Source organism: Lates calcarifer, linkage group LG17 (genome assembly GCF_001640805.2).
Source record: "Lates calcarifer isolate ASB-BC8 linkage group LG17, TLL_Latcal_v3, whole genome shotgun sequence".
Lineage (NCBI taxonomy): Eukaryota > Metazoa > Chordata > Actinopteri > Centropomidae > Lates > Lates calcarifer.
Window position 1 is genome coordinate 10094363 of NC_066849.1, and position 107458 is coordinate 10201820.

At 41.6% G+C, this 107458-nt stretch overlaps 7 protein-coding genes across 8 annotated transcripts; 2 read left to right on the forward strand and 5 right to left on the reverse strand.

Moving 5' to 3' along the window:
* Positions 1-350: 350 nt before the first annotated feature.
* On the reverse strand, positions 351-12963 carry tmem59l (transmembrane protein 59-like). Its single transcript, XM_018667341.2, has 8 exons — positions 12609-12963; positions 11154-11259; positions 10256-10350; positions 9907-10059; positions 3709-3814; positions 3467-3581; positions 2723-2840; positions 351-2165 (listed from the first exon to the last, which is right to left on the reverse strand). The coding sequence occupies exons 1-8, from the start codon at positions 12771-12773 to the stop codon at positions 2007-2009; spliced, it is 1017 nt and encodes a 338-aa protein (XP_018522857.1). The 5' UTR covers positions 12774-12963; the 3' UTR covers positions 351-2006.
* A 779-nt stretch (positions 12964-13742) lies between these two features.
* On the forward strand, positions 13743-25055 carry crlf1b (cytokine receptor-like factor 1b). Of its 2 annotated transcripts, none has more exons than XM_018667339.2 (8): positions 13743-14154; positions 16665-16943; positions 18267-18396; positions 18640-18812; positions 20433-20590; positions 20913-21081; positions 23041-23226; positions 24088-25055. In XM_018667339.2, the coding sequence occupies exons 1-8, from the start codon at positions 14097-14099 to the stop codon at positions 24102-24104; spliced, it is 1170 nt and encodes a 389-aa protein (XP_018522855.1). In that variant the 5' UTR covers positions 13743-14096; the 3' UTR covers positions 24105-25055. The 2 variants fall into 2 exon arrangements, with proteins under 2 accessions (XP_018522855.1, XP_018522854.1); XM_018667338.2 differs by having other exon boundaries at positions 23041-23222.
* rex1bd (required for excision 1-B domain containing) lies at positions 25053-28164 on the reverse strand. The gene is made up of 5 exons (XM_018667344.2): positions 28018-28164; positions 27406-27488; positions 26992-27196; positions 25791-25879; positions 25053-25552 (listed from the first exon to the last, which is right to left on the reverse strand). Exons 1-5 carry the CDS (start codon positions 28018-28020, stop codon positions 25480-25482), a joined length of 453 nt encoding a protein of 150 aa, XP_018522860.1. The 5' UTR covers positions 28021-28164; the 3' UTR covers positions 25053-25479.
* A 1008-nt stretch (positions 28165-29172) lies between these two features.
* fam78bb (family with sequence similarity 78 member Bb) lies at positions 29173-36165 on the forward strand. Its single transcript, XM_018667343.2, has 2 exons — positions 29173-30769; positions 32298-36165. The coding sequence occupies exons 1-2, from the start codon at positions 30399-30401 to the stop codon at positions 32818-32820; spliced, it is 894 nt and encodes a 297-aa protein (XP_018522859.1). The 5' UTR covers positions 29173-30398; the 3' UTR covers positions 32821-36165.
* A 194-nt stretch (positions 36166-36359) lies between these two features.
* slc35a3a (solute carrier family 35 member A3a) lies at positions 36360-44344 on the reverse strand. The gene is made up of 8 exons (XM_018667342.2): positions 43911-44344; positions 43546-43755; positions 42799-42953; positions 42521-42643; positions 39295-39469; positions 38400-38518; positions 38095-38228; positions 36360-37982 (listed from the first exon to the last, which is right to left on the reverse strand). Exons 2-8 carry the CDS (start codon positions 43733-43735, stop codon positions 37892-37894), a joined length of 987 nt encoding a protein of 328 aa, XP_018522858.1. The 5' UTR covers positions 43736-43755; positions 43911-44344; the 3' UTR covers positions 36360-37891.
* An 829-nt stretch (positions 44345-45173) lies between these two features.
* notch2 (notch receptor 2) lies at positions 45174-88532 on the reverse strand. Its single transcript, XM_018667345.2, has 35 exons — positions 88192-88532; positions 75970-76051; positions 64256-64530; positions 63348-63555; positions 63098-63231; positions 62453-62575; positions 61466-61699; positions 60948-61103; positions 60666-60851; positions 59844-59957; positions 59639-59752; positions 59235-59468; positions 57998-58108; positions 57649-57841; positions 57023-57168; positions 56780-56893; positions 56513-56632; positions 56194-56346; positions 55576-55804; positions 55019-55220; positions 54528-54681; positions 54188-54372; positions 53887-54019; positions 53506-53757; positions 53244-53356; positions 51807-52342; positions 51362-51703; positions 51081-51223; positions 50757-50961; positions 50407-50494; positions 50110-50263; positions 49710-50029; positions 49444-49591; positions 48929-49026; positions 45174-48610 (listed from the first exon to the last, which is right to left on the reverse strand). Exons 1-35 carry the CDS (start codon positions 88262-88264, stop codon positions 47171-47173), a joined length of 7512 nt encoding a protein of 2503 aa, XP_018522861.1. The 5' UTR covers positions 88265-88532; the 3' UTR covers positions 45174-47170.
* A 10854-nt stretch (positions 88533-99386) lies between these two features.
* Positions 99387-104160, reverse strand: sec22bb (SEC22 homolog B, vesicle trafficking protein b). The gene is made up of 5 exons (XM_018667399.2): positions 103946-104160; positions 101996-102105; positions 101697-101857; positions 101096-101242; positions 99387-100916 (listed from the first exon to the last, which is right to left on the reverse strand). The coding sequence occupies exons 1-5, from the start codon at positions 104018-104020 to the stop codon at positions 100762-100764; spliced, it is 648 nt and encodes a 215-aa protein (XP_018522915.1). The 5' UTR covers positions 104021-104160; the 3' UTR covers positions 99387-100761.
* Positions 104161-107458: the final 3298 nt, after the last annotated feature.

Here is a 107458-nt window from a genome sequence, read left to right on the forward strand (position 1 = left end):
GAACTAACAAATGTTCTTGTGGCAGAGTGAGAGCAAATCCCTGGAGTCAGATCCCTCATTCTTTCAGTCGGCTTCCCTACAGGAGCAGAGGCTGTTACAGTGGCACACAAATGCCCATAGTTTTGTAAGGTAAATGTGTGTAACATTCACATATGGGAGAAAAGATCAGTCAGGCTCCATACTGTTATTACACTCAACGCTATTCTTTTGCTTTTTTCTTTATTCTTCTGCTTTATTTTTATTCACAGAAGAAACAAAATTGCAAAATCTCACACACAAACATACACACTCTGGCTACAGTGTATAATGTGAGGCATCTATTCTAAGTCTTCTAAAAAAACACACACGTACACACTTATGTTTCTTATTTATTTACAATGAAAACACTTTATTCATCATGTCTTGAGTATCATTTAAATGAAAATAAACAGACCAGTAAAAAGGAAACAATACAGTTTGAAATTCATATCATACTCCTAGAGATATACCTTCAATTTGAACCAGCACAGATATTGATTGAATGGCTTTTTAATTGATTGAGTCCTTCCTTTAAATCACAAGGACACTGTCATTCATCATTACACATTCTATTCAGTGATTACAGTAAATATGAACACAAAAAATCACAAGTCTATAGTAGAGTTGTGCCGTACTGGCATGGCGGGCGGTTAAGATAAACTATCAAAGCGTCACTGGCATGCACGGTTTTATTGTCTACGTAGCCTGGATTAAAAGAGAGCGTTACAGGACATCAAAAGCACAGAGAGGAAAACAGAAAAATCTTCTCTAAGACTGTGCATTTCACTCTGTTCAATAACAAAGGTCTATGTTAAAAGCTTTGCATTACACATTGTTACAGAGGTTATCCTTCAGTATGTGCTCCTAGGACATACAAAATAGTCAGCTATTAGAAAGCACATGGTACATATAACAGCTAAGAACTCTTTAAGTGATAGAAGAGCATTAATATGATAATAATAATAATGATAATAATAATAATAATAATACAGTAATAGGTGCAGTCTTCCTTCTCTATGTGTCTCTTTCCAGTTACAGTATATTTTACATACAGAGCAATTACATTTGTATGATGACTTAACTGTACATGGCACTTCAATAACACTATTTAACAGATAACTCATGTTGATGATTCTGAATAAATAGAGAAGAAAATAAATAAAGGTGTTGTTTTTGCTCATTCTCCGACAGAGCGTCCAGTTTGAATCCAGTTCCAGTTCTGAATAAATGAACGTGTGCTGTTTGTAGATGCACATGTACCCAAACACACACACACATAAACACACACACACACAGCAATAAGGTGACATAAGATGCTGATTTTGTTTTTCTCGTTGAGAATGGGTTGATCGCCAGACAATTGTTTCCCCTTGTGTGAGGGGAAAAACACCATTTTCTTATTTTTTGACCCATTTTTTAAAGACAGTGTTGCTAAACAGCTCACAATGCTGATTATGTAAACTGACCATCAACTGTGAGCTACAGGGATGTTCACCCACTCCATCTTCCCTTCCTCCCTCTCACATGTTTTTTTTCACTGTTAATTCATCCAAACTCCCTGTGAGATTGAGGGGAATTAAATCAAAAATGAATCTCAGCGTTTGTCTTCTCTTGTCCACACAAGACATGAAAAATGATATGAAAGCTCTCAGCTGTAAATCATCCTCTCTGCTTGTGTCAAGACAAAAGTGCCGTCTTATCAATAAGCAATGAGCAGGATGATCACCAAGGATAGTTTGAGGATGGACTCTGAACGTATCTGGGCTGTACAAGGAGATGAAATGACAGGCGTGGCTAACTGAAAAAAACCTGTCTGATCAACACGAGCTAGATGTTTTTCGATAAGATAATTTCAAAAGACGAGGAGGGTGCCATGCTCTTAAAAATATGTTTTTAAAAATTCTGCTGACAGGCCACTGATTTTTTTTTTTTTCGACATGGTTACCCCACCCTGGGAGACGAGACAGCAGCTCCCCCATTGGTCCTTACTAAACGCACGTTTTGTTGAGGTCAACTTTCACAGGCAGTGGGCCCGCCTCCTGGCTCTCCTCTGACTGTTTCACAGCGACAGCGATCACAGGACTCAGGTGGTACGGGTTGACTTTGTGGGCATTGTCTAGAAACTCTTTATCTCCATTGATACTCAGCTGGAAAGACAGGAAGACAGGACAAGTGGTAACAGAGAGAAAACCTGTAGTGCTTTACGCAACCTTATCTGGACTTTTGTGCTCAGTTAAATTTGGCTGCATGAATCAATGAAGCCAGTAACGCCAAACTGGAAATGAGAAAATAGTTTGTTTTTCATGTTGTACAGGTTGCTTAAGCTGACAATTCAGGATTTTATGAGGATGCAGACAATTGTTGCCCTGATAACCCAGATTCAGAGAGGACTGATGGGAACAGACTGTACGGAGATAAAGGAAATAGAAGTTTTATCTGTCTGATGATTTTTCATGGGTCTGTGTGAACTGCTGCTTCTCTGCCATCACTGCCAAACTCCTAATAACAGTGGAAAAGAGATTTTTACTGTGCATTCAGTTGTCTGCTGTTTGAAGAATAATGAAAGCCAGAAAAACATAAATGAAAGGACTGTGTAGGTAAAGGCAGATGATCGCCGCAGTTGAACCTTGAGTTGATTAAGCCACTGCCTCTGTTGCAACGTGCATGTGTTTTCATTGGTGAGTGAGCTCATCTGTGTGCGTACCTGTGTCTTGATGTGCTGCTCTGGCGCAGTGACGAGGCTGGCACAGCTGAGCCACAGCATGACCATGATGGACAGGAAGAGACAGGCTGCTAAAATCCACCGCGGAAGACCTGAGCGTCTGGAGAACAGAAGAAAAGGGGAACCAGGAAAAAGGAAAGCAAGTTAGGGAATAAGAATAATTACTGCATCAAGTAGAGCCAGTGTAAATGTAAATAAATGTGTTGCAACCTTACTTTTTACACTTTATTCCAGTGATTCTAAGCATCAGACCAGTGTTTTGCATATGCAGATTACTTTAAATGTGGTTTTTAGATCCCTTTTTTTCTATAATTCATACTCATGTACAGGTATTAAAATCAGCCTTTAGATAAGTGAAACTTCCATCTTCATGAATATCATGTCTAACCTTGTTTCTGTCAGTTACAACATTACCTCAAGGTAAGGCAGATGAAAGTGGGGATTGATTTGAAGAGCGTGCTGCCAAATAACACAATGATATTGTAGCTCTGACAGTAACATAGGCAGACATGGTGTTGACTGTGATGGATCAGCTATCTCTCTCAAGTTTCAGGTCTCTACAAGTTCATTTTCAGACTGACATTAAACTGCCTGGGAGGAAGGCAATGAAACTTGTGGTTTGCTTTAGAAAATGATTGGCAGTGATGCTAGTTTTTTTTTTTTTTTTTACACAGTCTCTCATTTGACGCTTTAATTCTCAGCAGGGCGACTCGAGCTTCAGCTCACCTCGACATGCAGCCAAGGAAGTCGTGCTCGGCTGTGGGGTCGTCTGCGTGCTGGACGGGGTGCTTCCCTTTGCCTCCTGCTTTGGATGCTCCCTTCTCTCCATGTCCCCTCACACCTGCAACATGACGCATTGAGATCTCAGTTGGATACTAATCAGTTTGAGTCACCTGACACATAGATGTGCTGCTATACATACCCCGATACATGTGTGTATATGTAGCGTGTGTGTGTTGTGTTCTCACCATGAGGTCTCTGGGTGTGAGAGTGGATCTGAGGCCAGGGTTTGTCCGCCACATTGGATCGAGGAGCCTGCAGCTCAGGCAGAGAGTACTCCATCTCCGGCTGGCTCTGAGGAGAAAATAAAAATAACGGCAATTCAGCCGTCATGGCAGCAATTACACCACAGTAATTCACCAGCAGAACTGACAGGAAAGAGTCTATTTAACACTGTGAGGCCACTCCACAGAGGAGCTCTAACTAAGAATAGTTGGCTGGAAAGCTAAAAGGAAAAGAGAGAAACACCACAAGAGATGAGTCAAATGTGAGAAACGTGAGGAAAGGCAACCTGAGGATTTAAACATTACAGGCAAAGGAAGACATTTTGGGAAGCACATCTATTTAGCTGGAATGGATGGATGCCATTCTCTTGTCTGGTGGTGCCTAAGGCGATTAGCCTAGCTTAGCATAAAGACTGGAAAAGAGGGGTGGAGGGTTGGGGGGGGGTTAGAACTAGCCAAATCTAAATGTAAACATGACAAGCTGTGGTTTTGGTTGTTCATTAGTAAGTGGGTTTTGCTACCTTTTGTTACCTTTGGACAAAGCCAGGCTGGCTGTTTCCAGTCTTTATGCTAAGCTAAGGCTAAGGCTAACCAGCTGCTGGCTCTGACTTCATATTAACATACAGATATGGTGGTATCGGTCTTCTCAACTCTCAAGGAGAAAGTGAAAACCCTTATTTCCCCCAAAAAACTATTCCTTTAACACCACATTAATGGTTAAAACTGGCAGACTTTTACTAATTAAAATGAAAATAGTGTGATTGAGTCACTGAGTTTTAATATAAAGTAAATTTAAATGCAAAACCATCTGATTGTCACCTGTTACATTAAGGTCAGTATTAAAAGAGGGCAAGACAACTCTAAGGAAAGCATCAACACTCAGCTGATACTAGGTTGCGTGTAACTTTTTTTTTGGATTCTCCAAATATGGTCAAACCAAAGATTCTCATTTTGTTTTCTCTATTTGATAAACAGACCAGGATCAGCCAAACATGTACAACCTCTGAGCTGGTAGAGATTCTGATTTTTCCTCAGGGACACCTTAGCCTTATGATGCATTTGACTTGTCCCGTTGATGAATAGACTGCCCACTGACAACACCATTCTGCCGCCTGCAGCACGACAGGGGAGGAGGCCAAATTGAATGTTTGAATATTTGAATATTGAAATTTTGCGCTGATAAAATATAAAAATAAATGTCCCCACTCTCATAGTGTGAACACTAGCACAATGATAATTGTGTTTTCATCTGATTTGGAGCCTTTAATATGTAAATTAATGATTTCCATCCTTTCTGCCAGCCTGTTTAACATGTCTGGGTGTCTCTCACAATCTTTCTCACTCACCCGAATCCGTTTAGTAAAACCCCTTGTACTGGGACAGCACCTCTGAAAAAATGGCTTTTAAAGCTACTGCTACACACACACATATACACAGAGAGAGAGAGAGAGCCTGCTGTCAGTATTTGCACTGTTGTGCGTTTCATTATGTGCGCAGTGTTTCTGGTTCCCCTGGAGAACTCATTAAAAGAGGATTTTGGTTCCCCACTGCTGACCCTCCATCCACCACAAGAGCAGCTGTAGTCAGTTGTAACAATACTATTGCTGGCCTCAGCAACACACACACACACACACACACACACACACACACACACACACACGCACACCTATTTAGAACAGTACAGTATATCTCACTGCAGTAGTGTCAGCCTCCCAGTATTTATCGATTCTGACACTTAACCAGATTAATGAACTTTGAAACCTTTTGCTGTGTCTCACATTATAATGTGGAATGAGCAAAATTCATTTTCATTCATTCTCATTACTTGAGGTAGGAAATGATTGATCTGTTTTCTACTAAATGATTTAAATCACTTGTCCAGAGTCACAAAACACTGGAACATACTGAACGACACAGCTGGTTAGTTTTCTCGCCTAAAACACTTAAAATCTTCCAAACCTTTGTTGTTGAAAAAGCCATTTCACGACCAGGTTTAATACCCCTGGTGAGCAATGTTTTCTGACAATGTGCATTGAAACCAGATGCAGCACCAGTGTAAAGTTTGGGGAGAGGCGAGGGTAGATGTGAGGGGGATGATTCTCATTGGCTGCAGACTTAAGAGATCTAACCATCAGAATGAGCGGAGCCTGATCTGCATCTGTCATGCATTATGAGAGGGAGTGCAAAAGGTGCTCTGGCTTACAGAGAGAGAGAGAGGAGAGAGAGAAAAAAGGGAGTTTGAGAGTTCAGAAACATCTCAGCCATAAAGACACAAAGGGTTTCAGGCAGAGGAGTGGTGGATATAATTAGACACAATCTCACATATCTCACTTAGGTGGTTTTAGGACTGGACACAGTCTTTGCTGTTTCTGAAAAGAGCACCATGGCTTTACAAATTAATATAAATATGTAATGGAAAAGAACTTAAACTGATTCTTCACCACAATTACAAACAGGGCCATGTTGGGTTCCTCTTACAAATTTGTGCCTTTACACTGAGAGAGAAAAATGCTTACAAAGTGGCTGTGCATTAAGTTTGATGTGAATCAATTTTGAAACAAAAAACCCCTATTTGAAAAACATCAATAAGATCAAATGAACAAAACAAGAAAAAAGGTCTATTTTTCAAACACGTTGAGTAAATCTGACTGATGGAGTTAGACTTAAGATGTTAAAAATACCTGAAATCTCTCTGGCCAATGAGGACAAATTACATGTAGACATTTATTGTATATTTTTCTTTACTTTTTATTTTTCCATTATGTGTGAAATGTCACAGGAGAGGGAAACATGTATGTAAATGATAAGGGTTTGGTACTTCAGTTTTAAGAAATAATTCTGGTGATGGTCCAGATATCTCTGATAGTTAACAGCTACTAAGAAACTCTATATCTTATTCCTCTGTGCCGCAGAGCTCCACTGTTGTCCAAGAGTTGCACTGTTGAAGTAGGTGACATGTTCCTTCATTAAGATGAACATGCTGCTAATTTGGAGCCAGTCCCACATACAGCATCCTGCTGCCACAAATACTCACTGGACCACCAAATGTGTATTAATCCTCTGCTGAAAATAGACCCCAACAAAAATCTGTACTTATTCCTGTTTGAACATCTGTTTTAGCAGCTGTTTTAGAAAATTACTGAGCTTTGTTTAAACATGAAAAAATATATTTGTGAACTGCTTTTAAATGGGCTTCACACAGATATGATGAGGAGGTCAGAAAATACTAAGAGATGAACTTACACAATGGTTTTGGTCTTTTCATGAGATTTGATGATGATGAAAAGTATAGAATACAGCAAGTCTAATCCTTAAAACCAAACATAAGCTGCAATTAAAAGACTGTGACGCCATAAAACTGTGTTTCTGAACACAAATACGTGAACTGTCATGAATGTGCTTCACATATACTGTACATACTGTGCGTAATGGTCCTGTTTAAGTCAAGTAGGTCTGTTGTTACTAGATGAATAAACTGAGCTGAGAAAATACACTTCTTCTATTTCAGTGTAGCATCATAAGTCAAAGTCACGCCTCCTTCAAACACTGTTATATCACCGATTCTCTCTGTTCCACTCAGGGTTTTTGTTTCTTTAAAATTAATTTGGGCAGAATGACTAATGCAATTGTCAAGAAGAAATGGGGTAGGGACTTCTCACTTTGTATTCAGCCTTACAACGAGTTCAGTTTGTTCTGCAGGCCACCTCGCTAACACACCACAGCTCGGTTAGAGGAAGTCTTTAATCAACTCACTTTTGTTCCAAGCACCCTCACTCTGTTGCACTCATCACTTGCTGATCTGTCAAGCTCACAAACAGGTGGTGAGAGGGGAACGACCGAGGTAAAGGGTTGTGTTTTCCCAGTATTTCTTCAAAATTACATGTTTTCTTTATTTTTTCTTTCAATGGGGACAAGCCCCAGTCATGTTCTAAAACTGACTCACTCCACCCTTATAATCTGAACACACTGCTGCCACTGATTGGTTACTGGTATTTTCCTGATTGTTTTTTTATGATGCTTGAGGCTACACACAACTAGTTATTCTCACCGCTTGAGGTCACACAAATACACACGTGAGCACAAAGATGGATGTATCCAGACAGTCAGCTCTTTATGGATATCCACATAATTTGTATTGCAGGCAACGCCAGCTTGTTTTTCCCCCTGCTGCTGTCCCTCAAACTTAGTTGGACTTTTTCTGTTGTTTCAACACTCGGAGAGTCAATCTGTCAAGTCGGTGGCGGCTTGCCAGCTGCCCGCTAAACACAGGCCTGATAGTCTTCTCGCAGCCCCGTGGAGCCTGGCTTCCCCTCGCTGCTTCAGCCTGCATGTCACCGCCATAAAGAGCAAACATCCATCACCAAGTCCGAAAGAAATATGGGTAATTTCATGTTCTGTGGCTGCTGCATCTCTATATACAAGGTGGAGCCTCACAACCCAGCCCAAACACAGCTTTCTTATACCTAATAGAAACAGAGATTTCAGCACATAAAATGGTCCTCTGTTATACAGGAGCCCTTCTGTATGGGTTAGGGTGCATAAATACTATCATTTCCCTTTGAGCCCTTTAATTATGGAGCTAAAATTGCCATCAAAGTCACATTATCCAAATGGGAAACCCTGTGACAAAGATGCAGATTTCTGACCAGCTTTTGAAATTTGTAGGATATGGTTGGGTAGTGTGGTGGTTTGAGAGACCAAATCTTATTATAGCTTTAATGTATAGGTGGTTGCTGCATTGATTTTAGCAACACATTCAGAAGTTCAGCTGGAAAGCACTCCGCAAGCAGCTTCTCAGTCCTACGGCTTTTTCCTGCTAACTAACAAACAAACAGCACGTCCACATGGTAGGGTTAATTATGTGTTAGTCTGTCAAGACCATTGAGTTTGTATTTTTCAAATCTTGGGTCTAACTTCTGAATATTTATTTGTCACTGCCAGAACTTTATTCTGTAGCTCAGTCCACTCTCTGTTAAATTTTGCAGTGAGATTCTGTCCTGAGGCGAGTTCAACGCAGCTAGCCCTGCCGGTTATCAAATATGCATGGTGCTGAGGGCAGGGACATAATTTAAAAGGACATTTATTAACAATTAAAGTGCTGGGAAAAAAAAAAAAACATTTGCAGTGCTCTGAATTTCAGCCACCTTGTCCCCCACCCTGCTGCGCGCCTTTGCTCACTCAACCGTCACAGATGCACTGACACTGAAATGGGCTGTGAGGATGTTCTGGCAGCGAACCAAGCTCTACGGCACCATATAGCACAGGATATATTTTACACTCAGGAAGCAGAGGTCAGCTCAACCAATAATCTATAAAGGTCTACTGGCTTGCTTTTAACCTCCAATTAAAAACATATGATGTGTAATAGCTTTGCAGATATTAATTCTATAATTCAGTGCCATCATGCCTCAGTGGGACATTTATACTGTATGAGGATAGTGACTTTAGAAATTCCAGTGATCGCTAGTGTGTGTTTTGCGGAAAAGTACTTTTACACTCAGCAAATTCTGACTCAGTTGTCAGTGCAGATATTCATAAGTATGAAGTGAAATTCTGCAGCTTAGCAGCCAAAATAAAAAGGCCTCCGCATGTACTTGCCACAACATATGATTTTTAAAAGAATTCTCATTTATGCAACATAATCTAAGGACTGTTGAAAAGTAGATATGTCCAAATCATTGTACTGTAAACTGATGTAATGTGTGTTTCTAGTTGCATTTGTCCACTGAAAAGATTTGGTGTTATATGTGTAGATACAACCAAAGCAGGAAGAAGAGTCACTTTGAAACTCTCTATTTCTGTTTCTGTATTTCCCAGAGACAACCAGGAAGGTTTTTTTTTGTTTTGGAGTTCAGCCACAGGAACCATTGCTGCTCACCTCAGCCACATAGCTTTTGTCTATTAATTATTATGAACAAACTTCTATTATTACTACTAGAAACACAAAACTATAGTACATCCATCAATCATCAAAAGCTTTAGGAACCAGCTAAAACAGAGTGTAGCAAAACATTTAGCAGAACATAACTTTGACCATATATCTTCAAACATTAAAGCTTGAATAAACAGGTTAAAGATGAAGACTTTTTGCCAAAAAACAAAAAGCTACTACTCAAAATTCAATGCCTGCTTGTCCAGGATGTACACTTAGTTTGGCCTTACCTGGAAAACCACAACCTTGCCATCGTCTGCCTGCAGGTAGAAGGTCCAGGTAGAGGAGATGAAGCTCTGAGCAGAGCTGACGATATCGTTGCACCAACTGGACACGGCCTCCATCACGGAGGGGGGCTTCGGGCGGAGAGTCATGGCCTTCAGCTGCAGAAGAGAGGGCAGGAGGTAAAGTATTGTGCGTACGTGCATGTCCTTGCATGTCCTTATGTTCGTATGTGCTCAGACTTGTGTTCCTTTGTAGTGATATTAGTATTCAGACACCTTAAGTCATGTTGGCCCTTTCAGCTGCATTTACTGTCTGTGTGTGTGCCGTCATTGACTGCAGAGTAGCCTTTCTCACCTTCCTCCTCTTGATCTCAGGTTCAGAGGGTTGGCTGGCACAGCCGGTGCTGCAGGCCTCCTGCTCCAGCAGCTTAATATATGCCTCCTGGCAGGCTGGAGAGATGAAAGAAGACACATGATGGTAAGAAAAAAAAAGAAGAGGAAGGAGTTGAGAGTGCAGAGAAAGTGCAGGAAGAAGAGAAAGAGGAGGCACAAAATGAGAGTGGGCACGGAGCACTATAGTCAGTTGGGCTGTAGAGAGGAAGAAATAAAAAGGTACAGGCTGTTTATCAGGGAGGAAAGATAAAGATGTGAGCGAGATGTATCTGCCGGCCCCCGTGGAGACGATTCACTCCACACTGCCGTTATTGAAACAGGGGGCGACGGGGCATCTGCTGTCTGGGCGGCAAATCAAATCATTGATTTCCAATACAACAGTTCAAACAGGGCGAACAGCCTCAAAGACCCACAAAAAAAAATCCACTGGTCCTGCCAGTTTTCAGGAAACAGAGAAATGTTTAACAGAGCTGTGGAGCCCAACATTTTGATGTTGACCTGAGGCACCAGTAATGGAAAACCCTGTGAATATAATGTAGCTCTTAAATATTTCTGCCTTCAGAACCTGGAATCTAAATATCAATTTGATTTCACCTCACAATCAACGACATTTAGCAAGATATACTCAGTCCAACTTCTACCTTAATGTGCCTTGTTGAAAGGATGATTCAAACCTTTTTCACCACCCAAACACTGAGTGGAATCCAAATTTATAACACTAACAGGTTAGATTTTTATGAGGATTCAGTCTTGTTATTCATTTTGAGATGATGTATTAAGGACTGAGGCCACAGCAGCTTCAGCCAAGACCACCAAACTCATTCACTCAAAGAGTCCAACACAGAGATCGACTGACTCACCTCCCTGACACTCCTCCCTGCTGGTATTGAAGCCGGCGTTGCCATTGACGAACTGGCAGATGGAGTAGAGGCGACAACCACGGTGACAGGCATTCATTATGGAGTCCTGCAAGCCAGAAAGAGAGAAGAGAGGGGGTGTGGGGGATACAAAATTAGAGATGTCTCCTGTACTCTTGGATCAAGATAACCTCGTTAGGAAATATGACAAAGATGGGTTGTGGCACCTCTTAATGACACAGTGCAGCTGTTGTATTACAGCCTGTCACAACCAGTTGTTAAGATGCTTTCAATCACTGTTAAGGAAAACCAATGATAATAAGCCAGTTGTGTGAAACAGGAGAATGAGGCGTTGAGGGAGGAAGACGCACATTACTGTACTTCCTCGTGTCATAATGCCTTCAGTCTCACTGCAAAGTGAAGAAACAGCGCCACCTGATGACCTCTCTGGGAACAGGAAAGACAAAGAGATTCCCTGACCGCGACCATGAGCGGTTTATTACAGCCTCGCGCCTGTCATCATCTTTACTGCGTTTCCCTGTTTGTTCACAGACAGCAGAGAGGGGGTGTTTATCCCAAAACCGCGAGACGGTGCCTTTTAGTTTTGAAGGCGATTGCTTTTTCGACATCTCTGCAGTCACTGCCCAGTAAAATAACACTAACCCCAAACTCGATATGAACACGCCGCTTGATTTCAGTCACAGTCTTCAAACCAGGTGACTGTGTGATCCGCCTTGCAGCTCTGCTCCTGCTGCCCTGCAGGATGTCAGAACCACACCTGAAGGCAGCAGAGGAGGAGGATGAGGAGGAGAGGGAGGAGGAGGATGAAGTGCTGGTAGGAGGAAAAACATCCGACTCTGGAAATCTAAAAGCAAAGCTCTAAGACACAGAAACTCACTGAAATTCAAAGCCATCTTCCTCCACCGTCCTCCAGTGTGGCCTCGTCTGAGCAGGAGGGGGATGCTGTGCAAACTGTCAATAAAGGCTTGTTGTTTCATGGTTCACACTGGTCTCACTGATCCTCCACAGTCTGCATTACGTCTGGCCTGGTAGATCTTAATTGCGGGTAAAAGACTGATACCTAATTGGCGCGGTTCAATGCACGTACACGTCAAGATGAGCTCGAATGCAGTCCACCTCTTGGACGAGTCTTTAAGGTGCTGAAGAAAATGAGCTGCATCCATTTTTCGGCCTAATTGTGCGCTATAGCATCCAGGAGGATGCAGCGAAAAATCGGAGCCACTGTGGCTACGCACAAATATAAATACGTTTATTTTCCGTCTTTCTATAATAATAATAATAAGCGGGTTTTCGATGCTGACTGTGTTGTATTAGTGACTGTGTTATGTCGTTGCAGGCGCTGAAATGTCGGACAGCAGGATGTAGCTGTCAGCTCGCTGCTGATAATGCGCTCTCTGCAGAGGCAGCCTACGCTACAGCATTAAATGAATAACTTACTTTAGCAGGGCTTTTGTTTTTGATGGTGAGTTGGCATTGTTTTTTGCAGTAATTGATGTCGCCCAGTTGGTTGTCGAACAGATCCGAAGACGCCGCCGCGAGCCCAGCGAGGAGCACCGAGAGCAGGGCCGAGAAACCACACATCCTGCCGCCGAGCCGGAGCATCTCAAACCCTGAAGAGAGGAGGAGCGGAGAGTCCCTTTGTGGCGGCGCTGCTGGTGTGGATGCTGCTGCTGCTGCTGCCTCAGCCCGGGTCCTGTCTGCTCCGCTGGTCTGCTCCTGCTCATGGCGTCACGCGGATCATCATCATCATCACGCACACGCTGCCCTCCCCGAACACACACATATACAAACCTGCAGAGCAGCCTTCACTGCAGTGCATAATATGGCAGTGATGACATTCCTAAAAAAAATGTAGCAGATAGTAGAGAAAGGCCGAGCTGTGGACGGCAGATGTCGTGCACAGAGCAGATTGGCCTTTTGTTGAAGTATTGACAGCTGATCTACAATCAGTGTCACAATTATCAGTTGAATGAGATCTGGAGTCGACAACTGATAAAAACTACACTCAGAACCACTTTCATAGGAAAAAAGACTGAGTATATTTTTGTCAGAGTGTCAAAATATAGAGTGCAATGTATAACTCAAAGTAAAAAAAAACACAAAAAAAAAACAAACCCAAAACCGCCCCTCCATTATTGGTAAATATATATATATATTGTAAATATTACAGGTGTGATATTTGTTTATGCTATAAACCACTTCTACATCTAATATGAGTAGCTTAAGATACAGGCTACTCACAACTGTAAATTACAAGTACCTCAAAATTGCACTTAAATGCATCATCGGAGTAAAAAACTTGGCTCCATTTCACCAGTGTATAATATTATATCATTTCAAAGAAAGTGTGTGGCTTTCATAATGTAATGTTTCACTGCTTATTTGATGAGGCATATAACTTTCATCATTTTTACTCAGCTGCCTAAACTTTTGACTTAAATATAACATGATGTTTCGTGTATTACACACATACCTGGGCGTTTTATTAAAGGCGTCACCACCTCACCTGAAGCAGTCCACCACTGGCTGTAAATGATGAACATATGAAAGTACAGGAAGTGTGTAATGTGTTGTGTGTGTGTGTGTGTGTGTGTGTGTGTGTGTGTGTGTGTGTGTGTGTGTGTGTGTGTGTGTGTGTGTGTGTTTCGGAGGGGACAACCTGAGGAGCACCAACGACATGTGACTGTGTTGGAGAAAACAAGGGAGGAGCAAACCTGAGGGAGCAGCGGCGGTAGAGAAGCCACTCTGGAGTTAAAAGGAAGCAAACCCTCGTGTTTCCCCTCCTCCGTTTGGTCTTTTCACTGACTTTTACTGAGAGTCACATTTGATCTGGAGAGTGAAGCCGTGCGGTTCCTCCTCCTCCTAAACTTTGCGTCTTTGGAAAGTCGACAGGGACGGAGAAGGAGGGAAACAGCAGAGAGAACCATGCTTTCCTTCATGTTGCTGCTGCTCCTTGTTCCACATGCGTTGTTCTCCTCGACACGTAAGTACCAAACTTTAACTGACAGACAGGCACAACCTGCTGTAATTTACCTCGTCTCTGTCGGTTCAGACCGCAGGAGGTGGGAGGTGCAGAGTTTTTCTAAAGATTAGATTAGTGTTTCCCACTGTGAGCTATTGTATGGAGGCTCCAAACCGACAAAACGAGTTCATGTTATTTAACATCATTAAAACTTCATTAACAAGGAATGGCTCTTTGGTGATCAAGTTTCACCTCCCCAGGTGTTACTACCACCCCACCTGTAATAACTATAATAGAGCCTATGAGCTGTACACTAAATTATAAGCAACCACAAAAATCTGCTTGGCTTTTTGACATGAATTTCTCCAGGACAAGTCAAGTACATGTTCAATCCAGTGCTTTAATAGGGGAAGGCAATACGGACAATCCTATGTCATAGTAATTTTACATTGCAACACTGGATTATATCCTGATAATGTGATATAGGTAAATGTATATAGATAAAGTAACTGGATGGAAATATCTCTTTTTTTGTCTAATCCAGAAAATTAAATACCTGACATATCACAAAATGTCACAATATTGATGCAAAAATATAAATCAGGTGTTACTCACAATGAACTGATACATCCAGAAATTTTAAAAGGGATATATATGGTAAAAAGTGTATGGTAAAATCTATGATGGTTGATGAGTTAATATAATGTCACCATATCACTCAATCATAATGCTAATAAAATTTGGAAAAACTTGTTGAATGTTGTGAAAAAAGTTGGGGGAAACTTTTAATTTCATTTAACTGTAACCAACTAATGCTTAAGTGTCAACAAAAATGATGAAAAATGATCAAATTCAAGCTTAATTGCAGCAATTCCTAATGAAATAAATCCAGATGCAGCGACAACACATTAATATGAGAGTAATCATCGAATGTGATTGTGTGCCTAATGGCGAATTAGACTGAGAATAACGCCCGTCAGACGTGACGATGAAGAAGCTGATGAGACAAATTGAAATAAACGGTGTTGATCAGCGTTGTTGCATGAAGGAAATGCAAGAAAGATAATGATATTCCAAGTCATCAGCATGCAGAGATTTGTTATCGCTGCAAGTAGCCTCCTCATGTGGTGAGGAACCATGTAAAACATGTACGTATCAGTCTCATGTATATTTCATGCTCATGATCATAGTAAAGTGAATCATGCTCACAGAGTTCCAAAGGTCAGTCCTCGCTCTTCTTCCATGTAGATACAGTTCTCATCTCTGTACATTTTTCCTCACATAAGACGCTACTAAAACCAGTGAGACTACAGAAACAGTGTGGTGGCACATATGTTAGAAAGCTTGTCTGCCGCCCACCTGCAGCACCTGCAATAAAACTCTACACATTGACCCTCATATCTCTGTGAAGAAGGAGCCCAGTGGTAACATTCAAACCCGTAGCATAGAGTTTCTCATGGGCATCAATCATAAAGGTAAACTTTAAGTCTAAGAGGGGTCGTAGTATGGAAAAGCATTCAAGGATTTTACCGACAAACCAGGGTGACCTTTCTGAGGCTCCATAAATTCACTTCATTACAGGGTCATAAATATGTGCTGAGCCCCTGCTCTGCTGTGGTGCAGTGCTGCTGCTGCACTCACAAAGTTTGCTTATGTTTGGCAAGAGATTCAGACTATAATGATTTCTTGGTGTTGCAGTTTCACCTCAAGCTTCACTGGCAATGTGTTCAACTCTTAAATCAGAGTGCACAGACAAACAGCCACCCAGGACTTAATACATGATGTTACTGAGGAGAGTCTAATCAATGAAAGTTAAAGGATGACAGGGAAATGCCTAAAATTTAAATTTAATTGCATTGTGGTCTTTGGAAGAAAAAGAATGTTGGCAAGTTCAGTGTATTTTTCAGACTCTGGTGAATATCACATTTAAGAGATTTTGTATATTCTAATGTACAGCTGGTTTACGGGGACCTTGGAGAAACAAATGGTGCAAAAAAATGTGGACTTTAATTGGAATTTTTTTTTTAAAGAAAGTAAGTTTTGGTCATTGATTTTTATCAGGCATGAAACACATAATACAACAGTGGCTACAGAGTGCAGAAGACACTGAACAAAGGGTGAAATCACAAGAACAGCTAAAAAAGGTTCATTCAACAATTAGTCAAATTAGTGCTGAAACAGCTGAATAATCAGTCAGTTGATCACAGCAAATTAATCTAAAAGGTTTTTGGTAACTGTAATGATTTTTAATGAAACGTGTGCTTTTCTTTGTTTTATATCCTTTTAAGTTGAATATGTTTTACTGTTGATTGGACAAATCAAGTCAATATGAAGGCATCACATTGAGGCCTGGGAACCTATGATGGGCAATAATTGATTATTTGAAAAAATAAAAAAGAGATCAATGAATACATCTGATAAAGTTAAGAAACAGGATAAGAGAGATTTAGATTGTGTGTGTGTGTGTATGTACTTGTATGTGTGTGTGTGTGGGTGTGGGTGTGGTGTGGTGTGTTGCGTCCATCACCCAGATGTAGCAGTGATCTCCCCTCAGGATCCGGTGCTGCGTATCGGCTCCAGTTTGACAGCCATGTGCACGCTGAGCCCTGAGCTCGGCCTCCACGCCAGCACATTGTACTGGACGCTGAACGGGATGCGTCTGTCCAGCAGCACCTATAACCTGGTGTCGTCCGACATCCTGAGCATCACCCTTCACGGCCTGAACGGCTCCCAGCAGCAATCTGGCGATAACCTGGTGTGTCACGGAGCAGATGGACATGTCCTGGGTGGTTCTTGTCTCTATGTGGGCAGTAAGTAGAGTCAGCGCAGAGTTATAAAGGGCTGAGGAGACTGGTTGTCGGGCTGACACAGAGCTTTTAGGAGGTGATGGTGTGTTTACAATACTGAGACTAAATGGGTTTTTAAAAACAATAAGTAATTAGCAAACACAATGTAATGAAGTTCAATAAAGGGGAGAGATTGTACTGAAACACTCCTAATTGGAAAAATATAATGGATTTTGTAAACTAGAAGTTGCATCAATATATCATTACCCTGTCAGAGATCATTTTATTGATCAGCTCTTAAAAGCTGAGAAGATAGTCCAACATTATTTTTACAGGCTGTCAATGGTTTTTTGAGATCTCTTTTTAGGGAGTAATATTTATCCCTTAACACAGCTGGCTGCAGTATCATATACTTATTTAAAATCTCTTTGTAAAATCATCATTGTTACATCAAATCAAAACCAGTTAAACCCCTCGAGGGACTTAAAATGCCACACAAGCAAAAATAATGATCAGAAATAATGAATATGTATGTATTCCAATTTTGATGACAAACGGGCGATTTAAACCACTTCCCAAATTAAGATATTGTGAAGCCAACAGTCATACCTTTTGTAGATATGTATTGTCTAAAAATGTAAAACTTGTAGTTTCATACTTAAACACACACAGTATGATTTTAGCTTAGATAATACCAAACCCAAATGATAACTGACTCTTGACTGTTGAAAAGTTTAATAATTCAACATGTGAATTAAGAACATATTCTCTCTTTGGAGTATTTTCAATATGGATTAAAAATAAGAAAATGTAAGAGATAACTATTAGTGTGTTTAAAGGTTCCAACTATGATTGTCGCCCTCTCCTTATAACAACAGTTATGAAATTCTGTACAGAATCATAGCTAAAAACATAACACCTGAGCTTCTCTTGAATAAAATCTATTCTTCTATTGTTTATCTATTCAAGGAGAGATGAAAAAAGTGTGTGAAACCTTGCAGAACCACAGAGACAGCGTGTGGTACAAACTGTCTTTTCATCTTTGGTTCTGCGTGAATATTTTTATTATCTCTCCATAATGTTTTAAAGCCTGTTGTATAACTAATCTGCTTTTTAATGCATTGGCTTGATGGAGTGAGTGCTTCACATGAATAACTAAAACATTGGCCCCATGCTGTTTTCTCTCCCTTTGTCTTTAAATTTCAGAATCAAGGTCAAACTCTGTCTCTCTCGAAATGAAATTAAAATGAAATAGTCATAGTCATAATACTTTCTTTACTTCTGACTTCATTTGATTTCAGTCTCTGCTTCTCAAATGAGGCTTTTCCTTGTTTGTTTTTCCACCAGTGCCTCCAGAAAAACCGGTCAATTTAACGTGTTGGTCCCGCAACACGAAGGACTTGAGCTGCAAGTGGAGTCCAGGGGGGCCGGGTGAAACCCACATCCGAACCAAATACACCCTCAAGTACAAATTGAGGTGAGCGCCCCAGACCTGCTGCAGCTCACAGGTGATCACCTCGTCCAACACCACTCAGGTAGACTAGCAACAACTGTATATAGAGCACGTGGCACATAGAGTTTATCATCTGTAACACATAAGACACTCAGAAGGCTGCAGTGTGTTGTTATGCTCGTGTACTGAAATAGTTGGCATGCCTTTTCAGAGGCTCGCGTCAGAGTTTATTTCAGTCCTCATGGTGTTTATTGTGTTTCTGTCCAGGTGGTACGGGAGAGAGAAGGAGTGTGAAAATTACAGCTTGGGGAAGCAGCGTTACTCCTGCTACATCCCCCGCAACCTTGCCCTCTTCACTCCGTATGAGATCTGGGTGGAGGCGACCAATCAGTTGGGCTCTGCCACCTCTGACATCACCACCCTGGACATCCTGGATGTAGGTGAGTAAGTGGAGATGGAAGGAATGTCCTTATTTTAGGAGGTTAATTCACATGTCTCTCTCCTTTCCCTTCCTTTCCTTCTCTCTCCTCTCCTCTCCTCTGCTATATTTATTTGTCTGCAGATCTCCTGCATATGGCTAACACACTTCTCTAGGGAAGAGGGGATTTATTTTTATGGTTCGCTCCCCTCCAGCCTGCCGCTCTAACAGCATTTTGGGGTTAAGGCTGCAAATCTCTAAGACGAACTGCTTCTGTTTCAAAAGTTAAAAACACAGCAGAGGGCTCTCAGGTAATGGCTTCACAGGTTTCTCAATGAGAAATTTAGTTTGCGATGTATGAGCAGTGTAGTCTCGTGACCTCGTGCAAATGCCACATCTTGAACGCAGTGTTTATTGCCCGTGATTGAGCATCCTCTCCCTCCATTCACCCTCACTGTACACTGAGGAACAGATAACTTTGGAGGCTGAGAGTGGGTCGCAGGAGAAAGAGGAGTGATGCCCCCCACCCACCCCACCCCAAAAAAAGCTGAATGCTGCAGAACAAATCAAGTACGTCAGCTGACAAATAGCATCGCACACACTGGCACTGAGGGATGTCTGAAGCTAAAGGTTACAAACAGGAAACACTTTTACAAGACATTTAATAAGCTCATTCCTCTGTCTCCTTCCTTTTATCTCTCTCTCTGTCTTTCTCTTCTTCAAAGTGCTTGATTTGTTTGCACGCTTTATTGCAGTAGGTAAAATGTTTTATTTACTACTGACTGTGAGAGCACAGCATGCTCTCTACAGGAAGCACAGACTGACCTGAATCAAAGCCTGCCAGTCAGTCTGCAGGGTAGGGAGGGACCCTCCAAAATCAAGTGAATTTTTATATAGTCAAATAAAAACACTTCTATCATCTTCCACTTTATCATTATTCTAATGGAACGTTAGGAGCCTGTATACATATGGTATGAGAAAGTGTCCAAAGTTGACAGACTTCTGGAAAGTAATTTTTGGGATTGCTTTTTTTTCTATCATGGTTGGGAAATTCATTCCTGTGCTTCAATGAATGCTGTTCCAAAGTGATAGCACCAATTTGGAACTGTCCTAATTGTGGTTTTGGGGTTCAAGCCCTGGTTTGCCCTGGGGCCTTGCATGTTCTCCCTGTGCCTGTGTGGGTACTCTGGCTTCCTCCCACAGTCCAAAGACATGCAAGCTAGCTTAGGTTACTCTAAGGTTACTTAGGATACTCTAAATTGCCCAAGTGTGACTGGTTGTTTGTCTGTATGTGGTCTGTATGATTTAGGACTGTTGCCCTGCACATGGTTTGAGAAAGATGTTATGTAGGGATGTAATGTGTTTTAATGGACATCAGCTGTTGCTTTGATTATGTGGTAAAACTAAGTATTTTACTGACCCAAGGTGTACTGGTCAAAATAAAGGCAGTGGTGCCAAAGATATCCTGACTTTTAGTCTGGATACTGGATCCTACAATTCCCCTAATGCAACTCAGTAATGTTTCAGTAGACCCTCCATGTCTGATAAATGCTCCCAGGTGCCCTCTGTCTTTCATCTCTGCTCCACATACAGTTCATCTGCTTGAAATTAAACTTTGTAACTCTTGTCCTTGTTTGTCCAGTGACCACAGACGCCCCTGCCAACGTGCAGGTGAGTCGCGTCGGCGACCTCGACGACCAGCTGACAGTCCGCTGGGCCAGCCCCCCTGAGCTCAAGGACATCCTGTTTCAGGCCAAATATCAAATCCGCTACAGACTGGAGGACAGCACTGAATGGAAGGTGGTCCACACACTGAGACACTTAAACACACACACACACAGACCTGCAGACTTACTCACACACACTCTCCTACTGTGATGACACCAGATAAATAAAAGAATGAGCATAAAAGTTGCTCCTGCTGTGTCTTCATATTCTTGTTTGTGCTGTCATCATAAGGCAAATCTCACATTAGTGTAAAAACACTTAGAAAAAGTTATTCTAAAATATCCTAAATCATGTCTGTGCTTCAGTTTGTCTTGAGTATGTTGAGTGGATTTCGACTCTCTCCATCTCCTACAGACACGATAGTCATTGTTTTTCATCCTCTGTCCTCTTTCAGGTGGTGGATGATGTCGGTAACCAGACATCATGTAGGTTGGCAGGCCTCCGACCTGGGACCGTCTATTTTGTCCAGGTGAGGTGCAACCCAGTGGGCATCTACGGTTCCAGGAAGGCCGGCATCTGGAGTGACTGGAGTCACCCGACTGCCGCCTCCACTCCCAGCAGTGGTATGTACTTTACAGAGAAAAATGACCAAAGGAGAAAAAAAAAATCTAAATTTTTGTTATAACTCTACCCTTTAATATAAGATTGTGTAAACAGTGTTTGTGCTTTGTGTTGTACACAGCACAGACTCACTCCACCAAATGTTTAATAGTATAATCATGGTCTTTCTTTCCTGTGGCAGTCTCATGGCTTAAATGGCTTTTAAATGCTTCCCAAACGTCTGTGATGCCCACAAATCTTGACCATTCTTTCCTTTCTAATAATCAACCTTTCATTGCCAATTAAAGCCAGAAAAACAATGTCCTTATCCCTGATTCAACATCCTGAACAAGCAGATCTAAACCGCATGTGACCCAGGAGAAACCAAACATCAATAAGCTAGATACCTTGATAGAGATCTCCCAGCAGAGGATTAGAAGGAACTGCAAAGAGCCAGGGGGACATTTGATAGATTTTTGTCGTCTGCTTCAAAGATTGATCAAGTTTAAAAGCTGGTTGTCTGTTAGAGGCATACACAGGGCCTATAATGCTTGAGTGGAAGCAGGTTTGGCAGCAGGAGGAGCAGATAATGAGTTACATAGGTTATGTGGTATTTAGTCCCCAGAGGGAGGAAGTTGTTATTGGGCTCTGTAGTTTGCCATAAAGAATTGATTGTGGCAGACTTACGACTTTCAATAGCCTTTCCTCGCAGTTTGGTATATCACCTCCACAGTTTATGACATTAAACTGAGAGACATTTGTGCTCATATGAAATTGTAGTTCACTTTGCATCTTGTTTTGGGAAATGAAACAACATGGATCATTATAATGTTTGCTTGGGAACTCTGTGGTCCCTCGATGCTTTGGTAGTCAGAGACATGCAGAAATTTTCTTTATTAAATTACTTTTTAATCATGCACCAAAGCAATATGTTAGTGTTTGAAAACCAATTTTACATCTGATTAGATAACTGAAATTTCCATTTAAAAACACTGAACTCTGATATGACAGGCATTTCCCAATATTTTTGTCAAACAAAATACAAGAGTCTGCAGCCACGCTAGCTACTCTGTGAGGCTCTGCTTTGAGCTAAGTGCTAAGGTCAGCATGCTAACATGCTCACAAAGATAATGCTAACATGTTGATGTTAAGCATGTATGTTTTTGTGTCCCACATCCATACAAATTTTATAGATTACACTTTATTTTGTCCCATTTTCTAGTGTGACCACACTTCATACTCAAAACCTGCTTCAAATCATCAACCATATTAGTTTAGCATGTTAGCATGCTAACATTTGCTAATTAGCTCTAAATACAAAAGCAAAGATGAGGCTGATGGGAATGCCATTACTTTTGCAGGTAATTGGTCATAAATCAAAGTGTGGAAAGCTGGAAGTTTGGCACTAGATGAAGAGTCAGGAGATCACCAAAGTTAATACAGTTTATCCTCTGGGGAACATGAATATGTGAACAAACCATCCCGTAGTTGTAAAGATATTTCAGTTGGGAACAAAGTGGTGGATGAACTGACAGGCAGACCGGTATTTGCATCCGTAGACTGTTAGCATAACCAAAAAACAATTCAGCCACATTATTTCACCAGGATAATCCGCTCATTTGACTCATTTGATGCTTACGTAAATAAATCACCTAATAGAGAAAATGATAATTAAATTAAACTCGATAACATACATTTATTAAAAGAATGAAGATATCTGATGTTTTTCAGTTGTTTCTTCTAAATGTTGACTGGGTTCATAGCTATCAAAAAAGCGCCCAAAAAAGATAAAACATCACATCAGTGACAAATTACCTGGTGATCAGGCTGTGTGTAATCCATACATCATCTTCTACTAACACTTGTCCTAATTATAACCTTGACGCTGTTCTCTCTTCCTTCCTCCTCTCTCACCTCTTCACTCTCTCTCTCTTTCCTTTGTCTCTCCCCTCTCACTCTCCCTCCCTCCTCTCTTCTCCCAGAGCGTCTGCAGAGCGGCTCGTGTGATCCTAAGCCTGGCGAGCAGAACTCCACCCTGCGGCGGGAACTCAAGCAGTTCTTCGGCTGGGTCCGCAAGCACGCCTACGGCTGCAGCGGCATGTCGATCAAACTGTATGACCAGTGGCGGGTGTGGCTGCAGAAATCGCACAAAACGCGCAACCAGGTAGGTAAGCAGAATCTCTCTTATTTCATTGTCTCTGCTGAGCTGTTCTCACAAACACAAACACACAAACACACACACAAAAGCCACTACTGCACTGATGTCCTCAACTGAATTTCTGACCCAGCCTTTGTTATGCCATGTGGTCAGCATTTTTACAAACACAAACAGGACTGGCTGGCTCTGTGAAGTTTCAGTCCGTACTTTATGATCAGGTAAAATGTGCGGTTTTAACTTTACTGGCCCAGAAGTGGGAGCATAAAAGTAGATATGTTCTCAGGCATGCACTCTGGTTTTATTACATATTTTAACGATGTAGACTTCAGATCTTCAGCTGATGACCACAACAAAGAGAAATGAACATGTAAATGTAATTAACAGCCCACTGTAATGTGTTCCGTTTGTGTTTTGTTTTCTCTTGGCATGAGTAGCCCCTTTCACAAAAATAACTCAGGCCAAATGGCACGCAGAGCCCCGGCATCCTCTGCGTGTGTTTGTGTGACTTTGTGAAGAGTTCAGACCCTTCAGCCACATCCTCTGCCGCTCAGTCCTTGAACTTACAGAAACCTTCACTCTACCTGACTCAATTAGCTCAGCAGTCTCCGGGTTTTCTGTGCTTTACAGGGCACACGCTGTCGCCTGAATAATGTCTTTGTTCTCAAAGTGTGACAGGTTCCTATTGATTACCTTGAGAGAAAGGTAGCAGGGGGCTGGGAATGATGCACGGAGAATAAGAAAGAGATAATGCAAAGAAAGACGAGGGGAGAAAAAGTGGAAGCCAGGCAGAGCAATTATCCTGATGATTATAAATTACATGCTTTTCCCATTGAATTATCCCAGTATGAACCATCTGCTTTTGTCTTCTCAGATTCTACAGGACGATAATTCATAGCACTGCTGCTCAGCACCACCATGGTGTTTAATTCAAGGAAGAAACACTGACGGATAACTGGCCCTGAGCGTCCCAGCTGTGTGAGAGGTCCAACGCCCCGGCTCAGGGATACTGCAGTGTTTGGTCATCAGCCTTGAGTTTAAAGGGCCCGGGTGGAAGATAACTGAAGTGAGACAATGCAGCCTTCTTCTGCCATTTCCGCTGGCCAGATCTGTCTTTGCACAAACACCAACATTTAGGCCCTCAGTAACTGCACTTTTCTTCTATATATAACAAAAAGAAGTAATGGTTATCGTTCTTTTTTATTAACTTAATGTCAGATAAGCAAGTCTCTCTTTGAAGTCAAATGGTAACAAAGCATTACTCAAGCATGTAAAAAAAATATAATGTATTTCAGTTGCAGTAAGTATGAGGGAATGTGGAGTAAGTACTAAATATGGGTATCTGATGTTTACAGGTCAAGAAATGTTAAGTACTTTTGTAAAGCAGTGGATTCACAAATGATTTTATACTTTTTTTTTTTAATATGTCAATTTACATTGCTATGATGGCTTGTGGCTCAGTATCTCTCCATCTATTACTGTCTACTGGTAGCAAACAGGTCAATGAAGACTAAATGGATTTAGAGTCAAAAATGAGCCAGTAATGAAACATCAAAAATATTGATTCATACCATGACTTTAGTTAAATTTAGATATTTCTCAACTGCAGAATTGGTGATGAGTTATTACTAACCCCTACTAAGACCCCCACTATCTGTAAAGTGTATATACTCTTGTGTATCTGAGCAGACATTTTGATACTATATATTTTTGTAGCTGTATATTTAAGGAATGGATTTTGTCTAAGTTATATATTTTACTTGTGGTCATTAAGTCTGAAAAATTGTGTATTGTATAATTGTGTATGTGTGTAAAAGATCAGTAAAGAAGATAAAAATACTTGCCAAGACATTTTATTATTTAAAAAATATAATGTATCAAGTAAACAATGATGCTTTTTAGCATTATTTAACCTGCTCAGTATTTACACATATCATCAGTTTCATTACAACAATAAGCATGTTTTATCCTTTTTTTCCATCCTTTTTTTTTTTTTTTTTGCTTAGGCATGCATTAATGCAAACACGACTACTGATACAAGCGTGCTCACACACACACACTCACACACACACACAGCCAAATTGTGAAAAGCCCCTTGGGTGGAATAAGACTGCAGCAGCGAGCAGGGTGGAGTCCAGAGGGGGGATCGATAAGTGCAGCTGAGGAGTCCAAGATGCAAGTTGCGGCAGGGCCGAGTCGATCTATCAGCCCCGCTGTCTGGTGATGTGAGAGGGGCAGCTACAGAACCCCCCCGGGGAGTCACCTGTCAATCACACTCCTCTGAGTCATACTTAAAGTCCTGCATGATCTCACTCAGAGCCTCCTTATTCTTGATGATTCTGGACAAGGGAAGAAATCAGTGTTTAATTAGTTATTTGTGTACACCTATGACAGTTTATTTTCCATCAAAATGAAACTGCAGCAGTATCAAAGGACAGGCTGTTAAATTAGAGAGAAACAGGAAGCACATGAGCCCCTGCGCAGCTCTACAGCTGACAGCAGGTTGAAAGTTAGTGAGTGAATGGGTCAGTGGGGAGCTAACGCAGTAAACGCAGGGGTGGTAATAGCTGCTCTTACTCGTGCTTGATCTCCTGAATCTTTTCTTGACAGCCTTCGTCCTCCGGGTGATCCTGGGCCCGCTGCCTGGCCAGCTGCAGCTTGGCTGTCTGTTGAGAAGGCACATCAGATAAGATTTATGCAAACCATTCATCAGCGGAGGATGGAGCAGAGACAGAGGATGAACTCTGAGATAATAGAAGCTTTATAACATTACTGGCAGAAAGGGAGTTGAGTTAATATTATAGAGGAGTGTAAAACTGTATACAAAAGTGCTACACATCGCCGGTGAAGACCAGATGTATGAAATATGAACTGTTCAAGAATGTGGGGAACCACCGAAGCTGTGAAGACTTTAATACTGGTCTGACTCAAACTGTCTCCCTGGCCATGATGTATGTCATAGACAGACTAAAGGTTTAATTTCACAGACTTGAAACAGAACCACTTCAAAAACACTGACTGATTTTAACTGAACTGAAAATGGTGTTTAGTGTTAAGTCGACACGAAAAGAGGCAAACATTACCATCAGACACATCGTGCACAGTTTTCCTCCATTACTGGTGTATATGTATACTTCAAACATTTATGACTGAGCTGCCAGCGTTAACACAATATCTGATACCTTAACTGACAGTGGCAAAACCTGCTTAAGGATGGAGTTATGAAATGTTCTGCATAAGAATTCTGCCCCCTTGTGTTGAAACAGAGGAACTGTATCAAACCCTGCACAAATACTGTGAACTCCTAAATTACATTACATAACATTAGTGTAAAAGAAACCGAACACATCATTAGTTAGGACGGATAAAGAGGATGCTTGAAAAACATCAGTAAATGGAGGCCTTGGAGATTCTAGACGATGGTAATGAGGAAATATTAACATTTAATAAGACAGTAAAAGCACACTACAAGAATTCAGAAAGGAATTCACTAATGAAAAATGAATGCTTCAACACACTGTTCCTTATTTCTTATTTGTGTTGTATATGAGATTATATCACCTTCACCTCCTATATGTAAAATAAAACTGTCAGAGCAGGTGACATATTAAGTCCACCATACCACAATATGGGCAATGTAGTGGTTAAATCAAAGCAATATTGTATATATTATTCATCTTCCTTGTCTTGTATGCTGCTGTTTCTAGTTTTCCCATCTCTCAATTTGCTTCTGAACCTAGTATAAAAATGAAACCACACAAAAAGAAGAGTTTCCTACCAGTTCAAGTTTCTGCTTCTCTTTGCTCTGCAGCTTTTCAATGTGCTCAGAGAGGTCTGGCCTGTCAAACTCATGGTGCAGCCTCCCCTTAATCTCCAGCACTTCCTTAGAGATGCCACAGAAGGCCTGCGTTATCTCATGGACCAGCTGCCTGTAGTGGTCGAAGTCATATTGAGGCCCCGTCCTCAAGTAGGCCTCATGTCCTCTGGAAGCCAGTCATCAGTCAAAACAACAATAAAAACAAGAGAGGAAATCTGAGTCATACAATTCAGATTTTTCTGTTTCTGTGATTTTAAATTAAGGAACGCAAACCCTGTAGACAGAAGGAAATGTGATTGTGAAAGTATGTGTGTATCCGTGTACGCAGTAATTTAACAGCAGCGTTTAAGTTAATAACACTACATCCAAACTTACTCTTCAAAGAGCCGATAGGTCTCTACTCGCTCAGACTGAAGATGATAAAACCTCTGGATTAGGCCTTTAAAGTCTGTGGGGACCTATGCAGAGGAAATCACATTATAAAGAAAGTTAACACAAAACATGTGGAGAGCGCTCATTTATTTTTTATAAAAAATAAAACATTTTCTGGTTACATCTTAACAGGTATTTTTATATGTATTATTCTAAATTAGAAATTTGAATTATTTGGCTTTAACTGAGACAAACTAACGTTGAAGTTGAAGACATCTCCTTGAGCTCTCATGATGGTGTTATTTTAGGCAACTCATAGGTGAAACTCATCTGAAAATAACTTATATTTAACATTAATTTGACCTTGTACTAAGCATAACTGGTTCTAATTTTATCGAGGGGATATAAACTACTTTTTTAAATGCTTCTATTACTTTACAATAATGTTAAGGTTAGACGCAGTAGAGAGTAGCAAGTAGCCAACTATCCCTGATACCAACTGCAGCCAAGTTACCTTAGCTTAGCTTAGCTTAGCTTAGTTTACAACATGTAAAGAGTCAGTTCTCAGCTTCTGAGACGTTAAATTATCTACGGAATAAAGAGTCAAACACTTACCATGATAACCTATCGGAAAACACTGCGGCTGACTTTACAGGGTCTACCACAGTGACATGTTTATATTTTCTAGGTACAAAACGTTGTTTCTCTCCTGCATGTGAAACAGCAGCTCGCAAGCTCTCCCACTCGGAAGTGACGCGGTAGTACAGTGCACACAAGTGGATTTCAAAATAAATGTTATGACTAATGTAGCCTACGTTGACAAGAGAAAGACAGGTTTGTCTCATAGCAATATTTTAAACCCAGTTACTCTATCTTTGAACTTAGGGTTTATCAATAGTTTTAGTGCCGGCTTTGTGATAACACTTTCCTCCGTGTGATGACGCTGAAACTTAAACTTCTCTTGCAGCTGTGACAGTATTCTGTCCAGTCACACAGAGCAGAGCAGGGTATTTTACAGGTCTTTAAAGAGAGTATATTCATAGTCTAGACAAAGGGAATTTGTGGTCACACCATGGTCAAATCAACCTGTTGGGTCCCACTCTATGTGAAACTTGTTTATGCTGCAATATGACATGGCCCCAGGTTTGCTGTGTGGTAATTTGACTAAATACAGATCAGTTTAGAAATGTGCATCATGTAAGCACAGTATCAGCTCAAAACAACTAAATTTGGATACAGGGTGTCTCCTCAAGACACATTTTCAATACCAGGCAGTAAGGCAGGGCACATCTTAAGGCCCTTATGTCAGATGATACAGTGTATATAATCATAGATAGAAAAGAAAAAAACACTGTAACACTAAAAAAAAACAAAAAAAAAAACAACCACTACCAAACAGTAAACCTGGGACTTCTGGGGCTCCCAGTGGTTTCAGGTCCCAGGATAGTTGCCTCCATTGCCGAACCTTGCCAATAAACAGGACCATCTCTTGATCCACAGAGGACCTCACCAGTTCATACATTTTCATGTTTGTAAAGTTATTATAATGTGAATTTAATTCTTGTGAACAATCTTGGATCTGGGCTTGATCTATCTACAAATAATATTGAGTGACTATCTCCTCAACATGAAGTTGTTGCTACTTTTATTTTGAAAAGTGTCATAATGCTGCTGGCAGCCGACTGCCACTAACCAATCAAATATCCCCCTACACAATTATAGGCACTTTATCGCTTATATTTAATTACAGATTGTGTATTGTTAAAAGATAGTAATGATAGACTGTGAGGTTGTGTTGTATAAGCACAAATGTCCGACAAATTACCTCAAAAATAATTTCTGGGATGTGACAAAGATTACCTGTTGCGTCGAAAAGCCTAACACCCTACCAACTGAGGGCTTATCCGGTCCTTGTCTGCATTGTGTACACGGGATTAGAAAGCATTATTCCAATATGGAGGAAGGAGGTCGTAAAGCTACTACTGTGCAGACGCGGGCACTCCTACGTATTGAGTCTCCCGCTGCCGTTCATTGGTCCATTCAGCATCTTCAGCACCACGCAGACTGAACAGCGACACACAGCCATGCAGCTCTCATCAAATGAGGATGCCGCTCGGCGTACAATGCTCTACACGGTTACTATGAGACTATTTATCTGATTTATTTTTTTTTTTAATCTCTAATGACATTGTTTCATCAGTCTGTGTCAGATGAGTACAGTCGGTGTATTTACAGTTTGTTGTCTCCCTCGTTTTGACTGCCGAGAAGCCGTCCGTGTCGTCTAACTCCAGAAGAGGAAGCTACATGTTTTCACCATCACAGATGCACGGACTCGCAGGTTTTGTTTGTTTCACCGGGTTTCCCTCCCGTCGAGTCGACAGGCATGACGGACTGTAACACCGCCGCTCAGGTTATAGGCGGCAGCAGCAGGAGCAGCAGTATCTCATGTACAGTGCCGCATCAACAACAAGCCTCGCCGCCCGACCACCGGGTCCCCCTGCCGGCGCCCCGGTGTCCGCCGGTCCCCCGACGCCTCTTGTGACATGACAGCTCGGGGAAGGAAGAGGAGGATCAAAGGTTACGGGCAGGGGTTCAAGCAGGAGCGAAGACGGGTCGGATCATTGAGGAGAGAGCACGCGGAAACAGAGAGGATACAGTCATACCCCTGTCATAAAATTGATGTGATAGTTCGTTAAATCCCTGCAGGGCATTTCTCCCTTGGGCGTGCAGCCCCCTGGAGAGGTCAGAGCACGGGGGCAGCCGCAGAGCAGGGGGCTCCCTGGAGCTTGCTTGATGTGCCCATACATCAGCAGGGCGTGTGCCTGTGCTGACACAGAGGAACTGAACCTGGACCCCGGTCTGACTGGACCCAGCAGCTCACCACCATCACCACCACCACCTCTCCGTCCTGTGATCCCACTGAAAGCCTTATTGTGATTTTACTGATTCGGGCCTACAGCGTGGTAGCACCCACCTTTGCCTTACAGTCTCATCTGATGCACGGCCTCGTAGTGTTGATACTGGTCGAGACCCAGTCAGCTGTGCTGTTCCCCAGGCCCGTCACTTGGCTGCTCCTGACCATCACCTTCACCTGCACAGACATGGGCTGCATCCAGAGCATAGCCTGTAACAAGTCACGCATCAAACGGGAGAACATCGTGGTGTACGACCTGTCCGCCACCATAGACCACTGCCCCACTGTCATCGAGGAGAACTCGCCTATAGTGCTTCGGTACAAGACGCCCTATTTCAAAGCCTCGGCGCGGATTGTGATGCCCCCCATTCCGCGTAATGAGACATGGGTGGTGGGCTGGATCCAGGCGTGCACCCAGATGGAATTTTACAACACCTACGGAGACGTCGGCATGTGAGTTCACACCTCTGTCACCTGCGTCCTCGTTTTGACGCGCTTTCAATGCAGCCCCCCTGCGCGACGCTTCGGACGCATGTTTGTACACTCCAGTATGATAACGTTGTTCATGCCTGTGCATCACACTGAGCTGCACAGAGGAGCATTTGTGCACGCAGCAGGTTAACTGTGCTTGTCAGCCTCCTTCATTCAAACGCCCACCGACAGATTCTGTTCCTGTGACTTTGGCACCTAAATAGAAAAGCTGCTATTAGAGGAGCTAAACAACAGTTGCTGCTCTCACACTCAAATTGTGCCCACGGAGACATGTCCTCCCCCACAACCCCCCCCCCCCCAACAACACACACACACACACACACACACACACACTGTAGGGCACATATGAGGGGGTGTTTAATCCTGCTGGGTTTAGACAGTGGGTGGGTGGGCGTAGGGCTGAGAGGATGGGGTTTAGGGTGGGGTGTCATCAGATTGGTCATGAAAGCACAACAAATAGATGGAAGTGGGGGTGCTGAGATTAGCAGATGACAAAAACTGTTTGGTGCAACAAAGAGATGATGATAATCCGCTGACATACTGCACGACTAGATACCATTTACAGGCGGCTGCTGTGGTGTCACTGCAAGCTGCAAGCTTGTGTCTAAATGAGATTTTTAAAGCCTTTCTGAAATGATCTTATTTCCCTCAGAAACAGAAATTTTTAACTTTTTACACCTCAGACAGATGGAATACAGGAATCCCTTATCAAAATATGAAAAACAGAGTCACCACCATCATAACGTGGTATATAGTGGAGCTACTATCAACTAACTTCCAGTTTCATTCCTAAATGTTTCTTGATGCTGCGAGATGCTGAATTGTTTGATGATAGACAGTTTTTTTTTTTCAATAAATCATTTGTCAAATATTCATTGAAAAATACTTTTACAATTTAACAGCAGCAGCAGCCAAAACCAAAAAAAGTATTATATTTACAGTGAGATGAAAAGAGAAAATCCACACATTTGAGAAGCTGAAACTTCAGAATATTTGACATTTTTGCCTAATAAATGGTTTTTAAAAAATTCAATTAGTCATATAATCTGTTGATCAACAAATTCATAAATCCAGTTTTAGCACTATGTGAAAGTGTGTCAGTAATGATTAGGTGAGAAAATACTTATTTTTTGAAACATATAATTCATATGATTAATAATTCATAATTAGGTCTTCATAGAGCAATTTAACAGCAGCTGAAAATCTTGTTTCTGCTGACCTCCAGTTGTTTAAAGTCACACCTCCCTGCACAGTGATGTCACTGTGTACTACCAGTACACTGTGACATCGCTGTTGGGTGTGGTTACGCCTCTACAACTCACTTAAAACTTTCAGTGAAATAAGGCAGTAAAACACAACTTTACAGCCTGATAATAAGTCACACTTAAAAAGGATTTTTCTCATCTTAAAGGGTAAGGTGTAAGTGAATGGCACACAGTTACCCAGAGGAGTCTTTGTTTCTCGTCTCACACTTCCTGTCTCCCTCCAGGTCGAGCTGGGAGTTGCCTCAGCTGCGAGAAGGCCTGGTGAGGGCCATCAGCGACTCAGATGGCGTGAGCTACCCCTGGTATGGAAATACAACAGAGACTGTCACCATAGTGGGCCCCACCTCCAAGCCATCCCGCTTCATCGTCAGCATGAACGACAATTTCTACCCGAGCGTCACCTGGGCCGTGCCGGTGAGTGAATCCAACACGCCCTTACTGACGAACATCAAAAGGGACCAGAGCTTCACCACCTGGCTGGTGGCGCTCAACACCACTTCCAGGGAAAAGATCCTGCTCCACACCATCAAGTGGAGGATGAGGGTTGACATCGCGGTGGATCCGTCCCTGCCTCTGGGCTCCAGGGCCAGGTTAGTGGGCCGGGTGCACCAGGACCAGCCTCGGGTGCTGACCCGCATGGAGCCCATCCCCCCTAACGCCATGGGGAGACCCAATGCCAATGACGCCCAGGTTCTGATGTGGAGGCCGAGGAGAGGGCCTCCACTTGTTGTCATACCGCCCAAATAGAGCATTGGGAGAATCTGATTGGCCGTTTGTTATATCATATCATAGCGGGCCACTTAGGCAGTGAAACGGCTGATGAGATAATCAGATGAAAAGACAAAAACAGACAAATAAGGATCTATATGCAGGCTGTGTGAACTGTCGATGGCACAAAGAAGAGTTGTATTCTTTTCTGAGTAAAATCTTGAGGGGACAACTGCCTTAATTCCCCGCTGCTGCCTTTGACGATCCAGAAAGTATGTCGGCCTCTACTTCTGGTGCTCTTAAGCTGTTGGGTGTTCAGGCTTTTACTCCAGCCCAGCACAACTGAGCGAAGCACTGTATGACTTTGAAATATTCCACCACCAATGCTGGGATGTAACACAAACCTGTACTGTAGCTACTCAGGCCCAGAAAGAAGTGGTCAAGCCTGAACACAGACCCTGTTTAAAAAAAAAAAAGAAAGAAAAAAAAAAGGTTCTTCAGCCTTAATCACGTCATAATCCCTGGCCTGCTCTGGACTGTACAACAAAGTGTACTGTGTAAGAGTGTAACTGAAGGAAGGCATTGCTGTTTTACGTGTCACACACACACAGGTCCAGGGGGGACAGCACTGCTGTGGGGCTTATTCGTAACACACAGAGATAACTAAAGTATTAGCTGAAATGTTACTGGGTGATGTGCTTTCAGAGATGACGTGATTGTGGGTGGGTGTGCAGGCATGTGTGTATGTACTTGTGGTTGTGTGTTTTCTATAATGGAGCCCCAGGGTCAGGTCCAGGCTTGCTGCTTTGTCACACCAGACTGCCTCACATACACAGAGACACACACTAGGAAGTGATTATGTTATATTGTAGGATCTTTTAAAGATGATTTAAAAACAGAAAGATTGTCAACATGCACGCATCCTCAGAGCTACTTAGCTTTTTACATATCACAAAACGTGTAGAAATCACAGCTTGGATTTAGTCATACACACACACACACACACACACACACACACAGTCATAGATGAAGCCCTGCAGCAGGATTTTTTTTTTCATTGTTTGTTTTTTTCAATCACAAATGGCCAGTTCATCCAAGCTGCAGAGCTTCTCCCTCCCTGCCTTTTGAAAGCCAGTGATGCCTGTGTTGCTGACAGCCTCCTACGGTAGACACATGATTTCGCCTTTCCCTATGTCCCATCTAATCAGATTTGTGAGGTGAGGAAGCGAAGTTACTTTATTTTACGAGTCATAAAATGAGTCTGCCCACAGTGGCTGTGAGAGGAGAAAGAGAGCTCTAATATGTCTTCATTCAGTCAGTATATGTTGTTTAAAAACAGAGATTGTATTGAAAGAGAACTGTATTTATACTTAAAGAATTGGTTCCCCCAAACAAATATAGCTTCTCACTTACATCTAGCCTAAATCTACCCATGCAGATTTTGTTTTCGAATATCTGTCGGTGAGATTCTGCCTCTGAAATAATACACCGGAGGTCAAACAAATTTCTTTTGTGATCGCAGCTTTGAAAAACTACAGTTGAACAGACAGTAAGTAGGAGTCTACAGCCATGCTAGCAGTTGTATATTGTCACAGTAGCACTTTGAGCTAAATGCCAATGTCAGCATGCTAACATGCTCAAAAGAACAATGCTTTCATGCTGATATTCTGCTCATCATCTTAAGCGTCTTAGTTTAGTGTGTTACAAATCAAATTTATGACCCGGTGATGATGCTACATGGAAAGATACTGCACTTCATCTGGAGAGGGACAGGGACTATTTCTACCACATTTCATGACCATTCAGCCAAAACAAGACAGTTCACTAAAAGCCAAAAACCTCTCTCTGGTGCAAGAGGGAAAATCAGGGGTCATTAGGATTCATCATCTGGGATGACTGTTTGTACAAAACTCCATGGCCATCAAGTGCATTAGTTGTTGACATATTTCAGTCTGGACCAACGTGGTGGACCATTAAACCACGGTACAGACAGACATCACTAGAGCTGTGGCGCTAGAAAAAAACAAAAACAAACAAACAAAAAAATTGTAATGTATCTTTCCAGGGACAGTGACAAATATTTTGAAGAGACTTTGTTATTATTTGTTCTCATGAGGACTGTTTCCTCAATAGAATTACTATCTCTGGAAAGACACGTTGATTTTTTAAATGTAATTTGTCAATGCTCTGAGCATCACAAGTGGTTCTCCAGTCACCTTCAGTGTGTTGGAGTGGAAGCAGAAATGTGAGAGACAAATATCTCAAAACCTGCCAAACTAAAACCAAAACTATCTACATGCATTACACACACAGCTAGAGGTAAGTGAGAATTTGTGTTTGGTTGAATGGACCCTTTATAGGTCGGTGCAGTATTTGGTTTACACAACTTAGACTCTTGTGCCACTATGATCTTTTATAAAAATGTGTTTTTATGATGATTCTTGACTGAAAAAGAAAACAAGAGCGCGAACATGAACGTCTCGCGATCGAGCTGAATCTGACAGTAAATGTTGCTAACTGTTTTCCTGGCAGGTCTATGTGCTGTATTTCTGTTTCGTACACACTCAGCGCACAATGGGCCAGTAAAACAGGTCACGCTGAACTGCTGAGCTGGTCCAGATGAGACAGAGATGAAGAGAGACGGAGGATGTAACCACGTTATTTTACCCATGCTGCTCATTACTCTTGGTGCAAACCGAACAAGCCTTCACATACATACACACACACACAGAGTACACACCTCATCTAGAACGACACTAGAGCCACTGGAAAGGACTGTTCTGCCTGTGTATTGTGAGCCCTGGAACACACTCATTGCGGACGGTGGATATTTTAACCACTTGCCTATTGTAGCCATGACTCAGGAGCAGTTTGTGAGGCAAAGAACATCTGAGAGCCAACGCTGACAAGGGAAACATCTAGAGCAGCACTTTAAACTGGAGAAACTAAGGTGGTGATCTTTATTGGTCTGTGATTTTAATCAGAGAATTGTGGCTTTTATAGGGTGAAACAAAACAGAAACTTTTTTTTTCACACGTTGCCCCGACTAAAGTGTTAAAGAAAATACATTTATACTTGACCATGAGGTCACACAGTCACTGTCTGTGTGTGTCAGGGCCTCAAGTGTCTTTTACAGTAACAGATGTGCCTGAGGACTCGGGTAGAGCGGTACACGGCCCTTCATGAGGAGCTCGACTAATTCCTACTTGTTCCGCTGATTGACTGGAGTTTAATGCAGTGATAGTTCAAAAACGACTGGGTAATGGTGGTTTACAGTGTTATAATATGAAGAACATGAAACTCTGCCGTGTTACAGTCCTTTCTCTCAGACTGTCTGGCTTTTGCATGCAGTGTTTTTAAACCCATTAAAACAAATGCCAAATATATCAACGTGTGAATTTATTCATGTCTTGTAATTTGCAGTTCTAAGGCGACATGTGAAGTGAAAGACAGGCTACAAAGATTATACATTTTTACTATTGTGCACTCTATTCTGAGTGTAAAATGTAAATGTGTGGGTTGTACGAGAGGTAATACGGAGGAGACACAAAATAATACATTAAACACATTCAAAAATGTTAAAGGAAACATTTTTCTTTTATAAAAGATTCACATATCTGTAATTAAAATAATAAAGTTATTATTATACCCGCTTTATCCCAAGAAAAAAAAGTAGTTCCAGAGGAAAAACATCAGTAAAGGTGTACAGTCCAAGGTTACTTTCTATGTAAATAATGCCTCACAGATATCTGATGTAATCAGTATCAACAGTTCAGTCAGTTCAGACTTAGCTGGGCTACATTTAGTAATATTTTGATTTCTTTTACTTTGAATCAACAGAATATATTTTTTACACAAGCACAGGACATAAGGAGCTGGATGTTGATAATCAACGGCTTTGAAAAGTCATGTAAACCTCAGCCTAATCAATGAATGAATAAGTTAAACAGACAATTCATTTCGATTTATAGGTTACAATTGAAATGGTTTCGGTTTAAATTTACACCAAAGGCTAACATAATTTCAAGTTGTATAAAATTACCACATAATCAAACTGTCCTTTTCAATTCAAAAACCTAAATATTTAAATAATCCCCATTATTACAGCCTGAAGTGACAGTAATTTATTCCTGTAGCATTTTATTCATACACCCAGATTAGACAGACCAGAGTCATACAGTGATCTGTGTATGTTATCAAAGACATCCCAGTGACTATATGTTGCCTGGCAACAAAAACTGTTTCCAAAAATAGCTGAACAAAACGAAACATGAGAGCCATCATTTAGATTACAATACTAGTTCTGGTGACCAACTACTATAGTCTAAAGGCTCTTGTAACACTAATTAATTTTTGCCCCGAGTTCTGCCTCCCAAGTAGACAGGCATCTTAAGTGGTGTACAAACCCCTCCTTTGTAGCAGGCTCTAACCCCAACCATGACCCAAACGCCAACCATTAACCATTTGCAACCTAAACCATGCGACTGTCAGAGCTTGTTGCAGTATTGTACACAGCCCCAAAAAGGGACAACTTTAGACTGTCAGAGCCTTAAATACTGTGACTCTAAGGTGAACAAGCCAGTCACACTACATCTGCAAAATGTGGTATTGAAGAAGGTTCAGAAACTCCTGCTTGTCTGCCTCTTTGATCCTTTACTATACGGGTGTGACTGACGTGGCAGTAACAGCGACTGGCAGTCAAACAGGTTCTTAACAAACACAATCAGTCTGTCCTGTTGGGAGTATCTCTCTAGCTCTGGAGGTGTGCCAGGATTCTCTACAGCGGTCATTAAGGGAAAAATCATACAATCCTGTTTCACCACAGTTTTCTTTTCTCACTGGTTACTCCTCCAAGCTGAGGCACTTTTGGTGTTTGAGATCTATCACAGCGTTGTGCTTGCTTTTTTAATCTCTTTTCCTTTCCTCTGTTCCCAACCTGCTTACCTCCTCGCTTCCTACTCCTCTGCTCCTCCTTTTCCGCGATCACAATATACGATAAAGACCTTTCCCCTCTTTTTTTTTTTGTTGTATGCCTGTCCTCCTTTCCCCTCCTTGTCTTGACGCTTCAACAGGACCTCCTACTGCTGCTGTAGTGTCAGCCATGAGTGTCCTACGCCCTGCTGGGGTTGGGGGACGGCTTGCTTTCGTAGCCGTACAGGAAAGTGGCCACGATGACCAAAATGGCCCCCAGGAAGAACACGCTGTGGACAGAGAGCAGATGACACTTTCAGCCTGAGAAACTGTGATTACAGGAAAGAAAAAGAGAACATACTGAGGAGAGACAGAGAGAAAGATAGTGAGCATTTCCTCTACCCGGTGGGGTCGAAGTCCTGCAGCCAGAAGTACGATATAAGAGTTGACAGGATGATGGAGAGCGATGTAGCAAAGCCCTTGAGGATGTTGTCTGCATACTTGATGACCGCTGCTATGACCAGACCACCCAGCGCCTGGAGAAACAACAAACAGACAGACACAGATGGACAAAGGCATGACCTGGGCCGACGGGGGAGTCCGATCCGCCAAATTAAAGAGTCTGTTAGCCCCGGAGACTTTAGAATATATCTGACGGTTTTGGTGGGGAACACACTTTGAATCACTGTCGGTGGAGAGAAAGTTACCTGCAACGCTACAACGGTCCAGGTGACTGAGTTGTAACCCTGGAACATTCCTGACTCCTTCACCCTTTCCCCATCGTAGGCCAGCATCCCGAAAAGACCAAATACCAGGCCAAACATGCCTGAAAACACACACATACAGTAAATACATGAGTGAGCTAAACACCAGTCTTTTTCTTTCTCTAACTAACAATATTTTCATTTTTCGTTAATGTGTCATTTATGTTTCCACTTATTCTAATTGTGAAAATTGCTTGTTTTGTTGGAGCAACAGCTCAGAACCCCAACATGTTCAAGTATCAATCCTGTAAAACAGAGAAATGTTTGGTATTTTTGCTCATCAAATGATTTTGACAACTAATCATTGAAGCACTAAATCTTAGTTTCCTTCTTTTTCTGTTCTGTTTTATCATTTTTACAACTACTAGCAAAAATAAATAAATAAATAAATAAAAATTGCACAGTGTTTTCTTCACCGCTCTTGTCTTGGCTCCAACATTTAATGCAGGTGAAAAAGCTCCAAGCTTGCACCAGGAATCGCAGGAGACTTAACACATGCCTCACACGTTCCAGGGTAAAAATAAACTAGACAGGAACATTTATCTTAACAGAAATGTATCGGAGGTACAAAGCCCAGCTGGCTCTCTGTGCAGGGAAGAAAGGAAACTGTAAACAAGAGCTCACTTCAGAAACATGGAGCTGGGGCCTTTTTCAGTCCACAGCATCTCATAACGGGATTCCTCTGTCGATGGACGTGCATTAATCAAATATCATAAGACAGTTGTGGAGAATTTTATAGCTCTGTCATCTGCATTTTAACAGTACTGTTCAATGTATTGAGTTTGGTTATTGAGCAGTCTCAACAGCTGATTGATTCGACTGACTGATGAATACTGACCTAGCTGGATGTTGCGGACCCAGACGCTCTGTTTGCTCTCCTTCAGGATCTTCTCAAAGTAGACGCCAGCGAACCCGCTGGAGCAGCACGCCACCAGAACAGCTGTCACACCAACAAACTGGGAGCCAGTGGACAGGGCCTCCTTCTCTGGAGCCGGAGCAGACTCAGAGGGCCACTGCAGGCACAAGAGAAAACACATGGATTATTTAAAAAAAAAAAAAACTGTTTGAAAGTTCATTCATGACCTTGGAAACAGATGGTTTAACAAAAAAACCTTCTCTCAAGGTTCGCTTATTAGTGTAGTAGATCCATTGTCATCACAACATAATTATACCATTTCATATTTGACAGCAAAAGCCAACTCCATCCACTGAGGAAGATCATGAGATGTAGTTGAAGTTCTGACTAGGCATGGGCCAGCTACCGTTTTGAAAGCTATACCGTGGTCTGAAAAAGTCATGGTTTCAAAACCATTGATATTTTTCATCGTACCATTCCTACGGTTTAAGTTTGTGTTTTTTTCTCTGAAAAGAATACAGTTCTTTATGTTCTGAGCTTGTTGAGCTGCAGGTTTAGGCTCACTTAGGGGATTTTATATTATTTTAACTTAATGTACACCTTTACTAATGTTCCAAATACTCAATGTTGTTTAAAAACAAAATAGATTATGCTCAGAAAAAAAAATTCTTACCAGGCATGTCAAAATAACTCATTTTAGAGCTTTAATTGCAATACTGCCAAACTGTGATATTTTTGTTTAAGCTTATCATACAATCAGAATCTCACACCGAGCCATGCCTCATTGTCATAGATATTTTGTACCTGACAGAATGCACTAACCTATTGTGAGCTTTAACATCTGAACAGAACAGAGTGATGTGAAAAAAGAACTGTAATGACAGACACACAACCTGCTGCAAAACAACAACTCGTTAAAGCACTTCAGTACAGATTAACCAAACAAGCTACAATGTGTTAATCAGTGAGCTTATAGGCAGAGCAGGCAGAGTTTGTTACCGTCTGGACAGAACTATGCTGTTTCCCCCTGTTTACCGTCTTTATATATTATAAGTGATTTCCCAGTGTGTCAATGGGCACTAACTGTCAAAAGACACAATTTCTTTCATAAAACTATGTGTGTAGTATGATTTGGATCAAATAAACATGACAACAAAATGTAATCTTAACAATCACACTCAAAGCTCTTTCTGAATCTATAATGCTGGGAACCTGAAATTCATACAAAGGGCATCTTCACAACTTTGCCGAGTTGTAAAAATGCTGCAGAGTGTGAGTTCCTGCGTTACTTGCCGCAGTAAGCAAAAAAATGGGTGTTAATGCAAAAAAAGAAAGATGATGATCTCTGGTTGTGCAGAGAAAGAAATGTATTGTAGCGATTGCATTTTTTTTTAAAATTGGATATACATGAGAACAATATGGAATTATTCTTTGGTTCATTATTGGAACAAGATACTGTTTGCCTTCCACCTTTTTTAACTCCTCCATTCTCCCCCAAAACAAACCCTGCTGAGTGAGAACTAACACCACAAACCCTGACAAAGAAAAGTGAAAATGAGATGCTGCATTAATATAACAGGCCAATTATGTCTTAGCAGACTCTTGCTGGCTTTTTCGCTCTTTGTTTGTAAGTGATACTGTTTGTAAACATTTGCTATGGCTGTGTGTTCATATCATATTTGATGATCTGTTGTTGGAGCCATCAGGAGGTGTCAAAGATAGACCATAGTCGACATTCCTGCACTCAGCCTGGTTACATCGAGAGCAGTCTGGGAGTTGGTGTTTCTACCTGGCTGATCTTGTGGATTTATGAGGGTGTAGCTTCATGTCCTCATCCTCCTCTTCCTCCTCCTCTATTGTGCAACTGTATGAGTGCTCAGGCAGCATTAAGATCACATTGGGTGTAATACTAAATGACTGACGTTTTCTTTGTTTTGCCAAGGAAGAGGAGGAGGTGATTTCACAACTGTCTTTCCTCTCCTGACACCTCATCATTCACCAGCACATCCCTCGCAACCACTGGCGGCCAATATTTACTCAGCTCTCTATTTTCTGGCCTCATTATTTGTGTTTTATTTATTTAACCTTTATGCAACTGAGTAAATAAAAGAAATTTAATATCACCCGATAATCAAAGCTAAAACAAAGTGACACCTACAGAACTGGCTACATCCTCTTTCTTCTTACGTTTAAAAGCACTAACAAGAAGTCTTTCAGTGTGATCCTGGGCAGACGCAGCCTGGGCACGTCTGACTCACTTTTAACTGATTCTGTACTAAAATAAAAAAAGGCAATTTGCGAGCTCAAAAGAGGAAGGATGGGAGCATGCTGAGAGCTTCCCTATTAATTCAAGTGATGATTCCCAACAAATGTGTCTTGGTTACACGATCCACAGTCACCAAACGTAGGAGAGAACTAAACCTGCAAAGAGTGCTGGGCTATATTACTGATTTATTGTTGAGCTTTCTACAGAAGCAACAGTTTTACGATATACTGCTACTGGCTACTAGAACTAGTAAACATTACCTACTCAAACATGGCTGCTCTGAAAAAGAAACACCACTCAGAAAAAGGTTGGTAAGAGAGCCAATAAAATGATAAACACTGGAGCAGAGAGTGAAACATCTTGTCCTCAACTCAAGTGGGCAAACATTCACAGAATAGAGTAAATATCCCCAAAATATAAAGTAATGTATTGTCAAAGCTAGATTGGAGTTGAAATCAGTTATTTTTTTCCAGATGGAAAGTTCTCAGTCTGATTAAAGATTTCTGAATCACCACAAAACGTTTCAGACTTTTTCAGCGATTCGAATGAACGATGAAGGGAAAATGAAATGACAAAAAAATGTCACAAGCACACATGTATTTTTCCCCCTTTTAGAAGATTTGTTAGCTTGCCTCTAGCATCATAGTCCTGTATCCTATCAACAGTAAAAACAGGAAACCATCCCAGAGGTCCGCCATTATTCTGCATAGTAACACCCTGAGGTGAAGTCTACTCATTCACTTGACATGGACTGTTGCTCTGATTACTAGTGGACCGGCAGGCTCCATTCAAAAGCACCTACTCATAAAATCACTCAAATGTTTTTATGTGTTTACTGTTTTCCCACACAGAGGATGCTCTCCGGCCTGTTTCTTGAGATGGTGAGAGCATTTTAGTTTCTACGAGCCATTAACATTAAAGAGACTTGAGACTGTACTGGACCTGCACAAGAGCCACTCCAGCCATAAGAATCAGCAGAGAGAGCCACTGGTAGACGCCCAGCCTGCGGCCCAGCATGGACACAGAGAACAGAGCCGTGGTCAGGATCTTCAGCTGGTATGTCACCTGATGGAGATAAAGTGGGAAAACTGTAAATAATCCATGAATGAGAGCAATGTGCTAATTGCTAAAAGGCTCGGGAAGACACATCATCTCTTGCGCATGTAAAACTGGGTCCCGCTGTGAGCCAATGAAGACGCACACATCTCAGCCTGCCGTACCTGGTAGGTGGCTGCGTCCAGGTTGGACAGGGCGACGTACAGCAGGTTGTTCTGCAGTGTGTAGATCCCAGAGGGGATTGCCAGCTTCAGTGTTTCTATGGGTTTGTGGGCAATTTCCTGACGCAGGATGCTGTTCAGGGCTCTCATGCTGTAACCTGAGGAATGAAAACAAACAAGTGTGACCACTCAACGAGTTCTATCTTTGTTTTTGATCACTTGTTTTTTTCTTTCTTTCTTTTTTTTAAAAAATGTAATATTGGTGTGCTGCTCTTGTGCAGAAGTTTTCATGTTTTTTAATATATATACTGTATATTTATTACAACATAACAAAATAAATAAAATGATTAATGTTGTCGTTGTTTAGCATGGTTTGATGAATATTAGCAGATATTAAAATAAAAATCATTTTTCATTGTTATGGCCAAACCAACAGATCAATCCGTTAATAAGTCGACTAACAGAAAATTAAAGGATTGATTAATCATTTCAGTCATTTATTGAGTGAAAAACCCAAACATCTGTTAATGTTAATGTATATTTCAGGGTATAGGAACATGAGCAGTTAAAGACATTAACATGGTCTCTTGGAAATGGTGATTTGTAACATTTTATAGACTCAAAATCAATTATTTAATCAAAAAAACTGCTACAATAGTAATAGTACTACTACAATATAATATATTGACAACAATAGGATATTTTCAGTCACATGATTAAGGTGATATTGACTGTGTGCTGTGCACTCACTGTGCTCCTTGAAGACGAGCAGCACACAGGTGAGTATCTTCATGACCTCGGCCACCACCACAGCTGAGGAGGCCAGATACCGCGGGCCCTCGGCCTGCAGGGTGCGGGAGTACCGCATGGTGAGCACCAGGGAGGTGGTCTGGAACACCAGCACGCCCAGAGAGAGGTACTTCAGCCGGGACGAAGCCATGGCCACAGGTCGGTGGGTAGCTGGCCACAGGAAAGGGGAGAAACGACAATAAAGATACAGTGCGAGTAGTAAGACATATAATTGATGTCGGGAGGTAAATACAGAACCAAAGCGAGGAGTGGAAGATTTCTAGACACAAAAAGAGGTGTTTACTCAAAGAGGGAGCAGCTCTCACCTTTCCCCCTTTTCTTCAATGGCGCCTTAACAGCAACTTGACAGACGTAGATAAATGTCTCTACATAAAAAACCCGCCCTAGATATTGAACCTCGGTTCTTCTCTGCTTTCGGCAGCTCTCTCGGTCTCTGTCGGACTCACAAACCAGGTACTGGAGGCTCAACCCAGCTGTCAAAACAGCTGCACTTCAACTCCTGGCGTCCATTGACCCCTCCGGTGATCTACCGTGCGCGGATACCTGCACATGATCTGCTCCGGCTCTCCACACACACTGTCGTAGCTTTCACCGCCATAACGGTTGATAACTAACCGCCAGAAAGAAAAGTAAATTATATACCGAGAGAGAGGCTATTGAAGGGGAAAAAAATCTCATGCATGTAAAGTCCTGAAGAACTTCCGTGTACAGATTTCTTCCTCTTCTCTTCGTCAAGGCTTCCTGTGAGACTCAGCGCCACCTGCTGGTCTGGAAACAAACTGTGAAGAGGTTATGTAATTTACTGAACTAATAGGGTTACACAAAAGACTGTTTTGGGATTTTAGTTTTTTTGGAATCTAAACACAAGTTGTGTGAGTTTCTATGATTAACATTCATGACTAGCAGAAGCTGTTCAATCAAAATATAAAAGTCCTGGTGGTCCAAATCACGCCAAAGGCAATACAACATCTTAACATTGCACTGTTGAGAGCTCTGCAATGGCCTAAATATATTGTGTTAATTTCAAATATCAGAATGTTATGGATTCATACAGTAAAAACTACCTTCTTTGTCTTTTGTGATTTGTTACTAATACTGTTTGTTGCCAAGATTATTCATATCTATGGTTGCTTTTATATAGGAACATGTCACACTGAAAAAGAAAGTTACATAAAAATAGTATTTTACATAAAAAGTTGAAAGTTGAATATTTCTGTTTATCTTTCATTAAAATACATCACATGACTTGCAGTTAGTCAATTGAATCTACTGTATATTTCTCTATGGTAAGTACAAAGTGTGGCCTGGAGAAGCAGATACTTCTCTGATACACACTGGTACAATAATATCTAGTGAAGGAATCAGGTTGCTGTCCAGACCTTACTATACCTTCAAAATAAAAGTCATTTTAAATGGACTTTAGATATGAGTTCAGCACCGTGTGACTGAATCAACAGCACCTGTTAAAGGTCTGATTGAAACTGATTGATTCAAAATTAACACCAGCACTGAATTAACACAATGAGAAAACACATTATATTTCAAGAAAAGACACAAGTGCAGCAATCTATGAAGATCTGGGCTTTATTTCAGAAAGCACATTTGGTTGATCATTTGGTTTCTTTTTTTATCGACAGACAACTTATTTTATCAGTTTTAGTCTTCTACCTTATACAAACATGGTGACAACTACTTCATATGACATGTATATTATAGGTTATTTGGTTAACACGGGAAAGTACAATTAAAAAAAACATTTTATATACAAAACATAGACACATAGCCTTGCATATGTATGGGAACTGACAATTCTTCTTGACTGAAATCTCAATGTACATGTGTTTGTGAAACTGCAGGGACATCCTAAGTACAGAGAACAAACGCCCTGAAAAATAAGGCATTGGGAATATTGAAGAAACGTGAATTATTTGGTTTGTTTTGCAGACATGTAACAGCAGTAATCAAAAACAAAGGCAATATTTTTTGCTTTCAGGTTGTGTGTGTCTCGCTTTTTTAGAGATTGCGCTACTTTTGCAACAAAGGATGACAACCAACAGAAATTTGGACAGGATGTACATTTTTGGCTGAATAAAACTAAATTTGGTCTTAGAGACACTGATGTAAAACAGTGAATGATTGTCTGTGTTTACAGAGCAGTCACACAAAGCTATGCTCAACATCAACTTTAAGAAGGACGATTAAAAAAAAAAAAAACAAACCTTTTATGAAACCTCGCTCACCTCCAGACTTGGTTTATGAATCATGACAATTTAAAAAAGTGCAGAAATACACTGATTGTAGTTAAGCAAAAGGTGAAACTGGTTAAATGATTTTGGAAGAGAAACTATTTAGAAAAAGAGGCAGTTTAAAGATAAAACCATGCACCTCTGTAACATTCATAATCATTCAAGAAGTGCGAACAGTATTCATATAAAAGAAAAAAACAGACATTTTAAAAAGTCAACAAGTCTTTGCCAAATTAAATTCAGTAATAACAAGCAGAATGTGTTATACGTCTATGTACATTTCATCATACAACAAACTAAACCCAGTGGCACAACAGTAACAATGAGTGTGACAAAACTAATGTATGTTTTTGCATAAAGTTTGGTAAGCTTCTGAATGAATCCCTCAACAACACAGGAAGTCTGTGACATAATATCACACCGACAGGATGTGAATGTGTCCATGCAAACTCTGATTTGGTTTTCAAATCAACTCTTTTGTATTTCTGTAACAGTAACTGCCTTCAAAATGTGGTAAATTCACTGTTAAGTAAGGAGATGCCTCTGCGTGCACGTCTTTCTACTCTGTCATTTTTTTGCGTTTGTCTTTCTTATCATGCGACAGCCTTTTATAAAATTTCCCCCTTTAGCACAGTAAAAACAAAACAATGCATGAATAATAAAAAGTAAGGCAACAACTAGGTAGTTTTGCTTTGAGAATAAAAGCAACAACTGAATGTGACCCATTGAATTAAAGAAAGTAGAGTGAATGGTTTCAATGAGGAGTTAGTATTGGCAGGCTTATCACATTAAACAACACATACAGATAGCATATAGCAGAAAAAAATAACAATGTCCTCCAAAACAGGCAGGATCAGTGTCCATCTCAACAGTCTGTTTTTCTGATGCAATACCAGCTGACCGCCATCTGGTCAGCAGTTCCTCCTTGATCCCTCAATAAACAGTTTGTGTTTGGGTGCCAGAGACCGAAGAGAGAAGTCCTGACTCCGCCAACAGAGAGCACACAATGCTCAGCTGGGACTGGAGGAACTACGTGAAAGAACTGATTTTAGCTTGTGACAGATGACTAAATCCATAATTTTTTGGTGTTGAGAACTTGTGATATCTAGCTGATAATACTCGATGTTTTAGAAACTATACACAGTTTTCTTAAGTGCAAAGAGGAGAGGAAAACATAAAAGGGGAGGTGACTGATAATAATAATGATACAGAGAGAATTAACAAAAGAGGTGAGAAAAGCACTGAACGAGTTATTATGTGTTGTTATTTAACTACACAGAACCCCAAAGTCAGTCTGTTTCTGCTTTCCTCTGGCCGGCCTATGCAAACACCTGCATGTTTCCAAGCTGAGGCTGTTGAGAGGCCTGCTGCATTTGTTGCGTCTGCGGCTGTGGCTGCACCTGCTCTGGAATGTGTGTGTGGTGCGACGATGGCAGTGCATGGTGGGGGTTCCCCAGAGGGGTGGGGCTGGTGGTGACGTCAGACCAGTCTGAGTTGGAGTGTGGCGAAGAGGACGACCAAGGGTCTGGGGATTCGGGTGATGGGGTGAGATATGGGTGCTCGCTGGGTGGGTGGGCAGAGTGGCCAGGGGTGGTGCCCTCTGAGCCGGCGGTGACGTAACTGTGCTGGGAGGGGGGCGTGGGGTATTTATCCACAGGGCTCTGCATGGGCGGATAGGAGGGCAGCTGTCGAGACTGGCCTTCGATCCCTCCGTGGCCAACGGTGTGGGGGTGCTGCAGGGTGTGGGAGAGCCCGTGCGGCATGCTCATCTGCTCCGGGATCTGGTACATCATGCTCTGGGGGCAGTGGAGGTGGCTTGGCGCCTGCTGGGAGTGACCTTGACTCTGGTTCTGTCCCTGGGACTGCGTGACTTGTACCTGCCCCGGCTGTGGCTGCTTCAGCATGGCCTGGCCTCCTCCAGGAGCCATCATCTGAAATGTGACAATAGGTGGCAGCTGCTCTCTGCTCATGGTGACGTTCATGGGGGTCAGCATTGGGCCCTGGCCGTGGTGCTGGCCCATGCCAGGGTGAGATCCCCCCATCTGGTGCGGTACGAGGCCAAACATGTGGCCGCTGTAGCCGTGCTTGGTCATGCCCACCCAGCCCTGCTGCTGTCCCAGCATGTGGCTAACGGGGGGCAGCATCGGTCTGGAGGTGGGGCTGCTTAGAAGGGGAGGAGAGTTCGCTGTTGTGGAGACGGCACCAGACACGTCACCCGTGTACGAGTGTGGTGATTCCAGGGAGTCGACGGGTGACATGGTGACAGAGCTTTCCGGAAGTCCTCCCGCTGCCTTGACGCCATTTGCACTCCCTCCTCCTGTACCTCCTCCACTTCCTCCTCCCACTCCAGCACCCACGCCAGTCCCCTCACCTCCAGCGGGCTTCTTTCTTCTCTTCGCCTTCATGTCTTTCAGCTCCTTCGCTCCCCCGCCAACACCTCCCACCTTAGCCCCACCTCCACCCCTCCTGCTCTTCTTCCCCTGTGGTCCAGGGCGCATGCCGATGAAGCCTGCTCCGTTGGCCCCACACATGACAGAGTTTCCTCCTCCGCCCATGTGGTTAGGCCCATTGTGTGGACTGTGAACCAGATTATACTGGTCCAGCAGGCGGACTATGTCATGATGCATGCGTTCTTGAGCTGTATCGCGGGGCAGCCGATCCAGGTGATCAGTGATGTCACGGTTGGAGTAGTGGTCAAGGAGAACCTGAGCTGCCTCAAAGCTGCCTTCTCTGGCTGCCAGAAAGAGTGGGGTCTCCTCCTGAGGGAAACACAGATAATGACAATATTCAAACTGACAAATGATGGATTTTATTTGGGGTATCACTTTAAACTTTACATTTAAGAAAAAGAAAATTAAACAATAAATTTAAGTCTTACTGGTAAATGATTCTAGATTAAATATCACTTTGTCCAAGCACTTATGCCAGACACACTACGACATATACTTTAGTGGTTTTTTAATGGGTGACTTTGCATTTACTTGAGTCCTTTTCCTCAAGTAAAAGAAAAGTCATATTTAGCACACAAACTGAGGAACAAGCTTTGAAACGGTATAAATGAAAACACAAGAACACACCTTGTTGTCTTGCATGTCACGGTTGGCTCCATTCTTCAAAAGCACAAGAGTAGCCTCCACATTATTAACTGCAGCTGCCCAGTGCAGAGCAGATTTACCTAAAATGGTGGGACAGTGAGACAAAGAAGCACATCCATGTTAATCACAATGAAGCTATTATAATTTAGTGCCCATTTTTTCATCCATTCATAAATACCGTATTTTTCTGCTACTAATGAGAGATTTTCAACAACTGCTAACTATATTTCTGAAAGGACTGAGGTAATATTACATGGTCACTAAGGTTAACCACCAAAACCATGTCAGATCTGAATGAATTGATCTAATCTGGATGCTTTTCATGCTTAACAAGAGGCAAGGTTCCTCATACAAATACTACAGGTACAATATAAGCAATGTTTTCACTGGAATCCAAATGGCTGCATACAGTGCAGGCTGTAATGCAGAGCAGACATCCAATACAAAAGGAAGATATTTGACAAAGGGAGTAAATAAAACCAATGTGGTTTCCTGACCATGGTCGTCTACTGCGTTGATGTCAGCGTGGCAGTGGATCAGCTCTTCCACCATGCCCTCCACAGCTAGCCTGGCTGCCAGGATCAGGGGAGTAGTGCCGTCATTCATCCGGGCGTCCAGCTCTGTTGCACGGTTACGGATCAGAATCTGGAAGACAGAAGACAAAGACAGAGACGTGAGAGAGATGATAAGTCATGATGAAAAGCCTCAGTGATGCAGATTTCGGAGTTTAATAGTCAAAATTAAGATCAGACAGTCAACTCACCTGGAAGACTCCCTGGGCATCGGCCGCCACAGCAGCATGCAGAGGAGTTCTGCCCATGTTGTCATGGGCGTTAGGATCAGCTCCAGCATCCAGCAGTCTCTTAGCAGCATCAGCTCTGGCATACCGGGCAGCCAGGTGGAGCGCCGTTTCTCCTGTGCGGTCAGTCTGGGCCATCAGTGAGGCACCTTGAGCGATCAGGTCTGAAATGACGCTTGGTCCTGGTTCATCTCCTCCGCTCTCTTCCTCCTCTTCTCCGTGCAGGCTGCAGTCCGGACCTCCACCATTACGTAGTGATGCCAACATCAGCGGGGTGAAGCCATCTGGGGGAGGAGAAATTCATTATTGGGGAAATGATTGAAAGTGAATTACACCTTGAAGTCTAGAAGTCAAGTTTTCTTACCAGGTCCCTTGACATTAACGTCCAGACAGTCAGCATCCAGGTCGGCCTGTGGGGGAGTAAGCGTGATGTCAGCAGCCTTTCGGTGCTGCAGGGTCCACTCCCTTCGGTCGATGCCTCCGTCCATAGCGATGGGCAGCAAGGGTTTGTCTTCAGTCTATGAAGAAGCAGCAGCCAACAGAAACAACATTCACAACCACCGAAAACCTTTACTTATATTTTAAACATTTGGTACCCAATATGATTTTAACTGCTCCAATCCACCAGATTTATTTGGACTGTTGTTCTCAGTTCACTTACTCTTGGTTTCTTGGATGGGACCTCTTCATCCAGCCATCTCTGATTCTGACCTCCATCAATCATGGCTCCATCCTGGGTCTTGAAATTCCTGACATGACAGAAAAAGCAGGCCTTTACATGACAGTAACATTTGTACTTAAATTTATTAGTCTTCCTTCCATTGAGCTGGACCAGCTATTTCCTGTACAGTATCTATACACATAAAGTTTCTTAACAGTAGGAATGGTACTTGTTCACTTCCTCTGCCCACATTTTACCTATTCTACTCTAGTGTGAGCTCTCACACAGTGGTTGTTAACATACTGTATATCCTGCTTTAAGTGCTCATTACCACAAGCTGCTCCACTCACTTCATGTCAAAGTCATCTTGTCCGACAGGCTCTCTCCTCTTGTCATTTTTATTGGCCAAGAAACCATCGGGCAGCCACAGGACACCATGTTTGTGTTTCCTCTTGGCTGCCAGCATCCCCAGCACCAGGATAAGCAGAACAATAACTACTGCCACTCCAATCAGGTACATCAGAGTTGGTGTCTCATCTATTGGTGTCAGGTCACCTGGAGGATACAAAAACAAGTCTCATTACCAGATGTTTTGTCTTCATTTGATTTAGGTTTTTTCACTTAGAAGGTGATGGGTTATATTTGATTAACTGCTATTTGACAGCCCTACTTACTGTCAACAGACACTAGAGGGTAAGGCAGATCAGCCTTGATATGTGCTGCTGCAATGAATGATGCAGCCTCATCTGTGTTGGAGAAACACTTGACTGAGCTGTGGGAACATTCACGGTTGTCGATTTGTAGGTGCACCTCAGAGCTGCACAGACAAATGTGGAAATACAAAGACAGTTAATGACACACAGTTAATCAATGATTAATTTCAAGCTACTGTGTATTATATGAGAGCTAGAAAGAGGAAAACTGATGTGACTATCCCATCATGGACTATCCTTACCCAATGACCTCCCTGTCCAGCTCCCGCCTGTTTCTGTTCCTCTGTCCATGTTGTCCCTTCTTATCCTCCACCCCATAGTAAGGGAACACCATCGGCTGATTGTTTTTATCTCGCTTCACCTGCAGGTTGGTGTGCAGCAGGGCACCCAGGGAGCGCAAGAAACCATTTAAGTCTCCAAGCAGCTCCTTAGGTTGCAGCCGGACCACGATAACCAGCGTGCCGACTGCCGCTTGGGCTGGACTGTCAGTAGAACAATCCAGGCCGTCCCAGCCACAAGCCTCCGTGTAGCAGCTCTGGTCACAGATGCCGTTTTGGTAGTGGTCTGCACAGTACTTGTCATACCTGTATACACAGTACAAAGAGGATGGGTGTGTTACTTGGCCTCAAAATGTTTTGGACTTTATATCAAACTGCAACAGCAAGGAAAAAGTTGAAGGACACTTACTTGCAGATGGCCGGTGGGGTCTCCTGGCACTCAAAGCTGTCGAAGAGGCACCCAGGGTTGTCACACTCCTTATCACAACGTCCATTTTTAAAGAGATCCCAGCAGGGAACAGAGGCAGTGCAGTTAATCCAAGGCTGTTGCCAGTTAAGTGAGCAGTCGCCTCCATCCCACTGGCATTCATTGTTGTTACACTGATCGTCACACACTTTATCCGCTGACTGCTGCTTGCACTGCGGATAGGGGCAGGTTGGAGGACTTGGCATGGGGAGTGTTTTCTCACAGTATCGTCCAGAGAAGTTCATGGGACAACGGCAGCTGTACTGGTTCGGGTTGGACGGGTCTTTGATGCAGGTTCCTCCATTCTGGCAGTTCCACAGACACCTCTGTTCGTTCTCGCAGTGTAGCCCAGTGAAGCCTGGCTGGCACTGGCAGTAAAGGTGGCCGGCTGGTGACTCCACACAGCGCCCACCATTCTGGCAGTGGAGTCTTGCACAGTGGCCTCCTATTTCTATGTCACAGCTGAACCCAGTGAAGCCCTATAAGACATTATTAAACATATTATTATAAATGAAATATTACTGAGGAGTGACATCGAGAGTCATTTTAAAAGTTAGGCTTGGCTACGCATTTGTAAAGAGCCTTTAATGAAACAAACGACTACACGTTCATCTAGATTCTCCTATTAATCTGCTGCTTGTCTACCATACCTGAGCTATGGTGTGGCCCTCTGAAGCAAGCATGAAAATAACAGAGGGAGCAAGAGGTTAGTGGAGAGAGAAACATGCATTTAGTGTGAAAAGATTGATGTTCTAGTGTAAGAACAAAAGAGAGGAAAACACTGAGGTAGTAATGTTAGCCTCCTGTCCTCTGTTCTAATCTTCTTAAGTCACTCAGTATTTTCACATATAATTAATAACTTCTTTACTGTGATTAATGAAGCAGATAAATTATCCTCTAAAACTTGAGTGACAATTAAACATCAGAAACACAAGATTTTGTATTCTTTTGAGAATTTTGTAGAATTTAAAAGATTGTAAAACTTTTTTAGTCAAACTTTTATATGGATAAAAGGTTAAATTATATATTTTACATAGTTCACATAGTTTTACATAGTGTGGAGGAATGTGTAGTAACCAATAGAGACTAACCGGTAGACTCAGAAGAATATAACTGGAAAAAGAAAGCTTGCAGAATAATGAGAATTTATCAAGAAAATAAAGGAATGTCACTGGTTTTGTGTTGATAAAACAATCTCTCAATAACCTGGTATAAAGGCATTTACATCAGAGATGTAATAATGAGAGTACAGCATTACACTTTGTGTGATCAAAATACTACATGAATCACAGTGACTTAAAAGGTTGTGTGTGACTGTGAAAAAGAAGAAACTGTATTATCCTATGATGCCAGTAAAGGGCTGACATTAAAGAAACTTACAGGGGCACAGGAGCAGATGTAGCCATGAACTGAGCTCATGTTCATAGAGCAGATGCCACCGTTGTGGCATGGCTTAGACAGACACAGATCCACCATAGACTCACAGTGACGACCTGCAGGAAAAAAACAACTGAAATACTTTGCAGGATTTATTACAAACACATTTAGATTACTGAAACATTGCGCATAAAACTGCTGATGCCTTGCTGATTTTCTAACTGATATGGTGATGTTATGCCCTGAGCAGCTAAAATGTATGTACCCGTGTATCCGAGTCGACAGCGACACTGGTAATTGTTGACGAGCTGCACGCAGTCGAGGCTGCCGGGAGCGTGGCAGGGCTTAGAATTGCATTCGTTGACATCTCCCTCACAGTGTTCGCCTTTGAATCCTTGAGGGCAGGAGCATTTGTAACGGCCCACCTCGTCCAGACACTGTCCTCCGTTCCGACAGCGAGGTTCAAAGGTGCCAGGCTTGGGCGCACAGTCATCCTCATTCACTTCACACTTTAGCCCTACAGAGCAGAGAACAGAGAGATATCAGTGGTTGTATCAAGTAAGGTAATGAACTTAGCGTTTTACGTTGCTCTTAATATTGTTAATAATTCTAGCATGTGCGTATTCATGTGGATCTGCAGTCTTACCATGTGTTCCTGGAGGGCAAATGCAGCTGAAGCGGTTTATGAGATTGATACAGGTTCCTCCATTGAGGCAGGGCTTAGAGTGGCATTCATCCACATCATACTCACAGTTCACCCCCTGGTAGCCTGGTTTGCACTGTAGCGATGAAACAGGAGACAGAGGTTAGCTCATTGTGTGCTTGATGATTATTATGATATTATTGCTAGTTTGGTATTAACATGAAATCTGAAGTAAAAAAAGCTTAAAAACTAAACATTCAGAAAAAAAAAAAAAAACACACGTGACAACTGAGAATTTACTTACAACACACTCGTAGGTGCCCTGATAGTCTTTGCATGTTGCTCCATTGCGACAAGGATTTGACTGACACTCATCAACCATCTCTTCACAGTAGCTGCCCATGTATCCCGGCTGGCACTGACACTGGTGGGTATTACCCACGTTTACACACCTCCCAGCATTCTTACACACATTCTCCACTTCCAGACCTACAGTAAATTAGAAGAGATTGACTATCATGCTATAAAGTGGGGTCCAAAAGAGACCATGTTCCCATTTACTTGAATGCATTACGTGTCTGACCAATCCTACTTTGGAAACAAGTGTTCTTTTTGGTTCACATAAACAAGAAGTGGTTCCTCACCTTGTCTAGCAGCAAAGTCCTGGCAGGACATGTTGGGGACGTCACAGTAAAGTCCCGTCCATCCCATTTTACAGTGGCAAATCCAGGAGGTTTTTGTCTGAGAACAGGAGCCGCCATTGTGACAGCGGACCTGGCTGCACACGTTTACAAAGTTCTGAGGGAAGAGAGGAAAGTTGCAAAGTGCAAAAGTTATAGAGATAAGAAAATACACAGCATCCAGCTACCTTCTTAAATGAGATACTTCCAGTTGAATACATCTAACCTACGGATCTAATTACAGCAAACCCCAAATAGGAATGAGGCTATTTTAAAAAGCAGCATAAATGCAAAAGGTAACGCCTGCACACAGACTCCAAACCACCCCATTAAGAAGTGTACAGACCATTTCTTCTACTTTGATCAATTCTATTCACGTAGGGACCTGAAACTGCAAATAAGCCTAAAAGGGCCTAACAATCTGTACAGCATACAAACCCGTCGAGACAAATTACCTGGCAATTCTGTCCACTGAATCCCATGGGGCAGGTGCAACGATAGGTGCCCAGGCTGTCAGTGCAGGTTCCTCCATTCTTACAGGGCTGAGAGTCGCACTCATTCTGCTCGTACTCACAGAACTTCCCGTAAAAACCAGGACGGCAATGGCAAGAGAAGGTGTTGATGTCATCAATGCAAGTCCCATTATTCAGGCAGGAGCTGGAAGCAATGAAAAAATGTTATATTTTAAAAGGTCTGACTGAGGGGACAGGGAAAGAACAGTATAAAATGAGCAAGAAAACAAAAAAAAACAGTTGTCATAGATCTTAATGAGGTACATAATCTGCAAGATTCCCACCAAAATCAGGATGGAAACAGTATATATACATTTTGTTTTTCTCAAGCCAGTCAGGAAGTTCACCTAAAAAAGTGTTACACATTATTTATTCTATCAGGTCACTATAGGAGATACAGTAGAAATAATCAAGGTAGAATAAACTGCTTAGGAACAGAACAATTAGGCATGATAATAAAATGCCGGTTTTACAGATCTTGCATTGAATGAATGGCTCACCTCTCAGTACATTCAAGGATGTTGTGATCACACAGGATTCCATCAAAGCCCGGTCGGCACGTGCACACAAAGCTGTTGACGTAGTCCTGGCAGATGGCACCGTTCTTGCAGGGCTGGCTGGCACACTCATCTACCTCAGTCTCACATCGCTCCCCTTTAAAACCCTTACGGCAGTCACAAGAGAAACTCCCAACATCGTCCACGCAAGAACCTCCATTCAGGCATGGGTCTACAGAGAGAAGGGGAGGGGAGAGTAGGAAGTGAGGCTTTCCAAGACCAAAAAGTAGCAGACACTGAATAAAAACTTTATCCAAATAAATCAGCTGTCTCGTTGAAATTATAAGTGTAAGAAATACAGATTCTGTGGAAGAACCTTCCCTTGTTTTAACATGACTGTTTGTCTGAAAAAATCTCACTCTGTATACAGACTTGTACCCATGAGTAACTCAATATATCAGGGGATTGCCTTTTACTAAGGTTATCTCCAGTCTCCAATGATAACATCAAAGAACATTACATAGGTGTCATAATGCATGGGCATCATAAATGTAGAGGTGCAGTTTCCATTAGGAGTGTACAGCAACTAACAAGGTAGCAGAGTTAGCTAGTGGCACTCACTGGGTGAGCAGTCGTCAATGTCTGTCTGACAGTTGTGTCCGCTGTATCCAGGTTGACATTTACACGTGTAGCTGCCTGGGCTGTTCATGCAATGACCACCATTTCTGCAAGGGTTGTTTTTGCATTCATTCACATCATCACTGCAGCGCTGACCTACATGATTGTGAGCAAACAAACATTTATTAGTACAGGGTCAATCTGGCAGTAATACAAAGCATTAGATATGACTGCTCTCAGGCACACTTTTTCATAGTTTCCCTCTATCTCACATCCACAAAAAACTCAATCAGCCAGACACATAAGAACCCAGTTCTCATACCTTGCCAACCACTGGGACACCGACAGGTGTAAGAGGTGTAGTCTGCAGATGGGTGACACACTCCTCCTCTCTCACATGGATGAGAGGCACAGGGAGCCTGCTCCACTTCACAGTGTTTACCTATTTTAACATTGCACACATTTTGATAATGATAAAAACAAGTGAATGAAAATCTTCACTAAAGTGATATTCAGGTGGCCACTATGAACACTGCTGCTGCAGGGTAAACAGAAGATGTTAATATGGTGAAAATGAGGTATCGCTAACCTGTGAATGGTGGACTACACTGGCACGTGTAACTATTGACTCCATCTATACAAAAGCCATGGTTTAGACAGGGCCCAGATGCACATTCATCTATGTTTTTCTCACAGCTCACACCTAGTGAGAGAGGAGGGGGTGATTCCAAGATTTTGTTTGTAAAAATTCAGTGCTGTTTCTGATTGCTTAGTAACAAGTGTTACTAAAAATGCAATGCTGAAATACAACAGTTATTATTTGTGTTATTACCTCTAAATCCAGGTTGGCACATGCAGGTGTAGCCATTATGTCGGTCCAAACAGGTGCCACCATTTTGGCAAGGATTGGGCTGGCACTCATCCTTTTCCTGGTCACAGTGCTGTCCCACCCAGCCAGCCTCACACTCACAGCGGTACCTTCATGCAAAGGAAAGGCAAACATGAGTTTAAAATGTAAAATTAGTCAAATTAGTCACACAGTAATAATAACAGCAGGCTGTCCTTGGGCTGTCTCCAAGTTCCAGCAGATGAAGAATGCCCAATACTTGAATTATTATGATGTATTGTATTGTATATAAGAAGATGTTCTTATACTGAAGTTTTAATATTGAGCAAAAAATTGGAAAAGCAAGGCAGGCTGGAAGACATTTTCCAACTGCAGGGACCATCAACATCTAAACAGAGTGAAGGGAAACACTTAAAATAAAACAACATGGGATAAATTACTTGATTGTTGGCCCAACTGTTGCTTTACCTTATGGATCTTTTCAATGCCCACATACTACGCCAATACTACATAACTAATGTAAATTAGCCCCCATTCAAGAGTTTGATGTGATAAGAACTAAAGGACCTCCAAAAATGTAACTTTAGAGCAGTGTTATAAGGTTAACGTACCCATGTTGCTGTTCAATACATTCTCCATGCACACAAGGCTGAGGAGCACAGTGGTCTGTCCCAGAGAGGCACAGAGGGCCATGGGTGCTGGGTGGGCACAGGCAGTGGAACCCGTTGACCTTGTCCACGCACGTTCCTCCGCTCATACATGGGTTTGAGTTACACTCATTGATCTCCACATCGCATTTAACTCCTATAACAGAGCAATTCAAAGGGAATTAGTTGTGTCAAAGGTATGTATTTGATTAGTGCTTTGACCTAAATATTTTGTTAATATAACCCTGCTTCACTTCTGAAACATTTATCTGCTGTTAACACATTGATTTTACTGCATTTTAGTAAAACATACCTGTGTATCCTGGGGCGCACACGCATTTGTACTCGTTAATGCCGTCGTGGCATTCTCCGTACTCACAGGGGTTGCTGGCACAGTCATCTTCATTGATCTCACAGTTTAGCCCTGAGGAGCAAAAATATATGTAGTTTGTCATATAGAGTCAGGTTATATTCTGTATCATTTTATCTGACTGTGTTTGCTAAGATTTAAAAGTAGCACAAAACAACTTTATTAAGTATTAGAGGTGAAGCAGATTTTATTATAAACTGAGTTTACAGTTTACTTATCTACCACAAGGGGGAGCAAGACTCCATAAAAATAAAAGGAAGCCAGAAGTGAGAAAGCTTAACAAAAATGGAGATGAATCTTAATACAGCAGCTGAACAAGTACGACATTAAAGCCTGACATCTGAGGCACAGTTATTTTCAATTGGTGAAAGCAAGACAGGGGGAAAAGAGGAGAAACAGAAAGAAGGAGATAGATTCAAAGAGAAAACTGGACAGAGTGAATGTGACACATTAGAGTAAGGGAAGTAAGGGCATGAAACTTGAAAGTGAGACCTGACAGGGTGACCTGACAATGGTTTTGGTAAAGTGAGTACAGCACAGACTCCAGTACCAGGCCTCAGGGTGATACAGTGAACCGAAATGAGCTTGCTAATCCACAGAGCAATGTGGGGTAGCACTGCTGACCCAGACTTGTGACTGCTAACACACTCAAAGAGTGTTCTACCCTTTACAGTACATTGAAATGCTATACAGGAAGCTCTACGTGTGGGGGATGGGGGTCTTTACATTCAATTGAAGCTGTTCTCTCAACACGAGACAACTCTCAAGGGCACATTAATGATCTAGCAAACTGATTATTTAGAGAGACTTAGATTCAGATTCTTTCAAAAAAGGAGCAATGTTTCTGTTGATAATTCAGTCTATATTGTTACTCAGCAGGCAGATGTCAAGTGGAATGCAGCTTTCTTTAAAACCATGCAAAAGACATGGCAGCACACACTATTCTTGGAGGATAAAGTGGTTTACACCAGACCATGGAAGACAAATGAAGGGTACTGGCTTGTAAGGCAGATGAAAGACTTATTGATTGATTTGATTGACTGATTTGCATGTCAATTACATCAGCACTCCCACCAGTCCCACCAGAGCTATTGTACAACTGCTATCCCACATGTCAAACAACATTTTTACTTTAAAGAATAAATTAGAATTCAGTTCTGTTAGCACATTAAGTATTTACCTGTAGTTCCTTGTGGACAGTTACATTGGTAAGCATTGACCAGGTCAATGCAGCGCCCTCGGTTCTGACAGGGGTTGCTGTGGCACTCCTGGACCTGGATATTACAGATGGAGCCGGTGTATCCAGGGTGGCACTCACAGGAGTAGGTGGCAATGCCATCTTTACACACACCATGGTGGCATGGCTCAGGTACGCAGTCATTGATGTTCTCCTCACAAAGGAGACCAGTGAAGCCTGGGGGGGAACATTTCAAATAACCAAAGCTATTGCATCATGGATCATTTGACTATTTCAGATTTCCCTGTTTTAATGGCACGATAGCAGCACTGGCTCAACAGTATTGTCAATCAGAATTAGGGTCATGTCACCTTTCATTTCAACTTAATGTGCTTATTTCCTTTTACCTTCAGCACATTCACAATCATATCCGTTGGGTCGGTCGATGCACTTGGCCCCATTTAAACAGGGTGTGCTGGAGCACTCATCAATGTCTATCTGGCACATTTCACCACTGAAACCTGGAAACAAAACGACATGATGAAAATGGGCAGGATGACATAAGTAAAATGAAGCAGAAAAATCCATAAGAACAGCTTAATTTATACCAACCTGCTGGGCACTCGCAGACAAAGCGGCTGACTTGGTCCAAACATTTACCCTGATTCAGACAGGGGGAGCTGAGACACTCATCCACCTCTATCTCACAATGAGTCCCCTCAAATCCTGCACAAGTGGAGAGAAACAGGTTTTTATAATTACTTCAGTTCTTAAAAGTCACTTTGGCTGAGAAGATTATATCATATTTCATATTCCTTTGCCTTTTCCTCAAAGGTCACTTAAACATAGAACTTAGCTGCCTAAATTATTATCTCTACCAGAGAAGGGATGCTTTTGGTCCTGTTTGTTTGTTAATTTGGTATTTAAATGTTAAAATGCCCAAAAAAAAATGTTCAGTGAGATCTGAGATATCTTGTTATGGGCTAACAAACAAATAACAATGTCTTGTGTGGATCAGGATAGAGAAATTGTAAACTACATATGTTACGTGAATTCATATTTAGAACACGGCAAGATTGCTTAAAAAACCAAACAAAATACATGTTCACTACTATAACATTCTCTCATGAACTTCTGCACTTCCTTCAATGAAAAAAAAATGTGGCACATGAATGGCATGATTGTGCACCTCGTGCACTTGGATCCGGATCTGGAACATCCGGATTTAAATGCAAATTAAATTTTTTCTACGATAATTAAAACAAATTTAAAGGATAGTGCAGCCTTAGTGGAGTTATGACTTATCTGATTGCTTTCTAGTTATTATTACTGGGTTGTTATCCTTGCTGCAAAACACTGGCACAAAGAGTAACAATTTGTCTGCTAAAATTTCCTTAAAATGAAAGGTAATGTATCATTTCCCAAAAAATGTACCAGGCATGCAGATGCAGGTGTAGTCCCCAATGCGATCCAGACAAGTGCCGTCATTCTGGCAGGGGTTTGAAGCACACTCGTTGACATCTTGTTCACACCGTGGCCCAGCGTAACCCCTAACACAGTTACAAGTGAAGGAGCCATCGGTGTTCACACACTGACCGCCATGCTCGCAAGGGTTGGTACCTGAGGGTGAAAAGGAAATTGGTTTGAAAACTGAACAAAACAAATGCATGTTGTATATATGTACAGAAGTTTCAGAAGGGTAGCATTCTTTCTCACCAATGCTGCATTCATCTCTATCGATGTTGCAGGTGCTGCCTACATATCCAGGTGGACAGTTGCAGTTGAACATGCCACTGATGGGATTGGTGTCACACTGAGAGCCCTCTCTGCAGGGGTTACTGATACAGGCGTCATCTCTATGGCACAGCAAACCTGAAAAGGATAATATGTTGGTAAGGAATGAGGATGAACATGTGAATAAAAGATCCTAATGTCCCCAGAGAATCTCCAATTCAGGATTATGCCCAATTCAGAGAAAAACTAATTTAATGTACCTATCAGTGTAGAGACCAATACTTACTTATTTTTCTTTATCTTTAACAACTGTTTTCATTGTTTGTTTCCCTTTTTTCAGCCGTAAACAATGACACAATATCTAAAGGGAAGTACTAATCTATGACAGAGACTCAAAGCATTTCAGTTTTGTCTTTTATCACATTATATCTTGTATACATTTCAGGGTTTCAGGGTTTAGTCTAAAAATTTCTGCATATGGTTTCCCACCACTGGCCCACCTGTCTTTCCATGAGGGCAGACGCAGATAAAAGAGGCAACACGGTCGATGCATGTGGAGCCTGGGCTGCATGAAGCTGTGGCACAGTCATCGATGTTTTCAGAGCAGTCAGGGCCACTCCAGCCATTAACACACACACAGACGTAGCTGCCAATCAGGTTGCTGCAGGTACCTCCATTCTGGCAAGTGTTTGGCTGCAGACGACACTCATCTACATCCTCTGTGCAGTGCTGACCTGTGGAGGGGCAGGGGCGAGGGCATGGGGTGGAGGGAGAGAAATGAAACACCCATAGTTAACACTCTGTGTAGCACAATGCTTTTCCATATTATTGCAGCATCACAGTGGCTTTGCTTCCCATGGTTGGATTAGTACTACATAAACTCAGACAGGCCCAAGGAAACTGATGTATGCATGTTTGTTTTGTACGCAGAAAGCTTGCATGTGTTAGCAGAGACACACCTTGTGTAGAGTGTGTGCCTCAGAAATAGTAAGAGAGACATCAGAGGAAAGTAGGAGGTATGACAGCAAAACAGACAATATGAAAGGATGCAAGCTGTTATCAGTGATCACAGCAGAAAGATTTATTACACCTCACAACAAACACACAGCTGCACAGAGAAATTAAAACAGAAATACAATTTCATGATGATATGGCAATAAAGTCTAGAAAATGAACATGCGCAGAAGCACAGCATATTCAACACAACTTTCAACAGCAGGCAAACAATAACCTTGTTAAAACTGGTACTAGCATAATACATATGACATACTACAGCATGTGTGAAATACACAACACTGCTTTTACAATGCTTCAGCATGTTTTAGGTTATCTTCAACTGCATATCCCATTCAGACACATGAGGATAACCCCTGATGTCTTGCATGGATTTGAGGCACTAGACCCCACGTACTGTAAAACACTGAAAACCACAGCAGCGGAACATAACAATGGTCATATTAACAATAGGCAAACAATCATTCCCTTACCAGTCCACTCTGGAGGGCACTGACAGTTGTAGGTGTTGACACCGTCCATACAGGTTCCTCCATTGGCACACTGATGACCGGGGCAGTCGTCAATGTTGTTCTCACAGTTAGTCCCATTGAAACCTTGCACAAATGAAAGAAACCGCCATTTAATTATTCAATGTTTTTATTAAGTGTCCACTGGGAGAGACATGCAATCAAATACAAAAGCTTCAGTATGATATCCTCTAGTTTACATAGGTATTATATCATGTCCTGGTGGTGTATAAACAGCAGCTGTGTGTTTGTTGTGTCTACTTGCTAACTGTAGCAAACTGAGTGCAGTGCAGTGTGTCAAGTCCAGCACAGCCAGAAGGATCAGATTGTTTGCACCTCAAACAACGTAATGTAACAACTCAAAGCTACATTCATTTATAGATAAATACCAGTTACAGTGTCACTCCTTTTTTCTTCCTACATTAAATTTTCTTCCCTTGAATTTCCATTCCTCATAGAGCCTCTGTTTTCCCTCTCTCTCTCTCTCTCAACAGGACAAAAAAAGAACAGTCGGTATCTCTGTCGGCGCGCAGTAGATGTTTTTTTCTGGGTCACATTTAGGTTGAGCATAAAAAAGATGAAAAAGAATCAGAATTTGAATCCTCCTACCTGGGAGGCAGTGGCATGAGTAGCTGGTTTCAGAGTTCTGGTGGCAGGTGCCTCCATTTAGGCAGGGTGAAGGAGAGCACGGGATGTATGAGCTTTCACAATGTCGGCCCGTAAAACCCGGGGCACAGTTGCACCTATAGAGCAAGAGTCAGTTTCATTTCATTTAATTTCATTCTGCCTTGACAGTAGACATCTGTTGCAAACTACTCTGACATGTTCCCAACTGGGTTACTACATGGTAGAAACTCACTTGTACGAGCCAAGGGTGTTGAGACATACTCCTTCATTCTGACATATTGAGGGTGTGGCAGCACATTCATTTGTGTCATTAAGGCAGCGAGGACCTGTGTAGCCAAGAGGACAGGAGCACGTGAAGCTACCAGCAGACAGAGAGCTGCACTTTCCACCGTTGGCACAAGGACTAGATAGACAGCTGTCTTCATGCTCACACCGTGGTCCTGAGAATGAAGAGGAAGCACAGGACAAAGCGCTGAGCATTAGTGCTTTAGCTATCCGTTGTGTCATTTGACAATGTGGCAAACTATGGAGAATTATGGGTTAGGTAATAGTGGTAGAGTACTACACATTGTGCATTTGCGCTCATTAACAACACTTCTTATCACAGTTTGAGTCTATATATTAAACCTGCACTTGCCTGGAGGACCTCTCTAAAAATCTATAAACATTTATCACACATCACCAAACCAAGGCTGCACAAACCCCTAAATGTGTTATTTTAATGACAGGAAAAGATTTCTAATCATGGTCTGGACTCAATATTGCATTAAAATATAATGATTGACAACTGTGGGATACATGTGACAGATTTCTTTTAATTTCATCAGTATGTGTGGTAATTTAAGAGTAACAGAGCTGGTCAATTAGGCAAGTTAAGGCACTGTTTAAAAATGTAAAAAATTCCTTAATTTGCACGTACTGTAGATCTGGACCTACATGTTTCTTGCTGCATGGCCTAACTTTTCAGAAAATGTCATTATCTTTGTAAAGTACTGAGATACCCTGCTAACAGACAAACAAAAGTTTAACATTATAACAGAATAAACTGTAGCACAAAAATACATCAGTGTTGCGGTGATACACAGAAGTCACACATCACTGTCCTTGTGGCAAACTCCTGAGAGAGAATCAGTGCCTCACCTGTCCATCCTCTGGCACACTCGCACTTGTATTTGTCAAGAGACAGCAGGGTGCAGACACCCTGGTTGGCACAGGGGTTGTTGGGGTAACACGTGGAGTTCTGGGGAGTTTTGCAGTGTTGTCCGGTGAAGCCAAGAGGGCAGGTGCAGGTGGCGCTGCCTGGTACAGGAACACCAGCTAACATGGACACTGAGCAGTTCCCTCCATTCAGGCAGTAGCCAGGTTGACAAGGGTCCATGTGTTGGCAGTACTCACCCAAGAAGCCAGGTGCACACCTGGATACACACACAAAAACACAGAAATCTATGATGGACACACAGGGATTTAAAGCTAATCAGCCCTCAATGCAGACGACAAAGTTGAAAGACGAGCTAAACAAATAGACAAACATGTATGTGTGTGTACTTGATAAAGAGGTAAACAAACAAAACAAAAGAGTGAGTTTCAGTCAGGTGGATGTGATGCACCACATCAGACAAGAGCTGCTGAGAGCATTGATAGCTAAGAATAACACATACACAAGAGTCCTGTAGTACACACACATCAAAGAAACAAAGGAACCAGCACAGGTAAACACTACAGTCTAAATACACAGCCTTGCCACTGCTGTATAGTGATCTAAACAACGTTATGTGGGGAACCACATCCCTAAGTAAGAGTATTAGCAAAATGTGTGGTTGTACATAAAGAGAAACTAGTTGTTCAGTTACTCCAAATATTAAAATCATATGGTTAATGGTTAGTGAATTGCATTCATTTAGTGCCTTTATCCTAAGAGCCACATGAAGCTATTTAAAGTCCAAGGCCTCATGCTCAATAATTTACAAACAAACACAATATTCCTAAGGCCATGAGCTGCTGGACAGAAGATGGGTTTTTTGGTGTCATGCTCAAAGACATTTTGACATGCTGTTAAGAAGAGACGGGAATAGAACCACTAACGCCACAATGACTATAAACTACTCTGAACCCTGAGCTGTTGCCCCATAAACCCTGCTAGGAGAAAAGGGGGAAGCTGAGCTTGGTGAAAGGGTTAAACTTGGGTCAGTGGTGGCAAAGAAGAAGTTCAAAAGCAGAAGGATGTGAGGTGGAGTCATCTGGAAGTTGTTGATTGAAGCCTGGTAGAAACTAAAAACAACCAGTGGAAAGCACCAGCAAGTATTTATTTGGGCAAAGTAATAATAATAATACTAATAATACTAATACTAATACTAATACTACTACTACTAATAATAATAATAATAATAATAATAACAACAACAATAATAATAATAATAAATAGTGGTTAATAAGAATTAATAATAATGCCAAAATTCTAAAATCTACACAAAAGTGTCCACAGTATAAGTGAGGAGCTTTTCTTGCCAACTAGTTGTTCTCAAGAACTGTCTGGTTTATGACCGAAAGAAAAGCAACACTTCACATTTACTGAGTTGTGACATTTGGTCTAAAAGCTTTGTGTGTTTTTCCCTCTGCTTATTCATCACCCGATTGTTTCGATTTCTCTTCTTTGTCTGTAAAGTGATTCAGCTGCATGCTGAACAGTGGGTAGGAAATTGCAATATTACACAACATGTCCACCAGGGATCTCATCAGAGACAATGTTCCCTTAGTCAACTTTCTATTCCTCTGTTTTTTCTCAGTCCCTCCCACTTTCACTCGCCACTTCTCTATGTGTGACAGTGTTTGGTCAGAGGTGTTATTTTGTTACTGAGCAAAAATGTTAATAGTCAGGTAATTTCCTGTATAAGCTATTTTGATCAGCCCTTTGACGCATTGTGACTGTGTGTATGGCACATGGCAGACATGCTGTCTGGGGACTGTGGGCGACAGAGCGACCTGCTGCCTCTTACACAGGCCTCTAAAACCACCTCCCTGGAGGGGCTCAGGTAACATAATAGGAGAGAAGAAATAGAGCACACATTCACATGCATAGGGAAACTAAAAGTCTCTTTCATTAAAAACAAAAAACAAATACAAATGAAAAAAAGGGATATTTCACAAATATGCAGACCTGTATCATGTGAAAGCTTAAAGAATGAGAGTACTCAGAATTAGAGATCCATGTTCTGAATCATATGAAATAAGACAAAACAGAGGGGATAGAAATTGTGTGAAACTCTCACCCTTCCTAACTTTTATTTATTGTTGGCCACTCCACCCCAAAGCAGCTTGAAGATATTAGGTTGTGAGCACATGGGAAAGCAGGAGAGTCATGAATCATGCCAAGCAGACGTTTCACAGATCAATCAACATCTGTGATACTTCTGCCCGGTATGATGTGTGAGTCACCCACTGTCTCGTCAAAAATGGCAAACAACATGTGACAACAAATCCCCTTTTCTGGCAAACATTCAGTATGTGGTTCACAAATTTACAGTCTATCAAATCTCCTCCAGTGTTTATTCATTTGATTTAATTCAATTAACAGTACAATATTGAGCCACAGCTTCTTTACTATCTTCAAGTAAAGGATAGGTCTGGCAGTATTTTACATGCTGGTAAACAGACAAACAAGATGGTGGATTAGTGATGTCAGATCTTCAAAGAAAAACTTCATCCCTCTTCACCTCAGCCCCGTCAAATTAGACACGGCCACCCTCCCCTCTTCTCTGTCTCCGTCTGTGTATCAGCATGTCTGCAATGTTAACCCCTAACACATGCCTATACACAAACACGCACACATAAATACACAAACACAAAGACGTCCCTCCCCACTCTAAACACAAACACAGCTTTGGTCAGGATATCACAACAAGGCGGCCATCCTGGGAATTAGGACTGCTCTTTTTTTTCTTCCCAGGACAACCTCTCCGTCCCCCTCTCCCAGAGTAATGACACAGCTCTCTGCCCTGTGACATACATCACATTAGCAGGCTGACACACAAAGAACACCGTGTCCAGGTTAATGCCAGGTTTACGTTTCACTGGGAACATTTCACACATTTTCACTGTTAAAACTGCAGGTAACATGAGATGCGTTTTCAAAGTCAAGCATAGCCACTTGTGGGAGAGAGGGGAAATTTGAAACGTGTGCTTTGTTGTAATGTTTTGCCTAATTTTCAAGTCTTTTGAGTTTGAAAAGAACATGACTTTGTTTACATATGACATTTCTTTAGCAAACATGGCATTAGTAAAACAAAAAAAAAAAAAATCACTTAAAGGCTTTATAACCTGTTGTTGAGTTGTCTTGCAACTCAACACCACCTTTCAAAACTTATTTGCTATTTCAAGGTTTTTGTAAAAATTCAAAAGTGCTGACAGGAGAAATGCATAGTAAGTTCTATTAAATTCAATCGCTGCTATCTAAGCAGTGTTGACAGAACCAAATGCCATGGCGTCAGGAAACGATACCACCCTGTCCTTCAGGTTTCACTGCCAGATAGAGAGCTCATTATTAGCCTCTAGCTGTATCACCAGAGCCTGAGGGTAATCAGACAAGGCTGTGCATGATTCACATTATTGTCAGGGAGTGGTGGCTCACTGAGGAAGCGATAACCCAACACGCTGACATACTAGTCTGTCGCTGAATACAACACAGGAAGTAGTGTGAATCTTCTGACAAATTTTCATACACACTACAAAACAAAAGCTAGAATTTGCACTCACATGAATGCGCTTTGACATCTATACACACACAGTAGGTCTCTGCTTTCATGAACAACACAGCAGAGAGGGTTTCTGCAGCCAAACTCATCTATGGGATTCTTTGTTTTGCGCCATGAGGACTTTTTTTTCCCTCCCATTTTCTCCATCCTTCTCTTACTCTCTGCAGTTTCCTGCAGCCCTTCTTTCCCTCTCTGTTTCTCACTCCTCCACCTCTCATTTCTGACCCACTCTCGAGGTGTCAGGTTTCTACAGCTGGTTCACATTAGCGCCCCCATCTCACAAACACCCTCCCCACCCCACCCCCCTCTCTCTCTGTGTACCCCTTCTCTCCTTCTTTCTCTCCCTCCTCCTCCTCCTCTACCTCATGCTGACCTCTGCTTTTCCTGGCCGGCGGTGGGGGCTTCAATGAGCAGAGAGGGGTGGGCTGATTCTCACTCACTCATGTAATATCTCCTCCACCTCCTCCATTCCTAATTCCTATGTCCTGAGCTCCCTGCCCCTCATTCTCCTTTTCTTTTGTGCAATTTCTCTCCTCCTACCTCTCCACCTTCCACTCCTCAAGTACAACCCCACCACCACCTCCTCCTCCAGCCACTATTCTAGTCTCAGAGACGCTTAATAACTCCATCATGCGCTACCCCTGCAGCCATCACAGAAAAAACAGTGTGAGAGAGAAGGAGGGAGAGCATATACCAGATCACATTTCAATCCCTGGATCATTCCTTGGCTTTGCTGGTGCATAGGTGGCCTGTTCACTCTACTGTAGTCTTGTGTGTGCATGCATGGACGTCACAAGTCTCTTTACTGTTGCTTCTATGAATGGGTAGGCTGCTAGCTTTGTGGTGGAGGTAAATCAGCAACTAAAAGATCCTCTCCTTACCAAACTGTGGCAAACAGCAGATCATTTTAAGGAAGTTGAGTTGCACAAAAACTCGTCCAGGATTCTAGAGTTAGATGGAGTAGTTCCTTTAATAAGATTTACTGTCATTTATACTATAAGTGCAACTTAATCAGTCTCAAAAGTCTGGAGAAAGTTGAATCCAAATCACATAACTACAGTCTAGGTCTGGGCAGGTTGGCTGAAAATCATAATCATAATTTTCCAAAACTGATACACATCACGATATGGTAGATGTATGCAAAAATGACTGATTTGAAACAATGACTTTTGTGAGTCATTACATGAAACCGACCTTTCCGTATGTGTAAGTCAAAAACTTTCATCAGACATTGCACCACATGGATGATAAGCTGACATGAACATGCACAGTCAGATCAGACCCAGAAGTGACAGAAACAGGGACGCAAAGGTGAACAGTGGAGCCCGCTTTAGGAGCTCCCAAGACTGGTTTGAGTGTGCTCATATATGCATATCAATGGTGGAGGTATACCAGTGTGTGACCTTATCTGTCCTACCTTGACCCCAAAAAAGTCCACACTTAGTGCTTTGACACCAGTTCTGTACAGGCAGTCCAGTCAACTGCTGCTACTACTGTACTGAACTATCAGACAAGCAATGAACTAAAGCAAAAAGGTGAAGACAGCAATCTACAGCTTTGCATGTGTGGGCAGCTGACGAGGCCTTTCTACTTCCTTCCAATCTCACTTGCAGTCTCCATTACCATTTTTTGATAACTAGCATAAGCAATCAATCTAAAAGAATGTAAACTAAATACAAACAGAAGTGCAAGAAGGTTTCTCAATAACACTTGTTACCTCAAGCCAGCAGCACTACATTACGGAAAAGCATCAGTGAGTTTATGGCAGTGTTGTGATCAAATTCAGACATCTGAAAAAGGCAACTGGCACTATCATAGAATGAGAATGAGTCCTGCCAGATCCTACGTAACGTTGTCACTCCTTAGGCCCACAGACCAGTGGATGCCACAGGGGAGAACAGGCGGGTACCATAGTCTACACTGGAAAAATAAAATGCACCTAGGCTTAGAAGTAGAGGTTCAACTACAGGTTTTTTTGGAGGTGACGGAAACTATGAATCTATTACTTAAATAATCGTTAGCAGCGACGTAGTTTTTGTGAGTTGGAGGTGTATTTTTTCACGTTTCCTCACTTCTGAGCATAGTTTTTTTTTCTTCTTCTCATTTTCATAGAGCAGAGACAGCAGAAATAACATCACAGAAGAGGCGGGCAGAGGGAGGTGTGAGAGTGGTGTCAAAGTTACACAGACATTAAAAAAAAAATACACAAGAGTGCAAAAAAAAGAGGAAGGTGGATGAAGTGAAGGGAGTGCAATGGAGGTAAAAGCCAGAAAAGTAATGAGAGAGCGAGATGTTTAGAGAGAGAAGGAAGCCAGGCAGCCAGACTGAAAAGCATCAGTGTAGACAGAATAAAGGAGTGCAGAGCAGGGTGGAGTCTGAACTGGGGCCATGCGGTAAAATCTCAGGCTGTGTTTAGAAACATGTTCATAAAGACTCATCTGAGGAAGCACAGGACCCATTTTCTCTCTGAAAGCTACTTGTGCCCGTCTCTGTATGTTCTGTCATTATCCTGCTGGTGTGGTTGTTAAAAGTGGAATCTCTAACAATAGCTCGGTCCGCCTATAAAAGTTCCACATCTAGGACGACACTATGATAGTCAACCACTGACTGATATGGAAATCCATCACAAAAAAGAATATTGTCTATATTCTCCTGTTTGGATCACCTGGCAACTGAATTGCTTTTGTTTACCAAATGCTGAATTTCTTGCTGCAGCCCACCCAAAGAGATTTGCTCCCAGCTAATTCCTGTTTTCTCTTTGATGTATATTATGTCTTTATTTCAAACCTCTGCGTGGGACTTTACTCTGACACACAACACAGGGGAGGAGTAAAGTTATTTCTGTGACTCTTTGATGTCTGTCTGTCTGTCTGATGATTTAATAATAACGAAAAGTTAATTCAAATTGAAGCTGTAAAACTCACACTGGTCACAGACTTTACATCACAGAGGAGGCTGTACAGAGAGATGTGTGATCTTATGACAAAACAGAGGTACTTTTAACCCCACAGTTTCATCATCAATGTGTGACAGAGAGCTGCTTATCACCTCACTGAGTGTGGGTTTATGGTCTAGTTGCTACATTCCCCACAGTTTTGTAAGGCTTCCTCTTTCTGACAGTGGGCTTTGAATCTCCAGGCGTCCACACACCATGTTGTTTGTTTATTTTGTCCTTTGTTTGTTTGTTTGCTTGTTTTTGTTTGAGTGTCTGTTTCTCTAATCATGGTAATCCTCAAAGAGATCAAATCCCAGAGACCACTTACAGGTCATGTCATGTTTACCACTCTCAATCTAGTCAGTTGGCACTGGAGTTGAAAGGATCAGCCAATTAATCATAAGTCAACTGACAGTAAATTAACTGACAACAACATTTCATTGTATTTTATTAATGTTTCAAGTTACTTATCAAACAACTATGTGAGACATTTGCTGACTTCAGTTTGTGGCTGGTGGTTAGACACAACCACCAATTTGAAGACCTCACCTTCGGCTCTGGGAAACTGTGACGTCAAGGTTTCAAAACTAGAAAATGATTTAATTAAACGATAACATTATTTAAAAATCTATGATCAAAATAATCCTAAATTGCAGCCCTGGTTGGCACTGACGAACAATGTATTTGTCTCATCTTTTAACCTTAAACAGACACTCATGAGACACGAAGAGCTACATCTCTACCATCCAAACATTGAATCTAATACCTTAACTGAACTTCAGACTTCTCTGTGCCAGCATGTGAACTTGCCCCAGGCTTAAGGTGCCCCTGACTATCCAGAGACGCACACGAAGACGGAGTGCATACACAAACACAAAGAAACTCTTATCATTGTGGTTCAAGTCTCAACCACATCTACATTGCTGTTAGCCGGGCTGTGGGAAAGAGATAAGTCTTTTGGAGCCTAAGAGCGGGAAATCACTGCCGTGGGTTCCAGTTTCCTACTCTTAGGTTTGTTGACTTTAGTTTGGATCATATGCCTAATCCACTTGAAGTCTGTGCAAGTGTATGTGTGTGTGTGCCTGATAGAGTGGGTGTCTGCTGTGGAGGTGTGACTCATCTCTCCTTTTCCTCTGTCTTCTCGGCCACCCCCTTTTTTGAGACTTTGAGAGGGGATGTGGATGTGAAATCATCACGCAACTTCCCGTGAGGTGACACAAAGTGGCTGAGATGGATAGACAACAACAGTGAGAGCAAAAGGTCTTTCCACAAAGCTCTACAAACATACAGATATGACTGAAAGAAGGAGCAAGTATGACTATAATAAAGGCGAAAGGTGAAGAAAAAATAATGCCAGAGGCAAATGAACTGATGGTTAAAAAGAAATAAAGAAAAAGCAGAGACTGTAGTGGAAAGAGACTGGGGTTATGGGAAATGGATTAAGAGGCCAGGTGAGTTGTGTCCAGGGGCATCTAAATCCCTGAAGCACTGGGAGGGACTGAGGCATGGATGGGTGAGTGACAGTTTGATGAAGGAGGCGTAGCAAGAGGGAAATTACACTCCTCTCTCTGCTCCGCTTCTCTGTCTCCCTTCCCCCCTCAGCGCCACTCTCTCATCATTAGTAAGGAGTTGTGCTCCGAGGTATTCCTCCTCAAATTACCTGAAAAGAGACATCCTCTTTTCTTTTGGCCCTTTCTCTTCCTCTGTCTGCCCAGCAGGCAAATTCTACCTGTCAGATCAAACAGACAGCAGGTCTACACAACACAGTAACTCTCTCCTCTCACTAGTAAGAAAAGCTTTTTTTTAAATAAACAAAAAGTCATGACAGTGACTACAAGAAAAAAAGAGAGAGAAAAAAAGAGGCATTGAGAGGGAGGGAGAATTAATCAGTTTGCACCGTGGCCTGACAGCAGACAAAGAGATCTTGTTCTAGAGGACATCAGGGTTTGAACAACATAATGTGTGTAGTCTCACTTTAGTTTGGACTGCTCAGGTATTAACTAAATGAGTCAGACTCCATCTAAGTGTCAGGAGTCCACTGTGGCCCACCATCAAAACCAATGTGTCTGTGTCCTTAGCCCGTCCCTCATCAGATAATGTTCATCTGTCCCTTCAGCAGTGATGTAAGATACAAATACCTTTCAAGCAAACTTATGACACGCACAAACCCAGGTAGAGAGACACAGATAACACACACCTTTTTCTCACACCCAAAGCTGATGGCTTGCAGTGTCACCGGTTAGACAGCTTCTCTGCAACCTGCCCTGCAAGGTCACACGTCAACCTCTCCCATGTACTTTAACTCTAACACACAGCATTCTTCGTTTCTTAAACAAGACACTTAAGCTTTCTATGCAAACAAAAATTTCCAGACATTTTCAAATAGTCATATTATCAGTCTATGCTACTGTGCTGTATGTAAGCACAAAGCTCAGGTACTTTGGATTCAAATTTTTTAAGTTTTCCTATTCTCCTTTCCCTTCGCATTTTCTGTATCTTTAAAACAAAAAAAAAGCAAAACCCAAGTTAGAAAAGTCCCTAAAAAGGAATTAAACAATGGAAAACAGACACATACTTATGACTAGAGCTGTTGTAGAGTTTCCAAAATATATGGGAAATCTGCAGAGGAGGCACTAGAGGGAAGCTGCAGAGTGACAACATGCACAGAAGCTCATCGCCAATCAAAACGGTCTCGTCTCCACTATTTTCTTTACTAATACCAAACAAAAATACCGCCCTTACCTGTATTAATATATTACTGATTTGTTCCTGTTACAACACAGTCTGAGAAAAGTGAATATCATGATCACACTTGTTCCTCCTCCCCACTCTGAGCATTAGAAACGAGCTGGCTAACTGTAAACTAGGAATACCTTGAATGTCTTGAAAAACAGATTAACTGTCTATCAGTTGACCACAGTGGTACCCCTTCTTAATCAAAACCTGTCATAGTAATTTTTGGTTTAATTAGAATTACTCCCAGTCTGACCCCAGGCGTGATCCATTTGACATCATTAGGCTGCTCTGAGCCAGAAGGCCACAGTGACTGTTTACTTACAAATGGCTGCCTTGAATATACCAAGGAGACTAATAAACACATAATTATATTTTTACACAATGAGCCTTTTGACCAGCAGCACAGTGTAGACGGGACGAGACAGGCCGGACAGAGGCAAGCGCGTGCATTTGTGTGCACATGTGCGTGTATGAGTGTGTTTGTGAGTGTGCGTTGTTCATGTTTGCCTGTGGATAGAAGAAAAAACTGTCTGACTAGTTAATCAGTCTAATAGTGGGCCTGCGCTCTGTCAGCTGACTCTTCTAAACTGGGAGACTCCTCTGTGTGTGTCTCCAGGGCAAGAGGCCTCGTCTTTTATCATAAATATCATCATTTAATTCAGAGAAAAACATACTGACTTACTGGGAATGGAGACAGTCTGACTGAGAGAGAGTGAGAGTAACTACAAGAAAAATCTAATAATACCAAGACACCTTAAAAATGAATAATAATTAGTAGTTCCCAAGTACAAAAAATAAAAATTTATTACATGTAATATGATTATTTATCATTTCAATTAAATAACAGTAAAAGTAATAAAAACAGCATCACAAAAGTAAAACCTAAGAGGATGTGGTCAAGCCTTAAACTGCTACAGATGATTTGAGTGTTGTTTCAGAGACATGTGCCAGTAGGTATTGGCAAAATTCACTGCTCTACTGGTACTGTGAGCCTGTCAGCCCATATTAAAAACACAGCTGTGAATTTGGGTGTGATTTTCGATCAGTGCCTGTTATTTGAACTCATCTAACCAAGACAATCTAACAGTATTTCCACCACCTAAGAAACATGTCCAAAATGTAAAAAAAATGCTTAACTTTAGATAACCTAAAAATGGTCATCCTAGCTTATGTTTAATCACATCTTTATTACTGGTCTAAACCACACAGCCATCACCCACATTACCCTAGCTCAAAACACAGCTCCTAATTAACTAGATGCAGCGAGACCACATCACACCACACCCGTCCTAAACTCACTTAACTGAGTTATGTTTAAGAGCTGACATTAAGATCCTCTGTCTATTTTTATGTCTATTTTAATATATTAATTATAGTTGACTCTCAGTAAAAGATCATTAACAGTCTACAGAACTCTCACAGATGTACATGCACACACACATACTTGCAGATACTACACATAATGAGCCTCTTTGCACCTGCAGTACAATGTCCATTTGACCTTCAATTAGACAGAGGGAATGTCAAACACTGATTATGTAGTGTTGCATTCTCTTGCCATTTTTACAGAAGTCACAGAGTGTTGAAATTCCAAAAGCTCTGGGAACAGACACACAGTGTGATTCACATCACATCTGATGAAATATGATCAGGTTCATGAACCAACTATGTGTGTATTTTTGTTGGGAATTTGGCTCGGGAGAGGCAACGCAATTATAAAGACAGTCTTAATTACAAACTAGGCTAAACTGTCAGAAAGTGGAAGGCATAAATCACAGCAGCCACTGCTCTCCTTTACACTAAAGCACTTTTCCCTAATGGTCTGACTGTACCACCGGTAGTAAAGGAGGATTACTTTCATGTTATTTCAAGTTTCCACAACAAGGCCTAGGAACAAAAGGGAACACTAGTATGTGGGGTAGCAATTGATATTGTACTGTTCAATTCAGTCAGCTACGTTTATGATTGTTTTTTCTTTTCAGTTGCACTGAATAGGTTACCTTCTCATGTAATAAAAATGTCTCGTCATTTTCTTTGACATTCCCCACCCACAACAAATCAGTGCACAGTAAAATGTTGGCAACATCCAGAACTATCACTTCTATTGCAACAAGGGAGTATATCACAAACCCCCTGAAATGTCCTAAATAAGATCCTGGAGGTGGAAGTGTGTATATTGGTATTGTTCCCAGTGCTGGTGTACTCTGTCAGACAGAGTAGTCTTTTATTCCCCCTTTCGTGCCTGAGCAAAACCTCATGGTCCCATGGACAGGCTGGGGATGATCTAAAAACCCTATTTCTGTGCTGGTTTTCTCATCCAGCAATCCCCTGATGAGGTGTTTCTACTGCTGCATTCACATATTTGTCACAGTGTTGGAATGATAGCATGGGTTTGACTGAATCAACCTGTGCCAGCCTTGGCCAGTCCATCTTACCTGCAGTACTCTGTGCCATTGGTAAAGGTCAGACACGTAGCGTTGTTAACACAGGGCGCGTTATCATCCATACATTGCAGAGCTGCAAGAGAAAAGAGACAAGTTAGAGAGTGGACACCCTGAGGGGCATTTCATCTGCTTGAAGTTCATTTACTTCAGTCATTTAACTACATACGTCAGTGGTGTTGTTGGCTTATTAAACCAGTCATTGACACAGATTCCAAAATATTTGTCTTTACACACTAGATCACACAGGGCGTTTGTAAAGACAGTCTTCACACCATTAAAACAATAAGGAGGTGTAGTAGTTTCAACACTGTTAGTTTCCTCATTAAAACGCACAGATTTATATATTATGACGCTAACTTCTCCCAAATCAGTTGGTTATTCGCCCTATAGGAGAACCAGGTTTAATGGTATGCAATATCCGTCATGTGTTACTCTTTCCTTGCTGTCTAGACATGGATATACAGACATCTTGATCATGTGCCTAAAAATAAAAATCTTTTTTTATGTACATCAAATAAAAATCTGCAAAAAGCTCACTTGGGGTTTCCTTCAAAAAAACTGGTTAGCGGAGGTAGCAAGATCCCCCCCACACACTGTCCCCGCTCCTCTAAGGGAAACCCTCTACATAGTCAAAAGTTTTCTCCTCCTTCCCCTCATCATTACAGAAAGATGATGCAGTGGGCTTGCCACCTATCCAGCCAACTATGCAAAGCCAACCTGAAATCAGCCAGTGGTCACAGGGTGACTGGATGGGCAGGCGGGCAGAAATGTGCCTTGATGAAGACAACAAAGCCCAACTATCTCCCTGCCAGTGAGACACTCACAGCCAGACACATCAGCCATTGTGTGGCCTTCAAGCCGCCAGAGACACATGGCTTAAGTGGTCTTCACGCAACACCATGCCGGCCCAACATGCCAAACAGAAGTGTGCTGTTCTTAGTCTTTATTTATCAATGTGATATAGTAGCCAAATGAAGGAAGCCAATGTTAAATGTGTGTGTGTGTTTAATTATGCAGAACTGCAATAGATCATTACCACTGGTTACACAAATGCTGGTATATTAATATTTTGTTTCATTTGTAGCCTCACATGTTAAAGTGGTTGTGACGTATCCCCACTCTGCAGAACAGCTCTCTTTTTACAGAACTGAGGGTAGGTCAGCTGATTTCGAAGAAACGCCAACAAAGTCTTCACAAAGCAGTCATTGCATTACAGGAAGTGTGCTCGGCAGTGGTGTTATTTCCTGCGCCTCGATTAATCACAGTGTCACTCAAATTTAAGAGTTCATAAGAAGACATGTTAACTATTCTTACCCCTACTTCACATGATTTTGTGGTGCTCAAAGTTTTGCAACATGTAGTTAATTTTCAAGTGCTAAATGTACAGGGTCCAGTCTCTGAACTGGTCTGATCAGAGAGTGAGAGCAGACTAATGCCTTAGAGCCAGGCTGACAGACATAGTCCATTAGACATGGGGATACCATACATAAACCACTGTGAAATTCCTAATCCCAACAAGCATGCACACACACACACACACATCTCTATGTGCATACTCAACAGACATCCACTGTAATAAAGTGGGAGTTGATCTCAGACTACTGCTGCATTACAAGAGACCACAGAAAATACTGTGCTATTTTGGGACTATTTCTGTACTGAGCTGACATACTGAATGCACACATGCTACAAGCAAGCACACAAAAATCATTCAAGTATAATAACACAGTGCACAAAATCTGCACATGTGTGGTTAGACCTATAACATAGTGGAACTTTCACTTTTGGTTTTGATCACAAGTCGAAATTTGATGCAAAATCATGTTGAATCTGCTTTTGAATAAATCATAAAAGGAACGTCAAACAGATATCTGTACAGTAAATCTGAGCCATGCCACAGAGTATGGCAGGATACCTAGCAGACAGCAGACAATTGCAAAATCAGCAAAAGAGAAAGGCTGAGAGGGAGGAAGTAGGGAGAGCTGAGAAGACCAATGCGTATGATAGGGGGAATGAAAGAATGGAAGCAAGAGAGCAGAGACCGGAAAAAGCTGCTGACATCCCCTGACTGGTTTGATGAGCTTCCCATACACACTGTTGTAATGCCAGACGCAATGATCTTACCAGATCTGGGACAGCCTGCCTCCTATTACGCCATTTTAACACACACACACACACACACACACACACACACACACACACACACACAAATTATTACCCTATGCTGTACAAGTCACCAATTCCCTGACTGAAAGTTTGGAAAAGGTTTCAGTTATCCGTCTCTCTAGAATAAAACAAACAAAATGTTCTCACACATCCAAATGACTGACCAGTGTATTGTAACCAAAGCTCAAAACACCAGCATTGCATCCTCTCTACCTAACTGTTCTCACACTTCACTATCAATGAACCATGGACAGAAAAATTCCCAGGAATGAGAGCCTTGATAAGACCTGATCGACAAAGTCAACAGTAAAACTACAGCCAGACGGTGTGAACTGAGAGGAAACACACAGAGGTTACATGACTGGATGATTACTATTATTTGGACACCTCCTGATCAAAAATCCTCAGTCCTCTAGTGCGTGTTTGTGTGAAGTTGATAGACAGAGAGCAAAAGCAAAGTGTCTACAATTCAGTTTGAGTGGGAGGAGATCTCTAACGATGGACACTGTATGTGTGAAAATGTCATTATGCAGAGTGTGAGAAGAGAGAATCCATGTAAGTGGACGTCAGAGCATGTTTCTCAAACTTTCCTCAATTACAATAACATTATAATATTAATAATTTCATTCATATAGCATTTTTCAAATATAGATGCAAAATGCCACTCAGACCAAGAACAAGGCACATAAAAATATATACAATGAATACTAAAATGTTAACGAAAGAAGGAGAAGCTTCTAATCTGCTGTGGGTTTCAGTAAGGTAGATTACTGAGTGGCAGGCAGGAAGGAAACCTATTCATTGTGTTGCTAAAAAGCTGAAAGAAAAAGGTGTCAAATCAAGAAAGAGCAGATGTAATATAGGCTAATGGAAACAAAAATTTTAGAAAACTTTGATGTCACGGTACCAGCTTTGACTTCTACTGTAGAAAGTGCATTAATGTCATGCACTCCACTCCACACGAAAGCCCCAAAATAAGGGTAAAAATAGCTGAGGTGTAACCACAAGGTTAGATTCCAGGCGGGGGCCCTTGTTGCGTGTCAGCCCACTCTGTATCAACACACTGGTAGATAAAAGCGCCACACATGAGATCAGAAGAGACTTGTTAAAATAAAAAATATATATATATCAAAAAATGAGAGAAAATGCAAGTGGGAAGCAGATAGAAAAAGGTACGGTAAGTCCTTGTATTGTAACAATCAATAAAAAACAGTGGATGGTTTGTCTTGGCACACTATATCAAAAATTAGCACCAGTTTCAAAGAACATCAAACTTGGCCCTGCCATCACTAAACAACGAGCTTATGTTCACCTGACATGACCTAACCCAGCACCAGGGTTCAACATTGCCATACATGTTCAAGTTTCCAGTGTACTGTAAAGTATTGAGAAAAGGCAGCAACACGTCATTGTGACAGAGCTATCTTTCATAATCATCACCAATGTAACTCAGAAACTAATTGTTCAATCTTATGTTTTAAAGCAAACTGCTTCATCCAAAAGCAGTGATTGGACACACAAGAGTATTCTGCAGAGTGGAAAACTGAAAGGCCCACAGGTTGTATCTGTGTTTGTTTTGAAAACAGATGAAAATATGATTTTATTACACACCATCTTATAGTCCTTCTCACAGTGAAATATGTTAACAACTAGGATTGTTAAGAAATTTGCTGATGAAATTCCTAGAGTATAAATTCTAAAGACTGGTGAAATACTTTAACATTTACTCATATTTAAATGTCTCTTCAATCACTGGATGAATAGCCATAGGAGAGTTCATCAATTCACCTGTTTTTGACAGATAATCCAAAATCCAAATCAATTTTTAAGACAGTTGCTGTTTATTTTTCTGTCAATTGACAAATCAATTAATCCACTTATCATTGCAGCTCTGTGCTGTTGCTACATTTGACACAGACACTGATGTTCCAAAGAGGATGAATAGTGAAAACTGACCTTTCAACTAGGGCCATCATCTGTGCTCAATTCACTGCTGTTCTGTAGTACAGCTTTACAGAGCTGCTAGGATGGCTGTAGACTCTTAGTCTTCTTGTTATTATTACTTTAAAAGAACTCTTGTGCGTAATCAGCAGCTCATTTGTTTTTCTATTCATTTAACTTGTCACTTTCTATTACTAGAATCATTTACAGAGCTGTCTCCACTGCAAGAGGAGTTTGGATTTTGTAAACTGCAGGGAAAAGCAGCAACCACAACTACTTTTGGATGCACAGTGACACACATTCCACGTGAAAATAAGTTTAAACCAATCAGCCCTTGGTTTGGATATTTTCCTGTGAAAAACTGAAAACGCTGATCCTTAAGTGTAAATAAAGTTTAAAGAGAAGACAGAAATCACAGCCCTTGATGGTGTAGACAGAAAAGAAAAAATGAAAGGGGCAGTCTGGTTGTTTGTGCTCAGCTGGCATTACGCTGGGTCCTCCCTCAACACTCGCCACTGCTTTGTCACCGACACCACAGCGGGTCCCTTGAGGGATCCAGCCATGTCATAACAAGGAAAAAAAAAGACTAGAGGCAGAAAAAGGAGGGGTGAAAAAGGGAGAGAGAGAGAGAGACGGGCTTTTGAGCTAATAGCTGTGGATTGAGATGGGGAAGTAATTCTGAAACTACAGACAAAGCCTGCACACGAATGGTTGTCCCTGAGCCCTGGCACAAATCCATACAGCGGAGGGCAGGAAGTTGTTCGCGCTGAGTGAGGAAGTAACCCCATTTCCTGGAATTGCTGTACAAGCCTCTATATCCAGCAGGCCAAAGAGTCGCCATGGTAACTTGCAATAAAACACCCTTAACACAGCATGGAAGGAGGGAGACGAGGCTCAAACTAAACACTGTTACCCTGAGGGAAGCTGGCCCACACAAACAGCACAGGAACCAAGCAGACAAACTAAGCTCAGACTTTAAGGCTTTAGCCTCACAGGTCGGCTTCAGTTTGAGGGTGGTGACTTACCGTAAGATACAGGTCAGTGCCAACAGAAACAACCAAAGTGTGTGATTACCAGGGATGTATCAGGCTGATCTCTTGGACCTTTATCAGGATAGATCTAATCATTTTTAAATGCAACAGTATCAGTATGAACCTGATCCTCTTACAATGCTTTGTATAATGTAACCCATTGCACTCTAGGTACACCTGCTGTCAAAAATACCCCACTGCCTGAAGTTAAAACATGCAACCTATTCATGAACCCATTCAACAGAAATGCACAAGTGAACCACAGACTTCCACGAGGGACATGAAGCAGACAGTAGTTTCAGTTGATAAAAATGAGATCAAGATGGAGGCAGGGCTCCTGACTGCAACCATTCGAGTTGGGCAGCTGGCCCAGGTAGCTTAAGAACCTGCCTGCATGTGAGGCGTCTAGGGAACACTGGTAAATTGTAACAGAAAATAATCTGGGTTACACTCCCACTCTAAACTGAATGAGTCTCTGCATGCAGGTCGGTCACGTGCCATGTCACCCACCACTATACACACATTCTCAAGCTGTGGGCAACACTGCAGTAATGCACTGACCGCATACTTCATGTTTACATTTGGTTGATTTTTCTGAGCTTTTGTGCCACGAGTAAAGGCATCATAATGACACAGGCTGTCAGAGGCTGCTCTGGGTCAAAGGATCCCGGTAGTTGGTCCCTTGCCTCCTCAAATGCGGCGGTTACGTCCCCAACAGAACCTCTAACTGTCCCACAAACATCCTAAAAAATGTGTCCACAACTGGCCATGGTGGGGCTTCAGCTTCTATATATTCATAGGCAAGTACCTTGCATTTTCACATTCTATATTCACGTCACGCTGTATGTGAAAAAACCTTAAGTCTAAAAAAGCACAACTTAACTTTTTTCCTCTTAAAGCACTATTGAACTTTGCAACTTTTACCTTGAAAGTAAAATGGTACATTGTTATTTCTTAAAGTTGTCTATTACTAAAGCCTTTATCAGTAATAATACAGTTAAGATGGGAAAAATATGAATTTGAGTCCAAAATACTGTGCTGTTGCTTCTAAGATTTTCAGTAGAAAACATCCGTGCTACAAGTGGAAAAAGTTAGTCTGGGGCCTTGGGAGGACAGAAACCTTGATTGTGACAGCCTCTGTAATTACCCTGCTGACCTCCCAACTGCGACAGCCGTCTTGCTGTTGTAGTTACTTGGAAAAGTTGGGTGAGTCTCATCTAGAGCTGAGCGTATCGGGCAGGGCTGAGCTGTTTTGGTACGGCAGGACACACTGCTGGCCTGCTGGCTCAGTGTGTGTCTGTGTGTGTGTGTGTGTTGAGGGGAGAAAGAGAAAGACAGACAGAAACATGGAAAGCAGACTGGACACAAATGTAGGGACTTTCCCTCGTTCATTCATATCCAAACTTTTTTTCTCTCTTTCAAAGCATTTTTTTTATACATTATTTCAGCTGTAGTCTACTTGAATTACTGAAACCAATTATTGTGCTGATAAAAATATTCATTTAAAATATATAACACACAAACTGGGTGATGCATTATGTTATTTGAAGCACAACCAGCAACTAACTGTAATACTCACAGCCTGACAGCCTGACTTACTTCACAAAATAAGAGGAATAATAATTGTCAATGTGTTATCACAATATCAAATGTTTTTGATATTATGAATTTAGTAGCACATGGTACAAAGTTCCCTTGCTTACAAAACTCCCTTTCGGTCAATTAAGTAAAATGTCAAATTTCTGTAATATTTAACCTGTTAGCATTCAACAATGACCATGACCAATGACAACAATCAAAACCCATATCTCAGTATGAATCTTTTTTTCTCATAGTGAGATACATGAGTGGTTAACCATTACAAACTATTTTTCGCTCACCTGATTTAACATTTAGACTGCTCAATCTCTTCTCTCCCCTAGTGCTTTTCTTCTCTAGACTCTCAGGAAAAATATACAAACTCCATCCATCCTGTAGCTATACCACATATCCTTGAGGGTCATGGGGAGGCTTAAGCCAGTCACAGCTCACACTGGTGAAGTACACCTTGGGCTGGTTACCATGTCTTTGGACCGTGGGAGGAAACTGGAGCACCCAGAGGAATAGGGAGAATATGCTAACTCTACACAGAGGGGTCCCAGCCAGTCGACAGGTTCAAACCCAGAACTTTCTTGCTGTGAGGTTACTGTGTTGTCCCAAAATATACAACCTTTCAATGTTAAGCAGAGAGGAGGTTTAAAGACAACTGGTTTATCAGTGGGTGACAAACGGAGGAAGCAAATGGACTGCTGCCTGACCACAGCCCATGGACAATCTTTATTGTTAAACTGCTTTAACCAGGTAATCCCATATCACACACAGTTAACTCAGTAATGTCTGCCAAAAAATGTAAAACATCTAGTTGAGACATTCATATCCACTGAAATGAGACTGATTATGAGCTACAAGCTACAACTGCTTCTTAAACATAAGACTAAATGAATACTTCAGCCCATTACTATTATTACAAAGCATTTCTTCTCTAATCTTTTCTGTGCAGTTTCCCTCATTCTCCTACCTGATGTGCCCTGCTTGGTTCATTACTCCATGCTCCCTGCCTGCTTGTCTCCAGGATTACGGGGCTGTGTTGGCCAAGGAATGCAGGCCACAGTAATTCCCTGTTAATTTGCTAACCTGTTCAACAGTGCAAACACAACGCTCTGTAATCCCCTCGACCTTCACAGCCACAATCACAACCTCCTTTAGTAATAGTGCATGCAATTCATGCAGGGCATGCACCTAGTTTGATTCACATTTTGACTGGTGTATATTTAATGTATGAGGATTAAATTCACTAGAAGCAAACTGGTCAAGCAGGTATGGGTGCTATTATGGCATGGTGAGTCAAAATGGTAACAGGCTCATAACTAAGACTTTTACCTTGTCTGCTGTGCATTTCAACTTTAAGACCTTAATCACAGTGGGTCTATAGGTTTACATCTGTTCTAAGCCAACATGGCCACAGTGCACATGAGCATTGTTTGTGTGTGCATGGACATAAAGGCACACACACATGCAGGGCACAGTTGCACCTTCACCCACTGACTCATACAGTTCCACACATTAGTTACTGCTCTCTGCCGCTACAACCAACAAGCATGGGACAGAAACACATGTGGAGGCTTGGCTTTTTAACTACACTACTAATCAAAAGGGTGGAGCAGGCTGAACTGAATATAACCTGAAACAGGATGAACACACTGAAGCAATGAACAGAGACTGCAGGGAGCAGACCAGAAAGAGATGAGAAAGAAACCAAAGACTGTTGCAGAGAAGATGTCTTAAGCCACATTAATAACACAGCCACAAGGCAGTGGGTAGAACTGGTGGTCAGTAAATAATGCAGTGTTGTGGGCAGTTCAATAAATATCTTTGTCTCCAGAGCACAGGGCGAAGCATGGCGCAGATAAATCACATTTCACACCAGGCTCCAGCTTGGGTCAGATGCAAGTAAAACCATGGGCGGCACAATTGCTGGCCTTTCAATAGATACACACACGCAAATAGATACACACACGCACGTCAGCTGTCTGCTGTTTGCACTGGGCAAATATATGCAACCATCCACATGCCCACACCTTGGGGATAACACTAAGTCGTGTGCCACAAAGATGGCACCTACACTTCCTCAAGAATCAGATTAACATTCAGCTACAACACTGGACTGTAGAACAGTATTCACAATGTTCCTGCAAAAACACAGATGACATTCATTGTCCTTTTCTGGCCTTAAAACTATGTTTAAACTATGTATAAGCATGTATTCTTTTTGGAGGACACCTACATTAGCATTACATGTCATCAATAAAATTTTCAGCTCAGTTAGCAAATCAAACCACAGGAACTTGTTGACAAACGCCTGTGTACTTTAAGTATGTGGTTATTAGTAGTTCATGAGTACGTCACCAACCACCTAATGAAGTCAAAGCTTAGTAACACAGAGAGAAAAACAAAATACAGACAGTCTCATCTATAGGCCACAAAAATGTGGCTGTATTCCTCAGGAATAACATACTGTAGCTACAATACTGTAGCAATGCTGTCGTATGTAACGTTGTGGTTAAGTTGGAGTAAGTTTAAACTGTTCGCCATAACCCCACCTGAGCTGATTCACTAAACTGGGCAACATGTGTGGTCGTACAGGTGATGAGAAAGCATCATTTTTTAGATTTTCATATTAAGCAGACAGCTATTATTTTCTGATCCACAATCATTTGCCATACTGGAGCTGTAATTGTTAGGGTACTGCTAATTAAAACCTGGTGTATCGTGTGGGCTTATATTGTGAAGAGACTGCAGGAGGTGCAATTGTATTTGTCACAGCAATTAGCAAAGGACTGCCAACTCATTATAGTATTTATTATGGTATTTATAGACATTTTCACACAGTTTTATTGATGAACCCTTTTCCAAATCTGCAAACAAGAATAGCCAAGATATTCGCTGCAGCATGGGTGAACCCCAAATCTCCCCAAAGTAAGTAACACCGCTGACCATCGCTATACTGCCATATAGAAAAACATGAGCTGTTGCTCATGGTGCAGAGGACTAAGGTGCAGTCTCCCAACCATTTGGACGTTCAGCTTTAGCATTTGGAACAAGGATAGGTGAGGATGAAAAGAGGAAGAAAAAGAAAATCAGGGTGGACAAAGCCTGTGTGCATGTGTGCATGTGTGCATGTGTGCGTGTGTGCATGCGTGTATGCATGCATGTGTGTAAGTGAGAGAGGGAAACAGAGATAGAGAGAGGTTGAGCAGAGAGGGAGGGAGGAGGAATGTCAAACACCAACAACATTCCAGTGCTTCTCCTTGCACTGCCTGCAGCACTTTTGTCTTTTCTTCTTTTGTGTAAGCCTCTCTGTTCACAAGTCACCTATAGTCCGTGAAAAAAACGTGAGAAAGAATAGCAGGGCTGCACGCAGTAGCTTTGAGCTAAAAAGCTAAAAAACATATTAAAAACCATGTGAGATTAAATCAATTTACTGGCACTCTTACATAAAGGACAAAAGTGTTACAGGTTGTTTCTTACTGCACATTTCTCAGAGAAGCCACTGAAACAAATATAGATTAAAATAAACAAAGTGTAACAACATCATCAGTAATGATTATGTATGCGTAGAAACACAGATTCATGAAAACAAGTAAAAGTAAGGAACAAACAACACAGGATTTCACAAATGAATAAAGGCCTGATCCTTTCAATAAACATCTTGGCCAAAAGTAATCAACAGTCTGACCCATCAGACCCACCAGACAGGTCTACAAATAGTTTCAGATGAGCCGAGAATCAAGGTAAATTCAACTTACCTCGGTCAATAAATAAGTGCAGGTAAAACATTACTAATCTCTGGGAAATAATGCATTTAAGGTTAATCTTATCTAACACTGAGGCATTTATAATGCTGTTTCTGCTCCTCTGTGTCTGTAGAACAGCTATTTTTGGACTGAAATGCAAATGATATCAAAACAAGTCAGAGAAACAAACCAATGTGCACTGTATGTGTTGTTTTGTAACATGCTTGAGATGTATTTGATTACATAGCATAACCTAAACCAGAAAACATAAACAAATTGGCATAGCCTGGATGAAACCAGTGTCTTCTGTTTTGCTGTTTTGAAATTACCTTGGTCTAATTAGGCCTCTATTAGGCAACACGCTGCACGATTGTGCAACAATTTAATGACAGCATTATCTGCTGGTCTTCAAGACCTTCATCAGCCAGCTCTCTTATTCGTTGTAGGTGCCATTCGGTGGTCGTGTGAGCCCATCTTTAAGCAATTTTTATGCACAGCAAGCTTTCACTCTTCAGATTAATTCCTGTGAGCTGACCCATGGCCTGAACATGTATTTTGGGGCCTGCTATTAAATCTAATTAGCGAGCACTAAATTGTGGTTAATTAAAAGCAGGTGCACTAGGAGATAAACCAGTTATCCCTATCTTTGCTATGTTAAACACACACGGATACTACTAGCAAATCTGTGACTAGAGTACAGCACAAATATCAAATTTCAGTGTTTACTACAATTTCCATTTACATCTAGGTCGTTTCAATCATTTCTCAATTCTTCCACCCACTCCTTCCTTATTATTTGACATATTACAGCATTTACAGAGAGTGCACTTGTTCTGACAACTGACCCAAAAATCAGAGATGCAGGTGTTCAAAAACACTGGTGGTGTTAAGTAATAGATGAGTGGTGCTTTGCTAGGAGGAAAAAAAAGTTAGCTAGTCCCTGACACTTTATTTAATGATCATGATACTAATGGATATCTGCCCTATAACCCTCCATTTTCTTCACTCACTTCACTTCATCGCTGTCAGCTCCCCTAATTCAGCAAGGCAGTCTAAACAAGTTTAAGTGTCCATTTTGAATTCTTTCTCTTGCTCTTGCTGTTCAACATCTGGGCAGTGGTGCGACTCAGCACAGTACTAGCAGGCCTCGGTATCCATATTAATCAGAGTTTAACCCTCTGACACTGACACAAGGCGACGTTAGGTTCAGTTTTAGAGGCCTTGTGGAGGTGAACAACTAACTATGGTCATTTAAATGATGTGAAAATGATCAGGGAGTGTTTTAGTGTTGATAGTTTAATAGTTGTGATGGATACAGACAGAAACCTACTGCAGAATAACCTTACTAAAGGTATGTTTTAGTGTGAGACACAGCCCTAATAAAGATTATAACAACAGCAAGGTAACCTAACCACAACTATCGTGAGTTTTTGGATAAAAGGCCATTTACGTATCTAAACGCAGCAGGAACCAAACAAATCACCAAAAAATACGGTTACAATTCTGCCTATAAGTTAGTCCTCTATTAAAAGTTACTTGCAGGAACAAGTAACTTTCAAAAGTGTGGCTAACTTTTTTTTCCCCACATAGCTAGTCTAGACACCAGTGTAAAAGCAGAGTGAGTAGAGATGCTATGTCTGCCCGTGTCCCGCAGATGCAGAAGCAACAAAACGTGACCATGACAAGTTATGAATTATTAAAAGACACACAATACAGCTATATCATAAGAAAAAAAAACTTACCCAAGGAGAGAGGGATGAAGCAGAAGACAAAGACTAGCGACTTGCCCGAGGAGAAACCGGGTATCTGCTCCATATTTTCTGTAAAATCCACATAAGGTCGCCAGCCCAAAGTTGAGCTGTCTCCCGGGACGGTTACTTCTCAAAAAAAGGTCGCGTTGAAAACGGCTCACACACAATTTAAGAGGAAAAAACTACTTGTAGTGCCAAATTACAACATGTCAGTATTTTTTTACGTGTGTTACTATTACGAGCCGCTGTGTTAAAACCGTATAAAACACACATAAATTAACTTCTCCTCAGTGACACACGGCGCTGAAAAGTCTTCCACCTCTGTTCACTAACCAGACACTAAAGTCACTGAGAGCGAAGACACCAACACACATATCCTTCCGCCGAAGTCAGCGGGGATCTATCATCGGGCTGAAAAGATGATAAAAACATTTGTCAGAAACTGATATCGAAATTATGATGTTTGTCATCGCTTTAGAAAATTCTCATCACAAGATATATTCGTTAGTTTTCGGCCTAGACACAACATAAAAAGACACTACAGGTTTTCTTTCTCTGTGTCGCCGCGGCGGAGGAATTTTTTTTCTCATTTTTCTACTTCTCGGAGCCTGGTATGACTCAAAATTAACCCGTTCAATGATTTTTTTTTTTTTCGTCTCTTTTCTCCTCCCCATGACCTGCACGTTTTTTCCCGATATGTCTTTCAACACCCACTCTTTGCTTACTTTTTTCATTACCATAACTATTAATGCCAGATAGTGTGCCAGGTTTCAGGTTCACAGCGGTACAGCTGCAGTTTCCAGGTAGTTTCAGCATGAGAATCTTGACTTTGAAAGACTTTGTTGAGGCAGACAAAAGGGTAGGCAAACAGTAACTTCCAACCACCTCAACATTCTCTTTTCCCTTTAACTATGCGTGTTTTATTTTCCTATTAAAGAGCTCTTCTACATGTTTTTGATACGAGTGTACCATGAAATAAAAGGAAAGACAGAGCACAGACGGGTGAGTAAATCTAGGTGAGTTTCCATTCCAGCAGCTTGTAATCAGTGCTGATGCAGTCTGTTTACCTGCATTTAGGTGAGCCATCACCTTCTCAGGTGCAGATAGCCTCAGTCCACAAGTTTAATGTTGTATTAGCCACTATTTTAGTGGGCAGACCTTCAAGAGTAATATTCAAATTTTAAATAATTATAATCTAAAGGAATGCAGAATAAACCCAGTTTAAAAGTTACAAATTATTGTGATCTAAAAAACAACTAGCCAAAGGATTACTGTAGATTTGAATGTGCTGAACATTTGGCCGTCATTAGAGTTGAAATAACTGGTTGATAATTCGACGAGTCAACCCACACACTATTATTCAACCACAACTTTGATGATTGAATGGGCATTTAAGTCATTTTTCAAGTGAAAATGCCAACATTCTCAGATTCTAGCTCCTCAAATGTGAAAAATTGCTGTTTTTCTTACTCTTTTCTCTGTGTCATTTCAAATTGAATATCTTTGGGTTTGGGAGTGTAAAAAGTGAGTAAGTTTAATAGCCTCATTTGTCAGTAACCAAATGACAAGACTTTTTTTTTGTTGGTTACCAGAAGGAAGGTATTACACAATAGTTCTTTTTTTTTTTTTTTCTTAAATCACATGATTGTTTTATTTTTTCTGGAAAGCAAGCTCAACTTTTGTGCCAGCGTCTAAACCACAAGAGAAACCCTTTCGTCATGCACTGACAGACACACTCACAGTGGCTGTATAAACCGTTACGGACCACAGTAATCCCAGGCTAATTATCCCTTATCACCCTGAATGATCCAGGTGTAAATCACAAGCTCATCACAATAACACGACCATGTCTCATCCCAGTGATTTGTTTGTCTTTACACCCCGCTAGAGAAACATTGCAGAGCCTCCTGCTGCTGCGACCGGCCCTCTGTCCTCTATTCAACCCTGCTGAAAGGCCCAGAACCAGGGGGGGAGCAAATTGATCTCCTCAGGGGTCTGCACTGACAATTCTTTTGTTGCTGTGGCCAATGTCAAGCTCTTGCTCTCCACGCGTGGTTGGGCGTCAGGTGCTGGCACGACAACAGACGCTGTTGAAGCATTTGGTCAGATGCTGTTTTTGTTGATAAACCCTGTCTTGTGTTTGCTTTTTTACAATCTATCACCAAAACATAAGAATACACTGTCACAGATGCATCGCTTCCTCAGAAACTCTTATTTTGTAATTTTTTGTTCTAAGATTTTAAGGCTGTAAATTCAGTTAAAATTGAAAATCTCTTCTGCTCCAATTTGATAAATCTCCTATTTCATAGTAGAGTCATCGGTCATGTGAGCCAATAGTAAATCATATCAGAGGATCCACTTTGTCTGCAGCACTGTTTTCCTAATGATGTCACTCCAGATGTGGGCCTCTATAGTTTGGGAAAGATGGGGTGAGGAAGGGTGTGGATCTGCCTTGTGAGCAGAAAATGCTGATTAGTTCCTCCTTGCCACTGCTCTGATGAAAGAGTTCTACCACAGAAGACAGTTTCAATGAGGGAAAATAAAGCATTTGAAGACAAAGTGTTGGGAAAGCCTAGTGTCACTGGTGCTTTAAATCCCTTTGAACCATCACTGTGTTAAATGCATCAACAACTTAACTTCAAATCTCATATTTGAGATACCAAAAACCCCCTTCAGCTTATCAGGTAGAGCGGAAGCAGATTAGATAATTACTGTTTTTGTTAGTACTGAATACATTTTCAAACCACATTAAAAACCAAAGACTGTCAGAAAAAAAGCAAAACAGTGGGTGGGCCATGAGAATTTTTGCATCCACCTTATGAGGGTTTTTTGGTAATTCCAGGTATACCACAGGGTCGTAATAAAACTTGGCCTGGACCATAGCCACCGGTCTCTGCCATGCTGGCAACAGAGCCGCTTTCATCAACACTGGGGCCCTTCACACTGATTTGGAGCTCATCAGTCAGGGTGACTCCAGCTGTCAGCTCAGAGATTTATACTGCAGAACATGGTGTTCAGGGTGCAGATAGTAATGACTGATTACACTAGGCCAGAGAGAGCATGAGTGTGAGTGTGCGTGCACACGCATGTTCTTGTGCACTCCCCTTAACCATAAACACGCCATCTTCCCCAAGCGTGATAGCCACTGGAAACCAAATCAGCACCTGTCATTCTAGAAGAACGTCACCCAACCTTTACATTCGTAGATGGCAGGAGAGTCAGTATGCAGCGAGTATATATGATTCCACTCTATAATTAGCAGGGACTGATTCACCTTTCATTGCCTGGCTGCAGCAGCTGATTTGCTAGCATAAACAGTTGTACATAACTGAGTTGTGTCTCTTTCATTGGTTCTGGACGCTTCCACAATATGTGCTTCAGGGACACTTTACACTTACAATTAGCCTTTTTTGCACCAAGCATTTTAACAGTGTTAAACTTTAATGCAGCAACATATGTTTCACTGAGATCAGGTTTAGTTAGCTTAAGTGTTGACTAGCATCATCGGGTGGGAAGTTTTTTTACCATCTGTGCCCCCATCAAGACTCTTGCACATGTTGTGGCGGAAACATAGTCTATCTAATGTCGTCTTTACCATGTAAGCAGATCTGGGGGACAGGAAGCTAAAGGCGGTATATTTAGGAGGTATCACCTCCTCCTCACTGACCTGTTTTGACTGCTGTGAGAGAAGCAGTCCGCAGACAGCTTTACATTTGTGTCAAATGTGCCCCCTTCCTGTAATAGGCTAAAGGACCTGTGGGTATTTTGAGTAAAGGTTTACATTAAATCAGGAGAGCCGGGGTGGAGGGTGGCGTTCTGCTAATCTGAGACTGATAACAAGAAGTATTTAAGACTTCAGAGCATATCAGATCAGTTCAGTTTCAGATCTTCTTTACACAAGCATCAACAAGGATGGTTTGACCTCCAGAGAGGGGTCATCAAGATGAGAAGGCACACAGTACCTACTTTATAGAGAGATGCAGAGCTGATACTGGGGTTTCCAGTCATCTAATCACAGTAAATCTTTTTCCTGTGTGAACGTGACGTTATGCGAGCCAAATGTCAACACTGGGGCTGATAATGCACGCATAATTTAAGACAGCACACAGATCAGCACTAAATCCGTATAATCATTTACTTGGTCAGACATGGGATCATTTCCACAGAAGGTAAACATACCTGCTCAAGTTTTTTAAGGGCCACTTGTAAAATATTGATATAAAAGCCGTGCCGAATAGCTGTAGATAAAAAGTGTAATTTCAAAGTGTAACCATTCAGAATTGATTAACTGTAACCACACATTCCACTAAGATTATGCTGTTGTCATCAGAGGTCATAATTATGTGATTAACCATCAGGCTCACAAATCCCTTTGTAAACCCCAACCACTTGGCCAGCACCGTCATGACAACAAGCAAAGCAAAAACTGTAACACAGTCTCCAGTAAATCTCCTTAGTTGTTATTGTCCCGTGGCTTTGGATATACAATATACAGTATGTTACACTAATGTAGCCTTCTGCAGCGGTCAGCTTACTTGGGGAAAGCGAGGATCTTGCGAGTATGTTTGTGTGAGAAACCAAGATAGTGTGTGAGTGAGTGAATGCGTGCGTCATGGCGTTCCACAGTGGTCAAAGGTGGAGAGTCAGCGAGCGCGAGGGCCTGGTGTGACCAGGCATGATGTGGGCAGAGACCTCTGCCAAGGGGTCCCCGATGAGGAGGAGAGGGGAGCTGGCAGAGAGAGGTGGGGGAGGAACAGGTGATGAGGGAAAGGTGTGAGGAGGAGGAGGAGAAGGAGGAGGTGGAAGAGGGATGTGTGTCTGTGAACACATCCTGTAAGGTGACCTAGGGCTCTGGCAGGGCCAGGTGGACAGGAATGTGCTGTTGTGTGTGGATGGGATCCTCCCTTGAGCGCCCCAGCCTGCCCACCGTCACCCCACACTAGCAGGCTATTTATATTGCGCTGTGGGAAAATAACGGCCCAAGCAGTGTCATCTGGGTTCTTCAAGGTTTATACTTCCCTACCCACACCCACACACACACATACACACACACACATAACACCAACACGCTTCCCAACTCCCTTAGTCACAAACAAGTTAAGGACAAATTAAAGTATGTAGCCCAAATGGTGTACAAGTCTTGTGCACTGGCATTATCGCTGCTGGTGAATCCAAAACAAGGTTCAGCCATATTCACCTCACAATGGCAGGTTTAGATTTAACCTAGATTTGAGGAGCAAGTTGCTAAACTAGAAACACAAGGCAAGACTGTAGCTTGTGATACCCTTAGGTAATACTACCTGGAGCAATGATGAGTTCATAGATTTTGGATACTTGATAGGATTTTACACAAACATACAGACACACACACACACACACACACATACACACACAATGGGTGTGCAGTCATGCATGCAGAATTCTCATTTGCGAAAAGCAAATGTTCCTCAGTCCTCTAAAACTGTGTTTCTGGGATGGATATACTTTTACTGTCTGCTTCAGGAGACAAATAGGGAGATAATAATTAAATAAAGGTGTAAATTTTGAAATACATAATCCTGCGAACACACAACAGCTGCATGGATTAGACACTACTCTCGGCCCGACTCTCCACAAAAGACTGATTGTCTCGACAGGTTTGTGTTTGTTTTGGTGCCTCCTACAGCCAATAATTCAGTGAGGAAGTCACAAATGGTTCAATGAATGTAATCTATCATGGAGAAAAACACTGACAAAATTAGGGTCACTACACTTGGGCGCTGGGTCAAAAATGGTCACGTGACTCTTGCAACCTAAACCCTAAACTGTGTATTTGATACCACTGCTCAATGGCACAACAAATATTTGACAAGGCACAAAACAGCCTTAACCAAAGTGACAGCCAAAACACTTGTGGTTGTTGTTAAGTGCTTTAAGGGTGGAGGTATGTTTAGATGGTGGGGCCAATTTAGTAATGGGAGTAATAGTAGAGGGTCTGAAGTTAACACCATGACCTCCGCATGTAATCCACTGCAATAAATACACACGTTATGTCGCTGATGATATTTGGAATTCGAGAAAGGTCTCAGTCAGGGCAGATCCAGCCCCGCCAGCTCGCACCAAATGTCGCCTAAAATTTTCTCCCATACATTAACACACACAGGGACGCACATTCAAGCACAGATGTATGCACACACACTTGTGCAAGCAGCAACGTCAAAACATAAACACGCAAAAAATACTGACATGCATATTTAGATCCTCTTCCATCATGGCCCGGTCCCTGAGGCCTGAGGGTGCAGTAGGTCAAACTGATCTGCCACAGTCCATGCACACAGACAGGACAAGTCAGAGAGGAGAAACGATCCTAAAAGATAAACAGGAATCAAAGATAATATGTGGGTTGAAGTTATAATGTGTTTTGTTGTACACTAAAATGAAACATAACACACTTACCTAAATGTAGGCAATACACAAAGCATAGATATGTGGCCATGCAAGGACAGAGAATAAAGTGAAAAAGAGTAGAATAAAACAAACTATAAATACCATGTAACATAAACATTATTTCTGAAAGTGAATTATGACACAGAGTAAACACACTTAAATGGTGTCCATTAATTTAACCAGAAGGAACTAATAGATTAAGAGTATCTGACGTTATCTGGTGATGAATTCAAACAGCATTTCTTCCTGGTTGAGTCTTTTTTTTTTTTTCAGTCCTTTTTTTTTGTTTTGCATTTCCTCCATGTTCAATTCATAACATATGTGCTGGACATGTTTGCCTGCATGTTTGTGTGTTTTACTCACATGCTGAAAGTTATAGAGAGTGCAAAGTGAGTGCGCTCGGCGTATCTTCCAGGGTTACTTGTATCATAAATTCACAAGCCGCTAAAAGACAGGCATGGCTGGAATTCACACTTCAGCCCTCACTTTCTCACACGCTCAGCTCGGCATTGTGTGTTAGGATGTGTGTCAGGCGTGACACTATTAATAAACCAACATGTTGGTGTTATCTGTTTGAAGAAATGTAGAATAAAATGAAAAATGCTGGGAAAACCAGGTTGACTGACTCACGGCTCTGAATACAGCATCACTTGTGTGACATACATTTATGCAAGTGTATGTCTTTTGTTCCTCTTTCTCACTTACTCTCACATCTCTCTCTTCCCACTCTATATCCTGTTTTTGCTTATGGCATATTCTTACACACCTAAAGGGTAATTCTAGCACTCAGCATGAGATGTGGGTAAATATGTAGTGCTGGGGGAAAAAAAAGATAATTTATTGCATTGGTTTTATTACAGAGTTAAGAGTCTGCTCTTTTCTAAATAGACTTATATAGTATTATGACAGCAAGATGTGAAGGGTCATCATTGGTCTGTAATGAGGTGATAAAGAATACACAGAGTGGAGAACAGGTCCAGGCCCGTGGAAAACACTCCATATTTGACCCCCCTTGTGAGAAGTTCCCTGTTCCCAGGACCCGGTGTGTACGTTTGGGGGGCAATAACTCACCAGGTCCCTTGACTTCCTCTTTCGGCCTTCTGCGTTTTATGACCCTCTCCTCTGCCGTACAGCTGCTGTCTCCACAGCTTTGCCTTGCTCTGATTGGATTAGAGTTTGAGGGAAGAGGATGAGGGGGAAGAGACCGGGAAGCAGCTGGAATGAGGTGGGAAGCTGATTTGATACGGGATACAGCACATTTTTATCACAGCCATTACAGATGAGTTGATGGATACAACTTCCCTTGTGGTCCACACGTCCCTGCATCTTCCCACCGCACTACACGTATGGCCTAAATGACATAATCCCACTGAATTGCCTTTTTGTTTTCACCTCATTATACCAAATTTTGAGAAGTGGGAATCAGGGGTCAGGGAAAACTGACGTAAAGCTATGTTCTTTCAAATCTGCAGGGTAGGAAATAGTTCAAATGGTGTCTGTTATCACTGAAGAAAAATTGCCCAGTTTGTGTCATTACAGCACCAAGGCAATAATGTGTTCAGTTTATTCAGTACCAATGGGTTGTTTTAAGCCATGCTAGTAAGAAGGCAGTGTAGGTCAGATGATTGGTCCATCAGTGGGTCCAGACCAGAATGAATCTTTGCAAAGGCTAGTGGATTGGACCACCATCAAATCTGGTACAGACTTCATGCTTCCCTCAGGATGAATTCTAAGAACTTTGGTTGTGTCCTGACCTTTTATTTAGTGCTATCATTCAGTCAAATTTTCTATTGACACAATATTTTTTATGACTAAACAGCTACCTGCAAAGCTAATGATGCTTCAATCAGCCTCAGCTGTACTTTGTGCAAATTAGCAATGTTAGCATGTTACCATGCTAAACTAAGGCGGTGACATTATGCCTGCAAAAGATCAGTATGTTAGCATTGCCACTGTAAACTTTTTTAGCACCACCTTTATTGGTGTTAGCATTTAGCTAAACACAGCCTCACAGATGTGCTAGCATGGCTGTAGGCTTGTTTATATCTAAACCTAATTAAGCTAAGGTTGTGAACTGACGTAACCTACTGTATCACTAGTTGTTAATCAAAGATTGTTGTAGTTATGAATGTTATACCCACATCACTTTGTACAACCAACAATAACATTTACATCAGTTTAAGATCAAACGTGCCGGGTTAAAGCTAACCACAAACTTGCCCAAACTGGGTCAAGTTTCAGCCCAGTGATTTTTAGGGTGTTGCCTAAAATTGTCTGGGTGTTTTTTTGTCTTTCGACACATCCTGTCAAGAGGCTAAGGTCTACTTACCCTCATGGGAATAGATGGAGTTGTCAGAGTGTGCAGCAGGACATACGTCTTTCTAACATCTGTACAGTGTGGCCTCCCATTAATAAGATCATGACTGTGAAGTTCAGTGTGCTTGCGGCGCACAGGGGAAGAATGAATGAATTAGCAACCGAGCGTGCTGTCTGCAATTTTTTTTCCACTCAAGTGCTGAAGTTGGTCTGTCAGAGACTGATGACTAAAACTCTCTCGCTGAGTCCTAATTTGCATGTGTGGCTGTTGCATTGACTTTGCAATGAAGTGGCTGAAGATCAAGGTCAAGGTCACGTTGTTTTAATGTCCTGTTTCTTTAAGATTGCTCAAGACTCAGGAGAAGTAGAGTGTGGGTGGACGGTCTTGTGGTTGTGTCTGTGTCTTTGACAGGAAATTTAATCAAGATAGGGTAATATGAGTTGGCAGGAGTACACATCATAGGTTTTGTTCTTTAAAGTAGATACATGTGTAGAAGGCACTGCAGCCTGTCAACCAGTCTCAGGTTCATGAGTGTGTGTGTGTGTGTTTAAATCACTCTATGTGTGTTTAGTACATACGCTGTATTCCTGACCCCTGATCACATAAAGTATTTTAATCCAATCAGCTTCGTTTTCACATGACTGTCACACACTCGCTGCTGCTATGGTAACCTGCAGAGGAAGGAGAGAAAGGAGTGAGAGAGGGGTACGTTGTCCTCTCTTTAATCACTGTGACATTTACACACACACACACACACACACACACACACACACACACACACACACAATCACGCATGGGTTTTACTCTTTGCCTATGTGACACTCAACTTTCTCTTCCTTATTTGAATTTCTTACTTTACAAAAACACAAAACCTGATTTTTGAAGGGACTCTAATGCAATGACCATTCCAAAAAGTCATCATTTTCTAATGTATTTTCAATGGTCAGAATCAAATAGCTGATATAATTTGCATATTAGTGATGAAGACAGTGCCTGCTCATGATGAAAATAAATGTACTGAATTTGAAACTCTAAATTCTGCATTACACATACATACTTTAATATACTCACTGATTGTAGCTAATGTTGTTTTTAGCAGAAGAGAAAAGGATGTGGATAAATAAGAGGAGAATGGCTGTGCAGATGGTGACAGATTTGTAGGATATGACTAAAAAAGTCATTTTGTCCCACTGAAATGAGACCATTTCTGTATGCTGCCGCAGATGTGACAGATAAGTGCATTGCTGCTGCAAATATGTGCTGACACGTGAGTGACAAATACATTACGTTTGACAACACAAAGGAAAGTTTGCAAAAACCATCTGTCAGGTAATTAAATCTGTTTAAGTGGAAAAAAGATCACAAAGAAAGATAACTTAGATCACAACTGAGGCCAAGCTCACAAATACCCACTTCCCTTGAGAGGTGAAAAGGTTAGCCTGTGCCCTGTGGTTTGTTGTTGGCATGCCACCTTCTGCTTCTCATTTTTTCTCTGACATTTCCTGTTCTGCCTCAAGTTAAAGAATCAGACTGCTTGCTCTTTGTGCTTACAGTGCTAGTAGTTGCATTTACTGAATGTGCTAGAAGCCTGCATCAGCAATGCTACTTTTTTTCTCTCTCTCTCTCCCTCTTACCCCAGAGACTGCAGCCTATATTCTTCAGTCTTTTAAAACTAACCTATGACTTGAATCTTGGCTAAAAGGGGGCCATTGTCAGCAGCCGAAGTTGCAAGTCAGGGAGATTTTGAACCTCACTTTTTGAATGTATCACTGAATCAGTGAGCAAAGCACTCTACCTGCTGGCCAGTGACGGTATCACCAGACTGTGCTTATGGTCACAAACACCATGAAATAGCGTTTGGAAAAAGTCTTTCTGGAAAATCAGTGTTTTAAAACAGTTGCTGTGGCAGGAACACCAACAGTCTGAAACCTTTTGTGGGTCTGAAAGAAATAACTCTTATCAAGGTAATATTATGACACATTACATGGGAGTGTTCTTTGAGTCACTCAGTTTCCTACTCAGAATTTGGGGTTGACTGAGGTTTTTTTTTTTTTTTTTTTTAAATTATTATTTTCCCCCATTTTAAGTTTGGAGAGGTTTTTTTCCTGGAAGTCTTTTGCATACTGTACATTAGTCAGACAGTCATAGGAAAATCTTTTTTTAAAGGTTAAATCCTCCAGTGATTGAAAGTATATTCACAGACTCATTTATGTTAAAATAGAAAGTCCCAGTCTCAGACAACCCCACTTTAATGACCTACTTTTGCTTTCCAATAGTCTAAGAACAGGATCATAATCAACTGCGGCAATTTTCAGTTCTGACTGTGTATTCTGCTTACATGGCTGAATCAACGGTAAGAATTTCACCCCAACTTTGTAATACAAACATGTGCATTTGAATTTCCATTTCCTGGGCACCTGATAAACATCAGTTCAACTTGAGGTCCTCTAACAAATGATTTTATTCATAGATAGCAGACAGAACAGAAAAAGAGAAGGTGTCCTTTCCAGCTGAGACCAGGGAGCAGCTGTCTTTAACAGCTGCGACTCTCAGCCTGAATCCACTTTTAAATCGAGTCTAGACTTGTTGTAAACTTTATACAAAATAAAAGGAGCAGACCAGACATCTTTTTTTGTTTTTTGTATGCCTGCTTACAGAAAGGTGCTGGTCCACACAGTCACGGTGCAAGAGAGCATTAAGGGAGCGTGGATACACACTGTTCAGATCAGGTTAGGGATGAGAATGTATGAGAATTACTAGAGTGTGGAAGGGGGGATGAATCTTGTTTTGTTTTTTTTAACTTAAAAAGCCAGACCGCCTCCAGCATTAACAGTGTTTTCTTTGGGCCTTCCTTTTGTCCTCCATGTATGAGAAGGGGCATCTTGACGAGCCACTGTGCACAATACAACCCCATCATTTGTGATTATTTTACCCTTAAAAAAATCTTGCAAAGGGAAGGCTGAAATAAAAATTTGGGGTGAGTAAAAATTAAATGACCCTGCCCTACTATCCCTCCTCTCACCTCAGGAAAAAACAAAAACATCACCCTCTCCCCTTTTCTGACCACCCTTTCCCTCATAATAATTTTTGTACAGTCCCTTACAGGGTAACTGACATCCCATAATGGTGAAAAAAAAAATCTGCTTAGTCAGACACAGGTGAAATAGCATTTGGCAAAGTGTCCATACAGCATTTTTAAAAAAAAGTCTACTTAACTTACTTTGTGTACAGTATGTTATTGCTGGGCCTATTAAACTGCCTAAGGATCAATGCCATGTTTTCTGATTATGTTTAACGGTGGTTCACACGGTTTGTTGTCCAGGCCCATCACTAGCATGGTTATCATGTTAAGGAATGGTGATACCTATATGATGTGCTCAGGATAAAAAAAAAAATTTGTTTTTTGTTTTGCACTTTTTTCCTGTATTATTAGACAGTATACAATAGTATAATCAGTATAATCAGTCACTCCTGTTACAATACAGTACAGCTTTGGAAACTCACAAAACAAGGAATTTTTTTTTCTCTTCATTTTTCCTCCACACTTGCACACAAATCGCCTTCAAAAACAAAGCAATCGATATAATTGTTAATAATAAAACTATGTATTGTGACATCATTTATATCCAAACATCCATGGACAGGCGACAACAAAATGGGCGATGGTATGTCTGTAAAGTCTTATTAAGGGCAGGGATCCTGTTTTTAGTCGAAGGTGACAGCTTTTCTTAGTGTCTGCAGACTGTGCAGCTCATTTTCCACTTCAACACCTCCCTTCCTCTCCTCCTCCTCCTCCTTCTTCTTGTCTTCTCTCTCTCTCAGAGCCACCAAAAGCGTACGTAGACAATGAGCATGATGAAGAAGACACCGCCGGCTGCCAGCTTGGCATAGGTGGAGCGGGTATTCAGATACTTGGCATCGCTCCTGTACTTCTTTGACAGACTGGACAAGTTGCTGGCCTTAGAGTCGAGCGCTGCGGGGAGGACAAACCGGAGGAAAGGGAGCAGGGGTTTGAAAACAAAAGAGGAAGAAGGAGGGAGGCATTAAAATACAGAAACATACAGAGTCAGATCACAGTCTTCCAGTGTTCAAAGATGTATCAGTTTGACCTGAAAAAAAAAACGGAACAAGCCTCAGATAACGTGGACTCACCAGAGAGAGCCTCTCCTCTCTGCAGCACCTCCTCTATGTTAGCCACCATGATCCTCTGTACGTCCTGGAGCTCTGTGTTGATGCTGCCCAGATTCCTCCTCGCTCGGCTGTCAATGTACGACTTCTTGGTTTTTTGGATGTAGGTGTCTGAAGAGGAAGAGACATCAAAAGTAAAAGCAGATAAAGGCAGCCTGTGGAGTATTCTATCAAAATATTTTACTGCCAAATTAGTTGTTAAGTCAAATGTTAACTCTTAGTTCTGACTCTAGACTGTTGTATTTGTGCACGTTTGACTTTGATTTCCCTTCTCTGATACATTTAATCTAAAGGTGAAGATCCACTTATTGAAGACCAGTGTGTGGCTTTGCACCACCTGAATTTGTATGGGACATGAGTGACATCGTTTTTTGTTTTTTTTTAAACAGCATTTGGGGCACACCAGGTGACAGTGAAGCGAAACAGATACTCGAAAGTGTAAATGCAAACTTTATACAGTTGAGAGCAAAATTAGCCTAGAGGTTCTGCAAAGCTTCTGTGACTGACCACAGGTGCAACATGCAGTAATTTGGTTCATTCAATCCCATCTGCGGTTTGTTCCTACCAAACTCAATGAAGGAGTAGGGCCGGGATACTGTGGGGACCTTCTTTCCATGTTGCTCATGAAACTCTGCCTGCAGGTCTTCTAGGTAAGCAAAGGCCAGCTTTTTGGGAAAGCTGGCTTCACACAGCACAAGGTAGCACACTCCTTTCTCTATAAAATAGCTGCAGGAAGGACCGAGAGAGGAGTCAGAATTAAAACACATCACATTTGAGTTTTAATATGACATAATTACCTCAGAAGTTTCTAAAAACTATAACAAGTAACGAGCCATTCCCCTGCCTCCACTACTTCATACTCACTGAAATGCCATGGAACCAGCCTCTAAAGTGCAGCGTGTGGGACTCTGCTCATTGAGTTTCCTGAAGAGCTGCTTAGCTTGACTCTGATATTGCTGAAGATCCCGACCCAACTAAACAGAAAAAAAAAGAAAAACAGCAGTTACCATACAACTCATGCACATCTCTCACAGAGAAAATAAGTGTTTAATCAGGGCAAGAAACTGACATTTGTATGCCACAATCAATGGTGGGTAGAGTTAAACAGAAACCACCACAGATGAAAACTACAAAAAATTTACAGCGTGGTTACTTTAAGTGTTGACAAAAACAGCAACCACCTGCAGTCTAGATTTCACACTAGTTTCCTTGAAGGTGTGAATTTCTTGCCCTGTAGAGCACTGAAAATAAATACTTGGTGTAAAAGACTACAGACAGACTCAGCAGTGTGATGCTACATCTGAGACTGAAGGCAACAAAATAGTTTGTGGCGAACTGGTTATCGTCAGCATTTGACAGGTAGATGGTATTATTTCTTGGGTGCTGTCCCCCTGGTGTTGTACCAAATGACAGATTATTTAAAGCAGCACTGTAGCATCACAGATAAACACGTATGATGTTGAAGCACAGAGCAGAGACACAACAAACCTTTTCACTTCCCTTTTTGAAAGCAAACAAGAGAGTGAGGGGAAAAATGTTAGACTCCTGTTAAGTCATTCTCAAACATAATAAAACAACTTAACAAATCACAAACACCATCCATTTGAACATTTCTTCATTTTCTAACATTAATATGTGTCTTGTGTGTCCCCTAGCTTTTTGGGAGTGTAATACTGAAACAGCAGAGTGGCCCTTAAAGTCCAATTTCTGTGCAAAAATTACAGTCAGCACCTCAACTCAGTCCAGTCAGCAAAATCACCGAGAGCTTAAAAATACATGATGAACCTTTCCTTTCAAAAATAAGCTCATAGTATAATCAGCATATGTTTATCTGAGTACGTCTGACTGGATTCTGAGACTTACACTGATAATGCTACATGAAAAAAACAAAACAAAACATATTCAGGATTTATCTGCAGAACGCTCTTATCAAACATTTTTGATAACAGTCCCTTAAATCTGGCTTTCAATGTACTGTGACCAGGATATGCACTGACCAGGATGTTAAAAGTTGGAAAATAAACATATCAGTGCTCTCTGGTGGACATATCAGGTAATAGCAACACCCTTTCCCAATAACCTCAAACAACCATCTTTGCCATTTATGTGCCGATATTCCTTGTGACTTATCAGCCAAAATAATAAATCTGTGTCTCTGTGATGAGCTAAAACTGGATGATATTTATCTTTCAATATTCTACTCTATACAAAAAATAATGATAATAATAAACAAATGCATTTAATTATATGCTATTGACTTTACACAACAATCAAACCTGATAAAGAGCATGATTTGCAGCCATCTTTGTCTCTGGCTTCCAGATTTGTCAGGTTTTTGAAGACCTGAACTGGACTGGGTTTAGGCTCAGGGAGAGGCTTCAGCAGATTACCAAATGTCACTGCTGTTGTGCAACGTTCAAATGGTTTGAAACAGCATCTGAACAGGGTCAGGGTTGAAACACACTGAGCTTCATCTCTGAGGAATGAGTCAGTTACATTAAGTAAATAAGAGGCTGGCTCTGTGTACAGACAGACAGGCCTCCTGCAGGAAGCCTCCACTTAACACCTAGTCATACTGTGCGGTCGAATTAAGTTTCACACAACAGACACTGGTCGAGTCCTTGACTCCTTCAGGACCGACATCTGGAGTAAAACTCGTCCTGTGTGGGTCCGGGAGTCACAGCTGGTTAACGTTAGCTAACGTGTCAATATAGCTTTTGTACAGCTTGGAGGCGTTCACAGCACAAGCCTGTATTTATAACAGGAAAACAGGCGGCTAGCGAACACAGAGGCAAAAACAGCTGAAATTTGAACCTGCTCGTCCTCTTGCATTGAAGCGGCCAGCGGCAGACCGTCAGCCAGCCGAGCGATCATCGTCAGCAGCACCATCTCTCCGCCGTGTACGGGTGTTTCTCCGCCGCCCGGTAAATGTTACAGGTGACTGGTCCCAGCGTTTGACAGGCTGTAAAACTGACAACACCACAGAGCTGACGCGCTGAGCTGGCCGGAAACGCTAGAGCTTTGTGTGCTACACATAAATCCTTCCGTCGTTTTGTTATGCGGAACCAGGCAACCGCAAATAAAGTTCCGCATTATTAGTAAAGTTTCTTTCTTTCTTTCTTTCTTTCTTTCTTTTACAATGACTGTATATAATGTGTGTGTTTGTGTTTATAGTGACTATGCTTCTCAAAAAGAGAAACATTTTTTTCCATTTGTTTTTTCACTGTGTTTACTAAACGGGAACTAATGCGTTGTTTCTTCTTGTTAGTGGGATGGAAGTGATTATTTCCCACATATTTTAGATGCTTGTCATTCTTGGTAAATCTCACATCCACAAATCTCAATGCACTGGCTCCGAACCCTGCTTTCACTGTTTTATTTTAACTTTTAAGCAATATGTTACCTTAATTAATAAGACGTGAAAACAAAAGAGCTAAGATGACTCTCAATGTGTTAAATGGATATAATTTCATTTGAACCTGTGGATGGATGTCAATAAGTGGACTCCCTTGGCTTGTAAAAAGTTTGCACATGTTTTTGTGTTACGTCTTTGTCCAAAATATTTTTCAGTGGAAATATGCACTTAATTTATAAGGTACACTGAAGTCTCATGCAACAGTCCTGCAATAAATATTGTCTTCATGAAGGTCATAATGTTCAGTTTTTGTTGAAACACGTTTACTCAGGTGTTTCTAATATTTTGTCCACTCCATTCATAACAATGGGTAGATTAAACATTAAAAACATCTCTCAGTATAGTGCAATACAAATCAACAAAACAGTCATCACCTCTCTTAAACACTTTCATAAACAAACTGAACATTATGATTATCATGAAGTTAGGTTATATTCTGTGGCTGTTGCAGTTGGCAGAATTAATTAGGTGTAACTACTAAACAGGCAACCTGTCTGGCTTTACCAGTTTTACAGTTTGTTCATGAAAATTAAAAAAGAAAGTACAGAGGTTGACAGGTTCAAAACCAACACCCATTTGCAAAGAAATTAAAATATTTCAGTGTTCTTCAAGAATACCTAATCATGAGGCCTTTACGTGTTACAGGGGTCAAGTTAATGACCCCACTGATGGCAAGCACTTCCACCATGTCCTCAAAACATAAAACTCTCTGTTGTTAAGTCTTGATGATTTTGACGATTACGTCAAGCTGTTTCCTTGTCTGGATCTGAGTCATTACACAAGCCAACATCCATTCTCTTTGTATTGCAAGGAATGTTATCACTCCTGCTCAGCTAACCACAAATTTTATTGTAATTTACACCACGAAGCAAACAAACATGAAGATGAGACAGCAGTCATGGGTGTGAGTTGCAGACAACAGGGGGCAGTATTGTTCACTTTGATGAAAGGCCGAAGTGAGGCAAGAATTCTTCACAACACAAAGAAAGTGACTTTTCCCCTATTTTTGTCAAATAGATTGTGACCCAGCAATAATTTGAGTTCATTCTGTGTTCATTTTTCAATAAACTGTAAATTTAAATAGATCGCTTTTTCATCTCATGAGAAGAAAGGTCAAGTTCAGGGTATCACTCAGGATTCACTATTTAGTTTTTCCATGATACACTAATAATATTATATTTCTAATAATAAACTAACACACACATAGTCTGCACTCAGCCAAGCTGTGAGGCCACAGCATCTACAGGCCGATACTTCGTAACCATAGTGAAAATCTTCTCCACACTATGGTCAGATGGGTTATGGAGAGATGCAGAGAGAAAGAGATCGTGACACAGTTCACCAGACCTTCCATGACCTCTGAGTCTTATGACTTGTCGATAACGGGGCGAGTCAGGTGGCGTATCCACAGGGAGTCAGACCCACACCAAGTGACCCCTGGCAACTGCCATGTGGCGTGTCTGCTGCCCAGTTGATTATGGAGGCGAGACATGGTCTAAGCTGAGAGGAAGGAGATAAAAGATCAGAAAATCAGCATAAAAAGTCCTGTTTGGTTGAATTTGTGCTTTAATTACTGACCAAAACATATAAATTTGAGATGTTCCATTTATTCTTCAATAAGCATTTATTTGGTTAATCATGCAGTGCATGGTATGTTGATTTGTGAACTGATGGAACAACTAAGAAACACTGAGAAAATAAGATCACATTGTTTGGTTGAATTTAAAGTTCTTGTTCTGCAGTCAAGTAGTCCCTGTGACTGATACATTACATTATTTGATTATTAGTGATGTGTCATTATGTAAACAGCATTCAACTGTTGTAGCCCTTTGAGGTGCCACTAGTTTGTAATTTAGCCACAATAATTTAAAAGAAACCAGATATGTTTTTATAAGGGGCTACAAGCCAACCATCTGTCAAATAAGTGTCTTGGAGTAAAAAGTACAGTATTTCTCTCTGAAATGTATTGGAATACAAATGTAAACTAACATGAAATGAGTACAGGTACACTTCTTGAGTAAAGTTTATGGTTTTTAATGTTCTTCACATGTACTTTTTTTCACTTCACAGCTCTGTGTCCTCATGGGGGTAACCAAAGTTCATTCCTATAGCATATTTCCATATTTCCTCTCCCTAGGCTCCATCTGTTAACATGGCGCAGGTCATGTACCACTGCAGTTGCAGGTTCTAAAGGATTCTGATTCTGATTATGAACATGGCAAGGATTCAGCCACTAAAACTCAAGTGAAGACAACCACAGCAAACACCTATAATATCTACAAGTGAGAGATCAGCTTATGAATGCTTTGCTTTGCATGTATGAAGGTACGTTTATTTTTACCTCCTCCAATATCACTAGCCTAGACCTTCAAGTCAACATAAACTACATGGATGGACACTACTTACTTAGCTAACTTAGGACACGCACATACACACACACACACACAAAACCTGACTCTGAAACATGGCTTGAACAAGCTGTGGAGGAGTTAACGTTAAGTGCAAAATCAAACTGAGACAGTTACATTGTTGCTGAATCTATAAACGGTGGTATTGTCTGTCTCAGAGGCTGGAATATCTTTCCACAAGGGTAAATTTGAGTGGCACTGTAATGAGTTACCCAGTGTGTGAATATGTTCCACCATTGTTACGATCCTGTTCACATACCTCAGAAAATACAGTCCAGTGGCTGCTAGTATGTAGCAACACCAACAACCCTGGAAAGCAGCTGTTATTGGAGTGTATAATGCATACAGCACATTTACCACTTTGTGCATGTTTACCTATACTACAGTATGGTACATAGTTTTTATTTGTTCATCTCACAGACAACTCAACAGAAATGAGATGTGATGGAAATGATGGGGATTGAACTCAGGACCTTATATATGCAAAGCATATACCACTGAGTT

Excerpts from the sequence above, each read along its gene's own strand:
- notch2 (XM_018667345.2), bottom strand. The coding sequence starts at position 88,264 with ATGGAGCAGATACCCGGTTTCTCCTCGGGCAAGTCGCTAGTCTTTGTC. Across the intron at positions 59,469-59,638 it reads TGATTGTGAATGTGCTGAAG|GCTTCACTGGTCTCCTTTGT; the intron begins GTAAAAGGAAAT and ends GTTCCCCCCCAG. Across the intron at positions 57,169-57,648 it reads TGTATTGAACAGCAACATGG|GTACCGCTGTGAGTGTGAGG; the intron begins GTACGTTAACCT and ends CTTTGCATGAAG.
- slc35a3a (XM_018667342.2), bottom strand. The coding sequence starts at position 43,735 with ATGGCTTCGTCCCGGCTGAAGTACCTCTCTCTGGGCGTGCTGGTGTTC. Across the intron at positions 42,644-42,798 it reads TGGACGCAGCCACCTACCAG|GTGACATACCAGCTGAAGAT; the intron begins GTACGGCAGGCT and ends TATCTCCATCAG. Across the intron at positions 38,519-39,294 it reads GGTCCGCAACATCCAGCTAG|GCATGTTTGGCCTGGTATTT; the intron begins GTCAGTATTCAT and ends GTGTGTTTTCAG.
- tmem59l (XM_018667341.2), bottom strand. The coding sequence starts at position 12,773 with ATGCTCCGGCTCGGCGGCAGGATGTGTGGTTTCTCGGCCCTGCTCTCG. Across the intron at positions 11,260-12,608 it reads AAAACAAAAGCCCTGCTAAA|GACTCCATAATGAATGCCTG; the intron begins GTAAGTTATTCA and ends TCTGGCTTGCAG. Across the intron at positions 10,351-11,153 it reads CAGGGAGGAGTGTCAGGGAG|CCTGCCAGGAGGCATATATT; the intron begins GTGAGTCAGTCG and ends TCATCTCTCCAG.
- sec22bb (XM_018667399.2), bottom strand. The coding sequence starts at position 104,020 with ATGGTGCTGCTGACGATGATCGCTCGGCTGGCTGACGGTCTGCCGCTG. Across the intron at positions 101,243-101,696 it reads CTACTCCTTCATTGAGTTTG|ACACCTACATCCAAAAAACC; the intron begins GTAGGAACAAAC and ends CTTCCTCTTCAG. Across the intron at positions 100,917-101,095 it reads GAGAGGAGAGGCTCTCTCTG|CGCTCGACTCTAAGGCCAGC; the intron begins GTGAGTCCACGT and ends TCCTCCCCGCAG.
- rex1bd (XM_018667344.2), bottom strand. Across the intron at positions 25,880-26,991 it reads AGAAGCAGAAACTTGAACTG|ACAGCCAAGCTGCAGCTGGC; the intron begins GTAGGAAACTCT and ends CCTTCTCAACAG. Across the intron at positions 25,553-25,790 it reads ATTCAGGAGATCAAGCACGA|AATCATCAAGAATAAGGAGG; the intron begins GTAAGAGCAGCT and ends TCCCTTGTCCAG.
- fam78bb (XM_018667343.2), top strand. The coding sequence starts at position 30,399 with ATGCACGGCCTCGTAGTGTTGATACTGGTCGAGACCCAGTCAGCTGTG. Across the intron at positions 30,770-32,297 it reads ACCTACGGAGACGTCGGCAT|GTCGAGCTGGGAGTTGCCTC; the intron begins GTGAGTTCACAC and ends GTCTCCCTCCAG.
- crlf1b (XM_018667338.2), top strand. The coding sequence starts at position 14,097 with ATGCTTTCCTTCATGTTGCTGCTGCTCCTTGTTCCACATGCGTTGTTC. Across the intron at positions 16,944-18,266 it reads TTCTTGTCTCTATGTGGGCA|TGCCTCCAGAAAAACCGGTC; the intron begins GTAAGTAGAGTC and ends TTTTTCCACCAG. Across the intron at positions 18,397-18,639 it reads ACCCTCAAGTACAAATTGAG|GTGGTACGGGAGAGAGAAGG; the intron begins GTGAGCGCCCCA and ends GTTTCTGTCCAG.